This window comes from Jaculus jaculus, chromosome X (assembly GCF_020740685.1).
Source record: "Jaculus jaculus isolate mJacJac1 chromosome X, mJacJac1.mat.Y.cur, whole genome shotgun sequence".
NCBI lineage: Eukaryota > Metazoa > Chordata > Mammalia > Rodentia > Dipodidae > Jaculus > Jaculus jaculus.
Genome location: NC_059125.1, coordinates 95,466,869 through 95,611,047, shown reverse-complemented (window position 1 = coordinate 95,611,047; position 144,179 = coordinate 95,466,869). Strand labels below are relative to the sequence as shown.

General features: G+C 39.1%; 1 protein-coding gene and 1 long non-coding RNA gene across 7 annotated transcripts; one reads left to right on the top strand and one right to left on the bottom strand.

The window, feature by feature from the left end:
• Positions 1-47,583: 47,583 nt before the first annotated feature.
• LOC123456735 lies at positions 47,584-79,780 on the bottom strand. The gene is made up of 3 exons (XR_006634644.1): positions 79,397-79,780; positions 66,913-66,955; positions 47,584-48,827 (listed from the first exon to the last, which is right to left on the bottom strand). It is a non-coding gene; the product is annotated as an uncharacterized LOC123456735 (long non-coding RNA).
• Zmat1 (zinc finger matrin-type 1) lies at positions 50,964-133,128 on the top strand. Of its 6 annotated transcripts, none has more exons than XM_045141041.1 (9): positions 50,993-51,120; positions 63,299-63,493; positions 95,595-95,701; positions 98,169-98,324; positions 108,830-108,931; positions 109,010-109,184; positions 110,691-110,762; positions 127,168-127,267; positions 130,650-133,128. In XM_045141041.1, exons 4-9 carry the CDS (start codon positions 98,256-98,258, stop codon positions 131,998-132,000), a joined length of 1,869 nt encoding a protein of 622 aa, XP_044996976.1. In that variant the 5' UTR covers positions 50,993-51,120; positions 63,299-63,493; positions 95,595-95,701; positions 98,169-98,255; the 3' UTR covers positions 132,001-133,128. The 6 variants fall into 6 exon arrangements, with proteins under 6 accessions (XP_044996973.1, XP_044996976.1, XP_044996977.1 ...); XM_045141040.1 differs by having other exon boundaries at positions 51,019-51,144; XM_045141038.1 differs by lacking the exons at positions 63,299-63,493; positions 98,169-98,324 and having other exon boundaries at positions 50,964-51,144.
• The last annotated feature ends 11,051 nt before the right edge of the window (positions 133,129-144,179 follow it).

Below are 144,179 nucleotides of genomic sequence, written 5' to 3'. Positions count from 1 at the left end.
AACCCAGATTTGATTCCCCAGGACCCACATAAGTCAGATGCACAAGGTGCACATCTGTCTGGAGTGCATTTGCAAGGATAGAGGCCCCGACATGCCCATTTTCTACTCCACCCATCTCTCTCTCCTTCTTTCTCCCTCTCTGTTTCTATCTCAATTAAATAAAATATTTTTTTAAAAAATACTTTAAATTGAATAGAGTATAGGGACTGAGGAGATAGCTCAGTCAGTAAAGTGTTTGCCTTGCAAACATGTGGGCTTGAATTTAAGCCTTAGATTCCACATAAAAATCTGGGATGGTGTCATGTGTTTGTAATCCTAGCCCTGTGGAGATGGAGACAGGCACATCATGAGAGATCACTGCACAGCCAATCTAACTCACATGTTCCATGCCATTGAGAGTCCCTGTCTCAAATAAAGGTGGGATATACCTAAGGAAATGGATCTACAGACACTTCAAAATACATACACACACACACACACACACACACACACACACACGCACGATACAATAGAGTAAAACAGCTGGGCGGGGTAGTGCACACCCTTAATCAGAAGGCAGAGGTAAGAGGATCACCATGAGTTTGAGGCCACACTGAGACTACATAGTTTATTCCAGGCCAGCCTGAGCCAGAGTGAGACACTTCCTCAACAACAACAACAACAAAAAATAGAGTAAACCAAACCAAATAGGAAATATCAAATCACAAAACTGCATTGCAAATAGTTAGGGTGAGTATTATTTTTGTGAGATATGTGCTGTAGTTAGCTATGTATGCATGTATGTGCACCATGAGTGATGATGAAAACTTTATTTCTAAATATGAATTGTGATTAAAAATCCAGAGAAGGACTGCAATGGACACTTTGTATCATAAAGCATAGACCATCCTCCCATACTTGCATCTATTGCATATATCAGACAAATATTAAATACTCAACAAAAGTATAGATAATGAACAAGTCAGGAGCCACAAATTATTCTCCAAGTTTATCCACTTTTTTTGTTTAGTTCTTCAAGATAGGGTCTCTCTCTAGCCCAGGCTAAGCTGGAATTCACTATGTCGTCTCAGGGAGACCTCAAATTCTTGGCGATCCCCCTACCTCTGCATCCCAAATGCTGGGATTAAAGGCGTGCACCACCACATTCAACTGTCACTTTTTAATATATAGTCTTGGGCAAATAAATTGTCTACTAGGATTTGCATACAGACTCAAAAGCATTGGGGGTTCATGGGCTTTGTAGGCTAGTCAGGAACTGTTGTAGCACATAGTCAAAAATAAATAGTTTTGTCTAGTTTCAATCTGCTATGTGCAGATGTTGATTTTCCCCAGTACCAGTTTTTAAGGAGTCTGTCTTTTCTCTACTGTATATTTTAACACCTTTGTGGAGAATCAATTTATTGTATACGTATGTGTGTTTATTTCTTCAAAGGTGTAATTAATAAGGAATGCATACTCAGGGCTGGAGAGGTGGCTCAGCAGTGAAGATGCTTGCTTTTAAAACCTGATAGGCCAGGTTCTAAAGCCAGGTGCACAAAGTGACACATGCAACTGAGGTTTGTTTATAGCGGCAGGAGGCCCTGGCATGCCCATGCTCTTTCTCTCTCTCATGGAACTTCTCAGTCCCAGGAAGATAAGCCATGCAAAATGATCCAACCAACTGAAGAATCTATGCTATATAATCACCCACAAGAACACAGATTTACAAAAGAAAAAAGTATGCTTGGCAGGGTGGGAGGCCTGGGCTTGGAGGTGACATTCTGCAGGAGTAGCTCATTCATGCTGGAAGAGTTTAGTTCCTTACACTATAGATATTGAGTATACATTTGTGACAGAAGCAAATCTTCTTAACTTAATCTGGGACTGATCTTATTTAGAGCTAGGTTTTAGATGGTGAGTACATATATGCAGTCCCCATTTACTTTTGTAACAGAAACATAGCCTTTCCTGGTCACAAAAGAAATTCAGAATGTATACTAGGACCCCTATTCCTTTGGAACTTGAATTTCAATTTGTGTCCCAATGTCTTGAGTCTGGTGAAAGCTCTGCTCAGTTTTCAAACTAATGTCTCTAATGTTTCTATAAAAATATAATGACAAAGTAAAAATGTTATGTTAAGTATACTGTTGTCCTCTATAAGATTGTTTTAAAGGTTTTGATTACATAAAATGACATTATCCTCTTTCCAATATTTAAAACAGATTTTTGTCCAACTTTTTTTTTTTAAATTTAAAACCTTTTTATTGACAGCTTCCATAAAAACAAATACAAATATACCAATTCCCCCCTTTCCAAAAATTAAAAAAATAAAAAAATGAACCTTTTCTCCATTATCAAGCTCCCACCAATCATGGGCTACAAGAGGGCCTATACCTATTAAATTATCTCTTAAAAAAAACAATGTTTATCCCATTTATCTGGCGCTAACTGCACTCTCTGTTGAAGAATCTCCTTCTCTTTTTCAGATAGACACATATCAAAAGGAAAGAACTACCTCATCACACTTCAAAAGGGCACCAACTGAAACTAAAAATAACTGGGGAAATAAGCAAGAGTGCTGCTTTCTTTGTGAACCTGGTAACAGCACAAGGGGGAAAGAGATAGATGCAGAGAACACTTGACTCCTGTCAAACCAAATATATAGAGACAGAGACTCCCAACACCTTATCACTGAAGCAGAATGAAAATGAACCCAGCATTGGTCGCGGAAATTAGTGGAAAAGGGGCCAGGAAGAATGTTAGAACCACACATTGGGCCATTATGCACAGAGACATTGCCTCTTACCCATAACTGATGGATAACCCCAAAATACATGACCCATATTCCCCAACAAGGCAGAACCCTGTGGAGGGGGGAAAACAGAGAGGAGGCTAACGGTCATATCAACATGACTGTATAAACTATGTACATAACCAAAAATAAATAAATAAATAAATAAAAGCATAACAACATCCATTCCCTCACTAGAATGCCAGAAGCCAGAACACTGGCACAAAACAGTGGTGAGGATGTGGGACAAGAACTGTATGTTCATTGGCACAGGGCTGGTGGTATCCAGAGTTCTTTTGCTACTGTGAAGGACAGTTTGACAGGTTTTTTTTTATTTTTTATTTTTTTGGTTAAATGAGAGTAAATACCTATTTACCATGTGATCAATCAACTGCTCTCCTTGGGATTTACCCACATGTGTCAAAATCTCATAAACACACAAATATGCATACATGATTGTTACAACAGCTTTTCATAGTGATCTTAATTTAGAAGCAACTGAGATGTACTTTAGTAGGTTAGTAGCTAAATAAATAGTAGTACCTTTAGACAGTGGAGTATTATTCAGCAACTGAAAAATGACTGTCACAAAAAAAATAGTCCTCATACTAGCTTTCCCATAGTACTTCATTCATCACTTTCTCAAAGACTGACTATATTTTAAAGGGCTATCTAATGTGAAACTATGTCAGTAGTGGTTTCATGGCTGCTACCATGTGAATTAATTAGCTTTTCATTTCTGCAAACACCGCTTTATTTGAAACACAAGAGACTCTTTATCTTGGCTTCAACGTCCCATTTTACAAACACCTCCTATGTGTATAACAATCTTCAGTTTCCAGTTTTAAACAGGGTTTTCAACTCACTACAAAGGTGTTTTTACATTATCCTGAGGTAAATTGTATTGAGCTGCTTTCTCTTCTCTTTCAGCATCTGTATAAGAACACAAAACTCAACTCCAATTCTCCAGTTCAAGTCCAATTAAAGTCCATTAAAATTACAATAAACAACAATGCCTTTTTACTGCATTTTATTGCTATAATGTTAATGGTTCTAAGATCACTGAGGCTGTTAGTAAGTAAATGGATGAATTATCTTAATTGGATCAGAAGTGGTACTAAAGCTTGTAACAGCAAGTATGCATGTATAAGAAAGATGAAAATGCATTATTATGCTCATTTTTGAAGTGAACTTCTGTTTTCATTTTAGTCAACAGCCACTTTTCAGTAAATCAAAACTGAAATAAGTGTGAGTGGTGAGGTTACATGACTGAACTGTAGAGAATTTCACTCTTGTTCAAAAGCTGCTGCACAGAATGGATCCATTTGATTATAATTTAGTCAACTTGGAGCTCCAAGCTGGCTAATTTGGAAGTTGAGGAGCACTGTAGAATAGTCCCTGAGATATATCTTTCTGTTTGGCCAAAAGGACTATGGATTCTCACTGCCCAACACACTGTCAATGGACTCTTGAGATTCCTGAAGAGATGCAAAGTTAGAATGCACAGTGTCAAACTGGATGTGTCCCACTGAGATAAAACTCTCATTTGAAAACAAAGGGAAGGGAGAGTACAGATGTGAAAAGATACAAATATTTTTCAGCTGATTATGATATTTTCCATGACATATCATTCTTCTCATGTGTTGTCCAATTTTTAAAGGAGTCCTTTGTAGGCCGATTTACTATGAAACAAGCTCATCTACCATTCCTGGAAGCATAACTTGCAATAATAATTAAGAACTTCTTCTAAAATAGATGCCATCTGTTCAACATTTAAGTAGTACTCTGTCCACCTTGTGATCAATCTACACATGTATTTCTCCCAATAGCCTTCTTAATTTTCCATATTTATTCTTTCCCTGAGAAACAAACAACCCATTCATCATTGCTCTTCTACTGGGGTATCTCTTTTTGCATTCCAAGAAAATGAGAACTGTCATCTAAATTTCTGGCCATAGGGAAAAGTTTCCCTTTGCCACTGACTTTTAGTTTTATTGTCACCTGAAATTGTGAAACATTTGTCTTCTTTTTTTTTAATTTAATTTATTAGTTTTCATTTCAGTGAATACAGGCAGTTTGGTACCATTATTTAGGCTCATCTGTGATCTACCCCCTCCCATTAGACCCTCCTTGTTAATGAAAATGGGTCGTGCATTGTAGAGTTAGCCCCCAGTTATTAGTATGATAAATGTCTCTGCAAATCATGACCCAACATGTAACTCTGACATTCTTTCCGCCCCCTCTTCCACAAGATTTCCCTGAGCCATGTTGGGTTCATTTTTGGTCTGCTTCAGTGCTGAGGTGTTGGGGGCCTCTGAGGCTTTGGCTCTCTGATTTGGTAGGAGTTGGTTTTTCTCTGCGTTGATCTCCTTCCCCTTTGTGCTGGTATCCAGTTCACAGGAAAACATCACCCTTGCTAATTTCGCCAGTTGTCCTTAGTTTCAGTTGGGCCTCTTTTGAGGTATGTTGGGGCAGCTCTCTTCTTAGGATCTGCATCTATCTGGAAAAGAGAAGCAGATTCTCCAACGGCGAGTAAGTTAGCACCCAGAAAATTGAGATAACACTTACTTTTTTGATATACAGTTTGATAGGTGTAGGCCCTCTTATACCCCGTGATTGATGGTAGCTTGATATTGTAGAGTGGGCTTGTGTTTGGGTATGGTTCTGACTTGTTTCCCAGCTCCAGCTAAGGGTCTAGTACCACTGAGTGGATCAGTTAGCCAAATGAAGAGCAATTGATTCCTCACCATGGCTGTGTACCACTATTGCACTTGTGTGGGCATCACATCCGGTTATTTGTTGCTAATTAGGTTAAACAGTGTGTTGCTTGGACAGATCTTGGTCATATCCCCCAGTCGCCTATGTAGCGCCTTCTGGCACTAGACACGCTGACTGTCTGGGGACTGACTCTCTCCTGGCTTCCAGCCATGTCATTCCATTTTACGTGTCAGCTGCGTATGGAGTCTTCAGTAATAGGGTCTTATCACTGGCCTTTGGTAGGTCATCAAGTACTCTGACAGAAGTCTGTCATTGTTTTGGGAAACCTTGTAGGTTTCTCTGATCAAAAGCTCATTGTGGATGGTAGGCCCAAGCTGGAAGTGGGGGTTACAGGTCAGTGTCCATTAAGAAATTGAGGAAAAAGATAACTAATATACAAGAGTTAGAGAGGAGAGAGATAGAGGGGAGAGGGGGAGAGGGATGGAGGGAAGATGTAGGAGATTTAGGTCAGTCTTGATCCTACCCTCTCCAGTGTCTTGTGGTTCAGGTGTTTCCTGTAAGGGTCTAGTGAAGGTTCAGCCATTTGGTCTGTCTTTTAGGAAGTAGAATTTTATGGTACCATTGCCGTTTGGGTCCGGATTACTGTTTTCCACCCTTTGATTACCTCCCTGCCCTCCCATCCATCTTATTGTCTAGTCCATGAGGTGCTTGCTGGGTATGTAAGGCATCTTGGGCAGATTCAGTTTAGGTGTTGCAGATGAGTGAGACTATGTGTCGATTTTTTTTCTGTGATTGGGTAAGTTCGCTGAGAATGATCTGTTCCAGGTTCAACCATTTTTCCTCAAATTTCTTTATGTCATTTTTTCTTACTGCTGTATAGAATTCCATTGTGTAGATATACCACGTCTTTGTTATCCATTCTTCTAATGATGGACATCTGGGTTGATTCCAGCTTTTAGCTATTACAAATTGAGCTGCTACAAACATGGTTGAGCAAATCTCTCTGGCTTTTGGTTTGAAGGTTTTAGGGTACATGCCCAGTAATGGTATAACTGGGTCTGTTGGTATTTCTATAGTCAGCTTTTTCAGGAGTCTCCATATTGCTTTCCAAAGTGGTTGTACCATCCTGCATTCCCACCAACAGTGAATGAGTGTCCCTGCTTCTCCGCATCCTCGCCAGCATTTATTTTCATTTGACCTTTTGATGTTGGCCATCCTTATTGGGGTAAGGTGGAATCTCATAGTTGTTTTAATTTACATTTCTCTGATGATTAGGGATGATGAACATTTTCTTAGGTGTGTGTTTGCCATTTGTATCTCTTCCTCTGTGAATTGCCTGTTTAACTCTGTGCCCCATTTTGTGAGTGGGGTATTTGTCTTCTTATTGTTTAGACTTTTGAGTTCTTTGTAAATTCTAGAGATAAGGCCTCTATCAGTTGGATAACCTGCAAATATTTTCTCCCATTCTGTGGGTATTCTATTGGCTTTGCTTATTATATGCTTGTCTGTAAAGAAACTCTTCAGCTTCATATGATCCCAATGGTTGAGTGACTGTTTAAGAACTTGAGCCACTGGGGTTTTATTCAGGAAGTCTTTTTCCATTCCTATATCATGGAAGGTACTTCCTAAATTTTCTTCCAGTAGTTTTCGAGTTTCTGGTCTTATGTTGAGGTCTTTGATCCATTTGGATTTGAGTGTTGTGCATGGTGAAATGTGTGGATCAAGTTTTAGTTTCCTGCATGTGGTTATCCAGTTTGTCCAGCACCATTTGTTGAAGATGCTATCTTCTTTCCAGTCTATATTGTTTGGGCCTTTGTCGAATATCAAGTAGCTATAGTTGCTTGGCCCAAAATCCGGGTCCTCAAGTCTATTCCATTGGTCTATACTCCTGTTTTTATGCCAGTACCATGCTGTTTTTATTACTATGGCTTTGTAGTATAACTTTATATCGGGTATGGTGATGCCACCAGAGGTATTTCTTTTGCCGAGGATATGTTTGGATATGCGAGGCCTTCTGCCTTTCCATATGAAATTTGAGATCATTTTTTCTATGTCTGTGAAGAACACTGTAGGGATTTTAATTGGAATTGCGTTAAATCTACATATTGCCTTTGGTAGGATTGTCATCTTCACAATGTTAATTCTGCCTATCCAGGAGCATGGGAGGTCTTTCCATCATTTCAAGTCCTCCTCAATTTCTTCTTGAAGGAGGTTCCACAATGTCAGGCACATCCAAAATATTCTTTTTCTCTATTCTCTAGTAAAAGGAATATTCCATTAGATTACAATTGTGGGTTGATAGAGGTAGGCAAGTAGTACAAGTTTCCCTGAGTATGATGTTTTGATTCAGCTGTTCTCCATAAACTGATGCGTTCTAAATACTAGCTCCCCAGCTAGTGGCAATTTAGGAATTGAAGCCTCCTGGAAGCAGTGGATTAGGTACGGGCTTATGGGTGTTAGCCAGCTTCTCCTTGCTAGTATTTGGCATACTCTCCTGCTGCTGTTGTTCACTTGATGTTAGCCAGGAGGTCATCCTACCCTCCGCTCATGCCATTGTTTCGCTTGCAATCATGAAGCATTCCCTCAAGTCTGTAAGTCAAAATAAACCCTTTCCTCCCACAAACTTCTCTTATTTGTGTGTCTTCTGCCAGCAACGTGAAGCTGAATGCAACTCTGAGAGTTTGAACCTCCTACTTGTACTATTTTCTTGTACCTGATTATCATTATTATGTTCAGTTATCTACATGTAATTCTCATACTAAAGTGTAATGCTGTGGTACAAACCTACTCTTATTGTTTGATGACTCTATTCATGATAAGCTGCTCAGGATGTATATAGTTACTTGGTATTCCATTGTCAGCTGCTTGGGTTCTTCCTTAGTCCAAAAGCTGATTTATTTTTCATTTGGAAAATATTTATTGTAGGTTAAAGGAGCTAAGTAAACTGCCTAATTTCACAGAGTAGGACAGATATGGGTGGCTGATCTCTTTTTTTGTACTATTTTAGTAAACTATCTATGCTGAAAGAAAACATTGATTATGCACATGCATGTGATAGACACAGAACCAGATGCCATGGTAAATACAAAGATAACCCTTCATAAGAATTTTACCACCCAAGTTCCTGTGTTGTGATGGTGCCATTACCATCTTTATCAAATAGGGAGAAAGTTTCCTTGAATTCAGCAATCTATTCTTCTGTCAGCTGATCAGCCATGGTGCGAGTGAAGGGAGGAACAGCAAGGCAGGCAAGGAGGGTGTCTGCACCAGCACAGGGTCTGTGAGAGTGGGGGTGCCTTTGCAGCTGCTGGTAGCACACTGAATGTCCTGTACCCTGTGCCACCACCCAACTACTAGTCTGCTTTTTATTTTTTTATATTTATTTGTTATTTGATAGAGAAAGAAAGAAAGGCAGAGAGAGAGAGAAAGAAAGAGAACACACCAGGGCCTCCAGCCACTGCAAATGAACTTGACACATGCACTACCTTGTACATCTGGCTTAGGTGGGTCCTGAGGAATATAACTTGGGTCCTTTGGCTTAGCAGGCCTCTACTGCTAAGCCATCTCTCCAGCCCTTGTTTGTTTGTTTTTTTTATGTTTATTATTAACGAGACGGTCCATATGGATACATAATGTGTTGGTACCCTCTTTTCCCTCATCCCTGCCCCCATTCCACGGAGGACACTCCTCAGTAGGGATACAGGTATTCCCAATGGGGTTGTAGTTTATGCATGGTGGGAGCAGTAGTCAGTTACTGTGGGGGGATAGAATGCCTCTGGCTATGATGTCCGCAACCTGCGGCTCTTACAATCTTTCCACCCCCTCTTCTGCAAAATGCCCTGAGCAGTGGTGGGTGAGTTTTAAGTCTACTTCAGTCATGAACTCTTAGGAACCTCTGGATCTCTGCTTTAGTAGATGTGTATCCTCAGGGTTTGTCTCCTACACCCTGGCACCGATTATCAGGAACAGCATGGAAGCAGCACTCTTGCTCATCTCCCTGTTCCTCTGTGGATTCAGCTATGGCTTGGCTTAAGTGTGAGGGGTAATTTATCTCCTTTAGTCTTTCTAACTTCTGAAAAAGAAGAACAGATTCATAACCAGGGAACAGGGAGGAGAGCTTAAATGTATTTTTTTTTAATTTTATTTTATTTATTCCAGAGACAGAGAGAGAGAGAGAGACAGAGAGAGAGAATTGGTGCACCAAGGCCTCAGCCACTGAAATTTGACTCCAGATGCTTGCTCCACCTTAAGGACATGTGAGACCTTGTCCTTGCTTCACGTTTGTGCATCTGGCTAACATGGGATCTGGAGAGTCTAATATGGGATCTGGAGAGTAAAACATTGTTCCTTGGGCTTTGCAGACAAGCCCTTAACCTTTAAGCCATCTCTCTAGCCCAAGAGCTAATATACTAAGGTAAAACATTTGTTTCATTATTACCTTATTTCCATAAGTCCCTCTAAAGGGTTTATTGAATAAGGGACCATTTGGGCATACAGAGTTTAATAACATTACAGAAACTTTTAGATAATAGCATCTAAAAGGTCTTAACATTTCTATAGTCTTACTGCATAACCACTCTGAAAAATGTCAACAAGTACTACTAGAAAAAGTTTCATGGAAGGTTCAGAGTATACACATATAGCGACATGCTTCTTCAATGTATCCTGCCTTAGCCTCATTTGGATATGACATAGAGAAACATGGCCAAAGAAACTCTAGACTACAGCAAATTACTTTTTTTCTTACTTAATAAATAAGACAGCACGTAATATCTTATCCACTTATTTTGTTATTAAGAAAGGTCTGATTAGTATCACCATTGATCCAAGTGGGGCAAAGCTCTTCTAATTAGCATTTAATTCTTATGGCATGTTATTGTAGTGGCATTCACCTTGTCTCAGATTTTAAACCCTGTCACCTGACCTCCACTGCTTGAGGATCTCATAATTCATACTCAGATCAAGTAGCCCAATTTCAGTGTAGTACTCTTCACCATTATATTCTGCTCACAAAGTCCCAACAAAATTTTCAAAGATGCTTCTGATCCTTTCACCAATTCACTATTTAATGACTTGGAGATGTATCTACACACATGCCCATTTACCACAATTGGGGTTTCACTTCTTCTCTTCTGCTGTTGTTACAACATTGTAAAAGCCAGAAAAGGTAGGGAATTTAATTGGCTGTCATAATACAACACTAAAATATCCTAAACTTGATCATTCATTGTATGTGCCCTAATATGAGGGACTCCATCAAAAACTTGTCATGAACCTTTCATGGTGCTATATATGTGTTTCTAGTGACAGCTTGCAATATCCACTTCCCCTGCATATTATGGTAATTAATCTCTTGTTGTCAAACTGACAGGGTTTAGAATCACCAATAACCATGAAAATAAATCTCTGGACATGTACATGAAAGATTTTCTAAATTAGATTAGTTCAAGTGGGAAGATCCACCCTACCCTTGAGCAAAACAATCCCATGGGCTGGGTACCTGGACTGTATAAAAAGGAGAAAGCTGAAAAAGCCACCTTCATCATTCTTGCTATATCCTCCCTGCTTATGTGGCAGTTTGACACTGGTTTCCTGGTACTGCTATGCTTTCTCCTCCATGATGGGCTTTCACTTAAAATTGTAAGCTAAAAATAAATCCTTTCCTTCCTTAAGCTGATTCTGTGGGGTGCTTTGTGCCAGTAACAAGAAAGTAATAACTAAAATTAATAATGAGAAGTGGGACTATTGTTATAATAAACATGACCATGTGGTTCTTAGTTTGTTGAATGCATTTGCAAGAGAAATGTGGAATGATTTAGACCCTTGGACTAGAGAAGCTTTATAATGCTGAATTAAGAGCTTAATGAGCCATATAATGGGAGTTTTAAAGACTAGAGGACAGAAAGAGATGTGGACTGTGAATCCAGGGCTCATGGTATTTCAGAAAATAAGAAGGACTTTATAGGGAGCCTAGCTAGAGGCAGTTCCTATAAATGAAACAGGTAATAATTCCTGGAAAAGAAATGGACAGAATTCTGCCAGTGTCCTGAGAACTGAAAATAAATTAAATTTAAAGATAAAGGAGTAATGCATTTGGCATAGGAAATTTCAAAACAAAACAACATTGAATGTATAGTATGGTTTCTTTTATCTGCCCAAATTCAGATCTATAAGGAGAAAGAGCAAACTATAGAACAGAAAAATATGACATGTTGTGCAGAAATAAGTATAAAAAAATTTAAGGTTCCAAGCCAAGAGACCAAAGTCACTCCCGTGCTATAATCATTACGGAAATTACCACAATTATAAGTAAATCTTCTCTGCACTGGGACATTAAGAAAACTGCCCCAAAGGTAAGACCCAACCCACTGAAGCATTATGCTAGTAATAATGTAAATTCTTTTGAAAGGGAAAGACCTATAAAGAGAATGCTGAAGGAAGTCTTTGCTCCCCAAGGTCAGCATACAAAGGATGGTACGTGCAGAATAGAGAGGTATCCCATGGATGCCAGGCTTCATCCAGATCTGATAGCATTTTTTAAGACTTTATTTATTTATTTATTTATTTATTTATTTATTTATTTATGAGAAAGAGAGAGAGAGAATGAGCACACCAGGGCCTCCAGACACTGCTAATGAACTCCAGATGCATGTACCACCATGTGCATCTGGCTTATGTGGGACCTGGAGAATCAAACCTGGGTCCTTAGGCTTCACAGGCATGCACCTTAACCACTAAGCAATCTCTCTCTCTCCCTGACAGCAGAATTTTGCAGTATTTCCCATATGGTACTGGTTTTAGAAGAATGCAAGATGCAAAACAAAGAGTCATGGTTTCACCATGGTTCCAGAGGCCTCCTGACACTAAGCAAAATGTGAGGAGGGTCAAGTTCTCTATAATAAGGCCTTAGTAGGACACTGTGTGAAGATAGACCCTAAGTTGCAATGAAAACCTCAAGATATTAGAGATGCCAAGATCATGAGACATAAACCAAGAAATTCTACAGTCTTGGGGTGTATCTGGCCCATGGATGAGGCTACACGAAGAAAAGTTGGAGGATCTGAACTAACTAAACATTTTGGAGCCCAGAGAATTTCATCAGGAATCCCAGATATCAGACATGAAGATGAAGGATTTAGCATTTGCCCTACTGTTATTTGGTCTTACTTTGTTTAGATTTGCCACCACCACTCCCCTATTGCTTCTTTTTGAAACAAGAATGTTTATCCTGTGCCATTATATGTTAGAAGTATGTAACTTGTACTTTGATTTTCCAGGTGTCACAATTAAAAGATTGCCCTTGAGTCACAGTTGAAACTTTGTACATTTATTTTTAATGATGTTAGGAGTATTTAAAACTATGTTTTTTTGAAGATGGTGGCATAGGAAACATGCCAAAGTAGTCTATGGGAGAAAAAATAAAAACAAAGCAAAACAAATCAAAACAAAAAAGCAAAATGCAATCTTCTACTAAAAAGTAAAGGTGGGGCTGGAAAGATGGCTTAGCGGTTAAGCACTTGCCTGTGAAGCCTAAGGACCCCGGTTCGAGGCTCGGTTCCCCAGGTCCCACGTTAGCCAGATGCACAAGGGGGCGCACGCGTCTGGAGTTCGTTTGCAGAGGCTGGAGGCCCTGGCACGCCCATTCTCTCTCTCTCCCTCTATCTGTCTTTCTCTCTGTGTCTGTCGCTCTCAAATAAATAAATAAAAAATTTTAAAAAGTGAAGGTGTATAAGAAATTATCAACCACAGCAGTGAAGTAGGAGAGATCCAGAGCATCTAGAGAACACAGAAGCAGGCAAACGTGGCTCCAACAACAACAACACCAGGTCCACATGACCACAGCCACCAGGCTTGGCCAGAACCACAGTCAAAGCTGGGTGAGGGGATTTTCCACTCACACCAGCCTCCATGCAAACTCAAGAAACATGAAGGGAAAGACAGCAGAGACCAGCAGAGCATCTCATGTGGAAAAGGATCATGAGGGCCAGCAGGAGAACTTCAGCCAACATCCACAGCCTCCCCTCCCCCACCACTAGTAGAAATGTCAGCAAGCACCAGAGACTTGGGGAAAGAAACTCACCTAAACAGCACCCAATACAGGTGATCAGAACCCAGCCAGCCTACCTGAATCCACAGCACAGCAAAGAGGGACACAAGTGGGCTCGCAGCATAACTGAGACCAACCCATCCCAAAAGATAACTGGGATTACACCAGGTCAGTACCCACCAAAAAAGCCTGGTATATAGGCTTGTTTCAGAAGTGCTAATTGCACCTTCCATGTCAGGGTGAATTATGTGTCAAATATGATGGGTGGTTGGATTTGCCATTCTTAAATAAGCTATATTTTGGGCTTGTTATTTGTTGCTTCCTGATTTACAGTGACTTTGTCTCCTATTCTGTTGTTCGTTCGGGCAGGAGCTCACTCGGTCACAAGCTGACCTTGGAACCCTCAACAGACCAGAAATCCCTGCCTCACAGTTGACAGATCACTTTTCTGGATACTGGGAGAGTCTTAAGAGCCACACTGAGCACCTTAAGCTACTACACTGAAGGTATATAACATCAGATTGATTGATACACCTAATAATACTGCAGATAATTAGAAAACCCAAGTATTAAATTAATCCAATATGCAAAAATCTCTACATTATAATACCAGAAACACAAAAGATCAAGACAATACTAAATGGAGAAAAACGTGAAGCTTTTCCACTAAAATCAAGAACAAGACAAGGATCTCCACTCTCCCCACTTTTATTTAATATAGTACTGGATGTCTTAGCCATAGCAATAGGGCAAGAGACACACATAAATGGGATACAAATTTGAAAGGAAGAGGTCAAGTTATCATCATTTGCAGATGATGATTCTATACATAAAGAACCCTAAAGACTCTACCAGCAAAAGGTTAGAGCTGATAAACTCTTATAGCCATGTAGCAGGTTACCAAATAAACACACAGAAACCAGTAGCCTTCCTATATGCTAACAACAAACGCACAGAGGATGAAATCAGAGAATCACTCCCATTCACAATTGCAGAATAAACCTAACCAAGGAAGTGAAAGATCTGTACAATGAAAACTTTAAAACACTCAAATAGGAAATTGCAGAAGACACTAGAAAATGGAAAGACATCCCTTGTTCTTAGATCAGAAGAATCAATATTGTGAAAGCAATCTGCACATTTAATGCAATCCCCATCACAATTCCAATGACATTCTTCACAGAAATAGAAAAAAACAATCTTAAAATTCATTTGAAAGCACAAAATATGTCCAATATCTAAAACAATTTTGAGCAACAAAAATAAGGCTGATGGTATCACCATACCTGATTTTAACCTATAGTATAGAGCCATAGTAACAAACACAGTATGGTACTGGCACAAAAACAGAATGTAGATCAGTGGAACAGAACAGAGGACCAAAATATAAGTCCAGGTAGCTATAGCCACCTAAACTTCAACCAAAATTCCAAAAGTACTCATTGGAGAAAAGACAGCCTCTTCAGCAAATGGTGCTGGGAAAACTGGATATGTATCTGTAGAAAGATGAAATAGATTCTTATCTCTCTCCATGCACAAGAACCAAGTCTAAATGGATCAGGGACCTTAATATCATACCTGAAACTTTGAAACTGCTGGAGGAAAAGGTAGGGGAAACTTTTTGAATATAACCCCAATTTCTCAGAAAATAAATCTACTAATGAACCATTGGGACCTCATGAAATTACAAAGTATTTGTACAGCAAAAGATACTGTGAATAGAGAAAAGAGGCAACCTACAGAATGGGAGAAAATCTTTGCAATCTATACATCTGACAGAGGATTAATATCCAAGATATGCAAAGAACTCATAAAACTAAACAAATAAGAAGACCCAGAAGACATATATTGGTACTAGAAAATTTTCAGTGCTAGGGATGGGATACCTTCCAGTGAGTTATTAGCCAGGGAGGTCCCTGATGCCCTTAAAATATTACAGGTCATTGCTGAGGCTCTTGGTCTCCCACCAGGAATAGATGGTAAGACACTATTGCTGAAGATTCCACATACTTGAGCTGCAAGGTCACTGAAAAATCCTGCTGGAGCTGAGCTGAAAACCTCCTCCATGTATACCAGCTGACAGAAAGTTGGAAAACGCCATGTTATATGCAGTTCAGTGGGAGAGAGAGAAATCACCAGTGAAGATACTTAACAGTAGACACTGCAAGCCTTAAATTTAGCCAGCCAGGACAAATGAGCCAACAGGTGCAATAGTGGTACATCTGTTATGGGGGAACCAGCTACCCTCTAATTTGGCTGGAGGCCCATTCCATTGGGGGAATACATCCCTGATGCTGAAAATCTACAGCAGGTGTAGTCATGAATCCTAGGGGTGTAAAGTCTGCTGGTGTCTGGGTAAATGTATATACTGTGCTCACAAAACTGCCCAATAAGCACTTCTCTTAATGTTCATACCCACATATTAATGCTACTCTCACTTTTGGTTATAAAAGGTTCTCTTTTCAGATGGCAGAGACATTGGGATGACTTACAAGGCAGCACGGTGCTGAGAAGAAGTCACAGATGAGTGATCAGCACTGAAATATCTCTATCATGTCTTCCAAGGCTCGGAAGAGCTGGTAGAAAGAATGTAAGAGCTGAAGGAAGGGTAAGATTCCTTACAACATGCTCCTCCAGTCACAGAATGCCCTGGATGTCCATTACCTCACAGATCCAGACACTAACTACACATAATAATAAGGAAATTATAATAATAAGAGGAAAAGATGATGACATCAAAATAAAAGAGATACTGATTGAGAGGGGGAAAAGGTATAATGGAGAGTGGAGGTTCAAAGGGGACAGTGGGGTTAGGGAGGGAGGGTATTAACATGGGTTATTGTCTATAATTATGGAAGTTGCCAATAAAAATAGATTAAAAAGAACTATAGTTGTTTTAAAGTTTGAACTTCATGCATTTTGCATCATGAGATGGCCATGAGACTATAGGGACAAAGGGTAGAAGATTATAGCTTAAAAATGTTATCTTTGAGCTTCAAGTTGACAAGGGGTGGATTTGTGATAGCTAATTTCTTGTGAACTTGAAAGAATTTATAATCACCATGGAAACAAATCTCTAGTCATGATCATGAAAGGTTTTCTGGATTAAATTAGTTGAGGTGGGTAAAACTACTCTGAATGTGAGTAGCACCATCCCATGTACTGACTTCCTGAATGGTATAAAATAGAGACAGATATCATTGCATTGGAAATTCATGACTCCTGCTACTTTCTCTCTGTAGCTATCATGATGTGGCACAGGTTACCTGTTCCTGCCATGATGGACTTCCTCTAGAACTATATGCATTTTCCTTCCTAAGCTAATTCTGGTCAGGTATTTTGAACCAGAAATTAGAAAGTGAGGAATATACATACTCCTTTTAGGGTCACTAGAAGTCTACAAATGCTCTACAGTGTCACTGAGAAGTATTTTGTCCCAATTATTTTTTTTTCTTTTGGTTTCTCGAGGTAGGGTCTCACTCTGGCTCAGGCTGACCTGGAATTCACTATGTAGCCTCAGGGTGGCCTCGAACTCTCGGCAATCCTCCTACCTCTGCCTCCCGAGTGCTGGGATTAAAGGCGTGTGCCACCACGCCCGGCTTGTCCCAATTATTAAATGGTACATTCACTTTATCTCCCAAAGTTTTTATTCCACTTGCTCTTCATTCCATCTACCATTCATATTTCTATGAATATTTGTGATACTACATCTCATATACCCACTGACCTCTCCTAACATTTTCCTATCCCACTTTCTTGATCTACTTTGTAAGGACGTTACTTTTTCCTCCTCAAATAGTAAGCAACATACTTCCTGAATTGTTATGATTTGGAAGTATCTTGTACCACTGAACCATCTCCCCAGTCCAATTGTTATGATTTGGATATGGTATCATTATCACTCATGGGTTGATGTTTAGGAGGTTTATTCCCTATGATGTTAAAGCTGATGGGACAATTAATAAGTGTGGAGAGGCATAATAGGAGGTCCTTAGGTTATTGGCATTGCCCTTAGAAAAGATCAACGTAGTTTATGTGGGAAGTCCTCCTTTGTAGTTCTTCAAAAAGTTATAAAGTACTGAGTTTGGCCCCATTCAACTTTCTATAGCTCTCTATTTGAAATATGGTCACATGCTCCTGCCATTGCCAACAGAGAAGGTGCTTACCAGAACTGAGCTAATGAGGACATGCTACTTTTTGGAGAAAACTGGGAACTAAATGATCCTACTTACTTTTTAAGTTATACTGTCTTGCGTGTTTCATTATAGTGATAAAATGCTGTCTAATATATGGGGTAACTTTTGGTACCTATCAGTGTATTTAAGAAGTGCATAGCAGGAAACTGGGACTATAGTAAGAATAGTCTTCCAAATCCTATTCAGAACACTTCCTTGCAGCAATCAATCACTTAGTTATTCTACTTGAGACCAAGACCAAGAGAATCCCTGATAAAGCCAAAGATGAAGTACACATGAACACTATTTCTAAGTCTGATTTTGTCTGGACCTTATGTTGTTTGTCTGTAATCATCTCTCTTAAACAAAGACGTATAGAAATTCTGTTGGAAACTTGATGGGCTTGGGTGTTGTTTCTTGTGTAGCCCTTACTATTTAACATAAGATATGCAAATGATGCTGAGCTATTGGGTTGGAGGGAACTTGCTCACATAAGTGAGGAATTGAAATAGGTAAAAGCTATGCAAGTTGAATATTCCCTATTAGCCTCTAATTTGGTGAGGAAATTTGAAACAAGAGGATGTAATGAAAATGCTAGAAAAATAGCAAAAGAAAAGGGAGCATTGAAGAGTGGAAAAGTATCTAGGTCCACCTTGCCAACACTAGACCCAGTAACAATTCTTTCTATCTAGTTTGTGTCACCAGACTCTCTGTACCCCCTCATCTTCCAGGGAAAGTAGCTTTTTGTTATCTTTCATAGTCCTTCAGGGAAACAGATGCCTTTTGTATTCTAAACTACAGTTAAAGAGTTCATATATACAAACTTTTTGTTTCCCTTCAATCTTTTGCATGCTTGTGCTAAAACAGTTTACTATCTTAAGTTTTGCTATCTTGGACAAGTCTTGCTAGAATGTAATGTTCTGCAACACTTAGATTCATGTAACATGAGGAAAGAAATGTATGAAGGAGCTTTTTTTTTTTTTTTAATCCAAGGGGTAGCAAAATCTGCCAATGACCTACAGCAGATAATATTTTTGTTGTTAATAATATGTGGACAGATTTAGAGTATATTAAGATGAGATTCTATATAGAAATGAGCAAGCATGTAGGACAGAGAATAAAATGGAAAGTAGAAAGACATGAAAAGTATAAGGATATATTCTTCATAGGAAAATTAAGATACAAATAGAATATTTTTAGATAAGAAATGTTTTCAAGCCAAAGGAGTGGTAGAACTGCTTACAATGCAGTCTTCCAGACATAAAATGGCCTGTATATCCATGACCTAGCAATGCCTGGCACTAACTACTCAGGACCCTCATAATAGGAGAAAAAGATGATGACATCAAAGTAAAAGAGAGACGAATTGAGAAGGGGAGGGGATATTATGGAGAGTGGATTTTTGAAAGGGAAAAGATAAGGGGAGGGAATTATCATGATTTATTGGATATAGTTATGGAAGTTGTCAATAAAAAAGTTTTTAAAAAGAAATGTTTGGGGCTGGAGCGATGGCTTAGTGGTTAAGGCACTTGCCAGCAAAGCCAAAGGCCTTTGTTCAATTCCCTAGTACCCATGTAAGCCAGATGCACAAGGTGGCACATGCATCTGGAGTTTGTTTGCAATGGCTGGAAGCCCATCCCCTCCCTTTCTGTCTCTCCCCTCCTTCTTTCCCTCTCTCAAATAAATAAATAAAAATTAAATTAAAAAGTAATATTTTCTTATTTCAAAATAAGACTTCCAAAAGAAGGTAAAATGACTGGATTGTTACAAAATGAGAAAGAAAAGATGATGGCAGAACAAGAAACAAGCATATCACATAAATACAGAGTAGGTCGTAAGGATATTTGTGGAGAATGAACTTAAAGATTATATATGCGTAATCGAGAGAGCTCAATAGTGCCCTATCCATGCTGCTACAGCTAACATGGATTTTCTGAATAAACAAGTGCTATAAATGACCGTATCTTCTGCCATTTTTTATTTTTTCTAATATTTTCATTAGTGATCATTTTGATGCCAAGCTTTAGTACCAGTTTTCATTCACCTGAATAGATGGCAACATACCTGAGAATGTCCACAAGGTTTCCTACATGGTCATATAATTTGCCACTGAATGATATTATAAAATCTATCCTTATGATCCTGCCCACGTACTTTAAAAATGTTTCATTAGCTGGGCGTGGTGGCTCACGCCTTTAATCCCAGCATTCGGGAGTCAGAGGTAGGAGGATCACCATGAGTTCGAGGCCACCCTGAGACTACATAGTCATTTCCAGGTCAGCCTGGACCAGAGTGAGACCCTACCTCGAAAAAAAAAAAAAGTTTCATTAAGGCTGGAGAAATGGTTTAGCAGTTAAGGCCCTTGCCTGCAAAGCCAGAGGATCCAGGTTCGATTCTCCAGGTCCCACATAAAGCCAGATGCACAAGGTGGCACATGCATCTGGAGTTCGTTTGCAGTAGCTGAAGGTCCTGGCATGCCCATTCTCTCTCTATCTGCCTTCTTTTCTCTTCTCCCTCTCTTTCTCTATCTGTCTCTCAAATAAATAAAATAGTATTTTAAAATGTTTCATTATGTAGATATCATATCAACTTCTCAGTATTTTACATGTATAGAAAACATCTAGAAGATACAGAAATACAACTAAAGGAGCAAGAATGAGAGATCGATCACCACAAAGTTTAAGGGGTTAAGTGTTGTCCTAATTTTTTCACTGGGTAAGGCTTAGAATATCATTAAAAATTTTGCAGCAGCTTTTATGAATAAATATAAAATAGCTACAAGTGTTTCTGTAGTTCTCCTTGCTCATGTTGCCCACCCATTACAAAACCTGATTGGGGCCATGTGAAAGGGATCAAAAGACTTCCAAGCTAATTTAAAAAAAAAAAATTCTTGTGAGGTAGGCCAAGTCATTGTTTTGTCCAGTGTCCCTATCCTAATTTGTTGTAAAAGTATAATCATTGAAAGCTACAGTTAGAGATAATGGCAAAAACAACCTGAACAGACAGTAAAGAGGTAAGACCCTAGAGCAACAACTGCTAGCCATGGATATAGCTCTGAACTTGAAAAAGGTAAAATCCATCTCTGAACTACTTCAGTGGTGATAGTATATCCAAAGGATGAATTGAGTGCCATCTACACAAGTTCCTTTTGGGACTAACAAAAAATAAGACCCTGCAAAGGTAGCACATGTATTTAAAATGCAGCTAAAGAGTTTGAAATAAAGGTACTTGCAGAGGTTTTAAAAAGTGGTTTCCAGGGACTGGAGAGATTGTTCAGTGGTTAAAGATGCTTGCTTGCAAAACCTGTCAGTCTGGGTTCGATTCCCCAGAAACCAAGTAAGCAAATGTACAAAGTTTTACATTCATCTGTAGATTGTTTGCATTGACAGGAAGCCATGTACACCCATATTCATTATCTCTATCTCCCTCTTGCGTGCTCTCTCTCAATCTCTCCCTCCTTGCAAATAAATAAATATAGAATATTTTTTAAAGTGGTTTCCAAAGCCATAGGCTGCTAAATTAAAAAAAAAAAAATAAAACTCTAGGTCTTAAGGGATTGTTCAGTGATTAAAGCCACTTTCTTGCAAAGCCTGATAGCCTTGGTTCAGTTCTCCATGTTAAGCCAGATGCACAAATTGGCCCATGCATCTCAAATTTGTTTACAGTAGCAGAAGGCCCTGATATGCCAGTGTTCACTCTCTCCCCCTCTCTTTCTGTCTGCCTCATTCTCTATGTCTCTCTTTGTCTCAAGTAAATAAATAAAAATTTAAAAATCTAGCCAGAGAAACTATGCCAAATGGTGAAAAACATGAGAGTGAATTTACACCTGCTAGTGAACACCCAATCAAAAGTCTATGGCTGGGAATGCCATAGGTATTAAATGGGAAGCAACTACTATTGAAACTTTGATTAGGTAAAGGGTCTTAACCTGATGGCTGATGTGATGTACTCTTGATAAGTAATTATGCTATTCTAGCAGTAATAATTTTTAATGAACTGTTTCTGTGGAACAGAACCTGAATGCTAAACTTGAGGAGGAGATAGCTAAATCACACACCTTCCTAGGCTCAGGGAATAAAGTGGAAGAAGGAGTCAGCAAGAATGTAAGAGCCAGAGGAAGGGACAAAGCACATTGAGATTAGTACTATAAATTCCAGCCAGAGCAACTCCATCCTACAGCAAGCCTTCATTTATTATTTTACATTCCAGACTGAAGCAAAACAAGCCATCCCTCCCACAGTTGGCTAGTGTAGAATTCCTGATAAGGGCAAGGACACAGTGCACATGAACATGTAACTTTCCATGAGCCTAGATTTATCTGTGATTTATGTTGTCTGGGCATGTTGTAACCTCTATTGCTTTAACACAAGATCCCACTCTGAACTTAGGTTTGCATAAATTCTTGTGTAGACTAAGAACTACATAAAATGGAAGCTTGATAGGTGAGGTGTTCACAACTTTGGGGAAATGGGGCTGTCCATAGTCATGGACTGCTCCATAAGTAATCCCCAATAAACACATTTTTACTCATTAAGATGACCTTGAATGACTTTGGACTTTCTGTGCCATCCTTGTTCTGGAACATATTAATTTTGTATTTCCCCATATAGTCATGCAATAGGGGCACATTTGTATAGAAAAATTAAAGGCAGTTTTAAACAAATGATAATATACAAAGATGTGGGAAAGGTATTGGAGACCTACAAGGGATAGTGCAATACTTCATTAGCTAGTAAATGTAGGATTGCTAGCCATAGGCTGAAAGGACAAAAGAAAATAGCATTGACAATATTGAGCCTGTGGAGAGGACTACTTAACAAAGTTTGAATGGATGAACTTTCTCACCATGTGGTGATTTTGCAGGGAACAAGTTTGGAAGAAAATTTTTTCATGACCACATTTCAAATCTGTTATGTCTCAAGATATCACTGAACACTTTAATGTGTTCCATATAGATCAGTCTTCCTTGGGATACAAAGTAGACTAGGGAAAGGTGGAGACTGAATCGGGATGTAAAAATAAAATCTCTGCCAGGGGTGGTGGCGCATGCCTTTAATCCCAGCACTCGGGAGGTAGAGGTAGGAGGATTACCGGGAATTCGAGGCCACCCTGAGACTCCATAATGAATTCCAGGTCAGCCTGGGCTAGAATGAGGCCCTACCTCGAAAAACCAAAAACAAAAAAAGAAAATCTCCAACAGATTAGTGAAGTCCATGTTGGTTGTACTCACTAGAAATGTGCCTGTAATGGGAAAATTTAGTTTATTGTAAAAAAGGAAAAAAAAAAAAAAGGTTAACGGTATAATTTTCCCACAATTGAGACTTGCCTAAAGTATTCTACAGAAATAGTAAATACATTTGTATAACAGTGACACATGGTGCAGTGGCTGTAATGTAAGTATGTGCCCCCTAACCCATTGACTAAGGTGTTTTATTAAGTTTGTAACTTGGATTATTTCCAGCTTCCTACTAGAGGACGTATCACTGGGGGTGGATCCTAGAGTCCAGCCCTGAAGGTGTCACTGGGGTGGATCAAAATTCCAGGCTAAAGGTATGCAGAGAGGTTTAAGCTTTGTCTGGGTCCCTTCTTGCTGTTGGGGTTTATGCTTACTTGTTTTGGTGTTGCTGGCTGATGGTGGTTTTTCACCCTGCTTGAATTGATGAATGGGAGCCTGCTTCTTTCACCATAAATGGAAATACCACCAGGATCTGCAAACTGAAATCAACCCTTTCCTCCTATAAACTGTGTCGGGTTTGGATATTTATCCTAACCACGTGAAGCTGTATAACACATGTGGTAAATAGGTATAAAACTTGACATCTAAGAGTGTTGTTTCATTTTAGGGGTGACTTCTACCAGATTGTCAGTTGGATTTCAGTGACATTGGTCATTTGCATGTGGATTCAGTGAACTTTTCTGCTTAAGGCTGTACTGTAGGGGCTAGCAGTATAGCCAGAATATACCTAATACACCTAACCAGAAATAGATGAGAGACTTAGACTGAGTCATCATTTTGTGTTCCCATGTTCCAAGGAAATCCATGCCTATGGTGTTTATAAATTAGCATTTCCAGGTTCAAAAAAAGAAACACTTTTTGCCAGACCTCTTCTAAAAAAGAATATCAGTTAGAACTCATATCTAGCCACATTCACATTATTTGCCACAAGACAGCTTTGGGCTATGTGGCTATAGTGTCTCTTATCCGCTATTGCCAAATTGCATCTATTTCTCTCCAAGAAACTGGATATTTATGAATATTACCAACTGAAGTCTTGAGTCTTCTTTAAAAATGGAATTGGTTAACTTCCTCAGCATGGCATCTGGAACAAAAAAAAAAAAAAAAAAAAACAGACCACACTATGAGATGCCATTTCTTTGCTTTAATAGCATGCTTGCCCTACAGACTTTCATGTATTGTGCCTTATGAATTCTCTTTTGATTTTTTAAATATATTTTATTTACTTTTTATGTGAGATGAAGAAAGAAGCAGAGAGATTGAGAGAGAGAGAGAATAGGCATGCCAGGGCCTCCAACCACTGCAAACAAATTCCAGACACATACGCCCTTTGTGCATCTGGCTTAAGTGGGTCCTGGAGTATTGAACCGGGATCCTTTAGCTTTCCAGGCAAGGGCCTTAACTGCTAAGCCATCCCTCCAGCCCACCCCCCCCATTTGTTGAGGTAGGGTCTCGCTCTAGTACAATAATTCACTGACCAATAATTCACTATTTAGTCTCAGTTTGGCCTTGAACTCATGGCTATTCTCTTATTTCTGTCTATCTAGTGCTGGGATTAAAGGCATGTGCCACAACACACAGCTTAGAATATGAATTCTTATTCCATAAGTTTGTTTTATGTTTTAGAAAGGCTACCTCCTATGTTACCCTTAAAACCAGAAATATTTGAACTCTTTTCTTTTGCTTATCTTATGGTTTATATTTAGAGTAACTGAAATAACACATTTATAATTCAGATGTCCTTAGCTATTACTGTGAGTCAAAGTCACCGGAGAACCTCTTTAAAAAATGGAAATTTTAGTGTTGCACTTAGTGGATCTTAGGTGAGGGTCAAGAGTTCATATTTTTAACAAAAACTCAGCTGATTTTCACATGAAACAAACCAGCACTTTATATTTATTTATTTACTACACAGAAAGAGAGTTCTTGAGTATCTATTAAGTGCCAGATACCAGTCCAGTGCTGAGAATATAACAATTAAGAAAAAACATAAATTCCTCTGGGGAATCTCAAGGCTATAGGTTGTGTAAGGTCATAAAAGAAGAGTGAGCCCAGGGCCACAAGCACTAGCCTCTTCATTTTCCTGAAGAATTCCTGGATAACTCTCCTATACAGACAAGGATGAGATGTTAGGAGCTATGTCCTGTACCTATATGGTCAACAGAGAGGCCTCTTGCTACTTGTATGAGGATCACCACTCTATGCAGATGGAAGTAATGCTTTATACACCTTCCTAACAAGCTGACAAGTGTACTTCTCCTACTGGCAACTCTTTTGTCCTGCCTATATCATAGCTATGTCCCTACTTCACCTGTGAACCAGAACTTCAGTTATAAAATGTGTTTAGTTACCTTGGTAAATATTCATGCAAATTGCACACATCTACTATATCTTAACTATTAAGTACTAATTGTAGTTCCATGTAATTAATTCTATTTCTATGTGGCACAAATAACTACAACAGACTCATTAACCCTAAACACATTATTCTATCTATGTCAATGAAAAGGTAACTCTGCAATATATTTAAGTTCTTGATTCAGCCACTAGGGTACTGTGGTGTTTAATCTCTGATTATCAACCTGTCAGGATTTAGAATCACCATGGAAGCAAATCTCCGGTCATGTCTGTGGAGAATTTTCTACATTAGATTACTTGATCTGGGAGAATTCATCCTAGCTGTAGGCAGCACCATCCCCTGGGCTGGGATCCCGGACTATATAAAAAGAAGGAAGCTAGATGAGCAAGTAGCATTTATCTCTCTACTTCTGCCCTGCTGTTGTGATGATGAGATGCCAGTGTCCTGTTGCTGCTATGATTTCCCGGTCTTGATGGACTTCTAAAATATAAGCTGAAAATACACCCTTTTATGCTTTAGTAGGTTCTAGTTGGGTATTTTGTTCCAGAAATGACAAAGTAACTGGTACAGATAGGAAAATGCCATTCTTCCCATTTACAGCTGTCAAGAACTCAGACCAGGTTGTCTGTGAGAAATATCTTGAGGTTTATTCTTTTGTTGGGAAAACTGAGGCCTCAAACAATTAGGTGTCTTGTCTGGCAAAATTAATGCTGGTTTGCAATCATGTGAGCCACTGATCCTTGGGACATCAGGCCATCTTTCCTCCAACCATGGAAGAGAATGTGGTTGAGTTCTGCAGGGTCCATATGGGTGGCTCATCTCAGGAAGCCTCACTCATGTGTTATTTAGGACCATTTAAATAGCACCTCTATCTCTGAGCTAGTCTCACAGATAAAAAAAAAAAAACATAAGACATGGGAAAGATATAAATTCATTTGCAGCAATAAGAGAACCTGGTTCAAACACACACACACACACGTCCATATAAGTAAATTAAAAATTAAAAAAAGAACATGCTGAGCTTAGAACCATACTGTTCTATTGGAGATATCTCATTAATTCTAAAGTAGAAATAAGAAAGCAAGACAGGAAATTTGTACATAAATAAAATCAAAGGTTAAATTTGAGATGAGATGGATTCTTCACCTTAACTTTAAAACTTTCACAAGTCTCAAGAATTGAAGATTTGAAACAAATTCTTTCTTAGATTCCTCATCCCTAATCACATAGTCATCTCTGTTTTCCTTTCTTTCTGTCTCTGCCTCTCGCTTTCAAATATAAAGTACCAATAGCAGTATTTTTCCATGCTCTGTTAATTCTTTTCTTTCTTCTGACTCCTAATCCCACTGCAGTAGGACTTTCTTTTCTCAGGATTACAATGGACTTTCTCTCACTAAAATTACAACCCACCTTCTTGTCTAATTCATACAAATGTTTCAATGTGCTGAATATTGTTTTTAATCTCACAAAATGTGTCTTGTACTTAACAACAAATCCTTGACGTTTTCTCATAGCCTGGAGCATAATGTGCAGGATACAACTTCAAGGTCTTCTACTCACTAGCAGTGCAGTCATGGGTACAAACATACTTTATTATTTCCATTGCTCAGGTTTTCATCTATAAAATAGGAATGAATACCACACATACCTCACCCAATTCACCATAGTAATTTTATCTGCTCTTCTATATCTTCATTAGGAATTACCCTATATGCTGGCAAAGGTTATAAATTTATGTTTATTAATATAGACAATAACATTATTTTTAATTTTACTGAAGTGCAATAAATAAAACTGTATACATTTAAAATGTACAGTTTGTGTATTTAATATATGTATATATGAGGATTGCCACAATCAAGCTAATTAATATATACACCAATTTACAGTTATCATTTTATAATAGGAATAAAGATTTAGCCTCTTAGCAAATTTCAATTATAAAACACATCATGATTAACTGTTATTATATTTATGTATATTTCTCCAGAAGTCATTTAAAATTTTTTTTGTTTTTTTTTTATTTATTTGAGAGTGACAGACAAAGAGGCAGAGAGAGAGAGAGAGAGAGAGAGAATGGGTGCGCCAGGGCCTCCAGCCACTGCAAACAAACTCCAGACGCATGCGCCCCCTTGTGCATCTGGCTAACGTGGGTCCTGGGGAATCAAGCCTCGAACCGGGGTCCTTAGGCTTCACAAGAAAGCGCTTAACCACTAAGCCATCTCTCCAGCCCCGGAACTCATTTTAAAATTGCATATTCTACACATTGAGCAACATCTCCATATTGTTCGTATTCTCACCTCTAGTAAACATAGTTCCATTCTTTTTTCTTCATAAGTTCAACTTTGTAGATTACATATACAAATTGGGATTGTTGTCAATTTTGTTTTGACATTGTACATTGGATGAAGTCAATACATAGAATTTTGTGATTTGGATATTCATTTCAGTAATAAGTGACATTGAGTAGTTTTTCATGTGTTTACTAGCCATTTATATATCTTACAGAAAAGTATAGTCAAGTCTTTTATCCATTCCAAAATATGGTTGTTTAGGTTTTTGATATTGAATGGGAAGTGTTTGTTTGTTTTTTTGGTTTTTTATTTTTATTTTTTTTTTGCTGCTTATTGGTTTTTGGTTTTTCGAGGTAGGGTTTCACTCTAGCTCAGGCTGTCCTTGAATTAACTATGTAGTCTCAGGGTGGCCTCAAATTCACAGTGATTCTCCTACCTCTGCATCTCCAGTGCTGGGATTAAAGGTGTGCACCACAACTCCCAGCTTTGAATTGGGAAGTTTTTAAAAAAGAATTTATACATTCACTTACATGTCTTGTGGGACATATAACTAATGTTATATCCACTACTTTTTGAGTCTGGTTTTACAAGGGTGCTTCTTATTTCAACCTTAAAGCTCATGAGACAACTCCAGTGATAGCATGGGTTTCTCAAATATAGTTGCTAGTAAAAAACAAACAAAAAAAAACAGAAATCTGTGAAATAAAAGCCATAATTCTTGTATTTTTATACAACTCACAGAGCCAATATGTAGTTCTGAAACTGATGTAATTCATGATGTGAGAACCCCTGTACTGGTGATTACAGGATGGGTCAAACCTTTGTGTAAAGATATGAAAATGCTAAGGAGACTAGGAGCAACCACTATACAAACACTGAACCTTGTGAGCCTGCTATGATCTATTACTGAGAACTCCACAGAGCTTCATAGACACATCTGTCTTTGCAGTACCTGGGTTTCCTTAGAGGCATGATGTGAAACAGCCTTTGCCAGGGTCCCACTCTGCACTCAAGGCATTTAAAAATATTGCTTTATGGGCTGGAGAGATGGCTTAGCGGTTAAGCGCTTGCCTGTGAAGCATAAGGACCCCGGTTGGAGGCTCGGTTCCTCAGGTCCCACGTTAGCCAAATGCACAAGGGGGCGCACGCGTCTGGAGTTCGTTTGCAGAGGCTGGAAGCCCTGGCGCGCCCATTCTCTCTCTCCCTCTATCTGTCTTTCTCTCTGTGTCTGTCGCTCTCAAATAAATAAATAAATAAAATTTTAAAAAATATTGCTTTATTAGTGTGGCTGTCTATGTTTTTATCAGGAGAAACACTGTTAAATGATCTTCAGAATTCATACTGCTGCTATGTCCCAACATTTAGCAATCCATTGATATCCCACTCTGTATTATGCAAATATTTAGCAGATGTGTTCTAAATAGCTCTCAAGCTAGTTCTGTAAGGAGGATGTCCTGAGATATAGTTCCTAGATGACTTCACAAGCCTTTAGTATAGTAGCATGATTGGAAGAACCCTGACATTCCCTGACACTCCTTAATGTCCCCTGACACTAAGAAGACTCTCCATTAGGAGGTAAGGCACTAGGGATTGGAATAGGGTCACTTTACACTCTTCTGCTATTGGCTATTACTATAAGGCACCATGAATCTTCATCAGGACTCCTCCTTGTGATGAAGATGGAAGAGGGGAGGAAATCTTGCCCTTTGTGCCCAAAGGCCTATATGTAGAGCCACTATTGTGGTTTGAATGTAAACCATCCCTTATAAGATTGTATGTTACAATACTTACTTTTCAGCTGGTGGTACTATTCTGGAAGGATGTGGAACCTTCAGGGAATGGAGCTTTCTGGAGTAAGTGTGTCAAGGGGGTGAGCCTTAAGGTGTTACAGTGAGGTTCCATATGCTGTTCACTCTGTATGCTTCCTCCCTGCTGATGTGATTCAGGATTCCCACTCAAGCTTTTCATGTGTTCCCTGCAATAATAAACTCCACCTCATGAAACTATAAGCCAAATTAAACATTTTCCTTTCATAAGCTGTGTCTAGCCTGATCTTTTGTCCCAGCAATGAGAAAATAACTGATACAGCCATCATGAGATAGTTGGTCACTGAAATGTTCAGTGGGGCCAGGCAGTAGCTAAGGCTTTGCCCTTGAGACAGAAGAGTAAGAAGGAAGGAAAGTAATATGTACTGAAATACTTTAAGGCAATGTTTATTATCACCAATATCTAGGGCAAGATGCTGAATTTAAGCAAATTAGAAAACCAATATTGTTGTCATGTGACTAACAGATAACTCAACTCTGGAATTGTAAGCTTTTCTAATTTTGTCTTCATTTATCTGGGCTATGAATTGTCTAATTTCCCAAGTAGCTACTCTCTATACTTACCTGGGATACATTGATCTGTTTTAAAAAAAAAAAGTATGTCCCTGGCTGGAGAGATGGCTTAGCAGTTAAATTGGTTGCCTGTGAAGCCTAAGGACTCATTTTCAACTCTCCAGGTCCCACACAGGCCAGACACACAGTGATGCAAGCACAGAAGTTTGCACATGCACACGAGCAGGTGCACACATCTGGAGTTCAATTGTAGTGGCTGATGCCCTGATGTGTCAATTCTCTCTCTCTCTTCCTCTCTTTCATTCCTTTTTTTTTTCTCTCTCTCTCATAAAAAATATGACCCATATACATTTTTTGTTGAGGTAGGGTCTCACTCTAACCCAGGATGACCTGGAATTCATTCACTATGTATGTAGTCTCAGGCTGGTTGGTCTCAAGCTCACAGAAACCCTCCTTCCTCTGCCTCCTAAGTACTTGGGTTAAAGGCCTATGCCACCATGCTCTGCGACGTGTACAAATGTTATGTCATAATATCACTGGAATTTAAGAACATATTCTAATAGAATTAAAATACTGAGTTGTATTAAAACCAGTGAGAAAATATTTGCAAACTCATTTTAGATAATGGATTAAAATCTATGATTTGTTAGGTAAACTTAGTACCAGGGAGGTGAGGAAGTGATTTCGTATATAATTCATACAAGATGTACATGAATAGCCAAGTATTTTAAAGTATATGAAAATACAAGAACTAATATGATGTAAAGGTAAGTCATGAGAATATTAAATTGGAAAGAGTAATTACAATGAAAGCTTTTGCTGTGATTCTTTTGGAAAATATTATGGGCAAGAGTGTAGGTATATATTTGTGCGCACTTCACCTATAGGTATATATCTGGAGAGCATGTCTTATTTGATGAGGAAGATATATATATATGCCTTTGCCTCACAAGGAAAAAGTTGATTCAATGAGAAAGAATAATTTCACTCTTCAAATAATACTTTTATCCATATTTTTAAAGTTTTGTCATTAACAAAATAATATTTTTATAATAATTTGAACACAGAAAATATTTGTGATCAAATTAACAAAAATAATTTGAACATACAGCTCTTACTTCGAGAAAAAGCATTTATTATATGAAATTTTATGGAGAAATGAAACAGATTAAAACAATTGTTTGATTGTGGGGGGTACAATCACACATGGGTTTATGTCCCTTTAAGCAGCAAATATTCGCAAGTACAGCTTTACCTTTAATTCAAACAGGGCCTGTATTTACAATTTTACATAAAATTATCCTAAAAAATATGAACTCAGAGTCATTAAATCCAAGGGTGAAAATACTGGCTGATACTATTCCACTAAGCTCCCATTTTCATCCAACTGCTGATCGACATTGTCTGAGTCTCACAAGTGCGGTCCTGACTCTAGCCACTAGGTGGCATTGTAGCTGTTCCCACATTTGTTCTGTTTTCAATAGCTTGCAGTGGATTGTACAATATGACACCATTTCCTTCTGGCAAATTTACAAGCATGTTCAAACAATTCTCTTTGTTGTTTACCTAACGTCTATATTTCACTAACTAATTCATCTTTTCCTCTTTGTGTGGGTTGAGTTGTACACACTGTAGAGATATCCCTCCCAGAGAACAGGGTGTTCGTCCTCATTATCTCATCTTTAAACAGCCTTCCCAGAACTCTCCCAACAACTCTCAGTCCAGTTATTTCCAGAACACTCTGAACACATTTGCCAGGACCCAGAACCAGGACTCTCAAATTCTGTCACTCTCCTCCTGCATGCTGTGTACTACGTTTGTGCTGATGATCACCAAAGTAGACTAGAGCTATTTAGCGTTTCATCTTATGGATGCCCCAGAGCATGTTTTCAGCTTTTGCTATAGCTTGGATCTTGGGTGTTTCCCAAAGGCCCACGAGTTAAAATTTTTACCATAAAAGCATTATTGGGAGCAAACTTTGACAGATAGGTCTTTGTGAAAGGCTCTTATATCATTGGGATTGTGCCCCTTTATTTGCCCCTTCTTCTTTAGATTATGTTTCCTGGTCACGAGGTGAGTGTTTTGTTTTGTTTTGTTTCTTTCCATCAATCATGGCCTCCAAAATGTGCTACCTCCCCACAGGTTAAAAGCAACAAGCCCCACCATCATGTACTAGAACATTTGAAACTATGAGCAAAAAATGAATGTTTATTTCTATATGTAAGTTGATTGTCTCAGAAGTGTGTTATAGTAATGGAAAGCTGGGTAATACAGTCTTCTGGTACATCTATTTTGTTTTTCAGAAGAATTTGATTCTTTATATAGGTTCATAAATTGTTCCTTTTTTAAATGAAAGTATCATATTTTTTGTATGTGCTATACATGGAATCTAAGTCATGGCTTTGTACATTCTAGCTGAACTCTAAGGGACTTGGGCATGCAAACAAAAGCTCTATCACTGAGATACACCCTGTGGTAGTTTGAGTATAAATGTATGTCCCCCACAGCCTGAGGTATTCTTGATTAACTTTAAGCTTCCTGTTTGGGTCTCCAGCTGCCAGACTGGAGGAGATGTCACTGGGGGTTAATCTGATGCCAGTCCTAAGGTGTCCATGGGGGTGGATCTTAATTCCAGCTCAAAGACATGGAGAGAGCAGTTGGGGCTCTGGCTGTTCATGCTAGTTTGTGGTGCTGTTTATTGGTGGTGTCTCTGTTATGATCTATGAATAGGAACCAACTTTTTCTACCATTGATGGAACTTCCCCTAGATTGATAACCCTGAAATAAACCCATTCCTCCCATAAACTGTGTCTGGTTGGATATTCATCCCAAAACTATGATACTGGCTACAACATGTCTCCAGCCCCTGCAGCCCAAAGTACCTTCTTTTGGAGTATATTCAAGGCAAAAAAAGTTTACCACTGACATATTCTAGCTTCCATAAGACCATCTAGGCTGGAGAGATTGCTTAGTGGTTAAGGCACTTGCCTGGAAATCCTAAGGACCCAGGTTTGATTACCCAGCACCTATGTAAGTCAGGTGCACAGGGCAGCACATGTGCTGAAGTTCATTTTGCAGTGGCTAGAGACCCTGTCACACCCTTTCTCTCTCATTCTTCCTTCCTTCCTTCCTTCCTTCCCTCCCTTTCTCTCTCTCTCTCTCTTTGTATATGCCCCCTCTCTCCTAAATAAATAAATATTTTTTAAAAAGATAATATCATCTCTCTCTCTTTATCTCTATCCATCTATAACTTTACGTTTGTTTTTCTGAGGTAGGGTCTCACTCTAGCCCAGGCTGACTTGGCAATCACTCTATACTGCCAGGCTGGTCTCAGACTCACAGCAATTCTCTTACCTCAGCCTCCCAAATCCTGGGATTAAACATGTGCTCTAGGAAATACTACCTCCAAAAGCCAAGAAAAATAAACAAAAAGATGTGTGCTACCACATCCAACCTATCTATATCTATTCTGCTCTTGACAAAATTTCTTTGAATAGTCTGAATGTGGTAGCCCACTAGTGCCATCTCGTGGCACAAGCCTGAAGGGTAACTAGAGCCCAGCAAAAATATTGAAGGGAAGGGCTGTGGTTCAAAAAAGTCCCAAGAGAAAGAGAGAAGGGAGAGAGAGAGAAGTCTTAATGGAAAAAAGGGTCATTTTCAGGCTAAAGGGACATTGGAGGTCTCTAGGAGAATATTAAAGTCAATTTAATTTTAAATAGAAATTTAGATGTACCTGGAAGTGAAAGTTTTTGTTGTTTTGTTTTCTATTCTGAAACATCTGCACTTATTCTATGAATATATTAACATGCAACTGTTTAGTTTCTTTACAATGAAATTTCAGGTTTGGGACTAGAGAGATCAATGAGTGGTTAAGGCATTTGCCTGCAAAGCCTAACGATCCAGGTTCAATTCCCTAGTACTCACGTAATCCTGGATGGACAAAGTGGTACATGCATCTGGAGTTGGTTGGCAGTGGCTAGAGGCCCTGGTGGGCCCATTCTCTCTTCCTTCTCTCTTTCTCTCTCTTCTTGAAATTAAATATTTGTATTTTTAATTTCAGATGTTGGTTTTATACCAACATAGTGTTTCATGATGCATTAAGATTTATCTCACTAGTACCATAGTGATGGGGATTTAGTTCAATTACCATGTTTTCTGTTACCAGCAATGATACATTTTGTAAACATTTTTCAAAATAGAATTCTGAAAGTGTTATTCCAAAATTATAAAATCTAAATTTTATTAATGTTACATTCAAGATACTATTAATAAATTATATTCCTGACAGAAAGTATGAAAGGCATACTTTTATACTGGAAATAAATAACCTGATAGACAGCAAATCACCTCCCATTATTTTTCCATTATAACTTACCTATACTACTTGTCTAGATTTCCATCCTATGCATATGATAATCAGTTTTCACAATGTATATTGTTTAGAATGTTCTAATACTCCCAGTTATTTATATTGTATGGCTGACAAATATTCCAAACCCAAACACTCATAATGGGTACAGTTCAGAACAGAGTTCACATAGCTATTTACATTGATATACTGTGTCCTCTTTGAACCTAATGCACTGTCCTGGGAAAATTCCATTGATATAACAGAACCTGCTGGCGGTGTTAGTGTGTGAAGGTAAGTGTGTGCTGCACTGAAAACCTTATTTCCTTTTTTTCCTACTCCCTCTTGACTGGGCGGCAATAGGAAGGGTCAAGTATTCAGTGGTTAGACAGTGTAGAGTATGGTGCTCTGATTGATCCTTTACAAACTGCTAGCATTCTTTTCCTAAATTACAGACTGTAAAACACTTGTTAGTTAGGAACAGCATGTTGACAAAAAAGATAGAAACACAATAGGAAATAAAAGACTAAAATGTGACAAATTAGAAGATTTATCTCAGAATCCATACAGATTAAATAGTTCATGTTGTTTCATTCGCCATTTCGTTTAGCTATTTTGTGTATTGTATATCTTTCTGTGTTGCCTGTACCAATTGAAAAATATTCTTTGCTACTCTGCCTGCCTTTAGCCCATCCCAGAAAAGCTCTGGGGGCCCCAGGGATACTTACTTGCCTTGGGTATGTGGTATCTGACTATTACCCCACCTCAGTTCATCTCTTTGTAAAGTAACTGTCATTTCTGTATCTGTTTCTTTTTTCCATACATATTTTACTTAAGTGGTGGACATGTGCCAGGAAGTATTAAAGGGGGTACTGTGGGAAAACAGGTAGAACATCCTGTGACAAGGACAGACAAAATGAGGGAAAGGGTGGGCCAGATGTTGACAAGGGAATACAGATGGGTGAAAGGACGAATCATGAAGGAAGAGGGCACTCTGGCAGTTTGGAGGGTAATCCCATGATTCAATAGTGAAAGTTTAGTTGTGAAGCCAGCATAGCTTTAGTGATAGGGTGTGGACAAGGCTCAAGGAAATAAGAATGCAAGCAAGTGGGTGGGGGAATTGTGCACAGGCAGCAAATGCAATGGTTCTGGGGCAGAGTTCTTCAGGTGAGTCTTTAAAGAGACATTAGAGCTTCATAGAGTAAGTGAGAGGCTGCAGAATTCATGCTCAAGAGATTATGAGCTGGCTATAGCCTTTCTGACTAGTAGAGAAAAGTCAGAAGCTCCAAAAATCCTGCAGTACTACCTGACCCAGAATGATAATACTCAGTCCCTGAATACACTTGCCTAGATACCAGGCAGTATCCCCTAAAACCTCAAGTGCAACACAGTCATGGAATGCTCACAAAAATCCCTCCAAGCTCATTTTTAGATTAATAAATGGAAACAAATACAGGGATTATAACCTTCCCACAACCACATAAGATAATGGTAGAGCAGATAGTCTTGTTGATGATCTACCTGTTACCTCATCAACACTCATAGCTTCACTAAACACAAGCAGTAAGTGTCTCCTGTGGGAGAAGGGCTGCCATCTTGGCTGGATTATAGGTTACAACCAACATAGCACCCAACAGCACCTCATCTGAGCAGAGGAGGATAATATGCTGTCCTTCGAGTCCTCAAGGTTGTAGTGCATTCCTTCCCCCATGTACTCATTCATTCACTCTCAATCATTCTCATGCATTCAATTATGCACTTTCACTCAACCACTCTTACTCATGAATTCCCTAACAAATATGGCCTAGACTCACCTATTATTGAGTTTAGCAAAAAGCACTGAAATTCATTATTACAGCCCCCTTCTGAGGACATCAGCCAGGGACAACTTGGAGGGAAACACGGGGGTAGCCAAGCTCAGAGGAAGCCTCTGTCTGAAGCAGGATTCAAAAGGTTCTCCCCTTCTTGGTTCTATCTTTAGGACCACTGTTTCTTACCATATCTTGGATGTCTCAGGAACATTAGAGAACCTGACCCCTAACCTCCTGGCTCCATGTCCCTGGCTTAAGAGGTTAAGGCTGCCTGACAATGACCTCATAGAGTCACATACAATGCATCACAATGCCAAGATGTATACCCCAACCTTAAGCTGTGTGCCAGCATATGGAAATGTGGCAGGATCCAAGTGATCCTGCCAGCCCTTATAAACAGGGGAATGTAGGGCAAAACCTTAGGCAAGGTTACTAGAGCTGGCTTCAGAATCAAGGTAACTTGGAAATGGAAAGGGGCCATATGTTCTGGATTCATCCCATCAGGAAAATGAAGCTGACCAAATGGACTGGAGCCTAGTTCACCTCTCCAAGAGGTTCTGTTCTAGACATCAGACATGTCAGAAGTTGAAATCCGAAGTAGCCCCATCCTAGAAAGAGTAGCCCAGAAAGGTAGCCCACATGAGTTTTGTCCTGCCAGACTCCATTTCCTCCTGGATGCATGGGCTCAGATAGTGAAAACAGGGATTCATGTGGAGTGTGTTGGCTGAGTACTATGACCACACAGCATTCCAATCCTCATAATCACTTGGCTTCTAACAACCTGAAAGGTCTCCAGGGTTCATATATCATAAATAGGCTCATAGATGCCTAGAGTCTCTGACAAATGGAAGCCAAAGCCTCCAGAAGCTGGGAAGCCAAGTACACATGACATTTGCCCACTCCAATTTCCTAGGGGGATGTGGAATACATGATAGCCTACCAAAGGCAATTTAAGGTAAGATGTCCAGACTCAACAGCTCCAGTGGCTAGAAGAGAGTAGCCATGATGGTTTTGGCAACCCCCCCACTCCTAAAGTGGATATGCCCATATCTTAGCTCCCTTAATACCAACCTGGAAGAGTAGAAGGGGGTCCTCTACCTAAATTGTCTCACCCCACCCTACAATCTTAACATCTAAGTCACCTCATGCTCGCATCTCTGACTACCTACAAGGCCCCAGGTTTTCGTCTACTTCCAGTAGCCAAGCCTCTGATTCTGGGTCCTTGTAAGCCCCTTCTGTCTTTCTCCCTCTACAGGTGTTTCAAGAACCTACAAGGGAGGCAAGAGTCAGCTGGAAGCCTCAGATGAGGCTACAGATCTCTGGGAGCACTGAGGGACTGTTGATGCAGCCATTGCTGGCTGAGTGCACTTAACTAACCATGGACTGTCATGCCCCACTCTCCACAATACTCCATGGGGTTCTTGAGTGGCATCCTGGGTGAAGACCCTTTAAAATGAGAAGCAAGCTATCCTCTTTAATCCTAGCACTCAGAAGGCAGAGGTAGGAGGTTTGCCGTGAGTTTGAGGCCATCCTGAGACTACATAGTGAATTCCAGATCAGCTTGGGCTACAATGAGATCCTCCCTAAAAAAAAAAAAGAGAGAGAGAGAGAGAGAGAGAGAGAGAGAGAGAGAGAGAGAGAGACTAGCCTGTACTCACCCTCCACCTACTGCTCAAAAGTCAGCTTCAGCATTTCCCAGATGTGGCCAGCCAGCTCAGGCATCAAGACATTCCAAGGACTTTAGGAAAGGAACTTCAAGCCTATTCCAACTTTCAAAGTTCAGATCTCCCATGGGAACCTAGGCATCTGCTATTTAAAGGTATATAGGACTTTCTTAGAGAGAGCTGGCAAACCAAGAGAGAATGAAGGATTTATGAATCATCTCACATGCCCTTCAAAGTCAGACACTGGCACTGCTCTCCAAGAGCTCGCATGCTAATGCCTGTTAGGCATGCTCCAAGAATGTGATCTTGACCCTAGTGCCTCCTCCCTCAATGCCCAAGGTCTCCTTCTATGCAACTCACTGCCTGGAGCCACCACTCCCTTGATCAAACACATCAAAGATGAAAGTGGCAGAGACTAAGCAACTCAGGGTTGTTAATATCCCTGTTTCTTTGCTGTGTGTTCTTGAGATACTAACTAAATTTCTCTCTGCAATAGCTTCTCAGTTGTAAGGTACATATATTTCCCAGTGTAGTATCAGAGTTCCATGGAATCAAATATGATCATCTGGCCAAATTGAGAAGCATGATCAACTCAGAAAATTCTGACAAGTGGGCCGATCTGTCAGTTTCCCAGGCAAGGTGCCACCACTGCCTGATGACCACCTGTAGCCTGTGGGCACCTGTGACCTCATTCCATATTCTTTACATATGTGCCCAAGAGTAATGAAACTTACCTATGCTGCTATAGCTCTCTTATTATTCCTATTTTGCAGTTGAGCACATTGGTCACAGAGAGGTTGAGGGTGTTAAAGGCCACAGTTGCTGATGGATAGAGTAAGGTTTAAAACCAGGCCTTTGGTGAGTATTGGTTTTTCCCTATGCTTGGATTCCAACACATAGACAGTCAGCCCCATAAGGAAGCCTATCTTGACTTCCGGTCCCTATTGTGCTGCTTTTGCAGATGATCTCTGTGGTTGATTTGTATGTGTGTGGGTACACGTGTGTGCCTCTCCAGGGTCCCCTTTCTGTCACTTGAGCAGAATGAATTGACACCTTACTGGTTGCCCTGTAACATTTGTCCCAGTTTCTATCAATGAGTAGGTAGATGTGGGTTAGCTTCAAGAGCTGGACCTTCATTGAACCTGAACTTGTTTTCATTAGTTCTGTATTTGTTTGATTTGTTTTTAACCCTTTAAAGTGATTTTTTTTAAATACTGATATACAGGAGTGCCCTAAAATAAGAAACTGACTCTTGGAGTCATTTCAACGAAGAGTGAGTCCAAGTCCACTGCTTCCAGAGCAAGCACTTGTCTGGTCTACTTTTTTAAAAGCAAAATCAGTAATACGTGAGCAAGGAATCAACAATATGTGAGCAAGGAAAAAAGGAACTTTGTCTCAAAATTTCTTTTTCTCAAAGAAAGGGGCTAAAAGGCAGGAGTTGCTGACCTGTCATTTATAATTCACAGATGTTATCACTGTAAATCCACTTGCTGCTTTTAACATTTTTGTGAGCTTTCAATGTCCACTGCTTTCAGTGGTAGTTACCACATCCCACATACAAACATATTGCTCTGGGCCAGGAGCATGACCAGGCCACTGGGGAAGCAAAATAATAGATATAGCTTAAGGTCACATTAGTATGTCCAACATTTCTTGTAAATTTTGATCACCTAGGCTATTCTAGGACATAGCCAATCTAAGGCATAGGAAACCTGATTACATTGTTTAAGCAGGTTGAGGACATGGTTTAAGAACAAAGTGAATACATAATTGTAAGTAACTCCAGAGCATAAGATTAACTTGGTTACAGGATCAAGACAGTAGTTTAAAAGAAAAGTCATCCCACAGAAATATTTCAGCAAAATTTATTTGTAAGTTCCATAAAAAGTATTTCCACTCTGCTGCTGCTGTGTTCTTTTACAAGAAGGTGCACAGACAAAAAGTGTAGGCCTATTTCTTTTCTTGACCTGCATTTCTATTAATAGCCCTTTTCAATGGCTATCCCAGGTACTGGCATGACACGTTCATAAGTCCACTTCTCAACTGGTTCTCAAAGGAAGAATTAAGGAACTTCAACCAGATGTAGGGGTATATCACATGAAGACCTATATGGTTCCAGTTGCTTCCAGGCTAGAAACATAAATGGACCAGAAAAGAGAAAATGACAGCCATTTTTACTCAGGTGGGGTCTCTATGGAGGGTGGGTCAGAGTTCTGCCACATTCATATCCACCTTGAAGAAAAGGAAGAGGCTAGTATCTGTAACAGGCCACAGTGAGATCAACCGAATGAGGTAAAGTTCCAAGGTTGGGTCACTGAAGCAAAAGGTGGAGGCCAGAAATTAAAGACCTATCCTGCCAGGAATTCTCCATAAAGAGCAATGGCTGCACTGAAAAGGAGGTGGGATCCTGAACAGCCACCTGAATCTCTGACCAGGCTGGTTTTGTCCACTATTACCAGTGACCCCCAAAAGGACCCTCTAAGGCCTGAGTTGGGGGCAGTTTTCCCAGGAAGCCAATGGGATACAACTAAGGCACAAGGGCACCAGGCAGTGAAGAGAGTGGAACTTCTCCTGTCAGGTTTCTGTGCTCTTTGACAACCCCTTGATAACCTGAAGGTGAAGTGGGGTTTCCAGGTCCAATGCTGTAGATGTAGCAATTCTGATGCTGTTTAGTGGCTAAGCTAGAAATAAGCAGAACAATTCTGGTAGGAAGGGTGATGATAGGATAGGGCAAGAAGAAAGAAGCGGAATTCCTTGGGGTGAGGGCCAGAAACTGGGTTCTGGTGAACCTCATGAGTGCCAGATGCATGGCATTTGAAAAGCCTGTGACCACTGTCAGGATTGGAGAGAAGTTTTTTCTTCTATTCACTATGCAGGCAGCTAAGAGGGACTGAACTTCTAGGAATAGTCCCCATAACTCTGGCTCCTGCCTGCTGTGAGAAGGCACTTGGGCACAAGACAGTCATCAGTTACCCAGAACTATAGGCTGCCTAGAAAACCAAAGCCTTGGGGTTGTGGAAGTGCAAGGCCTTATATCAGTGAGTTTTGGCTGCATGCCATAGACTACCTGCATTTTTGTAAATTCTCCAAGTGCTAGGTTCCTGATGGGTATGGGTAGGAACCCTGTCACTGTAATTTATGCTTTGGTGGCTGCTGTAAATATATGCTTCACTTCCAGGCCACCAGGGTTTCTGCAGCTAACCAGTCCCAGAGAAAGCAGACTCCTCCTCCCTCTGTGGTCAGGGATAATGGTAATGTTCTTTGTCTTAGGTCTATTACTCACACACGACTGCCTGAGTTCTCATACATCAAGAACCCCTCTCCCAAGTCCTGCCCTCCATGCCTGATACCAATCTTTACAGCCAAGACATTCACCTTCCTGCTTCTCTAAATGAACAAGAGCTATTTTTGGCAAGCTTTCCCCAAGTATACAGGGGTTGAGAGGAGTCCTGGGGCTTGCCACATAAAGAGAAGGGAATTGAGTGCTCTGATGTTCCCCACAGAACCTTTCCTTGTGCATGCCTCTTAAGATCATATAGATTGTTCCAATGGGATTACAAGGTCCTCCTTTCTATGTCAAGAGGTGTCTTTAATGGGCCATTGGGGTGAAGGCATTCTCTGAGGACTCCATTCCTTATGCCCATCTCAGTCTTCCTAATCTCCATCCTAACTTGCCTCTCTAGCTCCTTGCTCTGCTGCCTGAGTACCTTCTTTGGGAAACCATCCAATGAAAAGTAAGACTCTCTGTTTTCTTCCTAGTGTGTACAACAGGCAGGACTTCCAGACTTGGGGCATATACAAATCATGTCATATCCACCCCAGCTGCAGCAACACAGGGAAAATGGGGCTTTGCAGGGCAGCTCCAAGCTAAGTTCTGGCTTTAGCCAGCTAGCTAGTGGGAATCCTTCCTGATCTGCTCAGCTGGACATTCCCACATGGATTAAATAAGAAAATCAGGATGCACCAGGCTAATGGATTCTTAGCACTGCTACCCTGATCAAGGGCCTTTACTTATGAAGATTGAAAGGGCCCTGAACGAGTAAAGGTCATAAAGGCTAGATCAAGGTATGATAGTCAGCTACCAGGTGGAGTTGTGTATGAGTAAGTGGAGGGATGGCTCTTTGGAAATGCTTCTCAGCAGATGCTTCTCTTTCAGGAGCATGCAGAAGAGGATGGAGGAGAATACTGGCTTGGGTATTGAGAGATCATACTGGAATTTAGAAGGAACCCCGATGGCAAGCCCTTATAGTGCTGGAAAGTGCTATGTGACTTGTTGGGGGATAATGACCACCACTATTATTAGCAAGCACGGAATCCTGTAAGATGTGAAATCAACCAGCTGGACAAGATGTGCACACCTGTGCAATAATGGAACTTTGCCTATGTGGGTTAGCATTAGCTCTCTGGCTAGATAAGAGGCCCACACAGTGGGTAATAACTCATATCTGGTAAAGGGAACTAAGTCATAATCCTATGTAGAACATGGTCATAGACTCTAGAGAGTAGGTCCCATTAGTCTTTGTCCAAAAACAGTGGCCACACCCATCAAAATGTCTCTCAACTAACTATGCTTATCCCCTTTAATCCATGCTGCTCTCACTCTCAACTGGAGAATCTATTTCATTTTACAGAAGGTAAGGAGAACCAAAATATGTCTACCTGAAAAGAAAAGGTAGCTAACTCCCTATCATGAGATAGCCACCTCTTGCACATCAGCTGGGTCCAGGTGAAACCACAGAGGAAATGACAATTTAAGCATGAGCGCTGCTTTCATGGCCAGTCTGACAATGTGCACCACAGAGATGAAAATAGACACTGAGGGCACTCAAAACATATTAAATAAGAAATTCTGAAGTTGCTGAGAGTTCAACACTATAGAAGACTTATTATACATCCACGAAGGCTCAGGGAATGTTTTGGAAGAGGGGCTGGAAAGATTGTGAGAGCCACAGGGTGAAAGGAATATCCTGCATTTATAACCCATAGCTCCATGGTGAATACCAGTAATCCCAGATTTGGCTGAAGTCAAGCCCTCCCATCCTCAAAGGCAGTGTTTGTGAGTAACACACACACACACGTGCACAGCCAGCTTGAAAGAGCTTGTGCCATCTGGCACCAGGACACCTCAGCCTGGATTTGACACCTCACTTGACAAAGCCCCTGTCACTTCCTTCCACCTTAGTTCCCTGACATAACCAGCAACCCAGATGGATTGGGGACCCTGGAAAATATGCTTTCATGAGCAAATCTTGGTTGTCCTTTCCAGATATACCTGGCATTCTGACCTACAGAATTTAGAATGGGAGTCAAAAGGCAGGGCAGGTCTCTACAAGGAAAGGGCCAAGGTTGGCAGCCTACAATCTGTACCCCTAGAATTCATTCATCTACCATAAGCATTAAGGCCCTGACATTTCTCCCCTCTCTGGAACCTCCAGTAGACCCACCCTTTTGCACAGGACCCTCATTATCAGAGACAGTGACACATTTGACCATTTATATGTGTTATACAAACTCAAAGGATCTAGATATGGCAATGACATTTTTCAACCATTCCAGAAACCAAATCTGTTTCTCCTCTCTGTGTCCCACATGCCATGCTAGACGATGAAAGTACAGCCCTTCTCTTGTGGAGGTCAACACAAATACACCTCCCACTATAAACTCTGGTTCCTTCATGACATTTCTATATGCTGCAAGGAGATTTGACCCCACAGGTGCATGTTAGTAAGTTCTAACCATGCTAAGGCTGGGTCCTATGTCTACATGGTTCACAGCAAGTGGGCCCAACCTTCTAATGCATCTCAATTTACAGTGAGCACACTAGCTCTTTAGACAGGCCAGCCCTGACTTGGGCTCATTCTTCTTCTTCCTGTCTTCCTGCCCTCTCTCACACATATGGGGATGGAGCTCAAGGATCTCTGCCTCTGCAGAGGGCTGGCTGCCAAATGATATCAGGAAAGACCCCCACTCTCAGAAGGGAGGCAAAAGGGTCTTTCCCTCAAAAGATGAGCCCACCAGAGGGTCCCTCCAGTGCTTGCATCAATGTAGAAGGCCATAAAGCTCAGATGGCCTTTGATACAGCCTTCCCCATTCAGTGACTTCTTCCCTATCTTGAAGATGCGTGGTAACCAGTTCTGCTGCATTGGCCTGCTGTTCTTATACCTAATCACAGTGTCTTTAGTAGCTTCTTTCTATAGTGAGAGTGTGTCCCCACTGCCCTCAGGGTCAAGAGAAGAGTCCTGGGACTAGGCTGGTTCTACCTTCCATTCCCAGAGCCCCTATCTTCTCTTGGCCAAGTTCTGGGATGCTAGCTTTCCCTTGGTGTCCTCTGGATGGCTGTGGCCACACCTCAGTTAATCTCTGTATAAAGGAGCTTACAGTTATCTGTTACTCATTTTCACACACTTATTTGAAGTGGTAGACATGTGTCAAGAAGAATCAAAGGAGCAGTGAATGATAGGGGCCACAGGCAAACAGAGAGAGCAGCCTGCATAAGGGACAGATATACAAAATGAGGGAAGATCTTGCTGGATATAGACAATGGTATGGAAAATACTTGAGAGGTGTGTAGAAGGGGGTACAGCAGTCTTTGCTGGGAAGGGCTGTCGGGGGCTACTATATCTTTTGAGTCAGAGAGAGCATTTAGAAAATGGGATGTGGTAGGGAAATGGATAGATCAGGAAAAATTTTGCTAAGTGAGGTAACGCAGGCTCAGAAAGTCAAACACCACATGTTTTCTCTCATATGTGGGTCCTAGCTTCAAATGTAAAAGTCAAACTCACATACAAATCTAAACATTTGAATGGGTGAGAAAGTGAGAAAGCTAAAAAGTGACTATGAGAAAGGAAAGAGAGAGGAGGTCTTAAGGAGAAGATATAGTTAATATGTAAGTAGAGGGACAAAATATTGGAGGTAAAATGTCTAAGAGGAGTCAGGGCGGGGAGGAAGGAGAGGAGGGTGTGGAAGGAAGGGTAGTCAAAATTAAAGATGTTATGAATAATGTATATGACAGCTATTTCTCTCTCTCTCTCTCTCTCTCTCTCTCTCTATATATATATATATATATATATATATATATATATATATACAGTGTGTGTGTGTTTACAAAAAGACTTTGGGAAGAAATACCTTGTGAAGGTGGGTAACACTGTGCCCAGAAGCCATATATTGTTACTAGAAAATTCAGGAGGGGTATACTTTCTAGTGAGTTGTTAACCAGAGAAGCCCCTGGTACCCTCAAAAGACTACAGGCCATTGCCAAAACTCTTGGTTACCCACCAGAACTAGATGGTAAGACCCTGTTGCTAAAGACTTCAAATGTTTGGGTTGCAGGTCATTGAAAAATCAACCTGGAGCAGAGCTGGAAGTGTTATGGGGTCTGGTGTCGCACAAGTAAGACCATCGATTCACGGAATATGAGGCAAAGTTTTATTGAGTAAAAAAGAAAGAAAGAAAAGAAAAAAGAGAGGGGTTAGAGAAAGGAGAGCTCCATGCCCACCCACTCCTCCCAGCCTGAGCGCCCATCTGCCTCCTCCAGGGGTAGGTTACAGTGGTCCCTCTGTGGGAGGAGGAGGGTGGAGATGACTTAGCTAGACTGCTTCCAAGTTCGAGGACCCAGCCTGACCTAAAAACGTGCTTGTAATCACAGCTCTGACACACTGAGGCGCCTTGAAAGAAATGAACTTTAAGGCTGGAGGGCGGTGGTGGTGGAGGGATGGCCTGCAAAGCCAAAGGACCCAGGTTTGATTCCCCAGAGCTGACGTAAACCAGATGCATGAGACTGGAATTTGTTTGCAGTGGCTGAAGGCCATGGAGGGTCCACTCCCTCCCTCACTCATTCAAATAAATAAATGAAAATTAAAAATTATTTTAAAAAGAAAGTCTGGTATGTTAGGTTTGCACCCCAGATTCTTAGAGTGTAGCAGTGAACTGTTTAGTGTGTCAGCTTTCATTGGAAATAACCACATAATGTTAGAAAAAAAAAAAAAAGGATGGGAGTTAACCCTAAATCACAATTTACATGTGACAGTTATAGTAAAAAAAAAAAAAAAAGTAACTTGTAATCAGATCTGTTGGTGAGGTGAGGTACAGGAAGTGCCACCTGGAGGGTGCAAGGTAGTCCTGTGACCAGGAGTCCTGCTTATCTTAAGGAGTTTTCTCAACAATGAAAATGCTAATGGAAATGCTATTCATCCCAGCAAAGCCTCTTGTTTACCTGCTGTTAGCAGAGCCTCCTGTTTGTCTACCATCAACAGATCCTCCTACAAGGAAGTGTCTTCTATATTTCTCTAGGCTAGATATAAAAAATGTAGAGAAATGCTGGGCATGGTGGCACATGCCTTTAATCCCAGCACTCGGAAGGCAGAGGTAGGAGGATTGCCGTGAGTTCAAGGCCACCCTGAGACTCCATAGTGAATTCCAGGTCAGCCTGGGCTAGAGTGAGACCTTACCTTGAAACCCTTCCAAAAAAATGTAGAGAAATATAACATTTTTCTCTCTTTACAAAAGCCTCCTCCATGTTGACTAGCTGCCATGCTGCTGGAAAGAGCTATTGCAGCATGGTGGAGGAAAAAAAAGCATCAGTGGCTTAACAATCACTATACCCTACAAGTTCTGCAGTTGGCCAACTGGTACAATGGTGGCATGTCTGTTATAGGGGAAACCAATTGCTGTCTGGTTGAATTTGAGGTCCACTCCACAGGAGGGAATTGCTGCCTGGAACTGTAATCCTAATAAAAAAAGCCTGTAGTTGGGGGCATCATAAGCCCTAGGGAGTAAAGAACTACTGCTTTTTGGTAAAATGGATATATTATGCCCACCAAACTGCTATCTAAATACTTATGTTTATGCCCATTTATTAATGGTGCCCTCACTTTTGGTTAGGTAAGCTTCTCTTTTCATATAGTAGTGACTACTAGGGTAACTCAAAACCCATGGTATTTAAAAAGTATGACCTGTTGAGTTTTTTTTTTAATTTTTGTATTTATTTAATTTTTTTGAGAGAGAAAGAGGCAGATAGAGAGAGAGAATGAATGTGCCAGGGCATCTCACAACTGCAAATGAACTGTAGACACAGGTGCCACCTTGTGCATATGGTTTATGTGGGTCCTGGGGAATTGAACCTGTGTCCTTTGGCTTTGCAGGCAAGCACCTTAACTGCTAAGCTATCTCTCCAGCCATAATTTTATTTATTTATTTAAATTATTAAGATTTTTATTAACAACTTCCATAATTGTATACCATAAACCATGGTAATTCCCTCCCCCCACCTTCTCTTTTGCAATTCCACTCTCCATCATACCCCTTTCCCCTCTCAATCAGTCCCTCTTTTATTTTGATGTTATCAGCTTTTCCTCCTATTTCTTGTGTAAGTAAGGCCCTTTTTGCCTAGAGAGATGTATCCAGTGGCACAGCATTTGCCTGGTGTTGGGAGCTATGAACCAAACCTTGGCCATGTTAACAGAAACCGCCATATAGCAAGTTAAGTTTCTACTTCCTCACCTAATACTCACGTACCAGAAACAAAGACTGCCATATAGCAAGTTAAGTTTCTACTTCCTCACCTAATATTCAACGACCAGAAACATACACCTGGCTAAACACTCCCCCATCCTGCCGGTAGCTGATGAAGAACAAAGGCATTGCAGTTTAACCAGTAACTCTGTGATCTTTGCCCTAACTATGTCCCCTTCCCCCTACAACCCCTTGCCCTGACCATGTCCCCTTCCCCCTACAACTCCTTGCCCTGACCATGTCCCCTTCCCCCTTAGAACCCTATATAAACCTACATGTAAGAATAAACTCTTGAGGCCTTGACAAACATCTAGCATGGTCTCCTTCTTGTGTCTGTTTGCCTTTTTTACCCAGGTTAGCTTTTCCTCGAGTCCTTGTTCAACTCCCCGCTGGCTGGGGAACCTGGCATGCATGTGGTTCTATGGTCAATCCCTAGTACCATGCACATACACCCAATAAGTAAAGCCAGGCATAGTGCAATAAGTTTACTGTGCCAGATACTCTGGAGGATCACAAGTTCAAGACATACCTGCACTTCAATATATGTTAAGTCCAGTCTGAGCAATGTAGTGAAATCCTGTCTCAAAATAACTAAGTAACTGAATAAATAAATAAATATCTGTGGTCAAATCTCAGTGGTAGAATGCTCATGAAATATGCACAAGTACCTAGATTCAATAACTAGCACTGAAAGAAAGGCACTGTTTAATGAGATCCAGTGTGCATCTTTGCTCCACGTAATTATTCTTTCCTGAGTCCCTGTCAGGATACTTGGAAGGTCCTTAAAGGAGCTAGACTCCCAGTATAGTTCCCTCTGTTCTGATGAGTTCTGAAATAATAATACAGGGCAGTATTTATGTAAATACATACAGCTTACCAAGTCCTGGGCTAAAAGAAAGCTGGGAATGAAACATGGAAAGTGTGTAATCAGGGAGAGCCTTGCTGGTGTTGCTGACTCAAACTGAATGCTGAGTGGTCCTGAGTAGGAGAGATACTGTGTGTCAGTTTCTGCTCCGTGATTATCTTCAAGCATCATTCTGGGTATGGGAAGTAACTTGCCCCATTAGTCCTCAAAGTCTTCATTCTTGAACTGTCTTCCTACCTCCCATACTTACCCATTGGGAGAGAAGCTCTAACATGCCCAATAGTGCCACCAACATGTGTATCTGGGACAAATATGGCCCCACACTTGCACATGTGCTTACACACATGTGTATACACACATATGGACATATGTGCACAGTCTTCAGCTCCCCCCCATTCATACTGAAGTTTATGGAAATGACAGGCATCGGTGTACCACTTAACATCTCTGGAAAATGTCCTTTCCATCTTCTCACATCACATACTCTAAGTGGTCTGAGAAGGAGCATAGCTTTTCTATGTTGCCACATCCTGCCAGTGACTTCTCAGTGTTGTAAGTGGGTCTTAGGAAGGATCTTCAACAGAGCACTTGGCCTGGAGTGTGTTCTGTTGAATGATGCTTGCCTCCTGCAAAGAACTGACAGCAAACAAACTGAATGAGCTTGCTGTGGCTCAAGGATGTTCCATGACTGTGGAAGAAAACAATAAGATAATTCATTGAGGGAGAAAGATAAAATTAACATATACAAATCAATGGCCCTCAGATGTCTAACAGTCATTAGTAGGACAATTTAGTATAGTTACCACTACCAAGGAAGAAATTTCACAAGAATTTTGTTAGGGGGTGTCAAAGACAAAACCCCAATACATTTATCCTAAAGGTCTTATTTATGTTTGCAATTCTAGAATCAGGCAGTGCCTCCTTTTCTAAAGTAAAAGGTAGGTTCCAATAAACTGATGCTAAAAGTAGAAGAACTGGAAAATGCCCTGGGGATTGGGATTTTCAAAGTCATTTCCCTTGTAAAGATCAAAGCAGAGAAAATTCCTTGTTGCATTGACTCAGGGTAATTGACTTCGTGCTTTTTGGAAATTTGGTTCATCTCAAAGTTAATTCTGGCATAGGTCACTCCATTGCATTTTGGTCTAGGTTTGCTGGGGTTCAGTTCGAAACTGGCCTCCCAAACGCATTATCTAAAAGAGTAATACATTTGCAAATTCCCAGGACAATCAAGGAAGCTTAGAACAATTGCATAATTAAAAGTCTGTTTTGAAAAGACTTGATGTGTGGCATGAGACCTTTATACTTGTATTCCCAGTCCTGCAGAGACAGAGTGGGATCCCTGGGGCTTTTGACTAGCTAATGTAGCTGAATCAGTGAGTTCTACGTCCACTGAGAGACTCTGTCTCAAAAATTAAAATGGAGAGTGAGTGATTGAGGAAAACACCTGATGTCAACCTATGACCTCCACATGCATGCACACATGTGTGCCCACTCACATGAACATACATATACACATGCACATACATACACAAGAAAAGACTCAGTGTGAATAAAGTACAATTCCCCACAAATCAGTATATCCATTTAGCATGATTGTATTTTAAGATTTGGCATTGTTGTTTTATGTAAATTTTATCTATAAGATAGAATGGTATAACTTGCTTAGCACACATGAGGCTCTAGCTTCAATCTCCAGTACCAATAAATAAATAAACAAAAAATAGTATACCTTTGGACCCAGTAATTCACTCATAAGTATTTACTCAAGACAAATTAAAACTTGTCCATGAGAAACTTTGAATGCTATAAGTGAATGTTATAAGACAATTTGTTTAATTTTATATACATAACGTACCATATATAATAGTCTTAAATATATGTACTTTATATCATTGTGAGAGATAATTCTAAAATGAGCACTTGTGAATCTACCGCCTAACTTAACTACAATATTTAAGTATATTGCATCTTACATTTTCCCCCCTCAGGAAAATTCCACTATTCTGAATTTTGTGTATTGCCTTTTTAAAAGCAGTTCTAGCCAGACCTAGTGGAGTAGGTCTGTATTACCAGCTACTACAGGAACTGAGACACAAAAATCACTAGTTTAAGGCTTGCTAGAGATGCAGAGTTAGTTCAGAGCCAGCCTATGCAACTTAATGAATTTTTTTAAAAAAATGGAGAATTAAAAAATGCAAAAGAAGGCCTAGTGATATAGCTCAGGGGTAGGGTAGTTGCCTAGCATGCACTAGATGATGGCCTTAATTCTCAGCAGCACACAACATATTTCTTATTATTTGTAGCTTTAAAACTTACGTGGTTTAACATGACTTCCGTTTTCCACTCAATATTGTTTTTGACATTCATCCATATTATTTTAGGCAGCTAAGAAATTTTTAAAAACCCAATTTAGTTTATGATCCTTCTGGGAATGGTTACTATGTATTTTTTTGTGCATATATTCTGGAGGTGAATATAAGATTATTGCCATTCTTTAGACTTTTGAATTTTAATTACCACTTTATCTGGAATAGAGTTTGTTGAGCACACATAACGATACAAGTGTTAACTTGCAGCTTTTAGACTACTTAGAATTTTTAACCTTTCTGGTTGAAATACTTGAGCAATGCAACAGAGAGTTTGACACCACACTTGCTTTGTTCCTGGTGGTACCTCCCATGACTACACCCACGGCAATAGGCCTGTACCTTGCCAGCAAGGAGCACGAGCACCGCTAGATGGCGCAGGCGTACGATAAGGCGCCCCGGAAAGTCGCAAGAGTCCAGGGCTCAGTGGTAGTTTCCCAGAAGCCCCTGGTGAAGAAGCGGCGCGGTCCCTGCTCAAGACGCTGCAGAAACACGGCTTGTTGCTGGAGGCCACCGAGATGCGACAAGATATTGGTGGGCGACGCCACGTTGGGCTTCTGGGAGTGTACATCCTGCTCATTGCTTTATTGCACTCGTTCAGGCCAAAACACCGAGGTATTGGAGCTGGCCGGGCGCGCAGTGAGTAGCAGCGTGATGTACCCTTAGGGGAGCAGGCCCCTGGCTTCAGTGGGTGCAAAGGGAGTGTAGTGGTCACCATGCCACAGTGCAAAGAAGGCTCTCTCGCTCCCACTTGCAGGCGCAGTTTGAAGCAGCTGCGCACAGAAACTAGGGAGCAGACTCCCTAGTTAGATTTACTTCATACCTGAGGTGTGTTTGTGCCTAGGTGCCAGGATATTTGGTAATGTCTTTCTTTGATGCCAAATTCCTGAGCCACCGACTCTAGTTCTGTTACTACGGAAGGCTACAGCTTCCAGGATCTGCTGGGAGATACCTTGGCTGGGCTGGACCCCCTGAGCTCAGAGGCTAACTTGCTAGAGAGGCTCTGTGCTTCCAACTATGCAGCTCCAAGGTCCAGGACACAAACTGTACTCCAGCCTGAAGGACACTTAAGAGGACAAACTGAGTAAAACACCTTAAGAGGTCAGACTTAATGATTGTGGTCCTAGGAAGCCTGATCATGAGCCAAATAATCCAGTGTCAGGAGGCCCTGATGACCAACACTAGGCAGAGACCTGTAGGTATGTGCCACCTGCTTTCCCAAGTTAGACTTCCTTATCCCTGAGGTTCAGAAGTCCTGGGCTAGGCAAAGGATGTCTCCCTGGTCTTCCCTCCCTCATCTACATTTAATGGCTTGCAAGACAGTCAGGAATGATGAGCCTCATCAGACCGTTAGCCTTGTTTCTTGTATGTGTGTGTGTTTTCTTGTTTTATTAGTTGTTTTAATTAATATATGAAGTAGTAGTTTCTGTTATGGGACTTTCAAACTTTGTTTTTGTTAAGCCTCTATCCCCTTTCCATTCTGCCAGCCCTGCCTGCTTAAGTTTTACCTCCCCTCTCACTGCACTAACCTCCTTCTCCTCTCATGTCACATATTTTGTGTTACCCTCTTGTTTCCCCTTTTTTGCCCTTATCTTAATTTTCATTCTCTACCATCCCTCAAGATCTCTTTTCACCCACTTGTGTTCCCCTTTCTAGTTTCCTGACCTACAAACTCACACACACACAAGCATAAAAGAGTAACTTTCATGGACCCTATAGCACTGAGGTGGATGGTTAAAGAGAACTATAGGCAAAAGAATTTTGTAGAGCTACCAGAGGTTCCCACATTTGCCTTCTCAGGCACCATGTGGGGCCTGGAGACCTAGATCACTGAAGTTGGGCTGAACCTTTCCTTTAGGCTAGACACTAATATCCGCCTGGGCAGGACCATTCAGGCCTGGGGCAGTCCTGATCTGAACAGAAGCTTGAACCTGCCACTTCAGCCAGAAGACTAGTGGAGGGGCAGGTTTGTTCTACAGCATTGATCATAGCTGTCAGAAAGAAGGGAGCTCTCCATATAGTTTGTTTGTAGCACACTTGGGTGTGTGTATTTGGTCAGTTGCAACTAAATATCCAAATTTTGTTAAATGAAAAATGTTAGAGTTAAGTTGAAAAAAAAAAACTGGGAATGGTAGCACATACCTGTAATTCCAGCTTTCAGTAGGATTGGAAGTTGGAGATCAGCCTGAGCTATGTAGCAGCTTCTAGACCAGCCTGAACAACATAGCAAGACCTCAGCTCAAAAAGGGGGTGGGAGGGCTGGAGAGATGGCTTAGCGGTTAAGCGCTTGCCTGTGAAGCCTAAGGACCCCGGTTCGAGGCTCGGTTCCCCAGGTCCCACGTTAGCCAGATGCACAAGGGGGCGCACGCGTCTGGAGTTCGTTTGCAGAGGCTGGAAGCCCCGGCGCGCCCATTCTCTCTCTCTCCCTTTATCTGTCTTTCTCTCTGTGTCTGTCACTCTCAAATAAATAAATTAAAATTTAAAAAAAAAAGGGGGGGTGGGAGCTTGGGAGATGGCTGAGTGGATAGAATTCTTGCCACATAAGTGTGAGGACCTAAGTTTAGATTCCCAGCACCCACATAAATGCTGGCAATGGCCTGCCTGTAATTCCAGCATTCAGGTGGCAGAGTCAGTGATCCTTGCTGGCTAAGCTGGTAAGCTGGCTAGCTAGACTTTTCCAATCAGTGAACCCTGGATTCAAATGAGATTCTGTCTTAGTAAATAAAGTGGAGAGTGATTGAGGAAGACACCTCTGGCCTCTATACATACACTTACACATGTACCTACACACCCCCCACCCACAGACACACACACACGGGTTCACACAAATAGACCACACACATGCATACAAAAGCAAAAAAAAAAAGGGGGGGGAAGTAAACACTAAGTAGCATATCCATAAAAATAAGAGAATAAATGCTCAGAAAGTTTTGTTTGTTTTTGGGGTGTGTGTGTGTCTGTGTTTGGTTTTTAATTTTGTTTTTTTTTTTTTTAATTGACACAGAGAGAAAGACAGATAGAGGGAGAGAGAGAGAATGGGTGCACCAGGGCTTCCAGCCTCTGCTAACGAACTCCAGATGCGTGCGCCCCCTTGTGCATCTGGCTAACATGGGACCTGGGGAACCGAGCCTCGAACCGGGGTCCTTAGGCTTCACAGGCAAGCACTTAACCGCTAATCCATCTCTCCAGCCCTGTGTTTGGTTTTTAGAGGTAGGGTCTCACTCTAGCTCAGACTGACCTGGAATTCACTCTGTAGTCTCAAGGTGGCCTCGAACTCACAGGAGTTCCTCCTACCTCTGCTTCCCTAGTGCTGGGATTAAAGGTGTGCGCCAACACAGCACGGCTTCAGAAAGTTTTAAGCATGTGTTAACCTGATTCCTGACAGTCATAAGTCATAACTAATTATTACGCAGCATTTTTTGTTGAACTTACACTTGGAGATATATATTTGGTCAAGGAAGGAATTGGTTTTAGGATCCACTGCTAACCAATCAGGATTGTCATTCAAGATAAGCCTATTTGTATTGGTTTGGGTATTGGAATTAGAAGAGAGTAAAAATAGGGCTGGAGAGATGGCTTAGCGGTTAAGCGCTTGCTTGTAAAGCCTAAGGACCCTGATTCGAGGCTTGATTCCCCAGGACCCATGATAGCCAGATGCACAAGGAGGCACACGCGTCTGGAGCTCGTTTGCAGTGGCTGGAGGCCCTGGCGCGCCCATTCTCTCTCTCTCTCTCTCTCTCTCTCTCTCCCCCCTCCCTCCCTCTCTTTCTCTATCTGTCGCTCTCAAATAAATAAATAAAAATAAACAAAAACAAATTTAAAAAAAAGAGAGTAAAAATAAAGCAGACAGGAGATGCCATGCTATATAAGATGCCTGTTGTCCACTTCTCTGAGGACTCCTGTCTGTGGGTTGCAGTCTTTAGAGGGGAAGTGAATAAAACTTCTGGGGGTACCTCAGTTTGAATATTATTGCTTGTATTAACATAAGACAAATTTGAGGATTCATAGTGCTGGTTAATCAGAAAATTTAAAGCCCATTGAAGAAATAATTTTAAAATAGAGATAAATGAAAAACATCCATTTAATCTTGCATTTAGTGATAATGACCATTAATGTTCTACAGTAAAGTATTCAATTTTTGGGGCTGGGGAGGAGATAGCTCAGTGGTTAAAGGCACTTACTTAACAAAGCTTGCTGGCCTGGGTTCAATTCCCAAGTACCCACATACAGCCAGCTCATAAGTCTGGATTTTGCTTGCAGTAGCAAAAGGCCCTGGCACACCCTTACTCACTCCCACTCTAACTCTCTCTTTCTTTCTAATAAATAAATAAAAATATTTTTTAAAAAATCATTAAATTTTTAATACAAATATAATACCTCCCACATATCTCCATGACTCAAATATGTTATTAGGATAGCACAAATATATATATTGAATTTGCATATTGGGTATTAATGTACATCATACTTTAAAATGTCAAAAAAAATTTTTTTTCCTGTTAGGGTCTCACTCTAGCCCAGGCTGACTTGGAACTTACTGTAGTTACAGGCTAGCCTCAAATTCACAGCAATCCTCCTACCTCTGCCTCCCAAGTGCTGAGATCAAAGACGTGTGACACTATGTCTAGCAAAAATTTGTTTTATTTATTTATTTATTTATTTATTTGAGAGTGACAGACACAGAGAGAAAGACAGGTAGAGGGAGAGAGAGAGAATGGGCGCGCCAGGGCTTCCAGCCACTGCAAATGAACTCCAGACGCGTGCGCCCCCTTGTGCATCTGGCTAACGTGGGACCTGGGGAACCGAGCCGCGAACCAGGGTCCTTAGGCTTCACAGGCAAGCGCTTAACTGCTAAGCCATCTCTCCAGCCCTGTTTTTTTTTAATGAAGGAAATGTTACATACATATGAAAGAATATATAATTCTGTATTTTTATCGTTCTGAGACCATGATATAGGCTACAGTAACAGCTCATCATAGTACAATTGGTAACATTTTCATTTTGCAAAAGTAAATGAAAATGTTAAATTTAAAATTGATATCATTTGGCATTTTATATGGTAAACATTCATGAATAGTTATATCCATGCACACATTATATATTTATAAATAGTATTGTGATATATCCTGCATTACTCTTTTGGCTGTAGATCGCTTTGGCTATTCAGGGGTCTGATTGGTTTCTCAGTATGTTTGTTATTGATTTATAGGAAATTGACTAATTTTTGTTCTTGGTTTTGTATTCCACTACTTTGATAAAAGTGCTTGTCACATCTAAGAGTTTTCTGGTACAGTTTTAAGGTCTTTTTAAGTATAGGATCATAGCAGCTATTCTGAAGAAAATCATAAATGTTAGCTGGGAATCTAGGGAGAAGGAAGCCTTATACACTGTTGATGGTAATGCAAGTTAATGCAGCCACTATAGAAATAAGAATAGAAGTTCATCGAATAATAAAGAACTACCATGGGCTAGAGAGATTGCTTAGTGGTTAAGGCACTTGTCTGCAAAGCCTAAGGAACCATATTTGATCTCTCTCCAGATCCCCCGTAAGCCAGATGCACAAAAGTGAGGCAAGTACAAGGTCGCACATGCCCATTAGGTGGTGAAAGCTTCTGGAGTTTGATTGCAGGGGCTCAGGCCCTGGTGCACCAATTCTTTCTCTCTCTCTCTTTCTAAATAAAATAAAAAATAAAAAAAGAAGTACCAAATGATTCAGCTATACCATGCTAATCATAAAATCAAGGGAATTTGGGCTGGAGAGATGGGTTAGTGGTTAAGCGCTTGCCTGTGAAGCCTAAGGACCCCGGTTTGAGGCTTGATTCCCCAGGACCCACGTTAGCCAGATGCACAAGGGGCCACATGCATCTGGAGTTCGTTTGCAGTGGCTGGAAACCCTGGCGTGCCCATTCTCTCTCTCTCTCTGTCTGTCCATTACTCACAAATAAATAAATAAATAATTTTTTAAAATCAAGGGAATTCAAGTTTGTTTAGAAGAGATATCTGTATATCCACATTTATTTCAGTACTGTTTATGATAGCCATGTTATGGACTTGGCCTAGATGCCTATCAACAGATAAATTGATAAAGAAAATGTGTTACATTTTTATTCAGCCATAGGAAAAAGCAAATTTAAGTAATTTGCAGGATAATAGCTAGAACAGGAAGCTATCATGTTAGGTGAAATAAACCAAATTTAGAATCAAAGGCAAATAGTTTGTTCATATATGGAATCTAACATTATATATATGAGATGGAGGTAAAAGTGGGACTATTTTGGGTGAGAAAACAGACCAATGGGAAAAGGGTACAAGTGCAGGTAATGTGGGCAAATGGCATGATATATATACACGCATATATATTTGTATAGTGATTATATGCTAATTAAAAATTTAATGTGTGCTGGATACTTAACATATTTTTTAAAAATTTGTATCTGAAACAATATAATCATTTGGTTTTTTAAAACATCTTTGTAGTATTATTCCTTGATTGTTTTAACAAAGAACATTATTATTTTGAAAATAATAGTAAAGCCATTAGTCTAAATAAAATATAATGATAGGTAGATATTTCATTAACATTTTTTACACCAGGTAGTTAAAGCTCAGCCATCTTAAAGAACTTGCTAGGGCTGGAGAGATGGCTTAGCAGTTAAGGCGTTTGCCTGCAAAGCCAAAGGACCCAGGATCAATCCCCCAGGACCCACAAAAGCTAGATGCACAAGGGGGCACATGCATCTGGAGTTTGTTTGCAGTGGCTGGAGGTCCTGATGTGTCCATTCATTCTCTCTTTCATCCCCTGCCTATTTCTCTCTGTCTCTCTCTAACAAAGAAAAAAAATTAAAAAGGAACTTACTAAAAAATACCACAGCTACTGGATACTAGAGAATTTGGACCCAAGTCTGATTTCAAAGACCACATCGCTTCATGTTATTCATTCTGTCATGCATAAGGGGAGACTGAAACTTAGTGAATTGCTCTAATCTCATGTCATTCTTTCCCATATTTTCTGTAACCTTCCAAATCCATGCTATAGTCACATTTTTTCACTCCATGTGTTAGCAAAATGGAAAAACTAGTAGAGATAACTACAAATTTTACCATCTTTCATTACTATAAAAATATCTGATTTTGGGCTGGAGAGATGGCTTATTGGTTGAGCGCTTGCCTGTGAAGCCTAAGGACCCTGGTTCGAGGCTCGGTTCCCCAGGTCCCACGTTAGCCAGATGCACAAGGGGCGCATGTGTCTGGAGTTCGTTTGTAGTGGCTGGAAGCCCTGGCGCGCCCATTCTCTCTCTCTCCCTCTATCTGTCTTTCTCTCTATGTCTGTCGCTCTCAAATAAATAAATAAAAAATGAACAAAAAAAATTAAAATATATCTGATTCAATTCACATTGATGCAAATATGGTTTTAGAGTGGAAGTCCTAAATGATATATACCAGTACCAGTCTAATGACATCAACTCTTCCTGTATCTAGACATTGTTCTTTAAAACTATTGTGCACACTGGCTTCTTCAGCAAAATGTAAGGCCATATTACTAATTTAAGGTCTAATATTAAATATTAAGTTTACAAGGTACTCCTAGATATTTTTATTACAGATGTTGCTGCCTACTTAGAGTTTGCCCAGAGAGTCCATGTTGAAATATCAATCATCTAAAATCTAAAGTCAGATTGCTTTTAATCTTGTTTCATTGCTTTAAATCTATCAATACAAAATGAAGGTTATTTTTATTTTTTATTTTTTTATAAATCCACAGTTTTTTTTTAAGTAGGTCTTTGTATGGACACATCATGTATTGGTACCATCATTTCTTTTTCTACCTCATTTTGGCTTTTGGTCAAGTTCTGTTTTAATTGCTATGCTAAGTTTAAATCCATCTGCAACTATGAGGGTATGTCATAAGTTAGAGAAGGGGGTGGGTGTCAGGATTCAGACTTGGACTACAAACTTAAGACACAGAAAGTATCAAGGGTCACAAAATGTTCTAAAATGAAAAACAAACAGAATTATACCAGTCATCACTGTACATACACTTTTCTATCTGCTCTAAAGACATGAAAATGGCTCCAATATTTTTACTGAAAATTATGTTTTTAGAAAAAATTCAAATTAAGACAGACGTGATGGCGCACGCCTTTAATCCCAGCACTCGGGATGCAGAGGTAGGAGGATTTTCGTAAGTTTGAGGCCACCCTGAGACTCCATAGTGAATTCCAGATCAGCCTGGGCTAGTGTGAGACCTTACCTCGAAAAGCCAAAAACGAAAAAAGAAAAAATTCAAAATAATACTTTATATTTTCAGGAATCATGGGCACAATATACTGACCATTTCCACTTACAGTTTTTCAAAGTTTCAACAGAAAATCTATGATTCTCAGTAAGTATCATTTTTTAAATATTTTAATTTATTTTCAAGGAGCAGGGAATGAGAATGGGCACACCAAGTCCTTTTGCCACTGCAAATGAACTCCAGACACATGTGCCACTTTGTGCACCTGGCTTTACTTGAGTGCTGGGGAATCAAACTGGGCCATTAGGATTTGCAAGCACCTTTAACCACTGAACCACCTCTCCAGCCCACATGTTGCAGTTGGCTTCATGTTGCTAGAATAAACATGTAGCCAGACACCTTTTATGGGAGGAAGGGATTTATTTCAGGCCTAGAGACTCCACAGGAACATCCTAAGTGATGGAAGAAGCTGGCTTCCTTTCATAGATTCAAGCACAGTCACCACCAGCAGCTCAAGTGAAAAGTTTAATAAGAAGTGGCTGACTCTGGGCTGCAGAGATGGCGTAGCAGTTAAGGTGCTTGCCTGCAAAGCCTATAGACCCAGGTTCAATTTCCTAGTACCCACATAAGCCAGATTCACAATATGGTGCACATGTCTGGAATTTTTTTGCAGTGGCTAGAAGCCCTAGCATGCCCATTCTCTCTCTTTCTGTAATAAATAAATAAAAATAAAATATCAAAAAGAAATTTTAAAAATGGCTGACTCTATGGGGCCAAACATTCAAACTACCACACCGAGTATCATTTTCATAATGTCTTACGGAGAGAATATTTATGTACTGATACTTACTTCCTGGCTTTCACCATTCAATATACATCTAAAAGGTCCTGTTTTTTTCTTAAAATATTTAATTTATTTATTTGCACACACAGAGAGAGAGAGAGAGAGAGAGAGAGAGAGAGAGAGAGAGAGAGAGAATGAATGGGCTCACCAGGACCTCTAGCCCCTGCAAACAAACTCCACATGCATTGCCACTTTGTACATCTGACTTCACATGGGTACTAGGGAATCAAAACCGGATCTTTAGGCTTTATAGGCAAGCACCTTAAAAATCACTAAGCCATCTCTCCAGCCCCAAAGGTCCTGTTTTTTTTGTTTATTTTTATTTATTTATTTATTTGAGAGCAACAGACAGAGAGAGAAAGAGGCAGAGAGAGAGAATGGGTGCGCCAGGGCCTCCAGCCATTGCAAACGAACTCCAGACGTGTGTGCCCCCTTGTGCATCTGGCTAACGTGGGTCCTGGGGAATCGAGCCTCGAACAGGGTCCTTAGGCTTGACAGGCAAGCACTTAACCGCTAAGCCATCTCTCCAGCCCCAAAGGTCCTGTTTTTAAAATAATTAACCTTGCATTAGCTGTAGCTGTATGGCACCTATAAGAATACCTCAACAAGGAGGGGTCAGGGGGAGGGGGTAGTACATGGATGAGCCTAACTAACTATGGTACCAATTTGACTGTATTCACTGAGTACAAAAATAATTAATTAAAAAATTAATAAATTTAAAAAAAAGAATAAATTGTCCCATATCTTCAAAGTAGCAACCACGTGGTACAGTACTAGTACTTCATTAGGGACTTCACTATAGGATGGTTGAAGACTTCAAAAAAAATCTTATTTTATTTTTCAATTTTATTAGAGTATTATATATAAATTAATGGGTTTCATATGACATTTTCATACATTTATATCGGATACCTGTTACCTTCTTTCATCCCTCTTCACCCTCCTGGTGGTCCCCTAACAGGAAGATCTTTGACAGGATATTTATTATTATAATTATTTATCTGGTCATGATCAACTCAACATTTAATCATTATTTTCTTATCAAGAAGAACATCATCAAGCAGGGTGTGACGGTGCACACCTTTAATCCCAGCATTTAGGAGGCAGAGGTTGGAGGATCACCCTGAGTTTGAAACTATGTAGTGAATTCTAGGTCAGCCTGAGCTAGAGACCCTACCTTGAAAAACCAAAAAAATAAAAGAACATCATCAAACATCAAATCCTTTGATATTGTTCTGCTTTAATAAATATTTGCTTACTAGCCAAAATATTATCATGTAGAAAATACTATTTGTATTATTTGCTTTGTCAATGCTTGGACAAAATACCCGACCAGAAGCAGCTTACTAAAGAAATCAGTTTAGCCTGGACCAGAGTGAGACCCTACCTCGAAAAACCAAAAAAAAAAAAAAAAAAAAAAAAGAAATGAGTTTATTTTAGCTTGTAGTCCCAGAAGAGAGAGTTGACCATGGTGGAAAAAGTATGGCAGGACAAGGAATGGCTCACATTGTCACATCAGTAGGGAGGAAATAGAGAATAAGAGACCAGCAAGTGGGGTGGGATTACAAAACTTCAAGGCCAGCCCCAAGTGATGTTCTTTCATCAGCAATATTCCAGTTCCTGAAGGTTCCACTACCTCCCAAACAGTGTTACCAAATGAGAATGAATTATACAAATGCTAGTTCATGGGGAATATTTATATCCAAACCACCACACTATTTTTATGATTGAACTCAGATACATTCCAAACTTTGTTACTTTTTTTCTACAACCTCATGGATATTTTATATTTTTTTTATATTTATAATCCAGTCAAAAATAACATTAGAAACTGGAATTGGGGCTTAAAATAAAAAAACAATAATGGAGAGGAGATGAATTCCATTTATAGCCTGGGTCTTCTTAATTATTACCTGGATTTTTTGCTTTTCACATTTATTCCCCCAAAAAAAAGCAAACTGAAATACAACATACTTTAAGATGGTGTGACTTAATTAAGCATAAAGATCACATGAGTCCTTATGGCTTTGTCACCAAAACGCCATGCAATCATAAGTAAGTTTCTTTCTTTTAACAGATGTACAGTGATGACTGAGTAATGAATTTGTGTGTGTTTATTTATTTAAAGGTGTCACTTAAGCTTCCTAGGCATAGGAATTAGTGCCACTTATCAGTTACTTGGACTTTTCCAAGCCTTTAGAAGAGGGATAATATTGACTAAGATTCCTTCTATAATAATGGAATCTTATTTTGTGTCTTATACTGGGTCTAATTGCCCTGTCTCTGAAGTCCAAATAGATTACCTATAGCTCTATAGTTGTTTCCACCAGCCTTTGGAATGCTATCACTCACTATCATTCAACCCTGGTCAGTGAGGCCCCAATATCCTGAAAGGCCTAGGTCTAAAGGGATCAATCATCAGTGGCTTATTTCATTTACCTACCTGAGCTTTTGAACTCCTCGGAAGTTGCACAGCTAGAAGAGCCACAAACTTATTTCCACCTTGTCTTAGTTTTCCATTAATCTTATGATGGCTTTTCTCTGGTTATGTATTTATTTTATTTTATTTTTGTAATACTAAGGCTTGAACCTAGTGTGACATACATTCTAGGAAAGTGCAGTATCACTGAACTAAATCCCCAGCCCTCTTTTTCACTTTTCATTTTGAGAAAGGGCCTCCTAAAGTTACTCAAGCTGGCACTAAACATACTGTGTAGGTCATGCAGGCCTTGAATTTATGACCATCTTGCCTTAGCCTCCTGAGTAATAGGGGAAAATGGGCTTGTGCCATAAGGACTGGAATGCCTGAATTTTAAATTTAATACATAGTTAGGTAGGTTGATAGAGAATTGGGATTTATAAGCAACTTTCCTCTTAAAAGCCACCTTTAATCAAAATATATTCCCCAGCTAACACAAAACTGAATAATGTATTAGTGTAGCCAGTCTTTGATTATATGCCTTCATTTGTTTTGATTAAACACAAGTTTCCTCAATATGGATAGGCCTGGTTCATTAGACTTAAAATTAAGTGTTTGTAAGTTAAAGGTTATATTCAGCATAGGTCACAATTGTGAGTAGCTGAATGTATGTTTCTGAGAATTTTGCCCTGAGATTTAAAAAATATATATCTTATCATGTCTTACTTGGAATTGTTCATCTTGTTATTTCCTCTGTTTTTACTCAAAGATAATTAAATGCTGATTATATATTTATAGCATGGAAGTTACATGTTTTTATGACTAAGCTCTCTTTTTTTTAATTTTATTTATTTATTTATTTGAGAGCGACAGACACAGAGAGAAAGACAGATAGAGGGAGAGAGAGAATGGGCACGCCAGGGCTTCCAGCCTCTGCAAACGAACTCCAGACGCGTGTGCCCCCTTGTGCATCTGGCTAACGTGGGACCTGGGGAACCGAGCCTCGAACTGGGGTCCTTAGGCTTCACAGGCAAGCGCTTAACCGCTAAGCCATCTCTCCAGCCCCTAAGCTCTCTTTTTATCATGTGTTTATTTAAGTTGATGCCAGAACTATTGATTTAATGACACAGACTAATATTAAAATAAGTAAACTTTAATGAACTATGAAAACCACCTATTATCTCTGTTTGCAGAATAGGGAAAGTCAAGGGCTAGTGTGACTTCTTTCTGCAGTTTGGGAAAGCCATTTAATCCTTGGTGCTTGAAATTTTCTTTTCTTCTTGCTTTACTATAGAACTGAACACCAAATCCTAGACAAGATCTAAATAGGAAAGAAGCTAACACTATCCTATATCAGTTTCTTCAAAGTAAGTGAAGATTGGAGGAAAAGGAGCTGGAAAAAAGCTGTACTCTTTTGACCACACATGTAACACCATCAGAAAGGATACTAAAGGGCAAACTCTTCTTCAGGGTAAAAGACAAATTTAAGGTATGTATATCCGTTCTGTCTATTTTTTAAATATTTCTGTTTATTCATTTGTAAGCAGAGAGAGGTAGAAGAGACAGACAGAGGGAATGGGCATACCATGTCCAATAGCCACTGCAAATGGACTCCACATAAATGCACCATTTTGTGCATCTGGCACTACGTAGTTACTGGGGAATCAAACTCTGGTCATTAGGCTCTTCAGGCAAGTCCTTAACCACTGAGCCAATTCTCCAACCCCTCTGCCTGTTTTCTTTTTTTAATTGATCTTTTCCAGTATTAAGATAGGATCGCCAGGCGTGGTGGTACATGCCTTTAATCCCAGCACTTGGGAGGCAGAAGTAGGTGTAGTGCTGTGAGTTCGAGGCCACCCTGAGATTACAGTCTGAACTAAGGTGAGACGCCCTCAAAAACAAAAGAATTGGATCTCTTTGGAGCCAGTAATCATTTCAATCTATTTATAAAATAAGCACCCCTTAATCCTTGTGATAGTACTATGTAATGATAAACAAGGCATGGGATTTTGCTCAAGAAACACTTAATCTGTGGTTCTGACTTTTCTGTTACTATATATTTGGAGTTTAAAGCCATTCAATTTCATCATCAGTAAAAATGGAAATTAAGTATCTATTAGATACGATAATGTAGACAACGTTACTGGCATATAGTACACAATAACAATCATCAGATCAGTTCCTTATCTTGGCTCTTGATAGGGTTAAAATGATGCTGATAACATCAACATTGTCACTAGATATGGCAGAGACATTGCATTATCACAAGATTACACTCCTCACAAGCAGATGAAAAATATGGAGATTTGGCAATGTTAAATTAGTTCATATTACCGCTGGGTGAGGTGGCACACACCTTTAACCCCAGCACTTGGAAGGCAGAAGTAGGAAGATTATTGTGAGTTCAAGGGCAGCATGGAGCACAGAGTGAGTTTCAGGTTAGCTTGGGCTGGAGTGAGACCCTACCTAGAAAAAAAATAGTTAATATCATTACACTGTCTACATTAACTGGTTGATGGTAAGATAAGTAGTCTGGCTCTAGATACAGTATTTACTTGGTATGAGAATTCCTGTACAATTGACAATCTTCCAACTTCTATATTTAAGATACAAATATACTCTGTGTCATACAATTAGATAGTACTTAACCTCTGTGTGTCACACATTGGTTAAGACAAAGTTTTACAAAATAAGTCATTGCTAAGAGCAAATTGTATATTTATGATTCCGATTGCATCTATTTGGTTCTTTTCATCTGTCATCCACTGATTTTTCTAGACTATCCTTTGATAGTGCTTTTTAGCCCACAGATACATTTTCACATGCTTACAAAGATATGTGCAATATCCATTGCATCATTTTAATAGATATTAAATAAAACCTAAATAACTATCAGAGTAGGACTATTTAAGTTAATGAAGTGCTATATATAATAAACTATTAATGCAGATCTTTATGCATAGATGTGGAATCAATTTTATAACTTACATGAAAAGACACAAAGTCCAAATCAAGTATACTATTCTTTTTAAAAAAAATTTTGGTTTATTTTTATTTATTTATTTGAGAGTGACGGACAGAGAAAGAGGCAGAGAGAAAGAGTGAGAGGGAGAGAGAGAATGGGTGCACCAGGGCCTCCAGCCACTGCGAACGAACTCCAGATGCGTGCGCCCCCTTGTGCATCTGGCTAACGTGGGTTCTGGGGGATTGAGCCTCGAACCGGGGTCCTTAGGCTTCACAGGCAAGCGCTTAACTGCTAAGCCATCTCTCCAGTCCCAAGTATACTATTCTTAATGTAAGAAAGGGCAGTGATGGTTGAACTTGATTGTCACCTTGATTGGATTGAAAAGCATCTAGAAAATTAGTAAAGCATATTTCTAATGTGTCTGGAGGAATTTCCATCAATTAACTAAACAGTAAAGACATGCCCCAAAGAGAAGTATGGATTAGATTCTCAGATCTGCCATTAATGTTATTGTACTAGTAACCCTTCCTTTACTGACTTGACTTTCCTTGTATTCTGGCAATTTTTTTTTTTTTTTGCCATTTTAGCATTCCAATGTACATTTCATTAATAATGGATCTTTTTAACCTTTGGAAGAGCATTATAAACACTATTATGCTTCCATTTGCATTCTCATTGTATGCAGGTTAAAAAAGCCATAGTTGCATGATGATTTTGAAGCTGCAGCCTGAATACCTTTAGGGGGCATCTGGCTCTTCCTGTTAACAGTGTAACTTAGCATTGTATCCCTAACCTCCCAATTTTCATATCTGAGAAATGGAATGTTATTAGTGATTTAATTATATTATGGTGTAGTAATTATATAATGCTTATGAGGCACATAGCAAGGGCTAGCTATTCATGATGTAAACCTCTTAGTGAATCCAGTATCTTGATTTGTTACAAAAATTCTTGCACCAGGCATGGTGGCGCATGCCTTTGATCCTAGCTCTTGGGATACAGAGGTAGCAATCACTGGAGTTTGAGACCAGCCTGAGACTACATAGTGAATTCCAGGTCAGTTTGAAATAGAGCAAGACTCTACCTCAAAAAAAAATGTATTCTTGAGAAAGATAGAATGATCATCAGAGAGAAAATGATTTTTGTTAGTACTGGGCAGAAGATATATGTGGCAGATGCATGTAGTAGAAAGTTCATGAGCTGAAACTGGCAGGGAGATGATGAGTCCAAGATTAAACATCATCCATAACTTATGTGTGTTTAATGAACTGGTGATCTCCCCCACATTATCCTTTGAAAGCTTCTCTTTTGATTTGGAATACACAGAACTTTGAAACATAGGATGAGCAATATCTACTATCCTCAGATTAGCATGCTATGGGAGGGTTGTATGGTGCCATTTAAGTTTTGCTGTGAGTACTGATATTCTTTATAACATAGACTTTGACAGAATTGGGTGATTGTTCTTCACAATTTCCAAAAGGCTTCAATCTAAAGTCAGAATGTGCTAAGGGCCTATACAAAACAAAGCAAGACAGCAGAGACATGGATCAACTTTGTAGCCTGGAATGTGCCCAGTAGCTTAATATAATATTTCACTGTAGAAGAGAAATTGTGGTAGGAGGGCTCTGAGGAACTAAAGACAAACACAGGAAATATCTGTAACAGGCTGTTTACCCTTGAGCCTACTTGACATTGTACCATGTCTCCTCTGTAACTCACTTCCTTTCCCTCCTCTTCCCTGTAAGTAAATTATGGTAAATTCTTCCTTTCGGGACAGTAAACTCTGCTTAGCTAGTACAAAGTAATGGATCAATATATGTGTATCACCATATATGGGAGACAAAGTGGCAAAGTGTACATAAGGTAATGTCCTGTTGTGTTTGGGGCTCAGCCTTTGGATATGAATCCTGAGTCTGTGTTAACACATATATACTACTTACTGGTATATAGCAGCTTGGGTATCCCACTTCTCTGCATTGCCACCTGCAACAAGAGTACCAAGAATCACTCCTATTTCTAGAAGCAAAGGGCTGCCACTCCCTACTCATCATTTACAGTTGGTAGGTATTCTGTCCTCTTGTTTGACAGTGTTCAAATCTAAATTTATTCAACTCTTTTTTTCTCCCTACACTTGAGAGAGGTAAGCAAGGCAAAGGTGGTAAGATATTTGTTTATGCACATGTTCCTCTACAACTTCTACACCTTCAGTGTCCTCTTCCCTTCAATGCTAAGTGTGGCTCTCTCCCATTTATCACTTTGATCCCAATGTTCTTGAAGCCTCTGCTTTCATAAAATGACTGCATCTCCTACTTGATAGAGAAAGCAGAGACAAAATGGAAGATTCCCTGCACTTTCTGGTAATATCCACATAATCATAACTACACCTATGTTTATTCTTACCATCTCCCCTAGAACTTCAGTGGGATGTGAGGCCACCCTTTCAAAATGAAATCCCCGGTGTTCCTCATTCTTTTAGACTCCAGTTAACTCCATTGTCAGTAGATGAAAACTCCACTGCAGTTACCACCGCTTGGAATTGGGAATATGGAGACTGTGATAGTTTTTCCACAATAAAGTATTTTTTTTTGTTTTTTTTTTTGAGGTAGGGTCTCACTCTGGCTCAGGCTGACCTGGAATTCACTATGTAGTCTCAGGATGGCCTTGAACTCTTGGCGATCCTCCTACCTCTGCCTCCCGAGTGCTGGGATTAAAGGCGTGCGCCACCACGCCCGGCTCACAATAAAGTATTTTTAAAGAATCATTTCTTGGGCTGGAGAAATGGCTTAGTGGTTAAGATGCTTGTTTGTGAAGCCTAAGAACTCATGTTTGAACCTCCAGGTCCCATGTAAGCCAGAAACATATTCACAGTGACTGAAGGTCCTGGCATACCCATTATCCATCTCTCTCTCCCTCTTTCTCTCTCTCAAAAATTAAAAAAGTGTGTGTGGGGGGGAGCTGGAGAGATGGCTTAGTGGTTAAATGCCTGCCTGTGAGGCCTAAGGACCCCAGTTTGAGGCTCTATTCCCCAGTATCCACTTAAGTCAGATGTACAAGGTGGCGCATGCATCTAGTTTGTTTGCAGTGGCAGGAGGCTCTGGTGCACCCATTCTCTCTATCTGCCTCTTTCTCTCTATCTCTCTCTCTCTTTAAAATAAATAAATAAACTTTTAAAAATAAATAAAATTAAAAAATTAAAAGCTTGTTTGCAAAGCCTGATCGCCTGAGTTTAAATTTTTTTTTTTTGAAAAAGCATCATTTCTTCTAGTTATTTGCATTTTCATATCTAATTCCTTTTTCAACCAATTGAAAACCAGCCTCCAATCTTTCCAGTAAAGTGGCTATTATTTACATTATTTACAGTTGATACTTTTTGGTTTTAATTTTTAAGTATATTTATTTGTGTGGGAGGCAGCTTTCTAGGGTTTCTTGCCACTGCACATGAATGCCCATCTGTCTTTATATGGGTGGGTGAGGAATTAAATCCAGGCTTTGGAATCAAGAGCCTGTGAACACTGAGCCATCTCCCAGTCAGTGTCATTTTATTCATCTTTTGGTCAATTAATTTTTGTTACCTTTATTTTATGATGTCTTTCTTGTGGTTCTCTACCAACAACATTACTGCTTATCAATCTCTTTTACAGCCTTCTACTTTTATATTTTAAACATTTTTATTAGCATATATATATTTTTTAAATTTTTTTTAAATTTTTATTTATTTATTTATTTGAGAGCAACAGACACAGAGAGAAAGACAGATAGAGGGAGGGAGAGAGAATGGGCACGCCAGGGCTTCCAGCCTCTGCAAACGAACTCCAGACGCGTGCGCCCCCTTCTGCATCTGGCTAACGTGGGACCTGGGGAACCGAGCCTCGAACTGGGGTCCTGAGGCTTCACAGGCAAGCGCTTAACTGCTAAGCCATCTCTCCAGCCCAGCATATATATTTTTGTACATGGTGGTGAGTTTTATAAAAAGTACTTTCATAGGAGTATATAATGTCCTTTGACATTATTTATTTTACTCTCTCTTCCCACTATATTTCATTCCTTCAGAGAGGTCTCAATGCTTCTTTTTTCCATCTGCCCTTATGTATTAGCCTTCCACTGCTTGAAGCTTTGTTTGGGCTCATTTTTATTTCACTTTATAGATATCATAGATATTGTGTGAATTTAGGTCCTTAGCTTTAATAATGACCTATAGGCTAATGAATCACACATCTGAACCTCTTGTTCCTGCTTCTGAGCTATGTATCCATGTACCCAGTTGCTTTTAAGACATTCTGTGTATGTGCAAAATAATGTGTATATTAGTTTTCTTTTACTTTCCTCCAAATCTGTTTATGCTTTTCTTTCTGCATTTTTCTATATTAACACCAACCATATAGCCCACGTGAAATTGTGAGAGTGATTTTTATGTCTCTTTGTGTGTAGTATGTGTATTCCACTCCACTGTGACATATGTTGTGCATGCATGTGTGTGTGCAAATGTGCATGCCCAGTGTGAGTGCATGAAGAGGCCGGAAGAGAATTTCAAGTATGTCTTATTGCTTGTGGATGTTTCTCCTGAAGACAGTCTTTCACGCAACCCAGAGCTGCCATTTTCTTTTCAGACTGTATGACAAAAAGCTAGCTGAGCAGGTACCATTCGTTGTTTCTTCTTCCTCCCTGCTAATGTGACAATATCATCCAGCTTCCTGCTCCTGTCATTATTTCTCCATCATGATGGACTTCTGTTGCAGTCAACTTCTCTTTGCTGGCAGCGCACACCCAACCAAGAGAAGCTTGTGGAAGAAAAGGGTTTACTTTGGGTTACAGACTTGAGGGGAAGCTCCATGGTGGCAGGGGGAAATGATGGCATGAAGGGAGGGTTGACCTCACCTTCTGACAAACATCAGTGGACAACAGCAGCAGAAGAGTGTGCCAAACACTGGCAAGGGAAAGCTGGCTATAACACCCATAAGCCTCACCTCCAATAATACACTTGTTTCCAGGAGGCTCCAATTCCCAAATTGTCACTAGCTTGGGATTTTGCTTTCAGAACACATAATTTTATGGGGAACAACTGAAACAAACCATCACATCTGCCCCTGGCCACCATAAACTGATAACCATCCATAATGTAAAATGCAATGCATACAGTCAAACATGAAAAATCCCCATAGTTTTTTTATTAATCCCAGTAATATTTAAACATTCCCTTAGTCCAAGTCTTTTAACTGAGCTATTAGCCTCATATCTATGCTATTTATTTACTATATATTACTATATTTATGATATATTATTTACTATACTATTATACTGGTGTGCCCATGCGCGCTCTCTCTCAAATAAATTAATAAATAAATAAAAATATTTTTTAAATGCTTAGCATAATTAAGTGACCTGTGGTATTTATGAGTAATTTTTTAAATAGTCTCTCCTGAAGAACAGACTTAAAGTGTGTGGTTCTATGAATGAGGAATTCAGAAACACCAATCTGGCTTACCTAGTATACACACAAACACAAACAGCACAGTCACAATATCAAGAATTCTAAAACCTTTCCTATAAACATTTACGTTTACATTCATATTCTGTAATGGTACCAAATCCTTTCATGAAGCAAATATGAGAATTAGACATTTTATTAGTTCAGAAATGGATTCAATGACATTTACTTTGACATCTTATACATCCAGAAGATAATTATCAACTGGATTTATGATTGTGGTGAACTTAAAAAATATTTTAATACATATGTGAAATTACTTTTGTTTAACTTCACTATTACTTAAATGTAGAGAACTCTTTCCAGAAAAAAAGTATAGCTCTAAATATCACCTGGTCAGACAACTGACATCTTGAAGCAAGAGCTGCATGGTGATGTAAAGAATATGGAAAGCAACTGGGCATAGTGGTGCACACCTTTAATCCCAGCACTTGGGAGGCAGAGGTAGGAGGATCGCTGTGAGTTCGAGGCCACCCTGAGAATACATAGTGAATTCCAGGTCAGCCTGGGCTAGAGTGAAACCCTACCTTGAAAAATGAGAAAAAAAGAATATGGAAATCATAAGATATAACAGAGAACCAAAAGTAGCATATGAAATAGGACGTGGAGTAATAATTATTCCATGGCTGCATAGTCCATTGAGTGATTAAGTAACCAATATCTAACCATCTCTTTCCCTAACAAAAGATAAATTCATGTTAAAATTCTGTCCTATAAATGAAATTAACCAGTAGAGAAGTATCTGAAAATTTTGTGGTGTTTTTTATATTGCAAGAAGCATTAAATGTGATTCTGGTATAGATTTTATAACAAATCACATGATAAGATATTCTCTTCAGAACCTCTCTAGTCTGACAAGAGAGGTATGTGTATAACATATGAAGATTTATACCATGAGACACATTAAGCATACACAGAAACATTTTTATATAGAGAGCCGTATAACCACCTTTTAATTAAACATATATTTGAAAACTTTTAATGTAAGTAAAGGCACATTTCATTTCTATAACATAATTCTTAACTGGGTACATCCTATGATATCATAGTTTTATGTTGATATTACCTTTTAAATGGTAGAAAAAATATAAATTTATTACATTTTCTAAAAACCATAAGTCACCATATATTAGTATATATTTCAGATATATTTTGTACATAAAATTCAAATGCTCTATCTATATGTTCATATGTATAAACATTCAAAGCTAAACCACCTTACACTTAATGCTATGTTCCATCTTGTCTCCAAAAATTCATATACTGCAACTTTCCAATGTGACAATATTTAAAAGTAGTACCTTTAACAGGCGATTAAGTTATAAGGCCAGTATCCTCATGGATGTGAGTCCCTTATACGAGGGCTTACAACACATATTTATGGATTATGAGGAAGCCCATTACTTTTGATGCTATTCCAAAATTATTTTAAAGGTCTGAAGGGAGTGAATTCATTATTTCCTCCTCTTCTATTATGTGAGAACACATTATTTTTCCTCTTTACCCTTTCTGCTCCTTTGCTATGTGAGAATGCAGCAAGTAGTCTTACCTTGCCACACACCAAATGTCAGTGCTTTGATCTGGCATTGCAAGCCTTCAAAACTATAAGAAAAATTTTTAAATAAATTTTTATTTATTTGCAAGGAAAGAGAGAGAAAAAAAAGAATGGGTGTACCAGGGCCTCTTACTACTTCAAATGAACGCCAGATGCATGCACCACATTGTGCAACTGGCTTTAGGTGGGTACTGGGGAATTGAACCCAGGCACCAAGCTTTGCAAACAAGTGCCTTTAACCACTGAGGCCTCTCTCCATCCCAAGTAATAAAATTTTTGCTTCTTTCTGATTTTTTTAATTGATTCATAGCATGCTTTTATAGGTACTACCCTCTGCTACATGCATGCCTAGACTTCTTTTCCACGGGGGAAAAAAAATCACTTCAATATTTCTTTAATAGTACCACTATTTGTAGATAAGGCTGTGTGGATCAAACTGTGTATATCCAAGACTATCCTAGAATATGTAGCAATCTTCCAGCCTCAGCCTCTCAAGTGCTTGGATTTCAGGCATGAACCTCCATAGCCAGTTTAAAATTTTCTAATCTTTATATATTACGTAGTCTCAGATACTTAGTTGTAATGGCACAACAACACATACTATTTTACTATTTTTTTATTTGTAAGTCTCTGTATTCATTTGACTTTATTTTAATTTTTATTTATTTATTTGAGATAGATAGATGATAGATAGATAGATAGATAGATAGATAGATAGATAGATAGAGATAGATAGATAGATAGATAGATAGATAGATAGATAGATGGATGGATGGGAGAGAATGGGTATGCCATGGCCTCCAGTCACTATAAATGAACTCTAGACAGATGTTCCACATTGTGCATCTGGCTCATGTGGACACTGGGGAATCTAACCTGGGTCATTTGGCTTCATAGGCAAATGCATTAACCACTAGGCCATCTCTTCAGTCCTCAGTTGACTTTATCTTAAATCATAGTTATTGAACAACTTTGAACATTTGCCATTGCTAATCTTATTTGAATTATTTATTGATAAACTTCATTGATTCATATTCATTTTTAAAATATTTTTTTATTTGTTTGAGAGCAACAGACAGACAGAGAAAGAGGCAGAGAGAGAGAGAGAGAGAGAGAGAGAGAGAGAGAGGAGATGAATGGGTGCACCAGGGCCTCCAGCCACTGCAAACGAACTCCAGATGCATGTGCCCCCATGTGCACCTGCCTAATGTGGGTCCTGGGAATCGAGCCTCAAACCAGGGTCCTTAGGCTTCACAGGCAAGTGCTTAACCGCTAAGCCATCTCTCGAGCCCCACATTCATTTTTATATGAATCATATTACTTGCATACCACAAAATTATGTCCAAATTGTTTCTTCTATTTTATGATATTTTAGAAAACATTTTATTTATTTATTGGAGAAAAAGAAAGAGTCAAATAAAGAGAATGGCACACTAGGCCCTCTAGCTACAAATGAACTCCATATGCATTGGTACCTAGTTCTTCTGGCTTTGTATGGGTACTGTGGAATTGAACCTGAATCCTTAAGCTTTACAGGCAAATGCCTTGATCACTGAGCAATCTTTCTATCCCAAATTTATAATATTGATTTTCTGGACTATTGAATTTCCCCATATTATTCAAGATGAAGTATATTATTTCACTGTAAATATAATGAAATGAGCATTGATCTGCTTGTTTTTTAATTGATTTCTCATGTATGCAAAATCACATTGTTTTCCTTTCTATACTTCTATTTTTAGATCTAACTTCCCTCCCTCTTTGCCCCATCTCTTTTTTTATGATTAAAGGAGTTGATAATGAGAATTCATTTCAGTTAATACAGTCTCTTCCCTCAGGTCCAAAAGAATCAACAGACCATTTCAATCACTTAATTTAAAGACATAAAATAGGTAGGGTGGGGTGCACATGCTTTTAGTCCAAGCACTTGTGAGGCAGAGGTAGGAGAATTGCTGTGAGATCGAGGCCAGCCTGTGACTACAGAGTGAGTTGCAGGTCAGTCTGAGCTAGAGCAAGACCCTACCTTGAAAAATCAGAACAAAAAACAAAAAAAAAGAAAAGAAAAGAAAGAAAAAGAAAGAAAGAAAGAAAGGAAAAAAAAAAACATAGTTTGTCACATTGATGCGATAGTTTTTTTTTTATTTTTAAATAGGATTGACAAATTCAATATAACTCATTATTGTGAGATAATTGAGAAGTTATGGGAAATGATGCACCCATACCAGGTTTTTATACTTGTTATTCTCTTTTACATGCCACCACCTCTTTCCTTTGGGGGAAAAAAAAAACCTTGAAATTTCATTTAATAGCAACACTGTCATAGAGAGCAATGGCAGTATAAGAGGAAGAAAGTAAAGTCTGTGGTTATACTATTATGCATAGCAAATGTAGTGACATTTTGATGTTACAGTATAATGAAATGCCATGGGTTTTCCTCTTGTTGAGAGTAAAACAATAAGTACAATGGGAGATAAAAGAATGACAAGTGCCAGGTGTGATGACACGTGCTTTTAATCTCAGTCAAAGGGGGCCAAAGTAGGAGGATCACTGTGAGTTCCAGGCCACCATGAAACTACACTGTGAATTCCTAGTCAGCCCACCCTGAGACTACATTGTGAATTCTCAGTCAGCCTGGGCTAGAGTGAGAGCTTACCCTGAAAAAATAAAAAGAATTACACGAGGTTTATTACTTGAAGCAAGTGAAAAGAGCATTGAGTATTATTCATCATTCTCAAAGTAGTAACTCCATAAGCAAACAAAGCAAAGAGATATTATTGGAGAGATTCATATACATATATTCATACAGGACAGGCATGTCATCACATGTAATTACTCTTCAGAATGCTGTTTGACAACATAGCCCTTCATTCATCACATGATTAAAATGTGTCACATAGGACATAGAATTATTCAGTGACAAGCAGGCAGTATAGGTAGTAGTATATAGTACATGGATCTGTGGATGGCACTGTGAAAACATAAGGTACACCTAACCTGACCCAAGCTATTAGACTGTAGATATATCTATCAGCTTCCTGAGGCATGAAACACAATACTTTAGATTCTTTACATCTGTGCTCCATTCCACTTCAAGGGGATTCCAGGACATTCCATAAGTTAGAACATCTACATAAGTAGAGACACCTACCCAGTAATAAACTTTCTTCATTATCATAGTAAGACACACCCTCTAGGTGGTGATGTAAGATGTCAGTGAAGTAAATTATATATGAAAAAGTGTAACAAGGAGCTGTGTTATGCTTGGCTTTCACCATTTCTGTCCATGTGATGACATCAGGGATTGAAAGGCTGAAAAAGATATAAACATGGACCACCTGACCCCAGGGTCTACTTTGCCTTTGGGATAGCTGACTTTTAAGCCAGACTGCTCTGTCTGTGACACAGTCTGCTGTACTTCCTCTCCACAATAAACTTTCAGTTTTCATTTACTTCAGAACTAGTCTATTTTGGGTTTCTACCCCCCAGGAGAGAAAGTATCCACTTAGCCTGTGACCATGTCATGAGCAAAGTTCATTTCTAGGTCCTCCTCAAGGGTGAGACAGGATGGCTGGCAAGTCTTGTTGAAATAAAAAATCAACTTTAGAATTCCAGGTCAGTGTGGGCTAGTGCAAGACCTTACCATGTGTTACAGTCATAATTGCATTACTGGCAGAAATCACCCAACCAAGAACAGCTTGTAGGGGGGGGAAAGTTTATGTTAGCTTACAGACTCAAGGAGAAGCTCCATGATAGCAGGGGGAAACGATGGCAAGAGCAACATCAGATGGACAATGGTGACAAGAAAGTGTGCCAAACACCGGCAAGAGGAAACTGGCTATAATATTCATAAGCCTATCCCCAACAATACACTGCATCCAGGAGGTGTTAATTCCAAAATCTCCATCAGTTGTGAACCTAACGTTCAGAACACCTAAGTTTAATGGAGACACCCAAATCAAGTCACAACACCTTGTAAAACAAAAACAAAACCTTTATAACTGGGCTTAAAGTTGTTTAAAAGGGCTGCACAATTTTTCATCTGCCGGTTTGGCTAGGGTGACAATAGCATAGTGCCAAACAAAAATAGAATGGGGATTGCAAATATAGCTTAGTGGTTAAGGACAGCAAAGCCAAAGGTCCCAGGTTTGAGGCCCCAGGACCATGTAAGCCAGATGCACATAGGGACACATGTGTCTGGAATTTGTTTGCAGCAGCTGAAGGCCATGGTGTGCCCATTATCTCTCCCTCCCTCCCTCACTCTCTTCCTCACTCTCTTGAATAAATAAATGAAAATAACATTTTTTTTTGAAAATAGGTTGGGCTGTAGAGATGGTTCAGTGGTTAAGATGCTTGCCTGCAAAGTCTAAGGACATGAGTTGAGTTCTCCCATACTCATGTAAAGCCAGATGTACATGGTAGCACATGCATCTGGAGTTCATTTGCAGAGGCTAGAGGCCTTTACACAACTATTCTCTATCTCTCCCTCTCTCTCTCTCTCTCTCTCTCTCTCTCTCTCTCTCTCTCTCTCCACACACACACACACACACACACACACACACACATATGTTTTGCAAATGAATAAATTATTAAATGGGAAGGAAAAATTTTCTAATTGCTATGATTCTTATTGTCACACAGAACTCAGAACTGCAGAAAATTCCTGTTATTCTTACAGATCTTTAAAAGTGTTTCCTTAAAAGAGTGCAAGGGAACCCTCTATAATTCATGTTTTCTATCTTTTGGATTCAACATAAAATGGCTTTTATCCATTCTATATAAAATCCTATATGAATGTACATCAGTGCTGCGTCCCAAACCATAGTCATAATCCTGCTGACCAAGAAGACTAGGAAATGTAACTCATAGGATTCCAGCATCTGCAACAAAAAAGAGCATAAAAGAGGTTGAAACTATTTTCAAAATATCAGCTGACAATATATGAGAAGTTTTTGTTTCATTCCTCTGACCTTTCTGATTTATTAACTGGATTTCTATATTAATCTTTTTCTGCTTAAAATACCTACTTCAATTTCTCTCTTGCTTACAAATATTAATTAATATGCTGATATATTCTGGTTAGATATTTGTTTCCTTCCTTTTGTATTCTTTCTTTCTTCCTCCTTTTTTCCTAAATATTTTATTTATTTGATAGAGAAAGAGAGAGAATGGGCCACCAGGGCCTCCAGCCAATGCAGACGAACTCCATACGCATGTGCCCCCTTGTGCATGTGGCTAATGTGGGTCCTGGGGAATCGAACCTGGGTCCTTTGGCTTTGCAGGCAAATGCCTTAACCATTAAGCAATCCCTCCAGCCCTCCTCCTTTTTCTAAAATTATTTTTTAAGTTTTATTTATTTGAGAGAGAGAGAGAGACAGAGAGAATGGGCACACCAGGGCCTCCAGCCACTGGAAACGAACTCTATATGCCACCTTGTGAATCTGGCTTATGTAGGTCTTAGGGAATTGAACCAGGGTCCTTTGGATTTTCAAGCAAGTGCCTTAACCGCTAAGCCATCCCTCTTCCTCCTTTTTGTTGAGAAGAGGTATCATGCTGATCTTGAACTTGTGTTTCACCTGATTCTTCTGAGTAGCTGGCATTATAGGGGTGCACTACAATGAAGTCTTTGAATATTTCTTTTTCACTGAATGGTAATTAATATTTTGTGAAACATTACTATGAGGGATACCCCTCATATTCAAAGGAAAAATAAGGTATCTCATTTTTATATATACCTTGTCCTACTCTTTTATTGTGCACAGTATTTCTTGTACATAGACTGGTAATGTTTTTAATGAATAGAAGTTGCACTATTAGAGAACAGGATAGTAAATTAGAGAAACTGGTCGCTGACTTCCGTCATCTTGGCTAAATTTCTTAGTCCAAAAACAACTTTAAAGTTAGGTTCTGATAAGGTCAGCACTCAAAGTCTGGAATTTGTTATTCAGTATTAGTCAATTGTTGCCAGTCAGGAATGCACAGCCACTTCTGCCAAATCTTCAAATATTTTCATGACTCTTTTTGCATGAAACCTCCCTTTTAAGTGTGGATGGTAAAATACGCACATTAAGTAAAACAAACAAACATGCCTGTGTACTAAGCCTGGGGTCTTAGGAACCTTGGGCCCAGGGTAGCACTGCTCTTATACATTATCTTTGGACTGTACCCCGTTGGAGCATGAGGAGTTGAAAATAATGCAGGTTACTTAGTCCCTGTGTATAAAGATGAGAAACACAAAGTACACTCATCAAAAAAGAAACAAACAAAAATAAAAACACCAGACAGAGATGCAGTGCAGGAGAGGGTGGCATTAATTCTAAGCAGAAATAGAACAGATTATCTAGATTTCAAGGAGTGAGCACAGTTTGTTGGGCACGTGCCTAATGAGGACAGGGACACTTCAGAAAAGGGAAGAACATGAACAATAACAAGCCTTGTGAAATACCATGGTTTTCACAGGACCCTTTAAGATTTATATTGCTGAATTATATATGATGAAAGAGGGAAGAAGAGGCAGTCGAAGAGGATGAGATCAAGGAATGAGGATGAGACTAGCAGTGCAAAACTGTCTTTCATAACAAACAATGTTAAGTAAAAGAACTAAGTCTTGGAATGCTACCTTAATTTTTTTTTCAAGTTTATTGTCCCTTTTGCTAAGATCAAGGACAAATCTTGGTGAATTTTATAATTGAAATTAAACATCATTTAGGAATATATTTATGACAGGAAATATGTTTCAAATGAAAATAAATTATAAATAAAATACTGTTTTGGTTGGGGGAAGGAGTTGTAGGGAAAAGGAGTGAGAATTAAATAGTAATAGTTCAGTTACACTGAGTACCAGATTTACTGTTGTTTAATGGCTAGATGAGCCATGTTTAAGGTGCCATGAAGTGGTAAGCAGATTCTGTTTATTTATTTTCTATAATAATGATTGTAAGACTGAAGATGATGTGTGTTAGAGATATTTTGGAAGTGGGAATCAAGAGATGTCCACACATTTTGAAAAAGTGGTTTCAGAATAGTTCCTCCGTCTTCAGTATTCACATCCCACACTTTTTATTTTTATTTATTTGAGAGAGAGAGAGAAAGAGGGAGGGAGGGAGAGAATGGGCACGCCAGGGCCTCCAGCCACTGCAAACGACCTCCAGATGCATGTGCCCCATTGTGCATCTGGTTTATGTGGGTTCTGGGAAGTCGAACCTGGGTCCTTTGGCTTTGAAGGAAGCGCCTTAACCACTAAGCGATCTCTCCAGCCACATCCCACACTTTTTTGCCCCTTGTCCTTGTCTTTTCCTCCAAAGGGAGTTCAGTGACACTAAGTCTTGGGGGAGGGGCGTCCTCTGCGTGTACAGCATTCCTATTGGGAGCCTAAAGGGAGGCTTACCTTTGAAGCTGCGAGAGGCGGGTCCAAGGAATGGGCGTGGCTAAAGAAGCCAAATGGAATTTAGACGAAAGTGCGATAGTTCACTCCTAGCTGCGACAGCGGCGACGCCAAACGCTGTCACCCTGCCGGCGCTGGTGAAGCCTTCCCCCCAGGAAACTACCATTTTTGTCGCCTTCGCCGCCGCGTAGGCAGCGGCAGTGGCGGTGATTGTGCCTGCCTGCACTGCCATCTCCACTCAGCCTGCCGATCGGTGCAGTGGAGTAACGGCGGCAGCTTTGGCGGCTCCACTATGGCTGCGGCGGGGAGGGGGGACAGTAGTTTTAAAGTAGACACCTGCCCTTGCCTCAGAGAAGGTGAGTCCCCGCCCCGGGATGCGAGGGCAGCCCCTTCTTCGCTGCCTGTCTCCTAGCGGTTCACGAAGGGGCAGGGCGCGGTTCGCCACCGCCCCACCCTCGCAACCCCTCGCCTGCTGTGGCGCAGTTGGGGCCTAGCTCGCTCCGCCCCGCTGTCAGGCCTTCCCGGCCCCGCCCCGCCGGCCTGGCCCGCGTTTTTAGCCCCTGGAGTGCAAGCCTGACCTAAGTCGAGAGGGGGCGTCTTCACCTTCCCTTCCTTACGATGGGGCCGCCCAGGCACAGGACTGCAGTTACCCACAAGGCAGCAGTTTGAAGGGGAAAAAAAAATTAAACACTGTTTTTCAGCCAGTCGCTTTAATGTGGCGTCAGAGACGATGATGTGCGAGCGAACTGGAACAAAGAGGAAGTTGTGGACTTGGGAGGGTCTGGGAAAGGAAAGAGAAGACCCGAATGGGCCAAATTTTAAGAGAAAGTCCCCCTCCCTGGATTTTGGTGAAATTCACTTGCAGTACGATATTATGGACAGAGTAATTGGGGGGGTTAATTTGTATGCTTGAATAGAATCTGTGGGGTGTTAGAATCACAGGGTCCTATGGAGGGCCTTGGATTGGAGAAAGGCACAGGGTTTGGCACATGCACAACTTTCAGAAATCATTTCATAGCGTTTTATTTGGCTATTTAAGTGGTGGCCTAGCGAAACAAGATTTATTAGCCCATGTCTAAATTTTGTTGGATTCAAGTAAGACCTATTGTGTCTACCAACATCTATTCTGCTTGTAGTAAAAAGATAGTTCTTGACTATGTCAATAAAAGCAACCACACAAAAGTATTGTATACTTGTAAACAACCCACTAATCTACTGCAAAATCTCCCCATTGAAATATCTTTGAAAGCAGTTTGAGATATGTTCCTAGATGGTAGAGACTAGTTCTTCTACAGAAGTCACAGTAAAAAATTTTGCCACCAGAAATGTCATAATTATTTTCAAATATTGCTGTTACCTTATCTTGCTAATTTATATCGAGTGAAAGATATTAAATGCCAAAATACAGCAAAAAATTTAAGTTTCTTTTCCTTGGGTCAGGACATCCTCACAAAAATAATTTCATAGTCCTTTGCTCCTCATTTTCATGTATTCGCAAAGCAATAAAAATAAAACCCTCCAAATATTTCTAAAGGCACATTATATAAATGACACTTAATAAACACAGACATTAGGAATACACTGTGGTATGACAATTTTTGACTTTTTCATCTTTTGAATTTATTCTTTGACAATTTCATACGTGTATATGTATGTATATATTGTGTTTTGTTCATATAGACCCCCAGTTACCTTCTCAGAGCCCCCTCCCACTCCTGAAGAATCCCTTCTTCTCAACAATAACCAGTATATACAGTACTGAAGAGAGTGACTCCTCCTCCCCTAACTCCCCAATAGTTCCTTAGGGAGAATAGGATCTCATGAGCCCTTTCCCCAACTTTGACCCAAATTGGCCCTCTCATGCAGATCTTGTATAGATAATGGTCTATCTACTTTCTTATAGAAGGCAACATTTTTAAATGACTAGTATCTTCAATTTGCCATGATTTATAACCTTGTTATAGGATGAAACTCCTGAGTTTTTTTAACTTTCAAGAAACTTTTTAGTTTCATTTTTGAGTTTAAAAAATATTTTGTTTATATTTGAAATAGAAAGAGGCAGAGAGAAGGAGAATGGGTACCACCAGGGCCTTCAGTCACTACAAATGAACTCCAGAAGCATGTGCCACGTTGTGCATCTGGCTTACATGGGTCCTGGGGAATAGAACTTAGGTCCTTCAGCTTTGCACACTAGCATAAAGCCATCCCTCCAGCCTTGGTGTTTTTTTTTGTTTGTTTGTTTTTTACTTTATTTCTTTTTAGTATTTTTTTGTTTTGAGATAGGGTCTCATGTAGTCCTATCTGGCCTCAAACTTACTATGTAAGGGAGGATGGCTGTCAACTTCTGATCTTCCTGTTTTGAACTGCAACATGCTAAGATTACAGACTTGCACGACCATATCAAGCTTTAACTTTTATACAATAATTGACGTGCATAACCAACAAGTAGCTGAGAGAAGTTTTGTTTGTTTTTATTTTAATTATTTTTGAGAAAAGGTCCCATTTAGGCCTGGCTGCTTTGAACTCACTGTGACCAAGGATGACCTTGAACTCTTTTTCTAAAAAAAAAAAAAAAAAAGAAGATTTATTCATTGGAAAGAGGGAGAGGGGTTGAGGGATTGAGAGAGAGAGAGAGAAAGAGGGAGAGGGAGAGGGAGAGGGAGGGAGGGAGGGAGGGAGAGAATGAATGAGAATGGTCATGCCAGGGCCTCCAGTCACTGCAAACAAACTCCAGATGCATGCACCACCTTGTGCATCTTGTTTACATGGATCCTGGGTAATCTAACCTTGGTTCTTTGGTTTTGCAAGCAAGCACCTTAACTGCTAAGCCATCTCTCCAGACCAGAAACTTTTTAAAAAACACTTTTCTTTTTTACAAACAGATTTGTTTTTATTTATGTATTTGAAACAGACAGAGAAACAGTAAGAATAGGCACACCAGGTCCTCCAGCCACTACAAACGAACTCCAGATGTATGCGCTACCATGTGCATCTGACTTAATCTTGGTCCTTAGGCTTCGCAGGCAAACACCTTAACTGCTAAGCCATTTCTCTAGCCCATCAGAGAACTTTTTGAGACATCCACATCACCACTCAGTTTGCTTCTTATGACCTGTTTACAGGAAAGTTTAGGAACAGTATTTCATGGAAACATGGCTTTTTAAAAGCCCAGCTGTATGACTGGTTTGGTGGCAGTATCTTATTCAAAGATACATATATTCAGTATTCAAATAGTAAAGATTTTCAGAGATACAATTTAATAAGCCAGCAGGAATACCTTATCTGTACTGTTGCTAAATGGTAAAATGAAGAAAACCTTGGCTTAGGAGTCTGTTACAGTGAATATAATAACGTTGCTCATAAATCCTCTATACTTTATGATGCTAAAGATGTCTGAGGCTTCCTTGATTCTGGTTTGCATTACTGAAATAGGGAACTTGGACAGTGATTTTGGTGTTAGTAAATTTTGTTGTCCTTTCCATGACTGGGTGCTGGAACCACAATTTATAAACCAGTAAGAAGCCTTGACCAATAGTTATCATGTGACATTTGCTGAGTAGTGAAATCTATGATAAATTATCATTGGCACAATTTACTAGGAAATGGTAAAACAAATATTCTTGTTACATAAAATTTACCTGGCATTTTATTTTAGCTAAATAACCTTCATTAATTCTTCAGTCCAAATTAAAACTCCCTTACCTAACCATCTAATGGTGTCTCTTTTATTCTGCTGCTTTTTACATCTCACTGCTTTTGGAATTGAAAATAATTACAGGGCCTGGGGAACTGGCCTAGCAATTAAAGGTGCTTGCTTAAAAAGCCTGGTGGCCTTGGTTGAATTCCCTAGCAACCCACATAAAGCTGAATCAGCATTGATTTGAAGTGGCAAAAGACCCTGGTGTTCTCTCTCTTCCATTCCCTCTCTCTCCGTTTCTGTCTCTTTCTCTCCCTCTCTCTCACACATGTGCAAATAAATAATTTGAAAGTATTATTATAAACCCATATTTAATCACCAACTAATGAGATATATTTCTTATACTAATAAGGATGAGAAAAAAGATGTGGAAAGAGTATAAGAGGGAAAAAAGGAGGAAGATCCAAATCTCTCAAGTTTCTTCAGATATGCCTCATTTCTTTTACAGGCCACTTAACATTGGTTTGTAACATGATGTATGTGCCCACTAAACAGTGTCTGTCCCAACCATCCTTCTCTTAGCCAAAAAACTTATGAAGCATTCTACAGTTATATTAACAAAAGATAAATATTCAAAATAAAGCATTGAACATAGTTAACATAAAATACTTAAAATTTTAAATTTTATGTTTTATTCTTGACTTGAAAAAATTGGTTAATGCTGAATAACAAGTTCACATACTTGGAGTGCTGGGTTTATCTATCTTTAAGTTGTTTTATGATTTAGCAATTTACTCAAGGTTACCCAAGTCAATGAACAGTTTTTCTAATTTACTATCCTATTCTATTAGTGCAACTTTTACTCATCAAAGACATTACTAGAAAACAGGAACAAGAAATATTCTGCTGAAATAAAGAGCATAACAATGAAAATATTTTTAAAAAATAGGTGTGACTCTTTTCCTTCTAATTATAAGGGGGGAATTCTCTCAAAAATATTGTTTCTCAAAGTATTAATCACAATTTCATGTCTAAAATATTCAGAGGCTATGCATGATGGTACACACCTATTAGTGTCAGCTACTCTAGAGGATTAGGTAAGGCACAAGTTCATGATCAGCCTGGAACCTCATTTCAAAAAAGTGGGAGGGAGGGAGAAAGGAGAAAGAAAAAGGCAGGGAAGGGAAGGGAAGGGAAGGGAAGGGAAGGGAAGGGAAGGGAAGGGAAGGGAAGGGAAGGGAAGGGAAGGGAAGGGAAGGGAAGGGAAGGGAAGGGAAGGGAAGGGAAGGGAAGGGAAGGGAAGGGAACAAAAAGAAAGGGGCTGGAGAGATGACTTAGTAGTTAAGGTGCTTGCCTGTGAAGCCTTAGGACCCAGGTTCGACTCTCCAGGTCCCATGTAAGCCAGATGCACAAGGTGATGCAAGTGCACAAGTTGGCACATGTGCACAAGGTATCACATGTGTCTGAAGTTTGGCTGCAGTGGCTAGAGGCCCTAGTGAACCATTTCTCTCTCTCATAAAAAAATTACAAAAAAAATAAAAATAAAGAAGGAAGGAAGAGGGAAAGAAAGAAGGAGAGAAAGAAAGAAGAAAAGAAAGAAAGAGGAAAGAAAAAAGAATTTCCAATTACAATATTAACATTCTGTAAACAAAAGATAAATTGAAATAGGTATTCCCTTTAAGCAGAAGAAAATAATAAACAGGTTATTAAATCAGAAAGGTAAGAGGAAATAAACATAAAAATATCTCATATTATCTGCTGACACTTGGAAACCTTTTCAACCTCTCCTGGGCTCTCTCTTGTTGCAGATGCTGGAGTCCTATGAATTAATTACATTTCCCAGAGTTCTTGGTCAGCAGATTTCTGAATATGGTTTATGTCTCACTTGTTTGTGGTTACTGTGACATTGTTAAGGGAACTGTGATTAAGTTACATGTCACGTGAAAAAGCTTGGATTAGTTCACAAAGGGGTTAAGAGAGAGGGGAGGAAGAAAGACATAACTCTTAAAATACTGAAAAGTATTATGCTTAATGAGAGAATATACTTACTAAGTCTTCAAGAAACCTGAGAAGGTCTAGTGGAAACTAAGACAGTAGTTCTGAAAGTAATATCCCTGGATCAGCAGCATTAATATTACTAGGAAATGTTTTAGAAATTTATCTCTTGGGCTTCATCCCAGTACTATTGAATCAGAAATTCTTGGGGTGGGTTTCAGTGATCTCTCTTAAAATCTCTCTCGTTCACTGTGATAATGCACTAATGTTTGAGAATCTTTAAAAGAAAATATTTTAAGGCTGGAGAGATGGCTTAGCTTTTCAGTTGCTTGCCTATGAAGCCTAAGTATCCATGTTAAACTCAGCAGATCAGATCCCACATAAGCCAGACTTACAAATGTGAGGCAAGCATAAGGTTGCACATGCCCACTAGGTGACGCAAGCATTTGGAGTTCAATTGTGGCTGAGTCCCTGGCACAACAATTCTCTTTCCCTCTGTCTCTCTCTCTCTAGCTTGCTCTAAAATATTTTTTTTTAAAAAAACAGATTTTAGTTTTAAAATGCTGATACAACAGAACCACCCAACAAGTTTTGATAAAATAAACGATAGAAACCATTAGAGAGTCTTATTAACTGAAGTGCTTAGAATCTAGATTGGTACTTTTTGTTTTTTGTTTTTCAAGGTAGAGTTTCACTCTAGTCCAGGATGACCTGGAATTCACTGTATAATGTCAATGTGGCCTCAAACTCATGGTGAACTTCCTATCTCTGCCTCCCAAGTGCTGGGATTAAAGGAGTGCACCACCACATTTGGCTAGATTGGTACATTTTAATTGATGATCCTAATGTGCAGCCAAGGTTGTAAAATACCATGATGGATGACGGAACTCTACCAAAACTGGCTGTAAGAGATTATAATCAAACATAGACTTTTGAAGAGCTTTCTTAAAAACTAATTCTTGGACTTCAACCATGGAGATTTAACTAGATTTGAGGTCCTTGCTTCCTTCTTTCCTCCCTTCCTTGCTTCCTTCTTTCCTTCCTTCCTTCTTTCCTTTCTTTTTTCCTTCCTTACCTCCCTCTCTTCCTCCCTACCTCAGCATAATTTAGCCTGATAACCTTCTAGATAACAAGACCTTCTTACAGGTCAGCTTTTTATCCAAGTAAGTACTTGGCAGTCATTGTTTGTAATAATCTTAACTTGTCCCATAAAACAGTGATTATCCTCATGGCTGATCACCAGGATCATTTCTGGATAAATTGACCCATGCACACAGATTTTGATTTTAATTCAGTATACATGATTTTGAAAATACTCACAATTGACCTTGTGGTGAACCATTACCTTTTTGAATGTTTTATTTTTGAGAAAAGATCTTATGTATATTAGGCTGGCCTTGAACTCACTGAGTAATCAAGTATGATTTTGAACTTCTCCTGCCTCTACCTTTCACTTGCTGTGATTACAGACATATGTTACCATATCTGATTCATGCAATACTAGGGATTGAACTCAGCACCTCCTATATGCTAGACAAGCACTCTAAGTACTTAGCTACATGAGGGATTGTTCCTGAAAATTTAAGATCTAATCATATTTGAATTTATTAGGAAAACATGCTATTCCAATAAAATTAGAGTAAACCTCTTTAAGTATAGTTACTTTTTAACTTTTTCATCACCCTCATGTAGTCCCTTCTACTTTATATAATATATATGTATATTATATTTGTCTGAGTCTGGCTTATTTCAATTAACATGATGTCTATTTCCATCCATTTTTCCTGCAACTGACATAATTTCATTCTTTGATACAGACGAATGAAACTCCATTGGGTAGATATACCTTATTTTCATTATCACATTGTCTTTTGATGGGTCACCAGTCTTGTCTCATATCTTATCTATTATGGATAGTGCAGTAATAAAAATGACAATGTAGTTCAATGGTATGCATAGATTCTTTGGGTATAGTCCCAGAAGTGGTATATTAACTGCATTTCAAATGTGAATTATCATTCCATGACTTTTATAATTTCATATGCTTAAATTTGTGATTCACTAAAGTCATTTTGATTCACTGAAGTCAGAACATAGACCTACAATCTACAAAACCTACAATGAGAAGTTTACACTAACAAAAAATTGTAGATGAACTTATTAAATTTAAGGCCAAAACTCCACCTTGTATCATAAAGTCATTACTGGGCTGGAGAGATGGCTTAGTGGTTAAGTGCTTGCCTGTGAAGCCTAAGGACTCAGGTTCAAGGCTCAATTCCTCAGGACCCACGTTAGCCAGATGCACAAGTGGGCACATGCATCTGGAGTTCATTTGCAGTGGCTGGAGGCCCTGACATGCCCATTTTCTCTCTCTCTGTCTCTCTATCTGCCTCTTTCTCTCTGTCTATTGCTCTCAAATAAATAAATAAAAATAAAAAATAATAGGAAAAGGTCATTACTTAAGTGTAAGTGTGATAAATCTAAAGGTTTATCATGCTCATAACGTTTTAAGCTCAACTTTGATAATCTCTAGTTTTAAGAGAGGTGCTTTTTCTTTTCTTATGTGTCAGCTGTCACTTTTCTGGTTCAAGTCTCTAGCCAGCAATTGATATGCCAATAGGCTAATTGATATGCCTATTTTAAGTCAAACCTTTCCCTCTGTTTTCTGTAGAATTAAATTAATATGCCCTAATGGAATCTATCATAATTTGGCTCCATTCCAACATTTTCATTATATTTTTTTCTCTTGCCTCACTTGAAATATGATTAGCATTGTGTTTTTATTAATTATTTTTAAAAAATATTGCATTTTGTGCTAGCATATAAACTAATGGACTTCCCTTGACATTTTCATACATATGGGCCATTATATTTTGTTTTCATTTGTTACCCTTCTCCAGTGCTCTCCCCTGCTCCCCCTAAACCCACTGGCTGGTTCCTTTTCCCTACCCCAATCAGTCCTCTTTAGCTTCTGTGTCACATGTATGACATTATACTCTGTATTTCTTCTATCCATGAAGATCTCTTCCTTTTCTCATGATCTGTTGTCTAGATGTTTATATTTATTTTTGTGTGAGTTAGTGTGTATAAGTGCAAGAATGTGGAGGCCAGAGGTTGACATCTGATGTTCTCCTTGATCCCTCATTCTCCTCTTTATTTTATTGAGACAGGGTCTCTCACTTGTGCCTAGAGCTCCCAGACCCAGGGATTCCCTGTCTTGCCTCCTTCCTTCCCTACACTAGGAGCCTTGGTGGATGTGTTCTATGTCTACTTCAGTGATGAGCTCTTAGGAGCCTCTGGATTTCTGCTTTGGTAGGTGTTGACAAGTATCCTCAGTGTCTGTCTTCACCCTGGTGCTGATTGTCAATCAGCACTCTTGCTCAGTCCCCTCAGTTCCTCTGTGGTTTCAGCTGAGCCCTGGCTAAAATGTGAGGGGTGGTTTCTCTTGCTACATTTTAAAATTATTTATTTATTTTTTTTTGGTTTTTTGAGGTAAGGTTTCGCTCTAGTCCAGGCTGACCTAGAATTCATAGTGTATTTTCAGTGTGGCCTCAAACTCACAGCAATCCTTTTACCTCTGTCTCCCAAATGCTGGGATTAAAGGCATGTGCCATGATTCCCTGCTTCCTACTTTCTGAGAGAGGAAAACAGATTCTCCAACAGAGAGTAAAGTCAGAATAGGTTAAATGGGGTAAATATTAGTAATTTAGGGAGACTTTGATGAAATTTTTTAGCTAAAGACTCAAGGGAGCTTGTCTTTGGAGAGCATAATCTTTGTCTATATAGGATTCTGACCTGGTTCCCAGTTCCAGATATAGGTTCCTTTCTCTGAGCGGATCTCTTAGCCAAACAGAAAGCTATTGGTTACTCACCAAGGCTGTGTGCCACCATTGCACTGGTGTGTACTTTTTGTCAGGCTGGTTGTTTCTGAGTAGCTTAGGCTTCTGGTTACTCACACCATTGTTGGCCACTTTCCCTCAGTAGCTCATGTAGGGCTTTCCAGTGCTAGACAGGCTAACTGGGGACTGGCTCTCTTCCAGATTCCACCAGGGTCTCTCTGTGTTCTGTGTCCTCAGCATATGGTGTCTTCAGCAATAGGGTCTTACCTTTTACCTCAGTTGGGTAATCAAGTGCTTTGACAGAAGCCTGTCTGGTTTTGGGCAACTTGTAAGTCTCTGATTGGCAGCTCATTGTGGGTAGCAACTGATTTCTGGTACTGGGAGTTTATAGGCCAGGGCCAAAAAATTTTAAGGTTAGGTTTCATCCCACCCTCTCAACAGTCCTTCTTTTCAGGCACTTCCCCCCATAGTCCTGTTGAGGGTTTAATATTTTACTCTACCTTCAAGGATAGAGTTCTATGGTACCAGTTCATTTTTGATTTAGGTTTGTGTTTATTTCCCCCAATCCTCCCTATTGTCTGGGACTCAAGTTGTCTATCAGGTATGCAAGCAACTCAAGCTGATCCAAGTTAGGAACCACAGGTGGATAGCAGCTCTGATTTATTTTTTAATGCAATCATTTAGAGCTGTAAACTTCTCCTATGACTGACTTCATTATATCTCATCCATTATGGTACAGTGACTTTCAGGGCAGGAGGGTGCTCATGAAATGGTAGGCTTAAACATGTAAAAATTCAATTTTGCATCCATCTTTTGAAACAGATCAAAACCTCTCTTCAATTTTCTTCCCAAATAGTTCAGTGGGATTATACTGTACTTTTGTGTGTCTTATGCCATCTAAAATACTTTGGTCTTAACATTACCATTTTCTTATTCACATCTTACCTCCTCTACTGAATTTTATACTCCTGGAGATTAGAAAATGTTATTTATTTATTTATTTATTTATTTATTTATTTATTTATTTTTGGTTTTTCGATGTAGAGTCTCACTCTGGTCCAGGCTGACCTGGAATTAACTCTTTCATCTCAGGATGGCCTTGAACTCATGGCAATCCTCCTACCTCTGCCTCCTGAGTGCTGGGATTAAAGGCGTGCACCACCACGCCCGGCGAAAATGTTATTTCTAACATGTATAACAGCTATGTATATATAATGGAAAGCATGAAAGTTAAATGCAGTTTATTTGCCAGCTCCACCAAAGTAACACATACACATGTTATTTGAATTTGACTTTTCCTAATTTACTAACTCAAAATATGAAATGGCACTTAACATATACATTTGTCTGAAGGTCAAAAGCATCAGTTTGGCATCCTGTTTTACCCAAAGAAAACTCTCCACTATATTGTTGTTTTTTTCTTACCTCTTTCCAGAATATATACAAAAATAGTTTGAAACCAAACTCAAGAAGTATCAGTAAAGTTAAATGCTGTCCAAACACATTTGAGAGTATTAACTAGGTATTATATGGAATTAAAAAGAAGAAGGTAGATAGGAAAGGATGGCAAACATTGGAATTGACATGAACCAGTGATTTGATAAAGAGAATAGCTGAGATTTCCAACATGAATATATTATGCCATTTGATAAATAAAAACATCCCAAGGCTGGAGAGATGTCTCAGCAGTTAAAGATGCTTGCTTATAAAGCGAGATGGCCTGGGTTTGATTTCCAAGTACCCATGTAAAGCTAGATGCACAAAGTGGCACATGCATCTGGAGTTCATTTTCAGTAGAAGGGCCTGACATATTCATTCTCTCTATCTCTCTTTCTCTTTCTCTCCCCCTCTCATTATTTATCTCTCAAATAAATAAGTAAATATTTTAAAAAACAGACTAATAACCTTTTTGAGAAAATGAATCAGAGACACTAAATCTTAGTAATACTGTTCTAAAGGAAAAATTATAGAAACTCCAGCAATCCCACAGACTCACAGAAATGATCTGGAAGACCAATAATGAAGAAGTAAATTAAAAGACTTACCTTTTATATTTACCAACTTGAGTGTCAGTTTTAAATTATTGTACTACTAGGGGAATGAGGAATTACAGGAATTATAAGTTGATGCAGAAATCAGTAGAAATTTTTAGGGACTCTTTAACCCATAAATTATTGGTTATCTACTTCTTAAAGCATCATTATTTTGGTAGTAGTGCTATGTTGCCCCCAAAAGATCACTTGTCCCTCAATTTGGGGCTGGCCTTCAAATATAATCACATGGAAAGCTTACTATTGAAATGTTTGGGTAGCCTTATGTCAAGGTCAGCAGGTGAGCAAGTCTGGCACGAGACTTAATCCAGTGTGTTAGACCTATTGGTCAGGTCTTCAAGGATGAGCTTAGAGCCTTTGTCCTTAAGAAAAGTCCTGTAACTTGTTCCTACCATGGACTGCCTAAAGCTTAGGGATAAAGGGATTGACATGATACCAGGGTATGTGTTAAGCCTAAATCTATAGAGGCTGGCCTAGTCCTCAGATAGGTCTGACAACTAAAATCACTAAGATAGGTCTTGTATCTAAATCTGAAGAAGTGATCTTGGATAATCAGTCCAATATTCAGGAACTTGACACCAGAATCTAATGGAGTAGACCAGAGCCTTGGGTCATCTGGAGTAGGTCTAAAACTTAGATCCCTTGTGATCTGAAGCTAAAGGTACTGTCCTGTTTATGGGGCCAGTGTGGACATTGGGCTCATCAGGATCTCAATATTATGGGTTCTAGACTGGCACTTAGAGTCATTGAGGTTTTCCTGGAGCCTTGGGCCACTGATACCAGCTTGAAGCCTATGTATGCAGGTACTGGCTTAACATGATAGTCTAAGTCTTGGAGCTTCAGAGGTCATCCTGAGACATAGGTATACTTGGGTCATTTTGAATCTGGGGCCTACAGGGGCTGCTCAATCACTGAGTTCTAGTGAGACATACCTGGATCCTTGTGTGCTAAAGAGTATGGGACCAGATGAACCAGCACAGAAGGTGAAGCTACAGGTATTGGGCCTGGTGACTAGAACTGCAAGAGTCATCTTGATTCTCAGACTAACTTGAAGCCTAGAGCTATTAAGACCAATCTAGTGTTGAGGGAAATATAGAGTCCAGAACCACTGGCCTGGCATTAGAGCAACCTGGAGATTGAGACTATTGCACAGATTGAGACTATTACACAGATTTTCAGGCTGAGAAGGCAGATTCTGGACTGGTTCCAGAGCTTAGCTGTAGGCTCAGATTGGAGACACCAGCCTGGAGTCTGGACTTTGGGAACTTGCTTAGTGCTGGGTTTTACCAGAATGGAGCCTATCAAAATAAAATGGAATTTTCCTTTTCCTCTGCTTCCCTCACACATTAAGCATCTTTGTTCATTCTGTGCCAACTGTGGTTTGGGAAGGAGTAACGCACATAATATAAACTTTACTTCCTGTACTCTTTAATATAACATTTCTGAAATATACCCAGGTGCTATAATTGTCAACATGATTTCCTTGGGTCCTGTGAAGAAGGTATTTTCATGTGTGGATAATAAATAAGTTGAAATGAGTTGTCTGTAAAAGAACAAATATTGAAGGCAACCACCATCTTGCTGACATCTACCCTAATCATGTTTAATGAGAAAGTCTGACATGCTTTCTGCAAATATCAAGAGTAAAATCTTCCATTGTCCTTTGATCCATTTTCCAAAGTTAACCACTGTTGCAGTCTGGTTCACATTGCTGGTAGAAATCACCCAACCAAGATCAGCTAGTGGGAAAAAGAGTTTTATTTTGGCTTACAGGCTCGAGGGGAAGCTCCATGATGGCAGGGGGAAATGATGGCATGAGCAGAGGGTGGATATCACCCCCTGGCCCACATAAGGTGGACAATGGCAGTAGGAGAATATGCCAAACACTGGCATGGGGAAACTGGTTGTAACACCCATAAGCCCGCCCCCAACAATACACTGCCTCCAGGAGGCATTAATTCCCAAATCTCCATCAGCTGGGAACGTAGCATTCAGAACACCTAAGTTTATGGGGGGACGCCTGAATCAAACCAATACATTTTGCCCCTGGCCCACATAAACTGATAACCACGCATGATGTAAAATGCAATGTATTTATCAAACTTTAAAAGTCTCCATGGTTTTATCAATTCCAATGATGTTCAAATTCTCCCATAGTCCAAGATCTTTTAATTGAACCATTATACCAAAAAAAAAACAATAATGGCACAGAATAAATATTCACACTATAAAAGATGGCATTGGACATAGCAAAGAAACATTCAACCAATACAAGATTTAAAACAACCAAGGCAATCATCAAACTCTGTAGCTTCAAGTCCAACAACTAGCCAGTGACAAATCTCCAAGCCCTATAATTTTAGCCAGCAACAAGTCTCTGGCATTCCAATTCCACTCTCAAGCTAGGCTATTCACAGTCCTGGGAAACTTCATTCTAGCGGGCAGCTTTCCTTAGCGTCCATCTCGTGGTCTGGCATCTCCTCTGCACTCCACTGTTCATCCTTATGGCCCCATGGGGTCTCCATGCAGGCATCCAGCAAACCTGCTTCACGTTGCCCATGGCCATTTCCAAAACACAAGAACGTGTTGCAAACTCAATGACCCTCACTTTCCTGCATTTCTTATACTCCACAATACCAGTTAAGGTGCCAATTTGTTAATCCAAGGGTGGATAAAGCAGACTGAAGAACAGGACACTTCTTGAGCACTCAGTCCCCTACAAAAGAATCTATATTCTTCCTATTGCCCCAGTGCAGGTCAGCTAGTCAAGTCTCAAAGGTTGTAACCTCTCAATTGCAGCTGAATGGGCAACAGTTCACCCAAAGATTGTTCATTCTGTGACATATCTCTCTGCTCACACCAGTTAATTTCTATACAAAGTAACCCTGCACAACTTCTCAGGACACGGGCATAAGAGCAAGCTTCTCATGCATACTGCTAGCCCAGTCCAAGCAAACCTCTTTCTCACCCTCATAAACCAAACCTCACCGTCCATAGTTCTTATTTCAAACAGGTCTTGCAGTTCTGACCAGAATAGTCAATCAAGCTTTACCTACAGCACTGCAAGTCATCTCTTAGGCCAGGGTTTCAAATCCTGCCACATTCTTCTTGAAAAACAGCTCCAAAAGGCCAAAGCCACACAGTCAGGTGTCTAGCAGCAATCCCACTCCTTGGTACCACTTCATTATTGCTGGTAGAAGTCACCCAACCAAGAGCAGCTTGTGGGAAAAACAGGTTTATTTTGGCTTACAGGCTCAATGGGAAGCCCCATGATAGCAGAGACAATGGCATGAGCAGAGGATGGACATCACCCCCTAGCCCACATAAGGTGGACAATAGCAACAGGAGAGTGTGCCAAATACTGGCATGGTGAGACTGGCTATAACACCCATAAGCCCATCCCCAATAATACACTCTCTCCAGGAGGCGTTAATTCCCAAATCTCCATCAGCTGGGAACATAGCAATCTGAACACCTAAGTTTATGGGTCACAACTGAAGCAAATCACCACAACAACTTAAAAATTCTGATTACAAAATTCCATAATTTTCCATGTTTATATGTGCATCTATTTAATTTTGTCAGTGTTAGAAAATGGGAGAATGGTATTTGTTCTACAACTTTTATTTATTTATTATATTATTACCATTTCTCCACAAAATATGTGTAGTACAATGTTATTTATCTACATAGATAAATCATAAGCAAAATTGTTGATGTTTTGTTATTCATGCCCTATAGATAAACAAACAGAGCTTGGCAGAATACATGGAGGCTTCTAAGGATATTAGATATAAGTGTAGTATGAAAGTGTATATACATAAGTATTTTGGATATGATTTTTATTACAGTGACATATACTGTAACATAAATTTCTAGATCCTTGGACATGAACATTATTTTATAGCTTTGAGTGGGAGGGAGCTATGTGAGAATTTTTTTTTTTTTTTGCCCAGATGAGTATTATGGTGATTGTACAATAATAGGAGATATTTGCCGATTATGAGTAATGATAATTTATGGACTCATGTGATTTTTAGATAACATTGAAAACATATCTTCATACATATGAGTCTTACAATAATAGGAATGATTGTTGTAAAACACAAAATATCAAATTGTAATTTTAAAATTTTATTTATTTATAAGAGGAAGGGAAGGGGAGAGAGAGAGAGAGAGAAAGAGAGAGAATGAGCATGCCAGGGCCTCTAGCCACTGCAGAGGAACTCCAAAAGCATGCACATCCTGTGCATCTGGCTTACATGGGTTCTGGGGAGTGAAACCTGGGTCCTTAAGCTTTTCCTTAACTACTAAACTATCTCTTCAGCTCAAAACTGGATTTTTAAATTAAACCTTTCATTATTGATTCTTTTAACCATTGTACAAAGCTCATCAAGCTACTGGTATCCATTTTAACTATTTCTTTAAAATATTATTGTCTTGACTTATATTAAATTAATAATTTACAATATTAGACATTAAAGACACATACTATTAAGTACTAATTATTACATTATTAAGTAGAACTTACATTATTATTACATTATTAAGTAGAACTTGAGAAAGAATAAATGAGACAAAAAAAGCTATTACCACATCATCAAAAACATGAAAGTTTGATATAATTCATTTGAATATCATTAATATGATAGATTGTCTTCCCTTTCTTTTACTTATAGATGCCACTTGGAATAAACAAGAAGGGTCTGCCAGTTTTAGAGATGATTTTTGTCAAGTGTGTGGAGTGGTGCTACAGTTTAAATCACAAAGGATTTCCCATTATGAGGTTGGTTAAATGCACTTAGAGTAAGGTTGAAAAGTACATTTTTAAATGTAGCAATTCAACTTCTTAAAGTCATTTTATTTAACTTTTTTAAGAACATGAAATATATGATATTGTTTTCACATGTGAAGTGGTGTGTGTGTGTGTATTTTTGTTCATTTCTGTGTGGGCATATGGGTGTGTGTGAGAGTGGGTGTATATAATGTACACTTGTGCATGCAGCTAGCGGTTGAAATCAAGTGTCTTCCTCAATTGTTCTCTACCTTATTCTTTGAAACAATGTCTTTTGTTGAACCAAGAGCTTGCTGATTCAGCTGCCATCTGCCATGCCTGTCATTTTATTTGGGCTCTGGGAATTCAAACTCACAAACTTAGGTTCTCATGGTTTCAGGGCAAACACTACTTATTGCGCCAACTCCACAGCCTATGGTATTATGTCTATTTTATAGACAAAAAATACTGGCTTGGGGAAAGAACAATAACATACAAACTTAAGTTTGAGGAATCCAGATTAAACTTCATTTTTCATTCTCATCATTCTACTTCCTTTTCATATTCATTGCCCTTGCAGTAAATATAAGGGATGTATTATAAAGCTTGCATAGGAAACTGTTAATATGAATCAAGGGATATTGTAGAACTCCTAGTCTTACACCTGGCCACATGTTTTTAGGAACTAAACATTAAGATTCTAGAGCTATAACAGAAAATATTTAATATTTAATGTTCTTTTAAAAAAATAGGTGGCATAGGCCTTTAATCACAGACCCAGGAGGCTGAGGTAAGAGGATCACTGTTAGTTTGAGGCCAGCATGAGAGCCACCTGAGCTAGACTAAGACCCTAACTCAAAAGACCAGAAAAGTATTTCATTTATGTATTTGAGAGAGAGAGAGAGAGAGAGAGAGAGAGAGCAAATGGCTACACCAGGACCTCCTGCCATTGCAAATGAACTCCAGGTGTATGTGCCACTTTTTGCACCTGGCTTTACGTGGGTACTGGGGAATCAAACCTGGGCCTTCAGGCTTTGCAATCTAGTGCCTTTAACCACGTAGCCATCACTCCACCCTTATTTAATGTTCTTACTCATTTTCTTTATTAGTGTAACCTAATGTAAGTTTAATGAAACCTCATATAAGTTTTTACAACTATTCTTTGACATTTGTAAGCTTAAAATGATTCATATAATCAAAATGATTTCATATTTAGTAGTCTTTCCTTTAATCTGGCACTGTATTGCATGCTACATGATCTGATGAGTCATTGGATTTCTTTAAGTCTGACATCTAGATTACTAAAAGTATTGAAGTATTAAATAGATTTCTCACATGCAAATGTAATTTCCACTTTACTCTTTTTTTTTGGGGGGGGGGTTAGAGGTAGGATCTCACTCTAGCTCAGGCTGACCTGGAATTCATTATATAGTCTCAGGGTAGCCTCAAACTCACAGTGATCCTCTTACCTCTCCCTCCTGAGTGCTGGGATTAAATGTGTGCACCACCACTCCCGGCTCCCACTCTACTTTGTAAAAACAACTTGGTTTAGGGCTGGAGAGATTGCACAGTGGTTAAGGTGCTTGCCTGAAAAGCCTAAGGACACATGTTTGACAATCTACATCCCACAAAAGCCAGACACACAAGGGGATGCAAGCACTCAAGGTTGCATATGCACACAAGGTGGTGCACACATCTGGAATTTGATTGCATTGGCTGGAGGCCCTGGCATACAAATTCTCTCCTCTCTCTGTCTCATAAAGGCATATGCCACCAAGCCCAGAAAAACATAAGTGAAAAAAAACCTTAAATCTAGTTTTGCCCAATGCTTATCTTATGGTGGCTGTATTTTGGTTCTTTGTTGATTACACTTAATTTTCTGTAATTACTGATAGAGAAATTATGTTGGCTGTGGATTGACAAAAGCTCCATTTAATGCTTAACATTGATTAACTCTGGGTCCATCACTTTATATCTATGAGCATATTTGTTGAACCTGAAAAATATGGGTAGTAATAACTTTTACTATAATTATGAGAATTGGGTAAAGAATGTGATAATGCCTAGCACATTCTCAAATTCCTTAGCTTAAAGATTTAGAATTGATAAATAGAAAAAGTTAGTTAAAGAGATTTATAATAACTGTAGTCAGGACCACTTGAATTTCAGTACAAAAAACACCTTTTCACTAGCTTATAAAGGACTATTTTTTTTCCACGTCAAACTGAATACAGCTTTATTAAAGATACTTTTTATAAACAATTATGGTATTTCAGGCAGGAAATGAGTAGACACTCAGCAATAGTATACAAGGACTTTCAAACTCCTTTTAGGTATGGACTACCAAAATCAGAAACCACTATAAAATCCCATGAAGTCTTCATTTGATGCTCTGAACAGGGAAGTTTAGAGTGAGGGTTGAAATTTCATATTGAACATGTTATTTGACAACTTTTCACAAGCCAACTCTGACTTTCAGGAAATGAAATGAAAATGGAAAAATTAAAATCTACAATCTTTTAGAAAAGGCACCACCACTCTTGGGAAGAACACCATCATCTCAGTGATGTCACTGCAAAGTCCAGGTCATCTGACACACTGGCAGAACCAATGTGAAGGGGTCAGGTCCCAACAGGTATCTGGTCTTAAGGGAGTTAAGTCTATGCTGAAGGTGGAGGGGAGAACATAAAAATGGACTTTGAGTTTTCTCATGTCACAAGGCATTTGTGCCAAGGTTGGCTACTGTGTCAATACAAGGGAATCCCTCCTCCCTGGAGCCAAGGAGATTCTTTCAAAACTAGCAGGGAAAAGTGTTTTCCCATCCCTCCAGCTTGGGAGACCTTCTGTTAGTGCCACTTGTTCCTTCTCCCCCAAAACAATGAAGTGTTCTGTATGCTAACAACATAGCCTAAAAAAAAGAAAAACAAAATTCTACATTATTATAAAACTTGATAAAAATAGAATTTCAAACTGTACAGTCACAAGAAGTACACAGTTATCAAAAACACACACACTTCATTTGGCATCTCTGGCACCTTTGGGTTTCTATGCCTGGTCTGTTTTGCATCTCAGTTTTCTGCAGGGTTATTCCCCTCCTTGCCAGCATCAGCTTTTCCCTTTTTCCTTTTGGGTACTTTCTCTCCCTTTGTTGCAGGGGTCTTTTTAGGCTTGGGCTCATGCATTGGAGGAACAGGTTTAGCAGATGACCTTGTGGATCTTCTCTGGTTTGTCCTTCACCTTGGCTTTAACTCTTTAGCATCACCTTCAGCCTTTCTTTTGGGCATGGTGGCAGAGGAAGGGATGGGGGAAGGGATGTAGGCGCTGAACAGGATGCAATGTCATGTGGCTTGGTCAATCCGGCCGTTGTCCTTGCTTCTTCTTCACACTGCTCAGGCTCCAGGAGGGTCATCCGTATAAAGTATTATTAAGTATAGAAAAAGTACAAAAATAAGTATCAGGGCTGGAGAGATGGCTTCATGGTTAAGGCACTTGCATAGGAAGCCTAAGGACCCATGTTCTACTGTCCAGGTCACACACAAGCCAGATGCACAAGGTGACATAAGCACAAGTATGAGTCACAATTATATCACTTGAAATTATCATTTACTTTTTTGCATATGATTTCAGTGTTTCCTGTATGAATAAATATACATTTTTCAAAGATGAATCATGTATATTACATTTATTTTTGTCATAGATGATATGAACATTTTATTTTATCAAATCTTCAATATATTTTAATTTTATTTATTTTTTATTAGTTATACACATACTCAGTGTGGAAACAGCCATGTTTGTACCATTGTTAGCCTTCTCCCTGTCCTCCTCCCTCCAAAAGGACCCTCCTCATTGGGGATTGTAGGTCTTGCATTTTGGGGGTAGCCATAAGTTGTGGGAAAGAGGCAACATCTCTGTGCATAATGTCCCAACTTGTGGCTCTGACAATCTTTCTGCCCCTTTGTCTATGAATTTCCCTGAGCCATGTTTGGTTCATTTTAGGTCTACTTCAGTAATGAGGTCTTGGGAGCCTCTGTGTCTCTGGATATATGGTTTGGTAGGAGTTGAGTATTATCTGTGCCTATCTACTTCACTCTTGTGCTGATACCAGGTTCACCAAGAAATGAGCACTCTTGCTCATTTCCCCAATTCCTCTATGGTTTCAGCTGGGGCCCTGGTGAGGTGTGATGGGCTGATTTTCTCCTGAGGTTCTGCATCCATCTGAAAAAGACAAGTACATCCTCCAATGGAAAGTGAAGTAACCACCAGATAAATGGTATAACCATTATTATTTTAGAGAGAATTTAATAGGTGTAGGCCCTCTTGTAGCACAAGATTGGTGGGAGCTTGATATTGGAGAGCAAACTTATATTTTGGATATGGTTCTGACTTGTTTCCCAATTCCAGCTATGGGTTCCATTCCACTGAGAAGATACATTAGCCAATTCAAGAGCATTTAGTTACCCACCATGACTGTGTGTCACTATTGCACTTGGGTGAGCTATCACATCAGGTCGTTTGCTGCTGAATAGCTTAGACCATGAGTTGCTTGGACAGATGTTAGCCATTTTCCTGCAGTCACTCATGTATCACCTTCTGGCACTAGACAAGCTAACTGTCTGCAGACTGATTCTCTTCCAGATTCCAGCCAAGTCTCTCCATGTTCCTTACTAACAGTATAATAACCTTTGGTGGGTAGTCAAGTGCTCTGACAGACTATCTTCTTTTGGAAAATCTTGTAGGTCTCTCTGCTCAACAGCTCCTTGTGAAAGTTAATCACATCCTGGTACTGGGACGTACGTGCCAGTGCCAAGGGAAAAGAAGAAAGAAAAGGATAGGTAATATACAAGAGAAAGAGAGTATGGGGAAGAGAGAAACAGGAGAAGATTAAGGTTAGTCTTTATCATAACCTCTCCAGGGCCCTTTGATTCAGGTGTTTCCTTTAAGGACCTGACCTAGGTTCAACCTTTTAGTATGTCTTTCAGGATATAGGATTTTATGCTACCAGTTCCATTTGGATCCAGTTTTGTGTCTGCCACTACCACCCTTATCATCCCTTTCCACCCTACCCTCCCTATTGTCTGGTCCTTCAGATGCCTATTAGGTATGTCAGCATCTCAGGCAGATTCAAGTTAGGGGCCACAGATGAGTGAGACCATGTGACAATTGCCTTCCTGTGATTGGGTAAGTTTGCTAAGAATGATCTGTTCCAAGTTTGACCATTTTTCTTCAAATTTTATTGTGTCACCTTTTACTTACTGCTGTGTAGAATTCCATCATGCAGACAAACCACATCTTGGGTATCCATTTTCATAATAATGGACATCTGGGTTGATTCCAGTTCTTAGGTATTATGAATTGAGCAGCTATAAACGTTGAGCAAACCTCTCTGATCTGAGCCATGGAGTTTGTAGGCTCAGTGTATCAGACAGCTTCAGTTTCACTAAGATGAACTTCGAGACAAGGCACAGTATGGAAGAAGGATTTTTTGAAGCTTATAGATTCAGGGGAATTTCCCTAATGGTAGAAAAAACTGATCTGCTTTCACAGGCCCAAACACACACAGACACAAAGAAGCACAAGCCTCAAAGCCAAAAATCCACACAGGAACAAAAAGCACACTTCAGGAACTCCGTCCCGCTAGGCACACTTTGCATGTCTTTAGATTGAAATCTCAAACCCACCACACCTTAATATCTTCTCAGTGACACTGCCTCCAGCTAGGTGGCTACATATGCAAACTGTAATAAAGCAGTGAATGTATTGGGGCCTGTCTCTTCAAACTACCACATTCCGCCCTTGGCCCCCATTACCTTCATAACCATCACACGTTGTAAATTGTACTAAGTTCTATTTCAAAGTTCCCCACATCCTGACCAATTTAAGATAGTAAGTCTTGTAAAATCAGATGAGTTAAACACTTCCAACATATAAAGGCACAGAGTAACCATTTTCATCTAGTATAATGCATAGTAAGGAGGTTTCTGGACTTAAAAATCTTAAATCTCTCAGTCCAATTATCTTTAGCCAAGTACATCAGTCCATTACAAATTTAACCTTGATCAAACTCTCTGGGAATGGGCAGCGGAATGCAGTCAGCTCTTATGCCAGTATCTCAGTTCTAACAAACTCCTCTGCAGTCTTTCCTTCTCCTTAGATAATTCATAAACCAAGCCTTGAAGTTCAATACTCTCTGTATTTAGCATTCTCAAACTCTCATCAGAATAGTCCATAAAAGTTGGCTTACCACTCCAGAAGGCAAGTACCAAGTCCATGCCCATTCCTCCAAAACAAAAGTTCCAAAAGACCAACATCCACATGGTCAGGTTCATCTCAGCCCACTCCTTGGTACCAACTTCTGTAGAAGACAGCTTCAGGCTCACTGAGATGAACTTCCAGACCAGGCACAGTTATGAAGGAAGGGATTTATTGAGGCTTACAGATCCAGGGGAAATTCCATAATGGCAGAAGAAGCTGGCCTGCTTTCACAGGAACAAACACAGAGACACAGAGAGAAAAAAGCCACACAGCACAGCACACTTCAGGAACTCCAGCTAGACACACTTTGCATAACTTTAGATTGAAATCTCAAACCCACCACCACACTTTAAGATCTGCCCAATGACACTGCCTCCATCCAGGTGGCTGCAGATGCAAACTACAAACTAATAAAACAGTGAATATATTTGGGGCCATCTATTCAAACTAGCACACCTAGTAAAGTCATAACTGGATCTGTTGCTAACTCCATAGTCAACCTTTTTAGGAGTCTCCATGTTGCTTTCCATAGTGTTTGTACCATCTAACATTCCCACCAACAGCGAATAAAGATTTCTATTTCTCCACATCCTCGCCAGCATTTGTTTTCATTTGATTTTTTAATGTTTGATATCGTTACTGGGGTAAGATGGAATCCTCGTAGTTTTAATTTGAATTTCCCTAATGGTTAGGGATGTTGAAAATTTTCTTAAGTGTGTGTTTCCATTTGTATTTCTTCTTCTGAAAACTCCCTGTTCAGTTCTCTGCCCCATTTTGTGAGTGGGTTGTTTTGACTTATTATTGTTTATGTTTTGGAGTTCTTTGTAGATTCTAGAAATTAGGCCTCAGTCAGTTGTATAGCCAGCAGTAATTTTCTCCCATTCTGTGGGTAATCTATTGGCTCATCTTATTGTATGTTTGTCTGTGAAAAAACTTTTCAGCATCATGAGATCCCAATGGTTGAGTGATTGTTAAATTTCCTGAGCTACTAGTGTTTTGTTCAGGAAGTCTTTTCCCACTCCTATATCATGGACAGTGTCTCCTATTTTTTTCTTCCAGTAGTAGTAGAATTTCTTGTTTCTTGTTTCTGTTCGCTTGGAAAATCATTTTCCACCCTTTCACCCTGAGGAAGTGTCAGTCTTTAATGGTGAGGTGGGTTTCTTTAAAACATAAGATTGAGAGGTCTAAATTTCTGATCCACCCAGTTAGCTTATGTCTCTTGATGGATGAATTAAGGCCATTAATGTTTAGGGCAATAACTGTGAGGTTTGATTTAATCCCTGCCATTTTGTGGTGGTTTATGTGGTTTGGTATTTTCTTGGGCTTTGTAGTTTTTTGCACCTTCTCTGAGTTTGGTTATTGTAATCTGCTTCTTGCAGGCACTTGAGGTTGGATATCTGTGTGGAGAATTCCCTGAAGTACTCTCTGTAGGTTTGGCTTTGTGTCCATGTAGTTGTAAAGCTCACTTTTATCATGGAAAGTTTTTCTTTCACCATCTATTATGATGAATACTTTTGCTGGGTAGAGTAGTTTGGGCTGAAAGCCATACGTTCTTAGACTTTGCAGTGTTCTATTCCAGGCCCTTTTGGCTTTCAGGTTTTCCATTGAGAAGTCGGAAATTATTCTGATGGGGTTACCTTTATATGTAATGTGTTGTTTCTTCCTAGCTGCTTTTAGGACTTTCTCTTTGTTAATGATGTTTAGAGTCTTAATGATAATATGTCTTGGAGAATTTCTCCTTTGGTCCAGTCTGTTTGGAGTTCTGTTAGCGTCTTGTAACTTGATGGGACTTTCTTTTGAGAGGGTGGGAAAATTTTCTTCAACTATTTTGTTGAAATATGTTTTCCATGTCATTGGTCTGAAGTTCTTCCCCTTCTGGTATTCCCATGATCCAAATATTGGGACATGTAAGGGTTTCCCACATTTCCCTCATATTCTGTTCACAAAAATTTTTGAACTTATTGACTCATGAACTGTTTCTTCTGAATTGTCTTCCAGTTCTGAGTTTCTGTCTTTCACATGGCTGACTCTATTCTTAAGACCTTCTGTAGAGCTTTGGACTTGTTCAGTTTGGTTTGTATTTTCTACTGCCTTTTTATGTATAGTTTCCATCTCTCTGTCAAGTTTCCTTTTCACATCATTTTCTGATTTTAATAATGCTTCTTGGAATTCATCCTTGCATTTGTTTATGTCTTCATTGAGCTTTTCCACGTGATTATTGAGGTCCTCTTGTTTTCACTCTCCTTCAGATGATTTAACTGTCTTTGGGTCCCTTCCTGGTTCTTTTTTATTAGGTCTAATCTAGCGAGGACAGCATTCCTACAATTGGTGAACCTTTTTTGATTTTCTGCAAGTTCTACTAATTGCTTGGCCATGGTTGCACAGCTTGTATCTTCATTTTAAGATTCTGATCCTATTGTCTCTTCTATGTTTTTTTTTAAATTTTTTTGTTTATTTTTATTTATTTATTTGAGAGTGACAGAGAGAGAAAGAGGCAGAGATAGAGAGAGAGGAGAGCAGGTGTGCCAGGGCTTCTAGCCGCTGCAAACAAACTCCGGATGCATGTGCCCACTTGTGCATCTGGCTAACCTGGGTCCTGGGGAATCGAGCCTCGAACCAGGGTCCTTAGGCTTCACAGGAAAGCGCTTATCCACTAAGCCAGCTCTCCAGCCCTCTTCTATGTTTTGAGTACAGACATCCATTGTGGGACTGGGCAACCATGTTAGATATACTTGCATTTGATTTTTCTTGTTATTCCTTTTGCACTATAGTCTGCCCATATCACTGTAGGTGTTTTTTTTTTTTTAATTTACAAGGAAGCTATAGTTTAAATGTGATGCATCTTCAGTGAGTATTGCCTTTTATTTTTGCTTCAATTAGACTTCTGATGGCAATATGGCCTGTCTGCTCAGAGAGAAGGAGCATGTGAGGCTCCTATAGGGGCCCAAGGACCTGATCAAGGGGTATGTTGGTCAGTGGTTTGGGGTATGGACCTGTGTGGTGAGGTGGCCTTAGGGGACAGGGGTAGGGGTGAATGGGACAAAGCTGACTAGTGTTGCAGCAGGGCAGTGGAAGAGGAGGAGGATGGGATTGCATAGTGGTTCTGCAATGTTGAAGGGTGATGGGGTGGGACTACAGGGTCCATTGGAACCATGTATCAGGGGGTGAATGGGACTGCTGGGTCCTGTGGTATGATGGGGTGGGGATATGGGACTGTTGTAGATCAGGTGACACATGGGGAGAGGGTAATGAGTGGTGGTCCAGAAGTGGGAAGGGGGAGGGAGGGTGAGCAATAGCCAGCTGACCTAGGTCTGAGTAGCCTGTGTATCATGCAGGAGGACCTGGTCCACAAGGCAAGGTGGTGGGTGGGACAGAAGTCACATGAGGAGGTCCCCAGTGGCAGAAAAATGGAGGGGGGGGTGGAATGCTAGCCTGCTGACCTGGGTCCAAGTAGCCTGCAGGTTGTGTAGGAGGACTTGGTCCATGCATGGCAGGGAAGTGGGTGGGAAAGCAGTCATGTGTGGAGTTCTCCAATGGTGGGAAAACTGAGAGAGGGGGTAATGCTAGCCTGCTGACCTGGGTCTGCTTAGCCTTCAGGTAGTGCAGGAGGAACCAGTGGCTGGGATGGTAGATGGGACTGTGGCTGGGACGGCTGCTTGAGGGGATTGGGGGACTGGTGGGCTACCCGAGAGTGTGGGAATCAGTGGATTCCCTACATTTATTTTCTGTGTCCTCCCACTGGAGGTCTGCTAGGATCTGCAAACCCCTAAAATCCCAAAAGAACCCCAAAAATCTTGCCTTTCCTTCCCCAAGAGATGAGGCGTGATTAGGCAGGCACCATCTTGACAGTAACTCTAAATTTTAATTTTAATTTCATTGCCATCTGTAGTTCGTGATTAAGAGTATTGATTTAGGAAACAAAATGGTTAATGCTGTCAGTTCATTTTCATATATTATATATTATGCACAAAAAGCATGTCAGATCTGCACAAGATTTGAATTTTGAGGTTGCACTTATCAATTCTTTCCCTTTGTATTTATGCTTACATATGTAAAAACCACTATACCCTTTTGTCTTAAAAACATATTATTTTCAGGACAGGAGAGATGGCTTAGCAGTTAAGGCACTTGCCCATAAAGCCTAGGTGCTAAGGTTTTATTCCCCAGTACCCATATAAAGTCAGATGTACAGTGGCACATACAACTCGAATTTGTTTGCTAGAATCCCTGGTGCACCAATATTCATATTCATTTTGTCTCTCTCTCTCTCTCTCTCTCCTTGCAAATAAACAAATACAAATTTTAACAATATCCTATTTTCTTTTCAAGCTTTGAAAAGTTTTATTACAAATGCTAAAGTGTTAAATTAATTTGTAGTGATTTTGTGTATGGAAAGTTGTATTTAATATGATAGCCAGTTACTCTAGAATTGTTCATTTTACAACTATCCTTGACCCACGGATTTGTTTTTGCACCTCTATCAGAACACTAATGTTTTCATGCTATTTTTCTGTGTCTTTCTATTGTTCTCTTTTTCTATCTCTATAATAATTTTATCTTAAACTCCCAGCTCTATAAGTCACATTATCTTGTAAGGAAATTTATATGTTGTGAAAAATTATAAACTGGGGCCGGTGGTATAACTGTAGTAGAATACGTGCCATGTATAGTCTAAGCCCTAAATGCCATCCTGGTGTCACAAAAAAAAGAGGAAGGGAAGGGAATGGAATATAAAGGAAAGGAAGGGAAGGGAAGAAGGACTGAAGGAAAGAAGGGAAGGAAGAGAACGATATAGAAGGAATAAAGAAGAAAAAAAAACAATGAGTTAAAAGTTAATGCATGGAATTGGAAGTATTTTTAACCCTTATACTTAAAATTATTAATGTCTAGAATGTATAAGGACTACAAATAAATTAGACAAGAATCTAGTAAGAAATATGGGAATGTGATAAGACCAGAAAACTAAAAGAGAGGTGTACAATTTCACCAGTGATAGTCTGGGAATTGCAACATAAAGTGATAGTGAAATATAGAAAACCATTATAGGCAAAATTAAAAGTTAGTAACTCTTTAAATCAGAAGAACATATGGAATAGAAACACTTATAAGTTGCAACTGGTGATTATGTTATTTTGTAAGGGTGAAACTCCACACACCTTGCTAACCAAGAATTCTAATCCTAAGTATCTACTGTAAAGAAACACATTGACATTTACTTTTGGAAATTTGTTTACATGTATTCATTACAGCAATGCTTGTAAGAGCAAAATAGATGGATACAATGGTCTGAATAGGGTACTGGACAGGTAGTATGTAGAGTAAAATAGTATACAATATGTAACATTAATAAATAAGCAATACATGTTTCAATATAAGTACATACTGAGTTTTCAATAGAAATTTTAAAAGGTAAAGTATCAAGTGAATCAATTGTCACAATTTTAGAAAGGAGTATGTAAATTATATGTGCATATTCACATGTAAGAAAATAATAAATTTATGAGAGGAAATGTTATATCTCAACTGCAATATAGTGGTTATCTATGGGAAGGAAGGAAAGATGCAAAGATTGTGAATGTGAAGGTATAGGTCTATATACACATATGTAAATCTTTCCTGAAAAGGAGGCCTGGGGCCAAAACAAAGTAATGACATTCATTGAAATTAGATTGAGGGTGTAAACTTCAGCTGCATTTTTCCTTTCTCTTTATGTTACATATATTTTACCCTTTAAAATTCTGTGAAAAGAGTTTATTCAAGATGCATACTTCACTTCTCCTTATACCAACAACATTTTGGATATTATTCTTATGAAATTTGGAAATTCATTGTTTAGAAATTGTTTCTAACATGGTGTCAACTCAGGATGCTTTATTCCCTGAAATAAAAGAATTTGATATAGCACTGAATAGATGGCTTAATGAGTAAAGTACTTGAAGTGGAAGCATTAGGACCTGAATTTTTATCCCTTGCAGACATGTAACCTACTAGGCATGGTAGTACACAACTTTAATCCTAGGACTGGGGTGCCAGAGACAGAGAATCTCTGGGGTTCATGAGCATTAGGTTCAACAAAAGACATTGTCTCAAATAATAAGGGAGAGAGTGACTGCAGAGATCCCTGCTATCAACCTCTTGCTTCCACACATGCACACACATGGGCATGCACACTTGCTCACACATTCACTCCACAACATACACATGCAAAAATAATTTGATATAGGCAATGCAGGGATAATATGACAGTTCTGTGACATAAGGAAGTACCTTGGCATTATCTGTCTCTACGGTTTGATTGAGTTTTGTACTCAAGCTCTTCCATTGTATAAGATGACTGTTGGCAATCCATCATTTGTATCATAATTACAGAACCAGGAGTGAAAGATAAAAGTGTTTTTCACACTTCTTATAAGCCCCTTAACAATGCTTCTCAAAAATGCCACAGTTCAAATTACATCTCATTGATCAGAATCTAGTCACATGGCTATATATTGCCAAAAAAGGAGCTGAAAAATAGAATCTTATTGCTGGGTCCATTGCTTATAGTGAAGAAAAACATATTTGATTAGCAAGTGGGAGTCTGTCAATAAACAGGATTCTAAAATATATTGATGCCTGAAGTGTAGCATTGTTTTTATTTTAACTAAGATTTAGAAATTTGAAAGGATATGAAACTCACAAAGTTAATGAACACATGGACTCCAGATGGAGCTCAATAGTATGGTTCTTGACTAGCATGTACAAGTGACTGGCTTCAATCCCTATCAACACAAAAATTAATTAATGAGCCAATGTATATTAAAATGCATATAACCTCCTCCTGAATATGAAGTATAAATTTGGTGTGTCCCTGTTATTGAATAAACAAAATATATCTTTTTTCAGAGTGAAATGCATGCTCAAAATATTAAGCTGCAATTTCAAGACCATGGAAAACAAAATGAATTGCCTGGTAAGAAAATGAAGATACATATTGGGAGTTCTCAGGTAAGTTATCTTTGGTGAATGGCATAATTCATCATTTTTAGTTTTTGAATCTTTACAACAAGAGTGTGCTTATTTCAGGAGCATAAGAGTGGAGTAGTAGACAAAAACAAATCTTATGATTTCTGCAACACGAGTTTTGACTCCTCAACTATAGTTCAGTCTCACCACACAAGGAGGAACCATGCTCACAAACAGAAGCAACTAACAAAGGAACATGATCAAGGATCTTCATCAGGATGTCAGCCCAAGTTAGGTATGGTTCTATTCAATACTTTTTCTTAGGTTTAAGATGTATCTTCTCCCTCAAACTCTGCCATCTATTACTTTTCTGGGGGAACTTTTGCTTCAGTTTAAATAACTTGATTTTTCTTTCTCTTGATCTCTTTCTGTGTCCTTATATGTAGAAATTATAATTGCTACTCAATTTGTTAAAAATGCTATAACCACTTCCTTCTGTTTGCTGACTCCAAATCAGTGATTTACTTTATCATTATAAACAACAATAAACACCTAGCATTATATCCATTTCTAATGAAATATTTCTATTTTTATTGTATAAGCTAGTATACAGAGATTTAGGTATCCTGGCATTTTCACATACAATTTGTTTCTGATGAAATCCCTTTGGTATAACATTTTGCTTTAGTGCTTTCTAAAATAATTACCTTACATGTCTGTTCAGATTAAATTCTTCCCTATAATGTAGGTATACCTGCAATGCCTCTTGATTAAAACTGTAAAAATTAAAGTACTGAGTCATCTGTCTTGATAGTCCATTCATTTCTTCCTAAAAATATAAAGTGTTGCTGACATTATCAGTTAGCAGTCACAAAATAATTACTGTCTGATAAACCCCAAATTTCCTTCCAGTATGTTGGTTTAACAGCACATATGAGAGATCTCACCCAAAGTTACCTGAGTTGTTAGAGTTAGCTTTAAAAAACCCTAGACATAGTTTGAAAATATGATGCTACAATAAAAATTATGTTGAATCCTCTGGAATAATAATTACCACATTATTAATAGCTTTAACACTATACTAACATGGCATTCCTGAAATAGAAAATTCATCAGCATTAAGTTCTAGCTCATTTTGTAGATTTCACCCAAAGCGAGGAGGTCACAAGACACTAAATTATTAAAATGTATTTATTCTTAATAAGTGAAACCAGAATTAAATTTTAATTTATTATAGTCTCTCCGATTATAGATAAATACAGATTTTTTTCTGTCTTCTAGTCTAAAGGGTGACAGAATAACTGTGGTATACAGGAGAAAACATTTGTCTTATCTCCATTCACCAAAATTCGTTTATTTGACTTAAAGGAGGAAAATAAATGAAAGATATGTAAAATAACTAGAATTGTAGAAGTATGTATAGTTTTATACTCTTATCTTCATAGATGTTACATTGTGATTCAAGCATCACAAGACAAGAGATGCCTTAATTATATTACTCAAGAAAACATTAACTTAGAAGTTAGCACCTTCTGATTTAACCTTGCAAGTTTCAAAGAAGTACCCTGAAAAGACTGTCATGTTTTCATTAATTCTTCAAATAATTAGCTAACATAAAACATTCCTTGCTCCCCATGTCTTTACTGTACAAACATGGTGACAAAGTAGTATTGAAATTTCCATTCTTACTAAAGATATTTTGTAACTCGAATACCATTATCCAAAAGCACTACTTTACAGTGTATATAGCTTTAATAAGTGAACACATGTTGATAATTTCTCATTACAACTATTTCAACAGGTACTCGAGGTACACGTAATACCATTTCGACAGCACCAAGCCTGAAGTCTGTTATTGTTAAGCCTCCTCCAGGTGGGAATAAAGACAAGACTATTTATTTCTCTTCCAGTAGTGATTTTCATTTCAGTCTAATTCAAGAAACTGTTGCAAGCTCTTCCTTAATTATTGCAATAGTCAACTAATGGCCCAATAATAGATGCTGGAGTAAGAAAAAAGAAATGAAGCTGGAATTTTTTTGTAAATGAGATAAGAGAAAAATGTCTTCCAGAGATAATAAATAAAATTGAATCAGGAAGATGACTCTAAAATTTTTCATAGGAAGTTTGTATTCTATAAAATATACTAGTTTATATATAAACCATTTATTCTTATTAAGGAGCTGGTAGTTTTCATGGAATCATAGAATTTTAGGAAAATATTGAATTTTAATCTGAGTTGTTTTTAAAAACGTGAAACTCAGCCGGGTGTGGTGGCGCACGCCTTTAATCCCAGCACTCGGGAGGCAGAGGTAGGAGGATTGCCGTGAGTTCGAGGCCACCCTAAGACTCTATAGTGAATTCCAGGTCAGCCTGGGCTAGAGTGAGACCCTACCTCAGAAAACCAAAAAAAAAAAAAAAAAAAAAGTGAAACTCCACCAACCCCACAGACTTATATGACTCATTAATTTCAGAATCAAATATAGGTATTCAGCTGCTTCATGCTGCTACCTTCATGTCTTCCCCAACAATGGTGGCATGTATCCCTTTGAACTATAAGCCAAAATAAACCCTTCCTCTTTAAAAAACGTGTGTGTGTAGCCGAGCATGGTACATGCACACCTTTAATCCCAACACTCGAGGGGATAGAGATAAGAGAAACTTTGCAAGTTGACGGCTAGCCTAGGACTACTACAGAGTGTTTCAGGTCAGCTTGTGCTAGAGTGAGACCCTACCTTGGCAAAAACAAACAAACAAAAAATAGAATGTGTGTGTGTGCATGTTAGTTTACATGTAAAATGTCCCTGATAGACTCATGTGTTTGACTAGTTCATCCCCAGGTGTGGCACTGTACAGGAAAGTTGCAGAACCTTTAGCAGGTGGAAACATACTGGAGGAAGTGGGTCAGTGTAGGTAGGTGTTATAGTAAGGGCTCATATTTGGTTCTCTCTCTGTGTTTGCTCCCTAATGATGTGATGATGTGACGCTGGTGCTCTGCCCCTAAAATTCTTCTCTTGCCATCAAAGATTTCCCTTCAAAACTATAAACCAAAAATAAACCCTTTCCTTTCTTAAGCTGCTTCTGGTCACATTTTGTCTCAGCAATTAGACAGTAAGTGATACAGGGGGCTGGAGAGATAGCTTAGTGATTAAGGTGCTTACTTGTGAAGCCTAAGGACCCAGGTTCAATTGCCCAGTATCCATGTAAGCCAGATGCACAAGGTGGCACATGCATTTGGAGTTCACTTGCAGTGGCTGAAAGTTCTGGTACACCCATTCCCTCATTCCCCCTCCCTCTTTCTCTCTCTCTCACAAATAAATAAATAACTTAACTATTTAAAAAAGAAGAAAGTAACTGACACAGAGAATTTATTTCAGAAATGGGATTGTTGCTGTGATGAACCTGATCATATATTTCTCAGTTTTTTGGATTATGGGAAGAATATGAAAATATTTGAAACTTTGTATTAGAGAAGACTTACAATACTATAAACAGAGCTAAATCATCCATTCTGGTGTGAGTTGGAAAGACAAGAAGAGCAACAAAATGTGAACAATGGAGGTATGACTATGAGGTTTCTGAGGGGAATATGGGAATCAGGAACTCATCTAGAGGCAGTTCATATATTCTGACAAAGAATCTGGCTGCATTCTGCCCATGGCCTCAGAACTTGAGTGAAATTAAATTTCAAAGTGAAGAACTGGGCTGGAGAGATGGCTTAACAGTTAAGGTACTTGCTTGCAAAGCCTAAGGACCCAGGTTTAATTTTCCAGTACCCACGTAAACCAGATGCACAAGGTGGAAAATGTGTCTGGAGTTTGCAGTGGCTGGAGGTCCTGTGTTACAGTCAGGTTCACGTTGCTGGTAGAAATCGCCCAACCAAGAGCAGCTTGTGGGGAAAAAAATAGGTTTAATTTGGCTTACAGGCTCGACGGGGAAGCTCCATGATGGCAGGGAAAATGATGGATATCACCCCCTGGCCAGCATCGGGTGGACAACAGGAACAGGAGAGTATGCCAAACACTGGCAAGGGGGAGTTGGCTATAACACTCATAAGCCTGCCCCCAACCATACACTGCCTCCTGCAAGTATTAATTCCCAAAGCTCCATCAGCTATAAAATCTAAGTTTATGGGGGACACTTGAGTCAAACCATCACATCCTAGTAGGCCCATTCTCTTCCTCTCTCTCTCTCTCTCTCTCTCTCTTTCTCTCTCTCTCTCTCTCCCTCATAAATAAATAAATAAATAAATAAATAAGTTTTAAAGTGAAGAACTGAGCCAGGCATAGTGCCACACACCTTTAATCTCCTCCTCTACTTGAGAGGCAGAAGTAGAAGGATCACTGTGAGTTCAAGGCCACCCTGAGACCACATAATGAATTCCAGGTCAGTTTGGACCTGGTATGGACATAGTGAGTTCCAGGTCAGTTAGGGAGCACCTACCTAAAAAAAAAAAAAAAAAAAAAAAAAAAACACCAGCAAAAAGAGTGAAGAATTAATGTGTTTGGCAGAGAAATTTACAAGGCTGAATAACATTGAATTTGTAGTATGAGTTATTTTTGCTCCTCTGATTAAGGTATACAATCAAAGAGAGGAAAATACAGAGCAGAAAGATAGGAAATATAAATTTTGGCACAGAAAGTGGCATAAAAAAATTAAACTGCCAGATTCATAGGAAACCACATTGGCTGTACTTGTTAAAGACAACTGCTCTGCACTGGGACAATAGGAAAAAAGCTCAAAGGGTATGAACCAACCCATTAAAGCTGTGGCTTCTAGTTTACTGGCATTCAGTAAATTTGAACTGAGTCTAAATGAGAATTTTCAAAGTTATCTGTCCATGAATTAGAGGAATAATTATCAGAATCATTTATTCTAATTATTGAAGTCATTTACTCCAACCACTGAGGCTAAAGCTCAAATAACAGCTTTTTCAGGTCTTAACACCTGCTTAAAGAACATTAAACATTGAGCTTTAAAAAATTATCTGATTCAGTTGGATGTGTGGTACACATCTATAATATCAGCACCCACAAGGCAGAAGCAGGAAGATCAATGTAATTTCAAGGCCATCCTTGGCTACATAGTGAATTCCAGACCAGCCAGGGCTACATAGTAACGTCATGTATCAAAAAAAAAAAAAAAAAAAAAAAAAGGATAAACTAGATAGTTAATGAGAACTTGAAAGAACACTGATAACAGAATTCCATAATATAAGTGAGCCAATGTTAAGCCAAAAAGATCTTAGCATATGCCACCTTTACTTTTTCAGTTTTGACTCATTTTCTTCTCTTTGTCTTTCCATCTGTTATTGTTTATACATGTTTCTCCCAAAACTATTCTTTTACTCTTTGTCATTCTCATGGTTTGTGTTGTAGTCATCTTCACACTGCTGGGATGTACTTTCAAACAGACACAGCTTATAGGAGGAGGGGATTTATTTGAACCTTACAGGTCAAGGTGATGTTCTGTTGATGGCAGAAGGAACTGCCCTCCGTTTCACAGATCCAAGCAGAGAGACACCTCCACAAGAACCAGAAGCAGGGACCCAGGCAGAGCTCTAGCACTCTGCATACCTTTAGGCTGGAAATCCAGATCTACCACAACACCTTTGGGCTTCACCCCAGGGTATGTCCCCAGTGACACCTCTTCCATCTAGGCAGCTGGAAATCCAAGTTCCAAAGTTTAATAAACTCCTGAGTCTGTTGAGGGACATGGATTCAAACTACCACAGCTTGCTTATGTCCGTAATCCAGCCTAGATCTTATTAGTACAAGAAGGGCTACAACAGCAATATAAAAAGCATGTGTGTATCATTATGTTTATTTTAGTTATAAGTGATATCTCCATCATTACACTTAGATGCTTCACCTTCCCTTATTACTTAATATATCTAATTATCCCCAGATTCAGCTTCAATTTTCCATTTTTTTTTTGTCTTTCCCAGTAGCACTGTTATTTTTAAACACCTACAATTCAATCTTAGAGGACATCTTTGACTATTTAATTCCCTATATTCTGCCACTCCCTAGTAGCAAAATTATAACCCTGGATCAACTCGATTTTCCATGTTATCTATTAAGATCAGACTACTGACTGATGCTATGGAAAAGTATAAAAGTTTAAAAATTAAATACTTCTGCAAAGTGTTGGTATACAACCTCTTTGAGACATTATTCCTATTTAATAATTTCCCTTTTCCTTCACATTCCCATTAACAGTGATTTTTACCTATATCTTTCACCAAGATTTTCTTCCTCACTATATATTTACAGTTGTCAGACAAGCATCTTTTTTGAAAAAAAAATTATTTCAAACCCCTGGTTATTTACACTTTCACTTACAATCATTTAAGAATAGGATATCCTTCTCCCTTGATGTTTCATTTAAGGATAGGATATCCTTCTCCCTTGATGTTTCTGTTTGCCCCTTTAATGAGCCTCTTTCTAGTGTCTAAGTATATATTCTTGCTACATACTCTCACTCCCAAAAGAACAGAAATATATAAAGGCTCTGAACTAGGATCCACATATGAGAGAGAACATACAGTTTGTCTTTCTGTACCTGAGTTATTTTATATATTGAACTTGGTTCAGCAAGCTTTACAAGAAAGTACTTTTAACCACTGAGCTCTCTGTCCACCTCTCCTGACCCCCATTTTAAACTTTTTGAGAAACCTTGACACAGATTTCCTTAGTGGCTATATGAGTTGACACTCCAGCCAGCAATAAATTAGGGTTCTGTTTACCCTAGATCCTTACCAGCATCATTATTTATTTTCTTGATGGAAAACACTCTGACCAGGGTGAGAAGGAATCTCCAAGTAATTTTAATTTACCTTATGGCCAAGGATGTTGAGCACTATTTTTAGATATCTATTGGTTATTTGAATTTCTACTTTTAAGAACTTTCTCTTCTCTTCTGTTTTAGTTACTTTCTCATTACTGGGAAAAGTAGCTGTCCAAAAGCAGCTTATGAAAGTAAAGGCTTTATCTTTGGCATAGAGTTTCATAAGGTAGTCTTTCATGGTAAAGCAAATATGTCAGGAGCAAAAACCAATGTCACTTTGTCATATCAGCTAGGAAGAAAAGAAAAATCAGCAGATCTAGACTATAAAATGTCAAGACCTGACCCCAGTAATACACTTTTTCCAGCAAGGCTCTACCTCGTATACATTCTACAACCTTTCAGAACAGTAACACCAACTGAAAATTAAGTATCTAATCACATGAGTACAGGGTATATTTTATATTCAAAGCATCACATTCTGACCCTGCTCCCCATAAACTCATGGCTATCTCATGGTACAAAATATATTCAGTCCAAATTTAGGAGTTTTCATGGTCTATCAGTCCCAATACTGTTAAAATGTCCAAAGTTTCATGTGAGCAGCCAGGCAGTTTAAACTGTGAGCACTATAAAATCAAGACAAAGTAACATACTTTCAACATATAGTGGCACAGAGTAAGCATTTCTGTTACAAAGGGGAAGAATAGAGCATAGCAAGGAATGATTGAATTACAATAATAACAAAAGCCAACAGGGCAAACATCAAATCTTTCAGGTCCATGTCCAGCATATGGGACTGGTGATTAAATACTCTGAGGTCCAAAATGCTAGGGTAGCTCTGGCCCTCCAGATGTGATGTCTCTGACTTTTTTTTTTTTTTTCTGGGAAAAGTTCATTCTGAAACTACAGATTTCCTTGGGAGCTCTTCCATAGTCTTGGCCTTGGTCTCTCTAAAATCCTGTGTCCAGTGCAACATAGGTTTCACCTTCATGGCTTCATGGAGTGGCTTCTAAGTACCTCATTGCCAGAAATCAAACCATGCCTTAGATTGCTTATCCTCTGTGGCTCTTTGAACTATGGTGCAATATCCCATGGTGCAAGAGCCCTTTGTATTTTCAATCTTTCATTCTTCAAACACTAATATTGGAGGAAAAGCTGCCAAGTTTTGGTACCAGATAAGGATGAAGCCTGGCCTTGGAACCCAGTTGTAGCAGTTTCTGTATGCTGATCTTGAAGAGCAGGAAATTTCTTCAATATTCTTTCTTCAAACCTTTTTGTTTCAAAAGATTTCACAGTCTACCTATCTTAAACCTTCAATATGTTTGGCCATGCCACTGGACATCATTTTATTGTCCCAGTGCCAACGAGAAGGCATATTGTTAACAGTAGTAACAGTAGTAATATTTTTAACAATACTTCTAAAGTGGTTTCAGTCTATGAACCTGGGATTTTAAATTTTCTTATATTTTCTTTTTGGCCAAATATATTTTTGGCTCTGAACTGTGGTTACCATAGATCTAAGCCAGGGCAGGTAAAAGAAGTCATGCCTGAGATCCAATGGCAGTTTGCCTTAAAAATTATTGAGTCAAACACATTAATTTGTTCATTTATTTTTGTTTTCTTTCAATGCAGGGTCTCACTTTAGCCCAGCCTGACCTGAAGCTCATTCTGTAGTCCCAGGCTGGCCTGAAACTCACAGTGATCCACACCTACCTGTGTCTCCTGAGTGCTGGGATTAAAGTCGTGCACCACTGCTGCCAGACTTAATTACCTTTAAATTCAACTTTGTTCAAGATCTCAGGACACAATCAGAATGTAGTCAAATTCTTTGTGAAAATATCACATGACTTGCCACTAGTCCAGCCCTTTTCCCTATCTAGAGCCCCATGAGTCAAGCCTGCACAGTCCACAATTTTCTTGGACTTATATTCTTTAAAACTCCTACCAGAATGATCTAGTAAACTCTGCCTATAACATTGTAAAACTCTTCTAATCCAAAGTTTCAAATCCTTCCACTCCCACCAACTAGGTATACAAAAGATTAAGAACCACATGGTCAGGTTTATCACAAAACAACCCCTATGGTATCAATTTTCTGGTTTAGTTACTTCCTTGTAGCTGGAATAAATAGCTGACTAAAAGCAACTTATTTAAAGAATTTTTTTTTTTTTTCCAGACTTGCACTTTCAGAGGGTAGAGTCCATCATGCCAGGGAAAGCACAGCAAGAGGGAAAAGCTAGCATTATTTTGTGTCATGAGCTAGAAAATAGAATAGCAAGTGGAACTGGACTGTATACTTCAATTCTCACCCACACTGACCCACTGCTTTCAGCGAGGCTCCACCGTCTAAAGGTTCCACAGCCTTCCCAAACAATGCCACCTGAGGAATAAGTAATTCAACACATGAGTCTATGGGGTACATTTTACATTTAAATCACCACAAGTTCTTTGCTTCCTATTTTAATCAGACTATTTTTATTTAGGTTTTTTTGTATATTCTCGACATTAATCGTCTATAAGATTTATAGCTGACAAAGATTTTTCTCCCATTCTTAGGAACTCTGTTTACATAGGTAACTTTCTTTTCTATACAGAAGATTTTTAATTTCATGAGGTCCCATTTACAAATTAATGGCCTATTTCCTGAACAATCACAGTCCTATTCAGAAAGTTATTTCTCATTACTGTAACATAAAGACAATATTACTCTTTTTTTTTTCTCTTAGCAGTTTCTGAGTTTCAAGTCTCATATTAATATCTTTAATTCATTTGCAATTGTTTCATGCAGGGTGAGAAACAAGAATCTAGTTAATTCTTCTGAATGTGGATATCCAGTTTTCCCAGAACCATTTGCCAAAGAAGCTGTGCTTTCTCTAATGCGTATTTTTGGAATTTTATTGAAAGTCAGTTAGCAATAGCTCCACAGTTTAAAATCAAACTTTTTTGTTTCATTGATTAACATGTCTGTTTTTGTACCACTACCATATACTTTTGTTACTATTGGTCTGTAATACAGTTTAAAATCAGGTATGGTGGTAACACCCATTATATTTTAGATCTTTACACATATTTGTGGTAAAAAAAATTCAAGATCTACTTTTTAGCTTTTTGAAATTTATGGTAAATAATGTTATATATCACTATGGAATTATATCCCAAACCCACTTTCTCCTTTCTAAAAGTAACATAGTATGCATTGACTAATCTTTATTCATCCTTCCTCACTTCCATCTACCCTGAGATTCCACTTTAAATTGTTATGTCAAATTTTTAGGTTTCCCATATGAGATAAGTTACATAGCACTTTATATGCCTGACATCTCACTTAACTTAGTGACCACTAGTTCTATCTGTATTGTCACAGATGTCAAATTTTCATTATTTTATGACTGAATAATATCCCCTTGTACCACATTTGTATTCATTCATCAACTTAATGGATACTTTGGTTGTTGCCATGTTTTGCCTATTATGTATAATGATATAATGAACAGGAGAATGCACATGACATAATGATCTTCCCAGTTGTAGTTGTTTGAATGTGTGACCCCCATAGAATCAGGCTTGAATCTTGAGTCTCTAGTGGGTGTAGCTTTACTGGGGGAGAAGTATTATTATTGGGGATATATCTTGGGATCAAGCTGTAAGGTGTGTTTGGGGACAGATTTTGAGTTCATCCCTAAGTTGTGGAGGGCAGTATAAGCTCTGGATGTTCTTGTTTTGTGGTACTGACTTTTTGATGATGTCTCTGCTTGGATCTATGAAAGTAAGCCAGCTTCTTCCACCATTGATGGTATTCTGTTGTACTCTTTAAGGCTGAAATAAACTGTCTTCCTCCCATAAATTATGGCTGGTTGGATGTTTGTCTCAGCAACAAGAAATTACTGAAACAGTAAGAGTAGGGTCATTACTGAGATGAATTTTACCATGTGGATTTTGGTCTTTTGGAACTTGTGTGTTGGAGGAATGTGAAAGGGCTTGATACTTGATACTGCAGAAGCCTTACAGAGTGGTAAGCCAAGTTTGATGGAATATTCTGCTAAGAGTTTGAAAATGCTAAATGCAGAGAGAATTTTAGATTGTGAAAGCTTGGAGTATTGAGTTTCAAAGAAGAAAGGAAGACAGCAAAGAAATTTGTTGGAACTGGGCTGCTGGCATAGAGGATGGCTGTGTTCCTGTACCCATGTCCAGAGAATTTGATCAAGGTTGAATTTAAAAGTAATTCCCTGGTGTGTTTCGCAGAATGATATGAAAGATGTATGGTTTATCACAGGAAAAAAAAAAAAAAATCAGCCAAGTTTAAAGTTACAAGTACAGAGACTGGTTTTATGTTGCTGAGACTACAACTGTTAAACCGATTACCCCCACTAAGGGTGGGCCAACTGTTTTGCATTGAAAATGCAGGAAAGCATATCATAATGTGAAAACAGTACTAGGAGCTGCTGTTGAGTTGTGTCATGTGACACAGGGTGATATCCCTTTGTAGAGACCAGTGAGGCCATTTTCTGAAGTTTAATCAGAAGATACTGCTGAGATGTACCATGTGAAACAGGGTTGTTGGAATCCCTGTACTCTATATTGAAGGTCAAACTTGATCATTGTATGGAGCTATAAAGATGGACCATGGTTTGCAGTGGAGACCTGAAGATGGTTTAGATTTTTTTGTTTTTTGAGGTAGGATCTCACTCTAGCTCGGGCTGACCTGGAATTCACTATGTACTCTCAGAGTAGCCTCAAACTCACAGTGATCCTTCTGTCTCTTCATCCCAAGTACTAGGATTAAATGCATGTGCAACCTTGTCCAACTCTGAAGATCTTTTATATGTGCCAGCACTATACAACAACTACCAAGAAGCACTGCTGGCTCAGAATTAAAGTCTTACCTGGGGTATTCAGCCCAGCTGAATGAGTAAAATTAGAAAACCTAGAGACTGCCATCATTGTTTATGCATGTTGGACTTGAACTGCAGACGTTTTATGTCTACCTGATGGCTATTGATTTGTATTGGTCCAGTCCCTTGTTATTACCTTACAGCAATGGAAATGTTTACTCTGTGTCACCATTATGTGTTGGAAGTATGTAACTTGTTTTGATTTTATAGGACTCACAATTAAAAGACAGTCTCAAAACTCATATGGCACTTTGGAGTTCGTAACAATCTTAAAGTTGGTAAAGTTTATGGGGACCTTTGGAATTGAACTGAATGCCATTTACATTGTGATATAATCATGAGTCTATGGGTGCCAGGGGTGCAATGTAGTGGTTTAAATGCATGGCCCTATAAACTCAGGCTTGAATCTTGAGTCTTCAGTGTGCAGAAACCTACTGGAGAAGAGGAAATGCTACTAGGGGTGGATTTTGGAAGCCAACCCTAAGCTGTGTTTGGGGGTATATCTTGAGTCCAGCCATAAGGCAAGGAGAGCAGTTTGAACTCTGGCTGCTTGTGTTCTGTGATATTGGCTATTTGATCATGTCCCTCTGCTTGGATGTATTTAAGTGAGCCAGCTTCCTTCACCATTGATGGTGTTCCCCTGATATTTATAAGCCTGAAATAAACCCCTTCCCCCATAGGCTTTTTCTGTTTGGATGTTTTGTCTTAGCAATGTGAAGCTAACTGCAACACCAGTATTGCAATTAAAGGATTATGTTAGAGTTTTCTTTTTTGTTGTTGTTTCTGTTTTTGTTTTTTGTTTGGATTTTTAAGGGAGGGTTTCACTATAGCCCAGGCTGGCCTGGAATTCACTATATAGCCTCAGGATGTCCTCAAACTCACAGTGGTTATCCTTCCCCTGTTTTCTAAGTGCTGAAATTAAAGCCATGTGTCACCACACCTGGCTTTAATGACTGTTCTAACTTATGTTCCCATCAAATCAGGTTTTGGGTTTTTGTGGTACTGAGATTTTGGAGTACCTTATGTATTCTGAATATCAATCCATTGTCAGATGCATAAGTTGCAAATATTGTCCAATTTGTAGGTTGCCTGGTCACTCTGTAAGTATTTCTTTTTTCCAGAAGAAAATATTAAGTTTTATGAAGTTTCATTTGTTTATTTTGATTTGGTTCTGGCACAATGGTATCTTGTCTAAAAACAAGCCTTGCCTATTATAATGCCCTAAAGTATATTCTTTGTGTTTTATACTAATAATTTCAAATAAGGCCCTACATTTAAGTCTTTGATCCATTTTAATATGATTTTTATAACTGGTGAGAGTTATAAGACTACCTACCCTTTTATGGATAGCGATGTTCAATTTTCCCAACACTGTTTATTGAAAAAGCTACCTCTCTGTAATGTATCTCCTGAACACCCTTATCAAAACATTCCTTCGGATTTGATGTAAACTACTGAGTTTTGTGGTCATTAACTGTATGTCAAAAGTGAACAGGTTCTTATGATCATCAGTGCCAGCATCTTTCTTTTCCTTTGACAGGTTTATTTTGTTTCTTTGAATAATATTGCTCAGACAAAGGCTAATACATTTTGTAATTATTAATTTGATGTTTTAAATTTTTTATTTATTGTTATGTATTTATTTGAGAGAGAAATACAGAAATAGGCAGGTAGAAAGAGGTAAAGAGAGAGAGAATGGGTGCACCAGGTCTTCCAGCCACTGCAAACGAACTGCAGATACATGTGCCCCCTTGTCCATCTGGCTTACATGGGTCCTGGGGAATTCAAACTTGGTCCTTTGGCTTTGCAGGCAAACACCTTAACCACTAAGCCATCTCTCTAGCCCAATTTAATGTTTTTGCCTGATGTTCTTTCAGTGATCAATGTCATTTGATTTCAAAGAAGGTGACTTTGTATATCCCTCAAATCACTATATTACTAATTTAATGCCTTCTCCCTAGAATGAAACATTTTTATATTTGGCACATAAAAGTTATTAATTTTCTTTTTCTCACTAAGGATAAAGTGGAAGATTAGTGAGATTTAGAGATTAAATCTATTTCTTTTTTTAAATTTATTTAAATTTATTATTATGAAGACACAGAGAGAAAGACAGATAGAGGGAGAGAGAGAGAATGGGCGCGCCAGGGCTTCCAGCCTCTGCAAACAAACTCCAGATGCGTGCGCCCCCTTGCGCATCTGGCTAACGTGGGACCTGGGGAACCAAGCCTCGAACCGGGGTCCTTAGGCTTCACAGGCAAGCGCTTAACTGCTAAGCCATCTCTCCAGCCCTAAATCTATTTCTAATTCTACCTTAGAAGTAGACTAGTGATGTAGCTATAATACAGGTTCATTTTTTAATAGTATTTCATCCATTTGAATTAGTAACTAGGTATTTAGTTTCAAAAATTTGGTATCACCTTTAATCTTGTGGGTGGACTAACTAAACCTGTCATCTAAAATTTGTGAAAGTTACTTTTGTTAACTAATATATGACACTGATATCAAATAAGAAAGTAAGCAACAGCTTTCTGAAATTTATGTGTTAATTCATGTTTTGGTTAGATGGAATATGAATTAAAACCAACAAAAAGAGTTTGGTTATGAAACTATGAGTCAAAATTTGGTGACCTGTACTAAATCTGAGGTGCTGCCTTATTGCTGTTATCCTCTCATTGATGGATGAAACACCAACCAAAGGCACTTGATTAGAGAAAAATATTAATTTTGGCTTATGGCCTCAAGGGTAAGCTCCATGATGGCAGGGCAATCCATGGGAAGTGTAGAGGCTGTACTTCACTGCTGCCATATCTGAAAGAAAACATCAGCAGGAGAGTGAGCCAAGATCTACCAAAGGCAAGATGGCTATAATAATCCTAAGCCTGCCCCCCAACAATTCACCTTCTTCAGTATTGCAGTCAGGATCACAATGCTGGCTAAAATCACCCTCCAAGAGCAGCTTGTGTGACAAAAGTGTTTATTTTGGCTTATAGACTCAAGGGGAAGCTTGATGTTAGCAAGGGAAAATGATGGCATGAGCAAAGCATAGAGATCACCTCCTGCCCAACGTCAGGTAGACAATAGCAACAGGAGATTGTATTAAAAACTGGCAAGCTGTATATAATACCCACAGCCCACCCCAACAATACACTGCCTCCAGGTGGCATTAATTCCCAAATCTCCATCAGCTGGGTATCTAGCATTTACAATACCTAAGTTTTGGGGGAACACTTGAATCAAACCACCACATTCTGCCCCTGGCCCCCATAAAATGATAATCATCCATGATGTAAAATGTAGTGCATTTAGTCGATCTTTAAAAGTCTCCATAGTTTTTATTAATCCCATGATGTTCAGATATTCCCATAACTCAAGATCTTTTAACTAAGCCATGATATCAAAAAATCCTCCCCAAACCCATAATGGCACAGAATAAACAGTCACACTGCAAAAGATGGCACTGAGTATAGCAAAGAAATACTCAACCAATACAAGATTTAATACAGGGCAAACATCAAACTCTGTAGTTCCAAGTCTAACAACTCTTGTCAGTGACAAATCTCCAAGTCTGATAATTCTAACCAGCAACAAGTCTTTGGAGTTCCCATTCTGCCCCTCCAGCTAGCCTACTCACAGTTCTGGAAAACTTCATCTGGCACTGGTGGCTCTCCTTAGCAGCCATTTCATGGTTCCAGCATCTCCACTGTGTCTCCATTGCAGCCTGTTATAGTTCATCCTCATGGCTCCATCAGTCTCCATGCAGACAATTCAGTAAGCCTGCCTAATACTGCCCATGGCTGTTTCCAAAACACAAAACCAAGTTGCACATTCAGTAGCCCTCTCTTTCCTGAATTTCCTATACTCCATAATACTAGATGGAGTGCCATTTTGTTAATCCAGGGAGGGAGGAATAAAGCAGACTTTGAAGAACAGGATTCTCCTTCAGCTGGCCCAGTATCAATGGTTGTAATCTCTCATACAATTACAGCTGAATGGGAAACAATTTTGGCCAAAAGATTTCATTTTTTTGTGTCATATTCCTCTGCTCATTCCAGTCTATTTCTACACAAAGCAATCCTGCACAAATTCACAGGACACAGGCATAACAGCAAGCCTCTCACACAAACTGCTTCTAGCCCAGTCCAATTAAAGCTCTTTTTCACCCTCAGAAACCAAATCTCACAGTCCATAGTTCTTACTACATTCGGGTCTTTCAAATCTGACCAAAATAGTCCATCAAGTTATATTTATAGCACTGCAAGGAGTCTTATAGGTCAAGGTTTCAAATACTTCCACATTCCTCTTGGAAAGCATTTCCAAAAGGCCAACAACCACACAGTCAGGTTTCTAGAAGCAATGATGCCACTCTTGGTACCATCTTTATTGTTGCCATCAGGTTTGCATCACCTGACCAAGAGCAACATGTGAGACAAAAGGGGGTGGTTATTTTTGCTTATGGACTCTAAGAGAAGCTCCATGATGGCAGGGGAAAACAATGACATGAACAGAGAGTGGACATCACCTCCTGGCCAACATCTAACAGACATGAGCAGGAGATTCTTCCAAACATTGGCAAGGAGAAACTGGCTATAATACCCATAAGCCTGCCCCCAATAATACGGTCCCTCCAGGAGGCATTGATTCCCAAATCTCCATCATCTGCGAACTTAGCATTTAGAGCTTCTAAGTTTATGGGGAACATCTGAATCAAACCACCACATCTAGCAAGGCTCCACCTCACAAATTACCATCAACTAGGAACCAAGCATTCAGAACATATGAGTTATGAGGGACATCTCATTTAAACAGCCACATTCTGCTCCTGGTTCCCATAAACTCGCAAATATTTGATGATATTAAATTCATTCAGTCCAACTTAAAAGTCCCCATAGTTTTTATCAATACCAACACTGTTCAAACATCCTCACAGTCTATAGTCCTAAGTCTCTTAACTATGAGCTTATAAAAACAGTAATGCATGATGGTTCAGAGTAAATATTCACACTGGAAAAGAAAGCATTGAGTATAGCAAGGGAAGATTTAACCAATGGAAGATCGAAAAGAAATAAGGAAAAAAAAAATCCTATGGCTCCAAAACCAGTGATGAAGTCTCTGGGCTTTCATTTCTGACCCTCCAGTTGGACTCCTTTGGCCCAGGACATAAGCCATTTGCTCTCCTTGGTAGCCATCCTATAGTCCTGGCATTTCTAAGATCCAGGAGTCTCCATTGAAACCCATGGTTCATCCTTTTAGATCCATTGGGCCTTCCATACAGGGACTCCAACATCCCTAACTCACATTGCCCAGTGGCAATTTCTAAAAATAAATGATGTTGCAAAGTCAACAACTCTTTCTTTCCTACATGTGTTATACTCCCATGGTACCAGATGGACTTCATTGCCATATTGTTAATCCATGGTGGAATAAAGCCATCTTTGGAGAGCTGGACTCTCCTTCAGCATTAAGGCCTCCTCTTTCAAAAGAATCAGCATTCCTCCTGCTGTCTCAAAGCAGAGTATCTGGTCCAATCTCAATAGCTGTTAGCTCTCAAACAACTGCAGGTGAAACAGGTTGTAGTCTCCAACCTGCCTTTTATTTATTTCTGTGCCCAGTTCATCTAAAAGCACCAATCTGTTTCTTCTAAACTCAATCTTTCTCAAGTTCTCATGACACAGGCAGAATGTAGTGAGCTCTCACTCTCACACCTTATGCTTCTAGCCCAATGTGCACAAAGCCTGTTTTCCTCCTCATAATCCAGTCCTTCATAGTCCATATATGGTTCCTCTGAATTTAGGTCTTTCAGCTCTGTCAAGAATGTTCCATCAAATTCTGCTTATAGCACTGCAAGTTGTCCCTTAGTCCAAGGTTTCAAATTTTTACATCTTCTGCAATCAATCCCAAAAGGTCAGAAGCCAACCAGATTTCTACCCTCAATGACCCCACTCCACTGATACCAATTTTGTGTGTTAGTTATCTTCTTGATGCTGGGACAAACCCCCAACCAAAAGCATTTTATGGGAGGAAAGGATTTTTTTTGGCTTACAGTTTCAAAGAGAAGCTCTGAAATGGCAGAAGAAAACATAGCTTGAGCAGAGGCTAGATATCACCTCTGCCACATCAGGTGGATAACAGCAACAGGAGAGTGAGTCAGGGTCTACTAAGGGGAAGCTGACTAAAACACACCTCAGCCCACCCCCAATAACACACCCCCTAGATAAAGGCTCCACCTCACAAATTCCCACAGGCGGGAGACAATGTATTCAGAACAAATAAGTTTATGTAGGACATCTAATTCAAACCATCACACTCCTATACCTCTTTATAGCAATAGTAAGCAAGCAGATAGTAGATTCTTAGAAGATAAGTAAAGACTATAGATGTATGGTAGTCAGAGAATTCTGGACATGTAAATTGAGAGGACATGAAGTCTCAGAGGTTAACTCTATGAACTGACTTTGACTGATGTCACCTCTGTGAAGCTAATCTTTATTGAGACACTTCAAGTAGATATCTTCAATAAATTATTATTTCACTTTAGCATTGTATGATTATACATTTATAATAGCCTTCATAACTTGAGCTCTCTGGGTTGTTTTTCAGCATTGAAAATGAAAACATACATATGTCATATTTGCAGAATTACCTTTACATCTTTACATATGTTCCGGTCCCACATGCAAGGACGTGAGCATCAAATTAAGTAAGTGGCTTTTCTGTTGTAGTCAAAATGCTCCTGTGACACTAAAGACCAAGGTTCCTACTACCCTTTAATATATTTTACATACTTTCTAGACATTTATTTCCTTATCAGTTGTTTGGAAGAGTAGTTGGTATTTGTATCATATTTCATACTAATGTCCCGAAACGTGTTTTCTAGTCTCACTAGTATACTGGCAGAGCTGCAAAATTGTTACCCATGCTTATCAGACAGACTTGTATTTCTCTTTAGAGGTGCCAAAGGTTAATTTTTATGCTGATTATTCAAATTCAAAGCAACTGTGGAAGGTTGTCTTAGTTCCAGGGACTTGGTGATAGATAAATCATTTTTCCAATGAAGTATAGTAGTTAAGGAAAAAGTCTTGCTGTTAGACATAGATCAGGATACAGATCCATTTTTCTTCCATGTGAATAACTTTAGAAGCTCTGATACATGAGTGCTATAACGAAATATATAATTCATGTAAAATAGTTGGTATGACATAGTAAGAGTTAAATAAGTGTTTAGTCAAGTCTAATTTGAAGTAAAGGAGAAATAAGGGGCCAATTGAGGAGAGAGAAGATCAGATAGCAGGACAGAGGGCCACTTAACTTTTGTATAATTGGCTTGTTGCTGTTAAAAGTAAAGCATAGGACTTACTATTTTATTCTAATGGTATACTATTTGAGTCTAAATTCTTAGGAGCTAAATTATCATGCTTGTCAAAATAAACTACATTTAGACTTTAAAAATAATCTCATTCAGAATGAAAATTTTCTCCTCTTTATAGCTATAGAATTAACTGGATTTAAAAACACTATGACATTCAAATCAGACCATTTATTAGGGCTAATGTTCATTAGCAACATACTAAAGCATGTTTTAACATTCATAGTACTAAAGTGGCATCAGTTATGTCTAATTTTCTATGCCCATTCTCCCATTTATCTAAGCCTTGATAATATTTCTTGACATATATTAATTACACAAAATTAACTGTTTACACAAAATAACTGTTCCCATATATAATTTCAGGGATGGGAAAATAACTTCAATTACATTTACCACCCATTGTCCCTTATTAGCTTTTCTTCCTCTTCCATAATAATGCCCCTTCTACTTTTTTATTACTTTCTTTTTATTTTTGAGAGAGAGAGAGGCAGGGAGCGAGCGAGAATGGTCATGCCAGGGCCTTCAGCCACTCTGAACAAACTCTAGATGTGTGCATCCCCTTGTGGCGCATGTGCAATACTGCATACTTTGTGTCACTGCATCTGGCTACATGGGACATAGAGATTCAAACATGAGTTCTTAGGCTTCACAGGCAAGCACCTTAACTGCTAATCCATACTTTTATTACTTTTAAAATCTATATTACACATATAAGAGAAAACATGGATTTTTTTTTTCTTTCTGAATCTGGCTATTTTAACTTCCCATGATGACTTTCAATTATATTCATTTTTCTGCAATTTGATTTTATTCTTCTTTATGATTGAATAATATTTTATTCCTTGCATTTATCCATTGTCACAGTCACCTCCACATTGCTGGGATGAACCCCCAAACCACACACAGTTTATGGGAGGAATGGCATTTATTTCAGGGTTACACATGCAGGGGAAGTTCCATTATGGCAGAAGAAGATGTCCCCCTTTCACAGATCTACAAACACAGAGAGGAGAAACTACCACCATAACCACTAAATACAAGCACATTTCAGAAACCCCAGGCAGAATTCAAGTACTCTGCATACCTTTAGACTGGAAACACATCCATTCCCAGTAGCACATTAGGGCTGGACTACAGTGACACTTCCTCCAGCCAGGTGGCTATAAATTCAAATTACAACTTTAATAAAACATTTGAGTCTGTTGGGGCACATAAATTCAAACTACCACATCCATTCAGCCATGGATAGGCACTTTGGTTGATTCTGTAAGTTGGCTATAGTGAATTACTATATTAAACATATTAAACATAGATTGTAGCTATATCTATTGCATGCCAACTTGGATTCCTTTGGGTATGTACATAAGAGTAGTATAGTAATATCATAAAGTAGTTCAATTTTGAGGATTTTTTTTCTTTTTTACTGTTCTAGTTTGAGTTTTTTGAGCAACTTCTATTCTGATTTAAATAATGCCTGCACTAATTTGCATTCCTATCAACAATATCTAACCATTTATTTCTTCCTTCATCATCACCAATATTTGTTGTCTTTTATTTTCCTGATGATAACCTTTATGACTAGGGTGAAATAGAATTTCAATGAAATTTTGGTTTGTATTTTCCCGATGGTTGAATATGTGGAATAACTGTTTCAATATTTATTGGCTATTTATGGTTCTTTTTAGATTGTCTCTTCAGCTCATTTGCCCATTTATTAACCAGATTATTTGTCCTTTTTCTATTTATTATATGCTTTCATTATATATACTGAATATTACCATTCTGATGGCTGACTGAATGGCAATGAATTTCTCCCAGCTTGTAGGCTATCTCTTCACAGTAGTAATTGCTTCCTTGGCTCATAGTTTCATAAGCTGCTGAGAATAGATATTCTATTGCTCTTGGATAGAATATTCTATAGAAATGTATTTAACTAATTATTTTTATGGAATAGTTTAACTTTTAAGTTTCTTTGTTGATTTTTCTAGTCTGAAAAATGTATTCACTTAGTGAAGCAGAGAGACAATTTAGGCTTGGAGATGCTAAAATGCAGGGAATTATAAATAAATTATAAAATGCAGTAAGATCAGAGTGTAGGACATTTCTTAAGATGATTTATTATGATACAGAAAATATCTTCCTTAGCACAAGCTTGCTGTTGCAGAGCATAAATCTTCCTAAGCTATATTTCTGCAAGGTTCTGATTTCTGTACTTCAGAGCTCACTAAGTGTTTCCTTCTCTCTTCTGCCTATAGTCTTACTGAGGGAAATCTTGCCTTCTCCCTACTTGCTAGTGCATACATGATGTTAGGGCTTTCTATTTAAATCTTATAGTTCTGACATCCTATATTCATGCGTTTCATCTTGTTTTCTACTGTTGTACTGCAGTATCTTTCCATGGCACCCTATAGTCATTCACCTGTAGCTTTGTTTGAATATCTTGGAGAGAGTGAAAGTGTTAAACATATTTAAATGGCCATCTTCTGAGAAAAGTTCTTGTTTAAAATTGTTCAGATGCTCAAGAGATATCTGGTTATCACTGCTACATCTTTTAGCACAAAAATTCATTCTTTATAGTTTTGTTAATGTAGTATGTTTTATAATTTTTGTGAATTTTTCTTGATTTTGTTTGTTGAAACTAATACTTTGATGGCAAAGCATATTCAGAATAAGATATTATAATAACCAGAACTTTCTATTATTTGCTTTTCAGGGAATCCCATGTTATCAATCGAGTGAAGAATTCAAAGAACACACGCAGTTCTTACAAAGATAGATATGCAGATTATCTCAATGTGAAGAAATCCAGAGAATGTGAGTCCAAAACATATTTTAGAAATATGGAAGATAATTTCTTGGACTTTCATGGGTCTAGAGAAGTGACTGATTTCAGACACATGCATAAAATGTTTGGACAAACACTCCCACCTGACATTTTCTGGATGTGCCCAGAACCAAATAATCATTCACAAGTATTAGAAAACCAGTTGCCTCATTGTTTACCAGTTCATTCAAAGATATATGACCCTTTCCAATATGAGCTTGAAGATTACATCAAAGTGCAAAAATCCAGAGGACTAGATCCCAAGATTTATTTTAGAAATATTAGAGAAAACAATAGATATTGGGACCATAGGTACAAAGAAAGAGTTGATTCTAAACACAGACAAAGAATGTGTGAGCGAAGATTTACATTTGAGACACCTCACTCCTACCAACGACAATACAGTGGTCCACCAGTGGAAGGCCAGTTACCTCAATGGTTACCATCTTTTTCAAATAAAAGAAATTGTATGTTTCAAGATGAGCTTTATGATTACAGAAAAGTGCATGAATCTGTAGGACTAAAGCCAAAAACCTCTTTCAAAAAACCAGTTGATCACTTTGTGGAAACCCAGAGTTATAAAGAAATGGGTGATAGACTATCCAAACATAAAATGTTTGAGCAAAGGCACCCATTTGAGACTTTCCAGATGTATACATATCCGTACAATAGTTCACATGCACTAGAAAATGAATTACCTCATTATTTACCAGATTATGTGAACAAACAGAGACAAGAGTCTGAGAGCTACTGTCAAGTCACTAGAGATTTATTCTCTGAAAAACCAGTTCCCCTGAGCCTTAGTCAGCATGAAAATAACTCTGGCCCACATAGCATAGAGCATGAAGTTTACAGACACTTTTCCTCAAATGACAATATCAGTGACCTTCAAGCAAGTCATAAAAGGAGACATCAAAAGAGAAAACGACACTTGGAGGAAGGCAAAGAAAAGTCAGAGAAGGAACAGTCCAAGCATAAAAAGAAGAGTTGCCAGGATAAGAATTTAGATAAAGACAAGAGTGCCAAACACTGCAAAGGAGGGGACAATAAAGTTAAAGTCAATTCAGGAAAGATTAAGCATCACAAAAAGAAAAAATCCTATGATGTATCCTCTGAAAAAGAGGAACACAGGAAAGAACGAGCACAAGAAAAGAAAGAGCACAAGAAAGAAAAAAAGAAATCTATTGAAGAAAGGACAGAAGAAGAAATGCTTTGGGATGAATCAATTCTTGGATTTTGAAATTGTACTTTATCAAAGAATGGTTCAAACAAAATAGTAATGATAATGATAATGAACACAAGGAAAGGTATGTAGTGTCAGTTCAGGAAAGCTAAGTTTTTTATGTGCAAAAAATGAAAGAAGAAACAAATCTATAAAATGCCTAATTCTGGCCTTTTTGAAAGCATTTTCAATGTGTTTTCAGTGGGATTTCTAACATTTAGTTTTATTTAAACAAGAATGAAGAAATTGGTCAAGAAAATCAGTTTAGATAAAAACAGGAGCTTCAAATGAGAAGAGGCAGATAACAGTATCAGTTCTAGAAAACTGAATCAGTCAGTCTCTGTCCCTCTCTTTCTGCTCTTTTCTCCCCCTCTACCCATCTTCTCCCTCCACTCAAAATTTGATTGAAAAAAGCCAAAAGCCTAAACCTAAGTGTCTGAGAAGCAAAAATATGAGGTAAACAAAAGAGAAAAAAACTATGAAAGCAAAGACAAAAGATTCAATGTTATGAAATTAGTCAACTAGATATTCTTAATTATGTGTGTGTATGTATTGGTATGTGTGTACATGTGGAGGTCAGAGGACAACTTCAAGGTGTCTGTGCTGTCCTTCCACCTTCTTTGAGCCAGGGTTTCTTGCTAATACAAAAGAAGGGCCAGTCTATTGAGCTTTGGATTCTCCTGACTCCATGTCCCAATGTCATAGGCACATTGGGATCACAGATACATGTGCCACTTTGTGTAGGGCTTTATATGAGTGTTGGGCAGAATCAACCATAGGCCAGTAGGCTTTACAAGTAAAGCACCTTGAACCATTGAGCCATCTCCATAATCCTTCAACTCTTGATTTTAAACTTTCCAGTTTTTTTTTTTCCATTAAGATTAAAGAAAGGTTTAAAAACAGGTGTCATGATATTTGTGTTATATGTGTATTTCTATGTTGAAAGTTTGTGGGGCTTTTTCTCAGTCTTGTTTACTCTTGCAAGCATGTTCAGGTTTGTATGAGACCATACCTTGCATAATCCATTCCTTTTGGAGTTTCTGTTAGTTTTGATGTTATTTTTTTATTGTGTGTTTTGTTTCTCAGTTTTCTCTAATGAAAGTGTATGAAACAACTTACACTAACTTTTTTTTTGGTAAATTTAAGTTGCAGTGTATTTTTGTATTTATTAGTCCTGAAAGTGGAAAACTAAATAGTCTATAATAAACTTAGATGATATATACTTTTAAAAGTGGTTGATAAATTTAATTTATATTCTGGAAATGTTTATATTAAAGTGTTCTACATTCTACATGTTGCTTGATAGAAATATCATTTTCTATCAAATGATGTTCTTGGAGTGAGATGAACAATAATTAAAGAGTTTGCATTTAACACTCTGGGGAGATAACACAGGAAATCTTGAAATAATCTCATCTCTTTTATAGCTTGCCTGGTAGAAGTTAGTATTCAATTTTGAGCTTAGTTTTAGGTTAGAAAAATATAATCAACCCAATACTTAAACCTAAAGAAGGAAAATTTTATGATTGGCAGAGGGCAATAAGAGTATGTTACCATTAAATTGTTTAATTTTTTCTAAATCTAGTGCTCCTTGTTGTATGTTCCACATCTTCGTAAGAATTTGAGCATTACAGTGGTGTGCTAAAAAGTGCAAGGGCCTGTCATCATCAGCTCAACATTGTTGGGACAAACATTCAACTGTTTGTCCAACAGACACAGTTTATTCGAGGTGAGGAAGGGATTTATATCAAGCATACAGATCCACAGCAAGTTCTACCAGTGGTGGAAGAAGCTGCTTACTTCCCTACATCCAAGCAGACACAAAAACTGACACAATCCAACACCAAGAGCAATAAACACAAAATCCACCAGAGCTTAAATTGCCTTCTATACCTTTGATCTGGACCCAGGACCCCCCCCCCAGTGATATCTCCTACAGCCAGGTGGCTGTAGACCCAAGTTACAAGCTTAAATAAAACACCTGAATTTGTGGGAGACATATATTCACATTCAAACCACCACAGAATACAAATTCCAGGATTATGGTTTTAGTTGTATCATCAAATTGCTGTGTGATCTTTCAAGAATATCATCAGAATCCAATATGTAGTCACTTGAAATAGGGACTATAAACTCTAGTACACCGTGTATTAATCTTTTCAAAGAGTAAGTAAATTGTGATAGCACTATAACTTCATTTAGGTAAGCCATTTAACAATTACTCTAAGATTTGAATAAAACAATAAAAATAAGTGCTGGAACATAATACTGATTCTTTCCCTATTTGAACAAGTGATCCTAAAGAGAGTTCAATGGTCATAAAATCAATTATTCTGCAAAACAATTGGTGCAAGATTACTTAATTCCACATTCTCTTTTCCAAACATGGAGTACTAAGTGAAAAGAAGGTAAATAACATGGGTAGCGGGGCTGAAAAGACTTTTCCAGGTTATAGGCACTTGCTTACAAAAATGCCATAGTAGATCCAGTTCACAAACCACCCACTTAAGCTGGACACAATAAATGGCAGAAGCATCTGGTGTTTATTTGAGGTGTAATGAGGCCCTAGAGCAGCCCATACACACACACATGCATGCACACGAGCACACACACACTTTTTTTAAATAACTGGGGGGGGGGCACTGTCAGAGTGGAGAGATGGCTCAGTAGTTTAGGTACTTACCTGTAAGGCCTAATGACCAGACTTGATTCCCAAGTACCCACATGAAGCCAGATGCACAAAGTGACACATGTGTCTGGAGAGGCCCTGGCACACTCTCAGATAGATGATTGATAGATAGATAGATAGATAGATAGATAGATAGATAGATAGATAGATAGATAGATAGATAGATAGATGGATAGATGGATAGATGGATAGATGGATGGATAGATGGATAGATGGATAGACAGACAGATAGATGATCGATACATAATAGATAGATAGCTAGATAGATCCCAGGCAAGGTTGTGTGTACCTTTAATCCCAGCCCCAGAACCCAGGAAACAGAGGTAGAGGGATTTCTGTGAGTTCAAAAACAGCCTGAAACTGCATAATAAGTTCTAGGACAGCCTGGGTTAGAGCAAGACCCTACCTGAAAAAAACAACAACAAAAAAGTAGACTGTCAGGCATTGTAGCCCACACATGTTATATCAGCACTTGAGAAAATGTATACTGTATTGTCAACCACAAAATTGGCAATTCTGTTTCCTGAACACACAAAAATAGCTTTCTCAGAAAATGTAAAAAAGATCACTTCAAGGACTAGAATAAATGATTTGAAGATATACATATTGTGTTCAAATCTGTTGGAGGAATTCAAAACTATTGTAAGAATATTCGCAATGATGAAAAATTGCTATGATCTTTAAAAAATATATCTGTCTATGCACATTTAAACTGTAGGGTGTAGAACACACAAATTTTTAAAACTAAAACATTTAAATTGGATAGTATTTGGAGTGGAATAAGGACAAAGTTGTACTGATTACAATTTCAAGGAAGTCACCAGTGCCTTATCATGCATAAGTGATTGGTCAAACTTGGAACAGATCATTCTCAGCGAACTCACTCAATCAGAAAAACAAATAATAATCATCATCATCGATTGTTCTCTCTCTTCTGTAGCTCCTAACTTGAATCTGCCCGAGATGCTAAAATACCTAATAAATATCTGAGGACCAGACAATAGAGATGATGGGGCAGGAGAGGAGGGTAAGGGGTGAGGGGGACAAAAAAACTGGACCCAAATGGAAATGGTACCATAAAGATCCTACATCCTGAAAGACATACTAAAAAGTCAAACCTTCATCAGGTGCTTAGAGAGAATACTTGATTCACAGGAGTCTGGAGAGGATATCATAAAGACTCTCCTTAATCTTATCCTGTTACTCTCTCTCTCACCCCTCTTATTTCTCTTCTCTTTCTCTTTTATATTACCTATATTTTTCTTCCTTCTTTTCCCTTGGCACTGACCTGCAACTCCCAGTACCAGCATGTGGGTAACATCTACAATGAGCTGTTGATCAGAGAGACCTACAAGGTTTCCCAAAAGAAGACAGAATTCTGGGCTTGAGAGATTGCTTAGCGGTTAAGGTATTTGCCTGCGAAGCCAAAGGATCTCGGTTCGATTCTCCAGGACCCACGTAAGCCAGATGCACTAGGGGGCGCATGCGTCTGGAGTTTGTTTGCAGTGGCTGTAGGCCCTGGCACACCAATTCTTTCTCTCTCTGTCCCTCCCTCCCTCCTTCTCTCTCCCTCTTTCTCTTTCAAATAATTAAATAAATAAAATATTTTTTTTTAAAGAAGACAGAATTCTGTCACAGTACTTGATGACCCACAAAAAGGTTAATTGAAAGATCGTACTGCAGAAAACACTATGCACTGTTGGGGCAGAACATACAGTGGCTTGGCTGGAAACTGGAAGAGAGTCAATCCCCACACAGTTAGCTTGTCTAGTGCCAGAAGGTGTTACATGAGCAAGTGGGGGAAAATATCCAACATCTCTCTAAGCAACTCGTAGTTGAAGCTACTTAGCAGCAGTCAAATTGAAGTGATGCTTACACAAGTGCAATCAATAGTGGCACACAGCCATGGTGGGTTACCAACTGCTCTTGATTTGGCTAATGGATCCACTCAGTGGAATGGAACCCATACCTTGAACAGGGAAACAAGTCAGAACCATATCTAAAAACATGCACACTCTCCAATGTGAAGCTCCTACCAATAGTGGGTTACAAGAGGGCATACACCTATTAAATTCTCTCTAAAATAATTATGGGTATTTGTGTATCTTGCACTGACCTCACTCTCCATTGGAGAATTTGCTTTTCTTTTTCAGATGGATGCAGAACTTGAGGAGAAAATCAGCCCATTGTACCTCACCAGGTCACCAGCTGAAGCTATAGAGTTAGTGGGGAAATGAGCAAGAGCTGCTTTCTCAGTGAACCTGGTATCAGCACAAGGGTGAAAGAGATAGACACTGAGAATACTAAACTCCTACCAAATCAGATATCCAGAGCACAGAGGCTCCCAAGACCTCCTCACAGAAATAGACCTAAAATGAAGCCAGCATGGCTCAGGGAAATTCACAGAAGGGGGGGGGCAGAAAGATTGTTAGGACTATAAGTTGGGTCATTATGAGCAGAGACATTGCCTCTCCTCCATAACTGATGGCCACCTTCAAAATGCAACAACCACAATCCCCATGGGGTGGGGGGATGACAGGGAGATGGTGCAGGATGGTACCATCATGGCTGTATACACATAATTAATTTTAAAACGTGATTTTCAGGGGCTGAAGAGGTTGGCTTAGTGCTTAAAATGTTTGCCTGCAATGCCTAAGAGTGCATGTTTGAATCTCCAGGTCCCACGTAGCCATATGCAGTGATGTAAACATGCAAAGTTGCACATGCACCACAAGTATTCACATACATCTGGAGTTCATTCACAGTGGCTGAAAAACCCTGGCACGCCCATTCTCTCTCACTCTCTCTTTCTCTCTCCCCTCTTTGTCACTCAAAATTAAAATTAAAAAATAAATAAAAGAGGTGATTTTCAGAGATTTTAGTACAGAAAGTCTTTTGCCAAAAAAAAAGAAACCAAAGAAAATTTTTAAAAAACTATGATATCCATAAAACATACTTAACTTTCAGGTTCAAGATCCTGATAATGATTTGGAGGACAACTTCGATGTATCTGTTCTGTTCTTGATATCTGCTTTTGACTGTCAGAGGTAAGCATATATATGAGTCAAAAACATTTAAATACATATGAAGCATTCAGAATTATCCCCACTTCTGGAGTTGTGTGCTGAATTTATTAAGACCAAAATGAATTTTATAAATAATAATTCCTGCATGTATGTATGAAAGACAATACTAAAATATGTTGGAGAAGACAGAGTTTAAAATATTACATATGAAGTTGATATTGGAAAATATATTGTGGGTTCCTGTGTCCTCTGGGGCCCAGCCGTGGTTCCCCCGAAGGTGTTCCAGGCAACCATGGAGACCAAGGTTGTGTGCGCATGACAAGAGAAAGAATCACTCCCGGTAGACAGTTTCAGTGATCAGCTCTCAGTTTATTATCAGGGAAATGGGTTTATCAACAGTTAAGTATGGGAAGAAGGTCCTAAGGGGATTGGATGTGCAAGGATATTGCTGATGCCTAATTAGCATAGGAGAACATTCCAAGCAGCATGTAGGCAATTGCAGAGGGAAGGTATAGGGTACAGGGAATGGGCTTTGCAAAGGTACTGGCTGATACCATATAAAGAGTTTCCTAGGAAACTGGCCAAAAGCCACAGGGTTGTGGGCAAAGCCTAAGTGTTATCTGAATGCCCAGGCATCCCATGCTTAGAGAGAGAGTAGCCTTACTTCCTGCTGATCTCAGGGTCCACAATTTTGTCTAGGGATCCAGACTCACTGTGAACCCCAAAAATGGGCAAAGGATCCTGGCTTACTGCAACCCCCAAGAATGGGTGGAGGAGCTCCCCTGCTGGTCTGGTCCCCAAGCTATGACCAACAGTGGATCAGGCTGCTGTGAACTCTCCCTAGACTGAGGCCTTCATGTCAAACAGCTTAGGTTTGCTTTAACCCAGGGCCCTGCCTATGTCTGAAAATATATTACATATTTGATTTGACAAAGAAAATAATATTCAGACATAAATTCATAACTAATATGAGCCAAGTGTAGATGACTCACAGATATAGATATGTATGTATTTTTGAGATAGGATCTTACTCTGTAGTCTATTATTCAACTCAATAATACAATTTAGGGTGGGCTTGAACTCCTGATACTCTTACATCTACTTTCCAAGTACTGGGATTACATGTGTGTGCCACCACGCCAGTTTATATGTTGTTAAAGATCATACCCAGGGCCCAAGGGCCTTGTGCATGCTAGGTAAGCATTCTACCAACTGAGCTCTATCTCCATTCTGGAACAAAGTACATTGATGACAGTATTCAGAACAGGTAATTTAATGCTGCCTAAAACACAAACATATCTTGAATTACATACATGATACTTGGCAGCACATATGCTGAATTTGGAGAAGTTTTTAAAAAATCGGAGCTTAAAAAATACATAATTTGGGCTGGAGAGATTGCTTAATGGTCAAGGCACTATCCAGAAAAGCCCAAGTACCCAGGTTTTATTCCCTAATACCAATGTACATCCAGATGGACAAGGTGGCACATAAATCTGGAGTTCATTTGCAGCGGCTAGAGGCCCTGGTGCATCAGTTTTTTCTCTCTCTCTTTCTTTGCCTCTCTCAAATAAATAAATAAATATTTCCCAAAATAAAAATATATACTTGACTATTCAATCATATACATTCCTTGAGCAATACTAGTAGCTTTCAGCACTGTGCCACGAAGTAACCTAGAGAAAGAAAATGTGAACATAGTTTCTGTTTCACAAAATGGTCACAGTTCAGGAATGGAAATGGACCAACAAATAAGCTTTTACAGTATGGATTTTTATGAGGGTTATGGTAGAAGTGATGAAGGGTTATATTTGTAGACAGGGTAATAAACTTAATAGATAAGGAATAGGGTGTCTTGGAAAGGCTTTACAAGGTAACTTCTCTCATTCAAGAAATTATCATTTGATATATCCACATGACTAATAAATACTGCAAATTTGATATAGCCAAAATAGAAATATTTAGTTCTCTCATTGCTAATCAGTCATCTCCTAGTTTCCCCCATTTCTTTAAATCTTCATCTAGTTGCTCAAGACCCAAGTCATTTTTCAAATGTATATTTTTTAATTTTAGAGACAGGGAGAGAGAGTATTGGCATGCAAGCACCTCAGCCACTGAAGTCTAACTCCAGATACTTGCACCACCTAGTGGGTATGTGTGACCTTGTACTTACCTCACCTTTGTGCATCTGGCTTACATTGGATCTGTAGAGTAGAACATGGGTCCTTAGGCATCACAGGCAAATCCTTAACTTCTAAGCCATCCCTCCAGCCCAAAACATTTTATTTATTTGCACAGAGAGAGACAGGCAGACAGACAGACATAGAGAAGAGAGAAAATTGGTGTTCCAGGGACTCCAGCCACTGAAAATGAACTCCAGATGCATGTGCCATTTTGTGCATCTAGCTTTATGTGGGTATTGTGGAATCGAACACAGTCATTAGGCTTTGTAGGCAAGAACCTTAACTGCTGAGCCATCTTTCCAATCCTCAAAATCATTTTTGAGAATATTTTTTGTCCATTATACTATGTACAGTTATTCTTGAATTGTATCACTGAAATATCTCTTATAATTTTCAAAACTCTCCTTTCTCCTGTAATCCCCTAATCACAGAAATCATTTCTTGTTCAAAGTAGGAAAGTACCTTTAAGAGTAATTAAAATATTAGAAGTCAACTTCCAGTCAAGATGGTGTCCACCTTACCTTGCCTCACCTCACGGGGAAAAAGGGCAAGATCCTTAAGGTTCAATTTTGTTGTTGTTGTTGTTGTTTAGGGTTTTGCTGATTCTAGTAGGCTTCCAGTGGGAGGGTGCAGAGAGGCAAAATAGGGAATCCACTGATTCCCACACTCGCAGGAGCCCACCAGTCCCCCAATCCTCTTGAGCAGCCATCCTAACCACAGCCCCAGTAGGAGGTTCCTCTTGCACTAACTGAAGGCCAAGTGGACCTAAGCCAGCAGGCTAGGTCCTCTACCCTAGGAGTTCCTCCCGTTGGGCAGAGCTCCACAGATGTGAATGCCCACCCAGTCACCATTCTTGCCCAGCCTTGGTGACACCTGTGCGTGATGGCCATCCCAGTTACTGTTCCCATCCACCCTTGTTGACCCCCACAAATGATCATCATTCCCACCCAGCCTTGCTGACCCACAGATGTGCAATCATCATACCCTCCCAGCCTTGCAGACACCTGTACACATGATCAGTGTCCCAGTCATTATTCCTGCCCAGCACTTCTGAGCCACACACATGATAGCCATCCCACTTGCTGCTGCCATCTCCCACCTCAAAAAGGGCCCCAGGCTAGTGTCTCAGCCTAGCCTTTCAGAACTTGGGTTATGGCCATCCCACTCACCACTGGCCCCCACCCCTGGCAAGCAGGCTAACATCCTACACCCGTGGCTTCCTGAAACATTGTGATGGGCAGACCACAGTGAAAAAAGAATAGCATAAAAAATCAGATGCAAGCAAACCCAGCTAGATTGCCAAGCCTGACAATGGATGTATCTAATCAAAACATGGAATAAATGATAGGATCAGAATCCCAAAATGAAGAAACAAACTATGCAACCCTAGCCAAGCAAATAATAGAACTGGCAGAAACTCAACAAAGGACCAATAATTGTATTAATGGTATGCTCACTAGATTAGACTGTTAGAAAAGAACCAGGAAGGGTTCCTAAGACAGTGAAATGATCTGAAGGAGAGCAGAAAAAAGAGGACCTCAATAACCAGTGGGCTAAGCTCAATGAAGACATTAAAAATACAAGGATAAACTCCAAGAAGCATTAAGAAAATCAGAAAATGATTTGAAAAGGGAAGTCGACAGAGGGTTGAAAGGTATACATAAAAAAGCAGCATAAAATATGAACCAATTTTTTAAAGTTTTTAAAAAATTTATTTATTTGAGAACAACAGAGAGAGAAATAGGCAGATATATATATAGAGAGAGAATGGGCGTGCCAGGGCCTCCAGCCACTGCAGATGAACTCCAGATGTGTGCGCCCCCTTGTGCATCTGGCTAACATCGGTCCTGGGGAACTAAGCCTTGAACCAGGGTCCTCAGGCTTCACAGGCAAGCGCTTAACCACTAAGCCATCTCTTCAGCCCAAATATGAACCAATTTTAATAAACCCAAAACTCCAACTCAAGAATAGAGTCAGCCATGTGGAGGATAGAAACTCAGAACTGGAAGACAAAACAGAAGAAAAAGTTCATGAGTCCAAATGTTTCAACAAGTTCAAGAATTTTTGTGAACACAACATGAGGGAACTGTGGGATACCCTTAAGCAACCCAACATTCACATCTTGGGAATAACAGAAGGGGAAGAAATGAAAACAGAAGGCTATACTAAAAAGCCATAGTAATAAAAACAACATGGTACTGGCATAAAACAGGAACATAGACCAATGGAATAGAATCGAGGACCTGGACTTTGGGTCAATTAACTACACCTACTTGATATTTTAAAAATGCCCTAACAATGTAGACTGGAAAAAAGAAAGCATCTTCAACAAATGGTGCTGGACAAACTGGATAACCATATGCAGAAAAATGAAACTCAATCCACACATTTAGCCATGCACAAAAATCAAGTCTAAATGGATCAAAGTCCTCAATATAAAACCAGAAATTCTGTTACTACTTGATGAAAAAAAATAGGAGGAACTTTTCATGATATATGAGTGGGAAAATACTTCCTAAACAAAATCCCAGTAGCTCTGGAAATTAAACAATCACTCAACCATTGGGATCTCAGGAAGCTGAAAAGCTTTTTCACAAGCATATAATAAGCAGAGCCAATAGATTACCCACAGAATGGAAGGAATTATGTGCCATATACACATTGGTCAGAGGCCTAATTTCTAGAATATACAAGGAACTCAAAACATAAACAAAAAAAGTCAAACAACACACTCATAAAATGGGCAGAGAACTGTACAGGGAGTTCTCAGAGGAAGAAATACAAATGGCAAACACAGTTAAGGAAATGTTCATCATCCCTAATCATCAGGGGCATGCAAATTAAAACAACTATGAGATTCCACCTTACCCCAGTTAGGATAGCAAAATTAAAAAAATATATATCTAATGACAACAAATGCTGGCAAGGTTGTAGAGAAATAGGAACCCTCGCTCACTGTTGGTGGGAATGTAAGCTGGTACAACCACTATGGAAATCAAAATGGAGACTCCTAAAAAGGATGTCTAGAGAAGTACCAACAGACCCAGTTATTCCCTTACTGGGTATTTACCCTAAAAGCTCTAAACCTCAGCTCAGAGCTATCTGCTCAACCGTGTTACAGCTGCTCAATTCATAATAGCTAAGAGCTTGAACCAACCCAGATGTCCATCATTAGATGAATGAATAACTAAGATGTGGTATATCTACACAATGGAATTCTACACAGCATTAAGAAAAATGATACAATGGGGGCTGGAGAGATGGCTTAGTGGTTAAGCACTTGCCTGTGAAGCCTAAGGACCCCGGTTCAAGGCTCAATTCCCCAGGACCCACGTTAGCCAGATGCACAAGGGGGCGCACGCGTCTGGAGTTCATTTGCAGTGGCTGGAAGCCCTGGCGCGCCCATTCTCTCTCTGTCTCTCTATCTGCCTCTCTCTCTGTCACTCTCAAATAAATAAATAAAAATGAACAAAAAATTAAAAAAAAAGAAAAATGACACAATGAAATTTGAAGAAAAATGGCCAAACTTGGAACAGATCATTCTTGGTGAACTCACCCAATCACAGAAAAATAATCATCACATGGTCTTACTCATCTGTGGCTCCTAACCTGAGATCTGCCTGAGATGCTGACATAGCTAATAAACATCTTGAGGACTGGAAAATAGGGATGCTGGGGCAGGATGGAAGGACAAGGGTGGTAGAGGGACAAAAAACTGGACCCAAATGGAAATGGTACTATAAAATCCTACATCCTGAAAGACATATTAAAAAGTTGAACATTCATCAGGTGCTTAGAGAGAATACTTGATTCACAGGGGTCTGGAGAGGATATGATAAAGACTATCCTCAATATCATCCCATTTATTCTCTCTATTTTCTCTCTCTTTTATATTACCTATATTTTTCTTTCTTCTTATCCCTTGGCACTGACATGTAACCGCCAGTACCAGCATGTGGGTAGCATCGACAATGAGCTGTTGATAAGAAAATCCTACAAGATTTCCCAGAAGAAGACAGAATTCTGTCAGAGTACTTGATGACCCACCAAAGGTTAATTGTAAGACCCTACTCAGAAGACACCATATGCTGTTGGCACAGAACATGGAGCAACCTGGCTGGAAACTTGAAGAGAGTCAATCCCCACACACTTAGCTTGTCTAGTACCAGAGGGTGTTACTTGAGTGATTGGGGGGAAATGACCAACATCTGTCCAAGAAACTTGTGGTCAAAGCTACTCAGCAGATGTGATGGCCACACAAGTGCAATAGTGGCACACAGCCATGGTAGGTTGCCTACT

What these genes read in the sequence shown, in the direction of transcription:
- Zmat1 (XM_045141038.1), top strand. Translation starts at nt 51,024, where the DNA reads ATGCGACAAGATATTGGTGGGCGACGCCACGTTGGGCTTCTGGGAGTG. An exon ending in AGGATGTCAGCCCAAGTTAG is followed by an intron (nt 109,185 to 110,690) that starts GTATGGTTCTAT and finishes CTATTTCAACAG; the next exon opens with GTACTCGAGGTACACGTAAT. An exon ending in TATTGTTAAGCCTCCTCCAG is followed by an intron (nt 110,763 to 127,167) that starts GTGGGAATAAAG and finishes GTTGTTTTTCAG; the next exon opens with CATTGAAAATGAAAACATAC.